Here is a 141,490-nt window from a genome sequence, read left to right as displayed (position 1 = left end):
AGGTACCTGCAAATTATCTGACTCTCTTCCTCTCGAGAGTTGGGTCTCAGTGCCCTGCCATTGAGTCTGAGCTGGCCTTAGTGACCCGTCTGATCAATAGAACGAAGCAGAAGAGGTGACCTGGGACTCCCAAACCTAGGCCATGAGAAGTCTTGCAGCTTCTACCCAGCACCCCAAGAACACCCATGCTTGGAGCCCACCAACCCTGAGACCACCATGCTTGGGAGGCCACATATAGGTACTTGGCCAAGAAACCCAGGGGACTCCAGCCATGCAGGTAATCCCCCCAAGGCACCATACAGGGGACTGGAGCCGTCTTGCCGACACAGCCCACCTGGGCTTTCAGATGGCTGCCGGCCTAGCTGCTGCCTGATCACAACCCGATGAGAAGATCCCCAAGACAGAACTTCTGAGCTGAGTCTGATTGACTCACAGAACCCCCAGAGATAATAAATTGTTACTTTAAGCAATTAAATATTATAGAATTTGGGACCAGAAGTGGGATGCAGCCATAGTAATAGCCATGGGGAATGGGCTTTGAACCAGGTGGCAGATGGAAGTTGAGAGAGCCCAGGGAAGACTTCCGGCGGAAGCCGGGAGATGGAGGAAATTGTGATTAGAGGCTACAAAAACCAAGGATCTCGTTATGCAGAAAAGTTTGGCAACACTGACCCCCGTTGTAATGTAGAAAATAGAAAATAAACTTAATGAATTACTTGATTTGATTGAGGACATTTCCAGGAAGAGTACTGAATATTCCAACCAGCTTCTTTTAGCTACATAGTATAAGATAGAGAAGAGCTAAATTAAATTATTCCATTTTCAGTAAATTCAGAAAAAAAAAATATTTTAAATAACTGAATTTGCTGGATTTAGAATTAAGTTTCTACTTCATTCCCAGGACCTTCAGGTGGCAAATGCTCTCAAAATAAAAAACATAATCTTCAGAGTAAAGAATATCTAATGGATATGGCTATAAGACCCTGCATTGAGACTTCAGAAGATGTAAGAGTGGGACTCATAGACTCTCTCAGTAGAAAAAGAAAGGTAGTGGGGGGCTTCTAAGAATCTTAGGGCATGTGAAACTGCAACTTGACGTCCAGGCCACCAGAGAGAGGCCTGTGTTGGACAGAATTGTGAGGATAGTTTTTGCCTGATGATGCGAATCCCAAAAAGATCCATAAGAAGTCCTCCTAGGAAGTACAAAGAGATTTACTCTCCAGAAGCTATGTCCATTTAAAGATACAGGAGGCCTCCTGGCCCATGGAGGAATATGTTCCAAGACCACCAGTGGATGCCTGAAACTGTGGGTAATGTAAAATCCAGTTCCTGTTGATCAGAACATGACTCTGCTCATGTCTTTCACCCACAGATTCAATGCCTTTTCCATCTTAACTAAGCACATATCACACACTGTGGCTGTACCTGTGTCAGGCAGTTTGAGGTGTGAAAACAAAACTGTACAAATTTATTTTTTCTGCTTCACAATATTCTGGATAAGAGATTTGCTTTTACTGTAGGTCTCAGCAACCTTAGCCTACAATATTTTTTTCTTTTCTTATTACGTTGAGAACTTCCATCTTTCCCTGAAAGGAAGCACTTTATGGCTTCTCTTTGGCATGTCAGAATTGCCAGCATCACCACCATGGTGCTTTGGGGCTGTCATTAAGTCAAATAAGGATTCCTGGAAGCCAAGTACTAGGATGCCAGGAGAATCCATCGGAAAACCTAGAAGGCTGCTGAGTGACTAATGGGCAGGGAGCATCTGCAGCGTGGAGCCTCTAGACAAGGGAGTGACTCACATCCAGTCAGGATGGAGTGGGAAGGCTAGAGATTCCACCACACTACCCAGAACGACCTGTGTTAAAACAGGAAGTGTTTATTTCCAGAGTTTTCCATTTACTATTTTCAGACCGTGATGGACCATGGGTAAGAGAAAGCAGGCTGCTCCACTGTGAAAGTGAGATGAACTTAGAGGCTGGGACCAGGAACCCAGCAGTTTGAACTGAGCAGCACAGAATCATTCCTGGGGAGCAGCAGGACATGGCCCTAATCAAAGACTCTGGATTTCAGAATTGCTATGGACCAGTGACTGCTATGGGCCTCCCAATTCTCTCTTGTTGGCCAGGGTCATTGATCACAACTTTCCCTCGCCTGTGTCACCAGTGCATGTCAGGTGCACGAGTCTTCAGACTGAGGGGATCATACTCAAAAAACTCCCCATGAAGCTGGTGGCATGCTGAAGAGCCTCGTCGGCACCTGGACTTGATTTCTGTGACAAGATCCTGGGCCTGAGAGTCTTTCTGAGCCTACTCTGGCTTGGGAGGCTGCCTGATAAAAAAAAAAAAAAAAAAAAAAAAAAAAAAAGATTCTGGACCTCAAGCCTAAGCTTGATGCCATAATGGGATGAGACTTTGGGCATCTTGGCAGGAAGGGGGAATGGCACTGCATATGGTGAGAATGTAAATAATTTGTGCCAGGGGTGGATTGTGGCAGTTTAAGGATGACCAGGAACACTTTGAGACTCCTCCTATCAAGAGACAGCGGCTTAGACCCCTTGAATCCAGACTGGCCTTCAGGGATTATCTGACCACCCACGGTTCTACTTTCTGCCTTCTGATTCTAGGGACCTCAGATAAGAGGAATCACACAGTGTCTGTCCTTTGGGAACTGGCTGTGTCAGAATCAGGGTATGGGCAGGGCTGGTTCCTCCTGGGGGCTGTGGGGACGATCTGTCTCTGCCTCTGACAGCTTTGCAGCACCCGTTAGCGGTCTTCGCCTTGTGACACCTCCTCTGGGCTCTGACTCCTCATTACATGGCCACTTCCCGTGTGTCTCCATGTCCCCTCTTCTACATACACAGTCACCAGTCATTGGATCCAGGGACCGCCCTACACCCAGGGTGATCTCATCTTAAGATCCTTGCCTTATTATGTCTGCAAAGACCCTGTTTCCAGGTAAGGTCCCATTCTGAGGTGCCCTGTGGACGTGAATTTGGGGGATACCTCACCTTGCTATGAGCACCCACCATGCCCCACCCTTCCTTCTTCTATTAACCCCCCCATGTGGGAAGATTGGCACCATCCGCCCCACTTTACAGATGGAGAAGTCAGGGGCAGGGAGGTGGGGGGACCTGCCCGGATCACTCAGCAAGCAAGTGACTGAGCCAAGCACAGAGCCCCAGCAGCCAGGGCATGCAGTTCCAGTGCTTCCCGGCCTCCACAGCGTTGGCTGGGCTCTGCTGGTTACCCCGAGTGCCACTTCATGCTGGGCCTGACTGCCCATGCCACAGCTGGATACCCCACGAAGCCCAAGCTCTTGGCCACTCACCCAAGTCCAAAGCAGGGCTGGGCGGTCCCTGCTTCTGGATACAGGAAAAGACTCAGATTCAGATGGCCCAAAGTCATCTCTGTCCCTCTTCTTCACCACCACCTCCTCCCTCCTGTCTTCATCCTCTCTGGACACTCACAAGCTCAAGGAGTATGTGTGGGATACACATGAGATGTGCACACACACATCACACTGCACAGACCCCACAGGCCGCACACACATGCTGCATACACACCATGCCCTGCAACCCACAGTCCTGAACATGCCCCACACACAGGTAGACACCCTACACACACAGACCCTGCATACACAGACCCCACACACACACCCTGTACACACAGCTTCCCACACACAGACCCCACACACGCCCTGCACACACACACCCTACACACACACCCTGCACACACAGGCTCACACACACAGACCCCACACATGCCCTGCACACACAGACCCCATACACGCTCTGCTTGCACACCCTCTCTGCAGCCCCCACAACACCCCCACATCCACAGTTTCCCACCCCGGCCTTGATGGGGAGGCTCCCAGCAGAGGGTGTCCAGAGGGGCAGTGGGTAATGGACCCACCCTCTCTCCCAAATTACCTGAGGCTGCCCAAATCTGAGTTTATTTTCCCGCATCCAGAACCAGAGCCCCTGCCGCCAGCCCTCCTGGGGATTCAGGTGAGTGGCCCAGAGCCTGGCTGGGCTCCACGGGGTGTCCAGCTGCAGCACAGCAGTCAGGTCTGCCATGAAGTGACACTTGGGGCAACCCGCAGAGCCCAGCCAAGGAAAGCACCTGTTTCAGTGAGAAGTGAGTGTGGTTGTTCTGCCGGGAAAGAAGCCCTCCTGGGTGTGCACAGCGGATGAGCTCACTGAACAATTCAGGGGTGATTTCAGTGCTAAACTAACCTGAGCTGTCTCCCACCCTCAGTGCCCCTCACCAGTCAAGTAAACAGGGCAGACGCCCAAAGGGCTGGAAAGGGGGAGACCCCCGCCCCTCAGAGAAAGACTTTGCACAACCTGGAGCTAAAGGGACCAGCCCAGCCCAGGCAGTCACTCTCAGGTCGCGCTCTGCGGACGAAGACCCCCAGAGGGCATGGGAAGCTCCGTACGCCAGGAGCAGGGGACGCTCAGGAAATAAGGTCCTGCCCTAGGACCCCCAGTGGGTTCAGGCCCCAAGGAAGCTTCCTTCTGGTCTGCAGTGCAGCAAGGGGAGAGGGGCAGTGGAGAAGGGGACAAGTGCTTAGTGACCTCACCATCCCTGAGTCACCTGATGAGAATGGCCCCAGGAGGGAAACATGCTGAGCCACAGCTTCCCGGACCCTCAGTTCTGTATCCCAGCCTCTCCCTCCAGACTGTAGCCAAGCTCACAGCTGTTCAAGGACATGAAGAAAAGGGGTGAACTTACCTGAACCCCTAAAACCCAGAGTCCTCAGGAGGCCCCAGCAGGCAGGGTCTGCCAAGGCCCACAGGACCTCCTGCTCTGGACACTTGACTGGGGCTCCTGGAGCGAGGACTTTTGTGTTCTCCTGTCTGTTTTCCTTCCCAGTGACCAGATGGTTGACAAGATGACTGAGGTGCCCAGGGGGACGTTGGGGAGGCCCCTCTTACATCAGGATAGCCGGTGCTCAGCACCCACCTGGCTGGGGGCCATGTCACTCAGCAGTCGTGGACCAAGGTTCTCGCTGCCTCTGAGCCAGCTCAGTGGTCAGTGTGTGCCAAGGGCTGAATGCAGGATCTCCAGAGCCTGACCCTTCTATGCAGAGAGGCCTCCTCCCACAGGGATTCTAGAACCTTCCTCTCTGAGCACAGTTTATGCCTGCCACCTGCCCTGGATGAAGAGGCATCCAGAGGCCCTGATAGCCTCCTCCTGGAGCTCAAGACCCTCCAAGAAGGATCGAGGACCCTGAGGGCAGTGGTGGAGTGGGCTAGACGGATGACCCCAGAGCCTCACCACACATGGTCACTGGTCCAGCCATCACAGGACCCAGAGAGGCCACCAAGGATATCCTAATGTGTGGAGAATATGCAAACAGCAAGAGAAAAGCATTTTCTCTCATAAGGAGGCCCTTCCCCCAACACCCGGGAGGCTGCACAGGGGAGCAGACGGCTCCCAGCCAGGAGGGTAAGTCCCCGGCTTCTGACCATGCTGTCTCAGCTGGCCAGCTGCACAGCCTTCAGAGGGTCACCTGACAGCCACAGCCGGGCTTTGCTCCCTTGTGAAACAGAAACCACAATGCCAGCATCACAGGTTTGCAGCCAGGGCTACACAGCAGAGTGTGACACCATGTTCACCCACAGTACCACTCAACAGCCAAAGGTGGAACGACCCAGTCCCGAGTGGAGGAACGGATAAGGTAACTGTGCCATGTGCATACAGCAGCATATCACCCAGCCCTAAAAAAAAGGAAATGCTGACGCACGCTACAACACAGATGAACCTTGAGGATGTCACGCTTGGCGATGCAAGCCAGTCCCCAAAGGACAGATACTGTGTGACTCCACTTATCTGAGGTCCCTAGAATTAGAAGGCAGAAAGAACAGTGGGTGCCAGGGCCACGGGGAGGAAGTGAATGTTTAATAGGGACAGAGTCTCAGTTTGGCAGGATGAAAAGGATCCTGGAGCTGGATGCTGGTGAAGGCTGAAGGACGCTGTGAATGTACTGAACACCATGGAACTGGACTAATAAAAAGGGTTGAGATGATACAGTTGATACTATGGATGTTTTATCATCATTAAAATATATACATTTTCCGTGTGTGTGTGCGTGTGTGTGCACGTGCGTGTGTGCGTGCATGTGTGTGCGTGTGTGCGTGCATGTGCGTGTGTTTGCATGTGTGTGCATGTGTGTGTGCATGTGTGCGTGGTGTGCGTGTGTGTGTGCGTGTGTACGCGTGTGTGCATGTGTGGTGTGTGCGTGCGTGTATGTGTGTACGCATGTGTGCGTGGTGTGCATGTGTGCGCGCGTGTGTGCGCGTGTGGTGTGTGCGTGTGCGTGCATGTGTGTGCGCATGTGTGTGCATGTGTGAGAGTGAACTTTGCTGTGCACATGCAAATGTGCAACTGCAGCTGCTTCACTGAAAGGCTGGGACCCACGGAGAGGGCAGTCAGGAAGTAACCTGGTGTCCCCTGGCCTCCTGCCCACACCTGCCCTCCAGGGTCTCTTCTGCTTCTGGACAACAGGATTAGGCAAAGCCAGGACCGTTCAGGCAGCAGTGGTTTTCACAAAGTCTCCTTTCTGGATGTCACGAAGTCTGTCCAGTGGGAATCGGACCTACCTGGTGCCCAGGGGTGCTTCTCTTCCCCTGGCTAGAGCCCCATGCCATGGGGTGGCCCCGGGGTCCTCCAGCAGTGGCAGGCAGACTTCCTGAGTGGGTTTTTAAGATGGCCCCAGTCTGGTCACCTCTGGGATGTGTTCTTGCCCGAGGGAAAATGCGAACATCCATGTCCTGCCACTCAGAAGTGCCTTTGGCTCCTGGGAACAGATTCATGCCCCATCTGTCAGCTCAGGCAGGCAGAGATGCTGCAGACTGGGGGGCTGCACAGGTACGGACACGGCGTGAAGCTCTCTCGAAGGACTCCCGGTGAGCCCACCTGTCCCAGTGGGCAGCAATTCTTCCGACACACACTTCTTCCTGCCTGTCCTCTAGCCTGCCCGCTGGAGGCTGGTGATGGTGAAAGGAGAGACGCCGCCTCTGCCCCCAGCATGTCCTGCGGGTGTGGGGCCCCTTTCCTCTGAGTGGCTCAGTGTCCACCGCGCCACCAGCTCTGGGCTTTGGCATAACTTCAAACATCAAGGGTGGCCAGGATGGGGCAGGAGCCTGGAGTCCCCGAGGGCAGCGGCTTCGGGGCACCCTGGGGCCTGGGACAGTGCCTGCATGCAGTGGCCCTGACTCAGCACTGTTTTAATGAGCAGTTTGAGGATCAGGAGTTCACATAGGACTGAGGTGCCTTCATCAAACCCACAGCTGCAGTCAGAACCAAGGTTGGCAGAATCATAGCCTCCATAACCCACACAGTGCACATCTTTGTCCCCAGACCTGGGAATGCTTGACCTCATGTGGCAAAAGGTACTTTTCGGACAGGTTAATTTGAGGATCTTGGGATGGAAGGTTATCCGGGATTATCTGAGTGGGCCCAATGTCATCAAGGAGTCCTCGCGAGGGGAAGAGAGAGCCAGGCTATGAAGACAATGGACTCAGAGAGGGTGCTGGGAGAGGCGGCGTGGCTGGCGTTGAAGATGGAGGAGGGGCCCTGACCCAAGGAATGCAGGTGGCCCTAGAAGCTGGAAAAGGCCAGGACACGGATTCTCCCCTGAGAGGAGCCAGCCCTGCAGACACCTTGATGCCTGGAGTCCTGCTCCCAGAGGTGTAAGAGAGGACACTTGTGCTGTTTCAAGCCCATCAGGCTGTGACCATCTGTGGCAACGGCAATGCAGAACCCAGGCAGTGGTGCGGATTCATGCAGGTCACCCAAAGGTGCATCGGCGCCCAGCAGAAGCCACGCAGGCGACTGTGTAACCCTGCTGCAGAGGGACCCACACAGTGCCTGGGTGACTGCATCGCACACGAGCACGCAAACAGGGCCGGCCAGCACCAGGTCCAGGCGCATGCGTCCACATCCAAGTGCCAGCGTCCTCACGCGTCCCCAGGGCTGACACATTTGTTTTGAATTACTCTGGTAAGAAGGTGGGGGCTGTGGCATATTAATTGCAGCTCCCAATAGAGCCCATTTTAGCTAATACAACCACACTGGAAAAAATGAGCTGCAGTAGCACCAGGCAGGCTTGCAGTAATCGTATGACAGGCGTAAACCCCATTCACCCATCTGCAGACAGGCCTTGTCATCGCAAGCCACCATTTGGAAGACGTTATGTCAAGCGCCTCTCATTGACGATCATGTGCAAATGGTTTGCATCTTGTTAAAATCCAATCCTGGTTTGGATTTCTTTCTGCAACGCCCTTGATGAAGACAAGCTACGTCTGTTTTGTGTTGGCTGCTGTCTCTCTCCCAAAATCCGCTCCTTCTGCACCAAGCAGCATTTCCCCCCCAGTCGTTGGCCGCTCGTTTGTGGGCTGGGTACATGAGGATCCCCGACTGCGCTGGGGAGCCGGCGGTGGGAGCCCATCCGGACAGGAACCGGGGGCCGCCCCCAAACAGGAGGCCATGATCAAAGGGGCACACATCTTCCCTGTGGTCTTAGGTGGCGAATCGGCTCTTGGAAGCCTCTGCTGCAGAGGAGCCTCTGTTCCTTTGAAGTGTCAAGATGAGACGGCGCCCAGAGGATTTGTGTCAAAATGTGATCTAAGGAGATGTCACTCCTCGTGTCTCCAGTCAACACGTGGCTTTGTGATGGTTAAATTCAGAAGACCCTTATCACAGATAGAAGGCCTGCTTGGGGGGATTAGTAATCAGGCACACTTGGCCCTTTTGAAAAGCCTCTTTCTTCACTGGGAGTCTCTTCCCCTTTGCTTGTATAAGCCTTTAAGAAGGGTATGCAAATAGCCAGAAGGCTGGTTCCCAGGTGACCAGGGTGCACCAGCTGGCACCCTGAGAGATGACTGTGGGTGGGGCCTCCTGAGGGCTGGCAGCAGAAACACCACCCTTAAGATAAATGCTGGGCCCCATGGCATGTGAAGTAGTGGGTCTGCTGGCAAGGGAGGCATGTAAGCAAGGCTGGGTACCCACATGGCTCCCGCAGAGAGGGGCTGCAGATGGGGTGGGCGGTGGCTGGAGGTCCTCAGCCCATCTGCGTTGGCTGAGGTGTGCTGCCCTGTCCCTGGCTTTGAGCCGGAGGTTGCCTTCCCAACTCTCAGCACCAAAAGGCATCATTGCATTGAAAACAAGTGGTCCGTGGCTGAGAGCCATCCGTGCGTATCTTCCTTTTGGGTCTGTGCCACCATCCTGCCTAATGTTGCAAATGGATGGCACAGATATTTAACCAGGTCACTGCAATCTCTACATCCTCATTCAGTGATCTTCCAACTCAGAAGGCCTCCCTGATTTCAGAAATAACTGAGAACTGTAAATGTCTGTTGTTTAAACCAAATACATGTCCTTGCTTTATAAAAGCCTAAATAATTTGTGACCATTTTCTTCTGTTATCTCCAACCCAGGGTTTTATTTTGTTTTTGTTTTGTTTTCAGTTAGCTTATTAGTCCGTTTTCATGCTGCTGATAAAGACATACCCGAGACTGGGAAGAAAAAGAGGTTTAATTGGATTTAGAGTTCCACGTGGCTGAGGAGGCCTCAGAATTACCGCAGGAGGTGAAAGGCACTTCTTACATGGTGGCGGCAAGAGAAAATGAGGAAGAAGCAAGAGTAGGAACCCCTGATAAACCCATCAGATTTCATGAGACTTATTCGTTATCAGGAGAATAGCACAGGAAAGACCAGCCCCCATGATTCAATTACCTCCCACTGGGTCCCTCCCACAACACGTGGGAATTATGGGAGTACAGTTCAAGATGAGGTTTGGATAGGGGCACAGCCAAACCATACCAATTAGTCAAAGGACCAGGACAGAGGTTTTCAGCCAGTCACCACTGTAACCCCACGGGTCTCCATGAGAGCTGAAGGGATCCATAATATGGGAACCACATGCCCCCATGGTGCCTATTGGGTCTGGAGCCCTGGGCTCATACACACACTTGCAGGAGCGCCTGCACACACCTGGAAGATGAAGAAGAGACTGAGGGCCAGGAGGGGCCCCTGCTTTGATTTGCCCAGTGTGAGGCTGTACCAGAACTGGCCTCCAGCTCTGGGTTTGGGGTGCACTGGCCTCATGAGGGCTGCCCTGGAGGCCCCAGCAAAGAGAGCAGTGCTTTCCCAAGCAGCCGCAGACAGGACACGGAATGAGAATCGCAGCATCCACTTCGGGGTGGCAGCCAGCACTCTGCCCAAGGTCCGTCTGGCATCCAGCAGGCCTGATAAACACCAATGTCCACTCTACTCAGGTGGCCCCAGAAGAGCAGATGTCTCGGAGCATGAGCCTTGGTCTCAGGCACACCCACACCAAGGCCCCAGCTGGCAGACCATGAGCAGAGTGGCCTTAGGGAGCCACTTGGTGGTCACCAGTCCCAGGTTCTCCAAGTGTAGACAGGGACTGTGGATTCCCCACTCTCAGGGATGTTCAGAGGTGATGTGTGGAGGACAAGGCACGGGGTCTGAATGGGACACTCATCTCTGGTGGATATGAGCTGTCAGCAGTGATGCCCAGCACCCCTCCCTCCCTCCCACATGCAACTCAAACAGGGTTTCCACCTGCACCCTCCTTTGAGTGTGGATTGGACTGCAGCCCAGAGGCTGAGGGACTCCTGGGCAAGAAACTACATGTAAGGCAGAAAGGGCCGCTCTGGAGCAGAGCCAGCCTCCAGTGCTGGTCCTTCCAGCCCCGTCCTGCAGATGTGCTGAGACAGGTGCCTGTCCCGGGGATAGACTGGCCCAGGTGAAGTTTCTGAATGGTGCTGGGGGCAGATCTGGATGGCAAAGAGGAACACAGAGAGCAGAGATTCATCCCCTGCATGGCCCTGTCCTCCTCATTGCCTGAAGCTCCTCAAGGAACTACTATGGTTGTTTCAATCCCAGATCAAAAGCCCAGCATTCACACCGGGGCTGCGTGAGCTGAGCTCTCCTCCTCTGCTGCACCGTGGTCAGCGGCAGCCCAGAAGAGCAGCTCTCCTAGGGCTCCCGCCCGGCCTGAGGCCACCTTGGCCCCACTGCACATCCTGGCTGCTTGGGCGTCGGTCTGCCAGGTCAGCCCCGCCACACACTGCATGGTGCTGTGAGTACCCCATACCTCCTGGCAGCCCCAAGCACTGTCTTCCTTCTTCCCAGGGTCCTGAGAGGCCTTGGCACAGGGCAGAGGTCACATGGGGACTCTCTTGGGTCACTGAGCTCTGCAGATAGGAATCCCCACCCCAAGGCTTTTGAGAGTGGAGAGAGCTACTGGAAACCCCAGGACAGCTGAGTTCAGGTGGGAGAGGGGCTACGACTTGGCTGAGTCCAGGTGGGAGAAAGGCTATGACTTGGCTGAGTCCAGGTGGGAGAGAGGCTATGACTTGGCTGAGTCCAGGTGGGAGAGCAGCTATGACTTGGCTGAGTCCAGGTGGGAGAGAGGCTATGACTTGTCTGAGTCCAGACTTGGTCTCTCACACCCTGGCTGCACCTGCTAAGGATGAGTCCATCATCCAAGCCACCATACCAGATTGAAAGGCATTTAGGACTGAGAGACCAGAACTTTCCATGCTGATTCAGAGGTCAAAGGTGAGACAATCTGGAAGAACTGAGAGGGAGCCAGCAGCTGGTTTGGCACCAGGTATTGAGAAGCGATGCCAAAAAATGTCCGTGGACCTACTTTTGAATTCAGTAAAACGTGGCAGAACATTCCGGAGGCTTTCCTTGCCAGGGTGGCAGGCTCACTTTGAGAGAGGGCAATACGTGACTGGGCAGACCCAATGGCTCTGTCCCTTCCTCAACCTCAGAGGCCAGCTGCAGGGAGGCCATGACTGCCCCGTGTCCCCACGGCTGGGGCTGCGTGCCCGGCCAAGACCCTGATCACTCTTCCCCCAGGAGACAGCGGGCATCACTTCCAGGGAGGCCCTCCAGCCCAGAAGGCTGTGCACACGCCGCAGGTCCCCAGAATGGCTGCAACCTCGAGGCCTCGTGCTCCCAGTCAGCCCTGCCTCCCCGGGCCTCAGCTCACCCTCAAGTGGAATGGAACAGTGTCAAAGGCACTAGTGCTTCCTTCCTACACACCTACTATGCACCTGTCAGATCCCCATGAGCTCTGCAGAGACGAGCCCAGGAATTTACACCTCATGGCTGTCAGGACAGGCAATGCTGCTCCACAGCTCAGCCCCAGGGACAACACAGAAACCAGGAGGCTGACGTGAGAGCCAGAGTAAGCCTGAACACCCAGGGACAGCGAGACCAGTTACGCCTGGCTGGGCAGGGTGGGGAGTGAGGGAGGCCTGATACAAAGCTGCCCCCCCACAGGAACAGGGATAGCAAGAGGCCCTGGGACAGGACTGCCCAGGCCCAGGGGGTGACTCCTGCCAGCCCCCGACCCAGCACATTTCTCTCAACAGGTTCCCAGCGGTACCCCGTCCGGGTACCCATTTCCAGCCATGGCAGCCACTGTCCTCCTACCGCAGGGGAAAGTACATGGTCTGGCTGCTCCAGCCCCACAGTGCAGAGCTGACCCAGGAGGCAGGACAGGCGTCGAATCATCAAAGCAATGGAGAAGGCCCTAGGGATGTGGAATGAGGGCAAGAACCATCCAGAAATGCCTGGTGGGGAAAACGCAGTCATTGAGCCCGTGGGCTTGGCAGGTGGGTTTACGAAAGGGGCAACATGCCCGGTGTGGTGGGGCAGGTGGAGGAGTCCCAAGAAGGCATGCGGCGAGGCAGAGGTGCAAGTCGGAGCAGGTGCGGGAAGGGTGTGAGGTGGGAACTAGAAGCAGAGGCGCCCCAATGTGGGGCCAGAGTCACAGGGACAGAGAGAAAAGCCAAAAGGAGCAAATATTTCCAAAGCAGGTTAATGAGAAAATCTTCCTGTTAAAAGCAGAGATCAGTCCTCCGACAGCAAAGGGCACAGGGAGAGACAGTCAGGGGGCACACACACCTCCTGGAGAAACTCGGGGACCTCCCAGGGTAAGACAGGAATCTGGAGGCACCCATCCTTCCAAGATGGAGCCTCCCAGTCCCTCCCTGGTACTGAACACCCTTGCCTACTTCTTCAGATCCAGATAACTCAGCAGCCAACGTCTCTAGGAAGCCCTCCTGAGGCTCCCAAGGAGGGCCGGGGTCAGCTGGGGCTGACCCAGGAGAAAGGGGACGGGCTGGAGCAGGTTTGAGCAGGGTGAGGAGGAGCTGCAGTCCAAGGCCGCAGGTGGTCCTGGGGCCCTCTGGGGTGGTGGTCAGATAGATTTGAACTGTGGGGACCTCACAGGAGGGACAGGGCAGGCAGCAGGGAAAGAGAAATGTGTGTCATCTGGGCAATGCCCCCGACCCCCCAGGAAGGTCCCAGGCAGCTGTTGCTCTCCTGAGACTCTGCTGACGCAGCTCAGCCTCTTCACTCACTACTCAGCTCGCCCTCAGAAGCCTCAGCTGCCTGCTGAGCACTCAGACTCCTCCTCAGCCCTCTGGGACCCTCCCCACAACATGCCCTGAGGAGGATGGGGTCATAAGCGGCCCCAGCACCAGGAGCGACCCACAGCCCTGCAGAGTCCAGCAACCCCACAGCCACTCAGCTGCCTCTTCTGGTTCTCTTCGTGGTGCACCCAGCAGGAGGGTGAGAGGGTGGGGGCTTGGCTGACAGATTTATGAGCGACAAGGGGATCCCCTGAAGTACACCCTGCCCACTGCATGCTGCCCTCATGTAACCAGGCCCAGCCAACCCCAGGGACACTCCTGCCCTCACCCTCAAGGGACAGGATCTCATCCCCCTGGCCATGAGCAGGGGTGACGCCCAGATCCTGGTACCCAAGAGTTCTCTGGTTCCCCCAATGGAGGGATGTTTCCTCAGGCAGGGCTGACTCCCTTGGGCAGGGCTGACCCCTTGGATGGGGCTGACCCCTTAGGGCAAGACTGACTGGCCCCAGGGCTGAACTCAGGGCAAGGCTGAGTTCCCTCAGGCAGGACTGACTCCCTTGGACAGGCCTGACTCCATGTTGGGCAAGGCTAAACCCCTAGTCTTTCTCTCATTACCAAATCCAAGGGTAGGGTGGGGCAGGGAGAGCCCTAGGCTCAGGGCTGTGAGTCTCAGGGGACTGAGGATTAGAAACAGAGAACTTCACACCCACCAGCCACCTGCCCTCCCCTCCAGGCCTGGCACAGAGGACAGGGATGTGCATCTCTAATGGGGGCAAGGAGGTGTCCCCTGCCCTCCCCTCTGGACCTGGCACAGGGGGACAGGGACGTGGGTCCCTGATGGGATAAGGAGGTGTCCCCTGCCCTCCCCTCTGGGCCTGGCACAGGGGGACAGGGACGTGGGTCCCTGATGGGATAAGGAGGTGTCCCCTGCCCTCCCCTCTGGTCTTGGCACAGGGGACAGGGATGTGGGTCCCTGATGGGACAAGGAGGTGTCCCAGAGTGGCCAGGGCCACACTCACTCCCTGCTCGGGGGTCCTGCAGTGAAGTGGGTGCCAGGGCAGTGTTGCCCCCGCCTTTGACACACTCCAGGCTATCCCTGGAGCCTGGGGTGCCCTTGAAACCTGGTACCTCCTAGGGTCCCACGGAGAGCCCTGGCTCTGTCGTACAGGACAAGCGGGAGCCCAAGCAGAGGCTGGGAGCACCCCTCCAGGAGAAGGCCAGGGTGGGGGTCTTCGGCATCTGCCCAGGGCCCTGAGTGTTCACGGGCTTTCCAACCACACAAGAAGCAGAGGGATGGGGCCACTTATTCTCTTACATTCTGATTAGAAAGCACATAGTAGCTCACAGAGTGGCTGGTGGGATGCTGGCTCCCCTGAAACATGTATTGACTTCTAAGACTCCATGTGAGGTCTGCAACCTAGGCCAAGGGTATCTCAAAGGGGCAGTGAACCACTTCATGCTACTTACAGATGGATCCTCTCTAGATAGCATGAGGCAGCATCAGATCACAGCTGGCATCCTCCACCACCCCACTTTGGACAGATTTTTCTAAGCCACCAGAACTGGAAACTAAATACCTAGGCTCAAACCCTCAAAGGAAAGCTCTCAGTCTCTTTACAGTATCTCAGGGATGAGAAGAAGACCCACTAGGCTCTCAGTCAAACCCCAGAGGGCCATGCTTAAGAAACAGGGAAGGACAGAGGCAGACTGAGTCTCGTCAAAGACACCACTTGACTGGGACTCAGCTACATTCCCAGTTGTGTTTATATGATAATCCTCTCACCCTATTCCCCTCACAGGAAAACACAAAAGATGATGCCATCTGGAGTCTCTATAATTCCTTTATACAGAGAGTTTGGCATAAAGGAGGTAAAGAAGCAAGAAAATGCAAACAATGAGCTAGAAGAAAAAGGTCAATAGAAGTAGACCCACAGATGATTGATTCCAAAGTTGGCATTGGCAGAGAGAAGCACTTCAAAATAAGTGTGATTCACATGTCAGAGAAATGAGAGGAAAAGACAGGCAAAGCTGAAAATAGAAAATTACAGCAGAACATTGGAATCTGTGAAAAGTAATCAAATAACACTGAAAAACATTATTTTGGGAATTAAGAACCTATTGGATGTACTTAATAGATGTTTGAACACAGCAGATCACAGAATTATTGCACTTGAATCAGATCAATTGAAAACATCCAAGATGAAGCACAGAGAAAAGAAATCAGTTTTAAAGAAAAGGAAAGCAGAAGGCAGCGGAAGAGACGCATGGGACCCGGTAACAGTGCATCCGAAGGCACCGTCCATGGTGGACCAGGCTGTTCTGCTACCAGGCCGTGGTGAGACAAACACAGGGCAGTTGTGTAAACACACAGGAACCTTTACATCAGTTTGACAGAATACTTTCATGTCTGCTCAATCTGGGAATGGGACATAATACACATGTAATTGGAACCTCGGAAAGAGAAGAGAGAGAATGAGGCAGAAGCAATATTGAAAGAGGTGATGGCTGAGACTTTCTTGGAACTGATGAAGACCTCAGCAGGGATTCAGGAAGCTCAACAAACTCCAGAAGAATGGAGAAGGGTGGGAGCAGGAAGCAAATGGGCAGGGGAGCCTCTCAGCCTCTGCGCCCCACAGGACAGTTGTTCAGCAAGCAGCCACGCTCCAGGCTTCTTCCTCCTGCCCAAGCCTCTGCCCACTTCTGAGAGGGGCATTCCAGCGGCTGGTGGGATCTGCAGATCTATGATTAGGATCCCAGCCCTGTCACCAAAAGAGGGGATACCAGAAGGAAGAAGAAACAAACTTTTCCCACAGTTAAGGAAACCCCATTCCAGGCATCAATCCACTCCCACAGTGACCTGGTTGTACAGAACTCCACATGCTCAGAGAAACATCATTGACCCCAGAGGCAGCAGAGACTGGAGGACAAAGGCCTTTGTTGGACAACCCAGATAATCCTGCACAGGCAGGGTGTACACAGCGACACCAGCAGCCGAGAATGTCTGCAGGGCCCAGAGATGTGTGCAGGCCCAGTGGAGCTGGTGCCAGGAGGCAGAGGGTGGTGAAGATGGAGGGAGGAAGTTGACATCACCATGCATCGAGGTGTGGGCCTCGCTGCTGCAAGGGTAGGGCGGGGAGGTCCACAGGTTTAGAAAGTGCTTCCTGTGGGAATTAGCACCCAAGACATGGATGTGTGTGGGTGTTCACCTGTATGGGTGTCTGTGTGACTGTGTATGTGTGTTCATCTGTGTGTGTGATTGTGTATGTGTATTCATATGTGTGTGTGACTGTGTGTATTCATCTGTGTGTGTGACTGTGTGTGTGTGTGTGTGTGTGTGTGTGCATTTGTGCGTTCATCTGTGTGTATGCTGTGTGATATCCTCGGGCCAATCAGGAAAAGTAATCAGGCAAATCTTCCCTTTCTGAAATAATACTATTCATTTACACATTTACACATTCATTTCCTTGTGTGTTGTCTTGACTTCCCCATAAGGAAGTGAGCCTCAAGAGAACAGGCACCTTGGGCATCCTATTCATGGGGTGGCCCCCCACCTGGAGGAGCACCAGATCATCTCTGCAATGGCCATACATGTGTGGACACCCCCGGAGGGTCACACCTGTGTCCTGACATCCATCCACGTGGTCTCGGACCTGCCGCTCACCTTCCCCGGGGCCTTGTGGCAGAGAGTAACTCGCCCTCGAGGAAGTGCCCTGTGGAGGACAGGAGTTGCTGGAGACACCAGCCCCTGCAGAGGACAGGAGTTGCTGGAGAAGCCAGACTCTGCGGAGGAGCAGGGGTTTCTGAGAGGTGGGTGCATTGGTGTCTGGATGACGGAATACAGCTCCAGAGGGTCTCACACCAGACAGGAGGGAGATTAAGAACCCAGGGGGTCCATGAAGGAGCACCCAGAGAGGCTGAGTGTCTGGGTGTTCTTCCTGGAATACGGAAGGAGTCACACAATGCAGGAAGCTTTAACTCTGCCCCCTCCTGCTCTGCAATCCCCTTGAGTTCTCACCCCCATGCTACCAGGGGTTTCCAACCACCTGCCCAGTCCTGGGAAGCCGTGTTGTGCACAGAGAGGCTAGTCAGGACCTGAGACTGTGTCCGCCCACATCCGTGGGGCGAGGGGGTGTCGTGCGGCAATGTCAGCTTCCTACCAAGGGTGGCTGTGCCTGTGACGCCCGGAGCCAGCTGCCATGTGATGGCTTAGGTGGGTGAGAGCTGAGCCTGGTGGCTGAAGGCCGAGGTGAGAGCTGAGGGTCTCAGGAATGCACAGGCTACTGGTCCCCAGGGCCAGGGACTGCAGCAGGAAGCAAGTCTGGGCTCCTTTGGCTCTAGTAGCAAAGTCACAGGAAACCCTGGACAGCCCAGCTGTGGGTGAGCAGGAGGGCATTTGCCCCCTCAACAGAGTCCAAACAAAATGTTTTCCCAAAAGCCAGTCAGGACTGGAGGCTTGGGGGTTGGATTGAGTCTGCGAGTGGCACTGCTGCTGCTGCCAGCAACGGGGTCCCACTAAGCCAGGCGCATTCCTGCCTCTGGGTGTGGGGAGAGCAGAGGTAAAGAGCCCCTCAGTGGCCCTGCTCCCCGCCCCCCACCTTCTCCCAGGCTGGGGCATGCATCACAGGTCAAAGACACATCGGGACCAGGAATTAGAAGCATTTAGGGTGCAAGGGGGCCCCAGCGTGTCCGGCCCCATCTTTGGCAGATGAGAGGGTCATGGTACAGAGGCGGCACCTTGACCAAGGTCACAGTGGACGCAGGCCACAGAGCCTGGGAGAACGAGCTCCAGGCCCACACAGTGCTCCCATGGCGCTGCCCCGCGCTTCTCTGTCTGTGTAACCTTGGGGCCTAGAAGTAATTGGAAATTGATTTTCTTTGACTTTGTGGTCCTTGGATTCAAAAGGGTGTAGTTTCAGGTTATAGCGGAGTCTCCCCAGCCAGCCACGCCCCCCAGGACAGCAGCTGCAGCTCAGACCCACCCCACCTGCCTGTCGCCAGCAAAGGGCTGGACGCCCAGCACGTCCTCACCAGCGCAGCCATTTGAGTTCCAAACCCCACATCCCTCATGGATGCGTAGCGAGGAAAATCTTCCTGGCTGGTTCCCATTGCTTTTAGAAAAGAAACCATAAATATTAGCTGGGAATTTGAAGTCCAGCCCCACCTCTTCCACACCAGCACATCAAATGTAATAATTCAGGCAAACGCCCAGCACCTGGCGGGCAGATGAGACGGTTTCAGCTCACAGGAGCTCCCGCACCACTGATGCTGCTCCAGCAGTGTCTCCTGCTGCTAGACAGCCCTTCCCCATGTCAAAGCAAAATGTGCTCCCGAGCACTCCACCATGATGCTTCCTAACCCAGATCCCTCCACCTGGAATGCCCCTGCTCTCCATCCTCCACTGGCCTGGCTGAGATTCCACCATGAAACGGGGACATCACACCAACCACTGCAGGCTGGACAACCCCTCCCTGCTTGGCTCATGGAACCCTCACGGTACCCGGAGGTGAGAATACCCCAGGTGCAAAGGGGAAGCGGGCCCAGGGCGACTCTCCAAACCTTGCACAGCTGTCAGGCGCATCCCTGCTCTGCTCGGCCGGCTTTCAGAGACCTTGCTGATAACCTTGGCTGGACTTGAGTCTCCACCCACAGCCGGCCCGGCCCAGGCTCAGAACCTCCAAGCCCCCAGGCACCCCAAGAGTGCCATTCCCCTCTGCTGTGTGCAACGTGCTCATGGAGGCCTGGCAGCTGCAGGGGCTGGGAGTACTGGGCATCACTTCATGGATCCAGAAGACAGAGTAGACATGAAGCTCCCGAGCCAGCCTGTGCCAAACCCCCACCCCCTTCAGCCACCCCTCTGGGCCCCTCCGCTTGTCTTGCAAAGCAAAGCCAGGAGCCCCGCAGCAAGCTGGCCTGCGGTTGAAACAGAACCATTTGCCACTCTCTGGAGGCTCCTAGGCTCGCCAGCCTGGTGGGTGGGTAATTGGATAGGACTCTGAAGCAGAAATCCCCAGCCCCCACACCCACCCCTGCACTCCCACGCTGCTGCCGTGGGGCGGAAGGCCAAATCGCACCACGAGCACACCACAGGCGCCCCTCTTTGCAGGGGATCAAAGAGAACCCCATCTGCCCTCTGCACCTTCACCACCGAAAGTCAGCCAGAGGCGACTTGCCCTCACCAGGCCCTTGCCAGGCCCTCCCCAGCCCTCACTACATTCTCCCAGGGACCTGAGCCCACCCTATTTGGGAAAACAGGAAAAGAGGAGTCCAGCCCCCTGAAGATGGGCCCAGGCCACTTCCTAAGACTCCTGTCCCATGGCCTTTGTCTCCATTCAGGCCTGAGCCCTGGCATCTCTGCTTCCCCACAAAGGAGGCAGTGAGGCTCTGCCCGCCTTGCCTCTGCCCGCCTCGCCTCTGCCCGCCTCGCCTGGTCGGGAGCCCTAACCTGAAGGGAAACTACGTCCTGCCTTGCCCCCTCCTGCTGTGTGCACCCTACACAGCATCCTGGGGTGGGCCTGGCAGGCCCCTCCTCGGCTCCTGGACGCTACACACGGATGTCTGGGCCGGGTGGAAGCTACAGGGTGACTCTGAAGAAGGCCCCGGGGACAGCAGCGTCTCTGGGCTCCACCAGCAGGATCTGGGGCACCATCCACAGCCCAACTTTATGGCTACAGGCCCGAAGCCCAGCCTGGCCCGAGCATAAAGGAGGCACTCTCGGCTGTGCTCTGGCTGCTGGCTGCTCTGGCTGCTCCACCCTGTGGCTTGGACGCCTCGAGACTGCACAGCCTTGGGGCCCGCTTGCTCCCTCCTCAGTGCTGAGCCTCGCAGGGTGGGCGTGGGGGCTGGAGGAGCCCTCCCAGGGCCTTGGCCAAGATTGGGTGAGGTGGCCCTTCCCCGTGGGCACCCACCCCTCCCCTGGAGCCACAGCCTGGGGGCCAGTGCTAAGCCCAGGTCTCTTGAGTGTTCTTTGGAAACTGAACCTGGTTTTGGTCTCTTACAGGCTAATCTGAGCCCTAAAAAGCACAGAAACTTGGGGAGCCTCTCCCCTGTCATGCAAGACACCACCTCTGTGAGGCCCAGCAGCACGGACCAAAGGCCCTAGGACACCCTGTCACCTCTAACCACAACTTAGAGCCCAGGCACTCCTATCAGGAGGTGGCCCCCAGCCAGAGAGCTGCCCCTATGGGGCTCCCTTCATGCTCCCTGCCCCCCAGGATCTAGAGACCATCCTGACCTCAGCCTGTCACCCTCGCCAGACCCTGGCCCGTAACCACGGGCTGACGAGGAGGTACCAAACAGCAGTCAGGCCAGAGGATGGCCAGCCTGCCCTCCCTGGCACTACCCTCCCCGACCAGGCAGCATGTGCCCAGCAAGCTGAGCCATGTGGTCCTGGCAGCATGACCAGAGGACCTGTCTTCTTCCTGAACTCAGAGGCAGACCCTGCAGCAGGAAGCAGAGGCTCCAGAAACCTGACATTCCAGTGACAGCCGGGATCACCAGGGTGGGATGGCTCCCCAACCCAGGCTCGTCCTGGGGAAAGTGGGGGGTGTCCAGCCAGCAGCCTTGGCCCTGTGGGGACAGGCCATCTATGGTGAGAGATTTTCCTCATCTTCCTGTAGGGGGTTTGTTCCTCCTCCCCAAGGCCAAGGTGGTTATGGGGCTCCCTGGGCTCTGCCAGTGCAGGCTGCAAAGCTGAACATCCTGGGCTTGGTGCTTGGAGCACTGAGGACAAAGTGATGGTGTCAATGTCGGGCAGAGGAAGACCTTGTAGAGCCTGGGTCGGCCTTCAGGGACACCCTCACCCAGAGACCACAGGAAGCATCTGGAAGGTGAGCTGACACTCCGTGGAGAAGGATCCAGGTGGTGACAGGAGCCCTGGCAGGCCTGAAGGAGACCTTGTCAGCAGAGGGGCCTGGGGAGAGTGAAAACAACCACCTGTTTCCTACACACACCCTTCCAGAGAGGCTGAGCCTTAAAGAGTGGGGAGCGGGGATGTATTGAGGCCAGAAACCACCCCAGCATGCACACACATGCACCTGCATCCATGCACACGCACATGCACACAGGAATGCATGCACAAATGCACACATGCACACACGAATATACACACATGTGAACACACGCGAATACACGCACATGCACACATGAATGCACACATATGTGAAAGCACACACGAACACGCACACATGAACCCACACACACATGCACATGCACACACACACGAAGACACACACGCACATGCACACACACACGAAGACACACACGCACATGCACACACAAATGCGCACACAAGCACACTCCCCAGCAGTGGGGGTGCTGCTCTCCCTGTGCTGCGAGGAGGAAAAGTGATGGGCGTTTTGTAGGACTGGAAGTGAAGCGTTAATGTTGGCTGGATGTTCAACCACCCAAAAGGCCCAAAAGCCTCAGCCCTGGCCCAGCTGCCATGGAGGGCCAGGAAGAGGGGATTCAGCTGAGCAGGGGCGAAGGGAGGGGTTGGGGGGCACATTTAACCCCAGCCCTGAGTCAGGGCTCCTCCATGAACCCAGAGAGTCCACACAGGAGGATGAAGACACCGTGCACTGTGCCTCAGATGGGGCCGTCTCCCAGGTTTCTCTACCTGGCCAGGAATCCTTTTGGTCATGGCCCCTGACATCTGCTGTGAGGCACCATCAACCCCCATGGGGGGCTCAGGGCTTCCCCTCCTGAGAGGGTTGGGGTGATGCAGCCCAGCAGAGAACCTACGGGAGGCTCCCACTGCTTTCCACTGTGGAGCCCCACACTGGCTTGGCTCCTCGCTCTCCACGGATGTCCGGCCTGGGTCCCGCGGACGCCTCTTCTTTTTCATGGAGTGGAGTTCCTTGCTGTTTCTGCAGCCAGAGGATCCTGCTGGGCACAGATGCTGCACGATGCTCCTTGCTGTGGCGGAGAGCTGCCGCTGTGTCCTCATGCCTCCCTAGAAACATGGGTGTGGCTGCACCTGGAGGCCCAGCAGGAAGGGACCCAGCTGGGCACAGCCCCGACAAGCTGCTCGGGGGCAGCTTGAGTGGGACTGAGACTCTGTGGACCTCCGGCCACCAACTCCCAGAGCCACCCCGGGCTGGACCTCAGGGGTTGGCTGTTTCGGAGCTGTGATGGTCTAAATCAGGAATGTCCAGTCTTTTGGCTTCCCTGGGCCACACGAGAAGAAGAATTGTCTTGGGCCACACATAAAATACACTAACACTAACGATAGCTGATGAGCCAGAACAAACAAACAAAATCACAAAAAAACTCATAGTGTTTTAAGAAAGTGTATGAACTTGTGTTGGGTCAAATTCAAAGCCATCCTGGGCCACGTGGGGCCCCCAGCATTGGGTTGGACATGCTTGGTCTAAATGTGTGTGTCCCCCCAAAATGCACATGCTGACCTATCCCCCAGTGCAATCGTATTCAGAGGTGAGGACTTTAGGAGGTGATTAGGTCATGAGAGTGGAGGCCCGTGAATGGGACTGGTGCCCTTAGAAAAGAGGTCGCCCCTTCCACAGAGGGAGCACCCAGTGAGAAGGCATCGTCTATGGAAAGCGGCCCTCACCAGACACAATCTTCCAGCACCTTCATCTTGGACTTTGCAACTTCCAAACTGTGAGAAATGTGGTAATTTTGTTATACCAGGACAAAGAGTCAAGACAGGCAGAGCCTGGAAGGGGTGGGGTGAGCTCAGGGGTGCCCAGGGCAGAGCCTGGGATCAGGGTGAGCTCAGGGGCACCCAGGGCAGAGCCTGGGGGCGTGAGAGGACAGGCCTGTTTCCCCTGCAGCGAGCATTCTCTGTCCCCCACAACATTGCACAACAGGCTGGGCACAGGCAACCCTGGCTGCTCCCCAGCTCCCTGCCTGGCAAGACCCATCACCTTGTGCCCAGGGTCAGGCCACTCCGGGCAGAGTCTGAGCTGCTCTCAGCAGTGTCTTGGGGCCAACTCCTGGAGCCAGGTGTCTCCTGGACCTAGGCTGGAACGTGGGGCCACTCAGGCATCTCTGACAGGTAGGGTTCAGGCACAGGTGGCCCATGGTTGATCAACCATGTGGGGGTTAAATGTCTCCCTAATAAGCCCTCCCATACCTCCTTTCCAGCAGCTGCTAAATGCCCTCAGGCCACCTCATCTGCACAAAGTAAAGTCTCCTGACCCTTGTCTGTGCAACCAAACTTCCTGAAGACAGCTTCTGTCTCATGTCTGCTCAGAACACCACAGCAGGTCCCACTGCCGTGATGCTAAGGGCCATCTGACCTGTCCCCACCTGCCCCTCCTGCCTCACCTGCCCCACCCACGCTTGCATCCCCCATTCACCTGGTCCTGAAGCTGGGAACCCACCTCCCTACACTCAGCCCAACAAAGAGCAGCCATCTCCAAGCCCCGAGTGACTATGACCCGCCCCGCCCACATCTGGTTCTGCAGAGAGCTGCATGCCTCCAGGTCAGGGCCACCTGCTCCAAGGTCAGGGGTACCCACTCCAAGGTCAAGGGCCACATGCCTCCAGGTCAGGGCCACCCTATCCAAAGTCAGGGATACCTTATCCAAGGTCAGGGTCACCCTATCCAAGGTCGGGGGGCCACATGCCTCAAGGCCAGGGCCACATGCTGCAAGTCAGGGCTGCCTACCCCAAGGTCAAGGCCACCTGTTTTAAGTTGGGACCAGACCTGATTTACCAACACTGTACCCAGTCAGGGCCTGGACACAGCAGGTTTTAATATCTGTCCCAGGAATGAAGGCAGGAGTAAAGGAAAGCTTCTCCGTTCTTTCAGCAGCCTTGCATGTGCACTGGGCAGGGCGAGGGACACAGGGTATGCTTTTCTGAGCAGCGAGGCCTGGAGTCCCCGACCAACAACCTCAGGGCCGGCCTCAGGACATGGGAGGACTTGAGGGAGGAGGACCCTGGGAAAACCTTCTAGAGCCCTCTCTGCCAGAGAGGGGTGTGCCTTGCCCAAGATCACTGATCCTGGAGGGACACCAGCGGACACAGACACGGCCCAGGACAACCCTGGCAGCCTCTCACCACCTGGACTCCCTGAGTCTCCAGCTTTGCCGTGATCCCAGGGTCCCAGTCCAAGGCCAGCCGCCTCTCAGCCAGGCGGCCCACCCCAGTCCAGCCAGGACCAGCTGTGTCTGGGGGAGGAGAGTGGCCCTGCCGGGTGCGGGAGGGGGGACTCTGGGGAAGGGGCAGATGTATGACAAGAGGGGCATTGTCCACACTCCTGACCAGACTTCCAGGAGCTCCAGGGGAGGGAGCAGCAAGGCAGGGCTCTGAGCTGCAGGATCCAAAAATAGCCTGGGGTGCGGCCAGTGGCCAGGGATGGGCAGCTGACTTCACGCCACAAGCATCCCTGGAAGGCCCAGCTGTCTGTGGCCGCACCTGCTGGGCCTCTACCCGTAATGCTGCCCTCAGCGGGGTGGGCCTGTAACAGGCCCCTGGGCCACCCACGTGCAGAAAGCCCAGCTCCTCCTGAGACCCTAGAAGGGCCCTTGGGTGCCTGGAGGCTGCTGTGTTTCTCTCCCTGGCTTGTCCATGGACCCTGGGACAGCCACGCCCCTCACCAGGCCTGGGCCACTTTGCAAGCTGCGGGGGGTGCTGTCTCCCCATTGAGAGTCCCCGGAGATTTGCCCCACGGGTTGGGAAACGACAGTGTGGCCCCCACCTACGCGAGGCGGAGACCCTTGCTCACCTGGAGTCAGTATCCCTGTGGCCCCACCACTGGGCTACATCCAATTGAAGGAGAGATTTGCTACATCCAATTGAAAAATGAAGTGGGTGGGCCGGGCACAGCGGCTCACGCCTGTAATCCCAGCACTTTGAGAGGCCAAAGCAGGCGGATCACTCGAGGTCAGAGGTTTGAGACCAGCCTGGCCAACATGGTGAAACCCCTTCTCTACCAAAAATACAAAAATTAGCCGGGTGTGGTGGTGTGTGCCTGTAATTCCAGCTACTCAGGAGGCTGAGGCAGGAGAAGGAATTGAACCCAGAAGGCAGAGGTTGCAGTGAGCTGAGATCGCAGCACTGCACTGCAGCCTGGGTGACAGGGTGAAAGCCTGTCTCAAAAAAAGAAAAATGAAGTGGGTGACGACGTTTCATTTCATTCCTGATGCAATTCACTTTCCTCCGCAAAGGCTTCAGGGCCACGTGGACCATCCACAGGACCCTGGGTATTCCCTGCAGCCCTCCAACCCCAACATGGCTGACAGAGGGTGAGGGGCTTGCCCTGGAAGGGTTGGAGCTGTGGACAAGCATCTTCTGGGACCTGGCATCAGAAACAGCTCTTAGGGGATAGACAGTAAATTCCTGCAGCTCAGCCAAATGCCGTGGGGGACATTTGGAAGGTGACATTTGGAAGGTGGTTCCAGACCAGGGAAGGCCTCTGGGAGGCCACAGCCTTTCCAGGGATGAGAAGCAGGCAAGGAAGCCACATGTGCCAGGGGAGGCGCTCCCGACAGGCCAGCAGCAGGGGCAAAGGCCCAGGGCAGCAGCAGCCAGCTCGGGGTCCGAGGACAGCTAGGAGATTGGTGTGGCCACCACTGAGGGAACCAGACAGAGGATGGCCACACGTGGGGACCCTGAATTTTGTTCTGATGTTAAGCCTGTTGGGGGGGTGAGCAGAGACAGGCGCTCCCTCCCTTGCTTGGGATCCGACCTTGCCCTGGAAGGGGCCCTGCGGGCTGCCGAGGGGCAGGGAGGAGGCAGAGGCAGACAGAGGCGGACACAGAGGCATGGCACTGCTGGCCTTGAGTGGTGGGTGCCCTGGAGTTCTGGGAGCCATCCTGTTGGGGACACAATGAGGCCAGAGCCGACCGATGAGTTGAAGGGCAGGAGAGCAGGGAGGGCGAGGTGGGCTCCAGTGTGGTGGGCCCTGGACAGCTCGCCACTGTTTCTGAGACTTTGGAGGGCAGAGTGGAGCCTGGCGTCCGGTCCTGATGATGTCCGCTGTGTCTGGGGCTGGCCGAGGTCTTCCCCACTGTCCTGGGCCCCCAAGCTGGGGCTGGCCTCTCTGTCAGTCTGAGCTGGGTTTCCAGGCTGAGTTGGTGGCTGCCCCTCCAGGTCTCCTGAGACTTCATCAAGCGGTCTCTGCAGAAGCTTCTGGAACTTGCTGCAGCCATGACTGCCCCAGGAATAAGAGGAGTACCCTTCTCTGCCCTTCACCCACCCTTGAATACTGGCCCAGCACCAGTCTGAGAGGGTCCTGGGCAGGGCCGAGCTTGCAGGACCCCAGAGGAGCCCAGAAGTGGTCCCGGTGGGGGTGCTGGGGCCTGGGGGTCCCCTGTGCTGGCCACCAGAGGGTTTCCTCCAGACCGCTGTGTGCCTGGGCTAGGGGAGGGCCTGGGCTGGGAACAAGGAGGCTCTGTGCTCCGGGCCTGGGCAGGAGCCAGTTTGGGGCCCTCCTTGGGCCTTTGAAGTCCCAGGCGCACCCACCCTGAGGCCTGGGTAGGGCAGATGCCTGGTGAAACCCCACAGAGGTTTCTTGCAGAGGAAATTTCATGTCCCTGAGAGGGGCAGGTGGGAGAGGGATGTGGGAGAGGTGGGAAGAGGGGGCAACGAGGGTAGGCTGTGGTGGGGGGAGGGGCGTGGCAGAGGGGCAGGGCATGGAGGGGGCAGGGCTGTAGATGGGGAAAGGGGCACGGAGGAGGACAGGGCTGTAGTTGAGGGGCAGGGGTGTGGAGGAGGGGAGGTCATGGAGGGCAAGATGTGGAGGAGGGCTGGGCCATGGAGGGAGCAGGGAGCAGCGTGTGGAGGGGGCGGGACTGTGGTACGGGTGAAAGGGCATAGAGGAGGGCAGGGCTGTGGTTCGGGGAGTGGGTGTGGAGGACGAGCACAGCACAGAGGGAGCAGGCTGTGGTGCGGGGGAGGGGCATGGGGAAGGACAGAGCACAGAGTGCAGGGCCATGGAGGGTAGGATGCGGTGGGTGGGCTGTGGAGGCTGCCAGGGCCACTCCTGTGGGGCTGCTGTAAGGGAAACCCCATGAACTGCGTGGCTTGTAAACATCAGAGTTTATTTCTCACCGCGCCGAGGCCGGAGGCCAGAGATCAGGTGCCAAACTGGTCGGGGTCTGGGGAGGACTGTCCTCTGAGTTGTGGATTTCCGACTTCTCGTTCTGTCCTTATAGCAGCAGAAAGAGGGGGAGAGAGCCCTCGGCCTCTTCTTACAAGGCCTGGGACCCATTCATGACAGCTGCACCTTCGTGACCGCAATACCACCCAAAGCACCACCTCCTGATATCGTCATACTGGGGCTGGATTTCAACAGAAGAATTCAGGAGCTGGGTGTGCTGGCTCCCACCTGTGATCCCAGAGCTTCGGGAGGCTGAGGTGGGAGGATTGCTGGAGCCCAGGAGTTTGAGGCTGCAATGAGCCATGATCACGCCACTGTACTCCAGCCTGGACGGCAGAGGGAGACCCTGTCTAAAGAATTTTGGGGCTGGGCGCGGTGGCTCAAGCCTGTTATCCCAGCACTTTGGGAGGCCGAGACGGGCGGATCACGAGGTCAGGAAATAGAGACCATCCTGGCTAACACAGTGAAACCCCGTCTCTACTAAAAAACACAAAAAAACTAGCCGGGCGTGGTGGCGGGCGCTTGTAGTCCCAGCTACTCGGGAGGCTGAGGCAGGAGAATGGCGTAAACCCGGGAGGTGGAGCTTGCAGTGAGCTGAGATCCGGCCACTGCACTCCAGCCTGGCCAACAGAGCGAGACTCCGTCTCAAAAAAAAAAAAAAAGAATTTTGGGGCAGCACAAACATTCAGTCCATGACACTCCCCATGGACAGGCCTCCCTTCTTTCCTCAGCTCAGCTCTTCCAGGCCAATGCAGGTCCCAGCCTATCAGCCTCAGTGGACCCAGTCTTGGGGGCCTGCAGGGGTCTGCACCTGCTTCCCTGACACCTTTACCGCCAACCACTCTGCTCAGGTCTCTGGACCTGTGGGTTTTCCAGGATCCTTGGACCAAAGCCCACCAGCCTGAGCCCAGCACCTGCACAGGTGCTGTGGAGACCAGGACACAGGTGCTGGGGTGCGTGGCCTCTGTGACAATCCAGAACACAGCACTCAGAGCCTGCACCATTTCTTACATGCATGGGTGGTGGCCCTTTCGATGGACAGAACTCATTCTCAGACTCTGACTGGGCCCCTGGGGTGCTGGAACAAAGATGGGGAATCGAAAACAGGGGTCTGGGAAGCAGCCCAGGCTGAGGCTCCTAGGAGGGAGGGTGAGAAGTACCCAGGTACTAGGGCTAGCTGGATGTGTTGACTCGGCTTGGCCTCCCCTCCCAATCCCTGGACCCCTGTGAGCCTGGGTACCGGACTAGCTGGATGTGCTGACCCTGCCTGGCCTCCCCTCCAACCCCTGGACCCAGGTGGACAGGGGTACCGGGGCAAACCGGGCATGCTGACCCTGCCTGGCCTTTCCAGTCTCATTGTGACTCAGGCTTGGGGGTTCCCAAGGCTCCCAGCTTAGAGGCGGACATGACTGTGAGGCCCTTGCCCTTTGCCACTCAGCAGGGATGAGTTCAGGGATGGCCAGGCCCCAGTGATGTCGCCAAACTGAGCTTCTGAGCTTCTGGTGCCTGTGTGGGAGACGCGGCCCTCAGGAAGAAGCGTCCTCCCCTCCTTAAGGGACCAGAGAAGGAGGATGGGGAGGAGGCCTGGGCCGAGGTCATCTGATGCCAGCCTGCGGCCTGGAGCAGCTTGGGGCCGGCATGCGTTCCAGGGGGAATTCCTGGGGAATGATGCAGCCAGCCTCGCTATCACAGGCTGTCATTTGAGGGAGAGCCGCACTCGGAACGCCTCCCAGCTCCAATGCAGGAATCCATCTGGCAAGTCCGCCCTCAGACACTCAGAGGACCCTGTTCCAGAATCCCTGGACCTCGGGGTGGGGCCAGGGTCTCAGGAGAGGAAGTGCCCAGATTCCTGGACGCTGGCCCTGAGGAGGGTCTGGTGGCAGCCACCTCGGTCAGGACGAGGACAGAGCGTCTAGCCCCGTGCCGGCCCAGTGGCCTCAGGATACCACAGCCACGTCCCTCCTGTCTAAGGCCCAGCAGTCCCTGGGACACTCCAAGAGCCATCCACTTTCTAGGTTTGGGCTTCCCCTCCTTGGTGACCCCAGCTCCGCCCCAGAGAGTAAACCCTGAAGCAGCTCCTCTGGGGCCTTTAAGGGGAAAACAGGACTTGTGCTGTGCTTGGGGTGGACTGAAATCCTGCTCCTCACACTAAAGCATACTGCAACATAAAGCCGGGTGTTTGCAAACAAAATGCCAACAGTCACACAGAGCCAGCAAACTACCCTTCACCACACTCGCTGAATGAGGCTGTTCTGCTGAAACTCAGAGTCAGCGGGCACTGAGTCTGCACGCTCACACCCTCAGCTGCTACGGAATGATGCCTCGGTTTCCCCGCCGCTCTTTGGATTCAAGCTGCTGCAAAGCCCTCCCCAGCCTGGGTGTCGAGAAGCTGCCTGGCCCAGTCGCATGGCACGCGTGGGCAGTGGGGGCCACAGACAGCGTGCGCACCGTTTACAGATGGATCAACGAGCTCGTCCTCACCTCCATCCCTATGCGAGGCACGTCCCCATTCTCCTGACACCGTATGGGCTGTTTCTGACTTCCAGCTACTAGGAGCAAGGCTGCCATGACCTCTTCTGTGTGTACATCGTGCTGCCTTCACACGTGCCTCAATTTCCACAGGTCGCGTGTGTCCAGGGCGAAGCCGCTGAGTCAGGGAATCCACATCTTTAGGTTGACCAGGCGTTGTTCAACCAGTTCCCAAAGTGACTTTACTGATTTCCACTTGGGGTATGAAAAGCCCCATTTCTCTCCAGCCTCATCAGCATAGTACTGTCAGCATTTAGCCCCTGCCAACCAGGAGACAGTGCAGGGGAGACCCACTGCAGTCCTGATGCGCGTCTCCCTGGTTACCATGAGGCTGCTCCCTGCGCACACATCTTATAGCCATTTGGGTCTCCTCTCTGCCAACCACCTGTCCCAGTGCCCTGACTGCTTTTCTATGTGGTTGCTTGGTTTTTTTTGTCATTGATTTGCCAGTACTCTTTACTTTTTTTAGATTCCAAGCCCTGTCAGTTACGTATGTTAGAATATTGTTTTTTATTCTGTGACTTGTCTTTTTCAAGGTCTTGGGACTTTTCCTTCCCTAAAACATGTAAGGACCACTTACCAGACATGCTGGCCCATACCTGAGTGTGGAGAGAACAGGGCGTTGGTAACAGCCCGGCCTTTGGGACTCTACCACACGGAACGGAGCAGCCCCCTGGTGTAGCAGAAGGGCTGCTGGGGACATCACTGAGGGGTCACATCTTGGAGCTGGTGCAGCAGGAGGGCTGCCAGGGATGTCACTGGGGGACCACATCTCGCAGTAGGAGTGCAGCAGGCGGACAGGCTGGAGAGGTTTCGCTAGAGAGCGGTGCCCACAGAGGCATCTCAGGGCCATCCTGGCCTGCGTGCAACAACACGACCCCCCATGTCTCCTTAGAAAGGGCTGTGCCAGCAGCTCCCACTTGGCCTCCGTGTCCAGGAGTGTGAAGGGATGATTTTTCTGCCCCCTTTGAGAGCCTCTGTCTTTACCACACGGGCAGAGGGCTCCCAGGGAGGAAGGCGTGTATGTCCAGGGCTCCAGAGCACAAGGTCAGTTTAGGAAGTGCTGACTGCAGCCAGGTCCTCACCAGCCCTCCCTCGTGGGAGCTAACTTGGCAGTGCCAAGAAAGGCCTGGGAAAGTCAGGGCTGGGGACCATGGGCAGCAGCAGCCCAGGAGCCCCGTTTCAGCCTCAGCCTGGGAAGGGAGGGGAAGGCGCCCCACCTGAGACCTCCATGGGCCTCACTCTCCAAGGTGTGCAGTGAGCGGCCCGCCTGAGTGATCAGCCTGCTCAGAGAGCTTCAGGTCAAAACGCTGCCTGCCCTGCAGCCCGGTCGCCTCTTCCAGTCCTGTCCTCGGACACCCAGGAAGACACGAACAGACACTTCCTATCAGGAGACAAAGAGGAGGCAGACGGGAGCCGGAGCCTGGGAGGACCAAAACTAATTACAGGGCGACAGAGCCGGACGAAACACCTAAGCATGCCTGAGAGACAGAAGCTCCGGGAAAACCACTTCAAGAAGCCCACCAGCCCCCTCTGCCCTGGCCTAGCTGGCACACCTGGCCAGCCACAGGGCGCCCCTCCCCACACCTCCTCCCTGCCAGCTGCTGCTTCCGGGCAGTCTGAGTGCTGGATGGTGAGTGGGCACTGGAGGGGCTGTGGGGACGGCAGAGCCTAGGAGGGGCCAGCAGGGCAGTGTCCTCTCCAGGGGCCACCCAGAACCCCTACATGACAGGGGAGGGCCAGGAGCACGGAGTCTCTGGGGGCAGAGCTGCAGGCTTGGGCAGGAAGCTGGGACCATCGATCCGTTTCCCACCCAGGTCAGCAGCATCAGGATTCAACCTCCACAGAACTAGACAAAAAACACGTCCCGGGGCAAGCCGTTCACCTGGGGGCAGCGGGGCAGGACCTCACCTGGTTTGAGGGTGAGAAAGGGGTCAAAAGACGAGCACAGTGCTTCAAAAAACGCCAGAAAATGCATAAACTCCCCCCAATGACTTTGCACCAACAATTACATAAGGGAACTATTTAAAAAGAGGGAACAGAGCCAGGCATGGTGGCTCACGCCTACAGTTCCAGCACTTTGGACAGCCGGGGCGAGAAGAGTGCTAGAGCCCAGGAGTTGAGACCAGCCTGAGCAACATAGTGAGACTCCATCCCCACAAAAAATCAAAAAATTAGCTGGGCATGATGGTACGTGCCTGTGGTCCCAGCTATTCGGGAAGCTAAGATGGGAGGATGGTTTGAGCCGGGGAGGTCGAGGCTGCAGTGAGCTATGTCTGCGTCACTGCACTCCAGCCTGGGTGGCAGAGTGAGACCCTGTCTCAAAAAGCAGCAGGGGTGGGGAGGGGTGATTAATCTTGGAGAAACAGATTAATAGTGGGGAAATGTGACATGTGTTTCTTCTCTGGAAGATCAGAAAGGCCAAAACTTAGCAGATGGGAATTAGAAAGTTAGGAAAAGTACGCCACGTGATGTGAGCCCCTTCCATCCATTCGTTCCACGAGGAGAGTCCAGCCCTGGCTCTCAAGACCCCAGGAGGCTGAGAAGCAGGGCTCCCGCTGCAGGGGCAGAGAGAGGGACCCTCTTGGGGAGTGCAGGCCTAAACAGCCAGCCCTGGGGAGGGGTCAGGCTTCAAGTGGGCCTAGGAGATAGGAGAAGCCATGGCCCCCATCCCCATCCCCGTCCCCTTGAGAAGCTCAGGGAGGTAGGACATTCAAAGGCAGATGTCCCAGCCTCTCCTGGGGAACATGGAGATTCCCAGCTGAGCCGCCCAGCACCCGGCCTGTGTCCACACCTGCCACATGGATGGAAAGCACCACAGGTGTTCCGGGCAACAAGGGAACTTCAGGACTTCAAGTGAGCAGACAGGCTGGAGATGGCACCTAGGGGTGGCTGACAGGCATGTTTCCACACCCGGAAACTACATTTGATTCAGGTAAAGCACAGTAGACTCCCTGCACCTGAGTTTGTCCAGTTAAACCCATTCAGGCACACAAAGATAGAGATGATTTTATTATATTTTTAATTTTATCCTCAATAAAATTTAAAATCTGCATATAATCTTGTAAAACTTCATGATGTCATATATTTAGTTCAACTGTATAATATACGTTATGCTCGGCAAGCAGTGGATACACCTTTTCCAACATCCATATGCTTTTAAAAAATTAACCATTGGCCAGGCATTGTGGCTCATGCCTATAATCCCACCACTCTGGAAAGCCGAGGCAGGAGGATTGCTTAAGCTCTGGAGTTTGAGGCTACAGTGAGCCATGATAGCGCCACTGCACTCCAGCCTGGTTGACAGAGCAAGACCCCATCTCTGAAAAAGAAATTAACCCTCTAGTCGTTCACACCAAACATCTCAATAAATTCAAAAAAATCATTTTAGATAAATGAAATCATATTGAAAAAGTTATTTTGTTTCTTCCTTATTTTCTAATCGTTATAATTTTAATACAAAAGTTAGGATGTGGGTCCCTCTGGGATTAAGAAAGCGTGGGGTGCACCTGTGTGCTGTCAAAACTGTGAGTCAGGACCCAGTGGTGGCCACATGGGAGTCCACCGTATGATTTGCTGTTAAGCTGCACATCTTTTATCAAGGCACTTTTATCTTGTATATTATATCTCTAAAATTTTTAAAACATGCTTCAAACTATTCCCCCCAAAAGTAGAAGTTGTAAAAATTACATTTTGAGTGACAATGTTAAAATGTTTTAAAGAAGAAAGGTAATCGCTTAGGTGTTTATTTAAACGGAATTTAGATAATTTCTAGATCATTTGGCTCCTCTATTTCTTTATTACTCCAATTCTAATTTCTTAGAAAATGCTCCTGGCTCCACCCCTGAAAGTTTCCACAATTGGAACACGCCTGTCGTCCACAGCCCGAATCACCACCCCCTTCTCTCACATGGCCCCCAAGCTCCGCCCACAACACAGAAGCCAAGGTGGCCTTGGTAAACCTGAGGTCACATCATGTCATCTTTTATTCGGGCTCCACAGCAGATGACAATCCCTCTTAGAGTAGAAGTTAAAGCACTGACCTGCAAGGTTCCACATGATCTGACCTCAGGGTTCACACCCTCTCCCTGTTCCTCACACTCCAGGCACATGGCCTGGCATGCTCCCTCCTCATAACCCTCCTGCGAGTGGACCCTGTGCTAACACGCACTCCTGTGTAAGCCCGCGTGGTGACCAAAACTGACACTGTGCTGGGCCAAGGAGCTAGGTTCCAACACATTTCAAAGGACTGCAGTAGTTCAGAAAATGTTCTCAGACTACAGTAGAATTAAGCTGGAAATGGATGCTGATAAAAGCAACTAGAAGATCTCCCAAATGTTTAGAAATTAAGCAATGTACCTCTGCATAACCCATGGGTCAAAGATGAACCATAAATGGAAATTAGAAAATCTTTAAACTGAATGATCATAAAAATATAACCTATCAAACTTGTAGGATACAGTTAAAACTGTGCTTAGAGTGAAATTTTTGCTGAGAAAGAAAAAAGTTGGAAAAAGTCTAAGTATAGCCTTGTAAGGACATTAGAAAAAGAGGAGCAAATTAAACCCAAAGAAAATAGAAAGAGGGAACTAATAGGGATGAAAGCAGAACATAATTAACAAAACAAATGTCAATAGAAAGGTGGGGTTTTGTACAGATTAATATTGACTGCCCAAGACTAATAAAAAAAAATAGCACAAAATAGGCTCATGCCTGTAATCCCAGCACTTTGGGAGGCTGAGGTGGGTGGATCACCTGAGGTCAGGAGTTCAAGACCAGCCTGGACAACATGGTGAAACTTCATCTCTACTAAAAGTACAAAAATTAGCCAGGTGTGGGGGCAAGCGCCTGTAATCCCAGCTACTTGTGAGGTTGAGGCAGGAGAATCACTTGAACCCGGGAAGCAGAAGTTGCAGTGAGCTGAGATCATGCCACTGCACTCCAGCCTGGGTGACAAGAGCAAAACTCCATCTCAAACACACACACACACACACATATACACACGCACACACAAAATAATATGGCACATGTTGGCAATAGTAGAGATTAAGAAGGGATTACTACTGAAGATCCCACAGACATTACAAATATCATGCAGTATGACAAATGACTTTCTGCCAAACAATTCAATAAGTCCAATGAAATGGACACATTCTTAGAAAAACAAATATAACAAAAGAGACACAAGAATAGCGTATGTAAGTAGTCCTAGGCATAATAAATAAATTAATTGAATCATTAATTTAAAACCTTTCCACAAAAAAATCTCTAGGCCCAGAACACTTAAGATAAATATTTTCAAATATTTAAAGATGAACTAACACAAATCTTATAACATTCTTCCAGAAAACAGGAAAAAAAGAAATATCCCCTGTTATGGTTTGGCTTTGTGTCCTTACCCAAATCTCATCGTAAATTGTAATCCCCAGGTGTTGAGGGAGGAACCTGGTGGGAGGCAATTGGATTATGGGGGCAGTTTCTCCCCGTGCTGTTCACATGCTAGTGAGGGTGTTCTCATGAGAGCTGGTAGTTTTGTAAGAGGCTCTTCCCCCTTATCTCCCTTCGCACGCTCCCTCTCGCCTGCCACCATGTAAGATGTGCCTCTTCCCCTTCCGCTATGATTGTCAGTTTCCAGAGGCCTCCCCAGCCATGTGGAACTGTGAGTCAATCAAACCTCTTTCCTTTATAAATTACCCAGTCTCAGGTATTTCATTATAGCAGTGTGAAAACGGACTAATACACTCTCCAATTCATTTTATGAGACCATTATTAATTCATCCTAAAACATGAGAAGAAAACTATAAAAAAGCGAATATCGTAGGTTAATCTCTCTTGTGAACACAGGCACAAAACTCTCATCAAAATATTAGAAAACTAAATCCAGAAATATATAAAGTAGATAAAACATCACAACCGAATTGGGTTCATTACAAAAATAAAGAGCTAGTTTAATATTTGAAAATCGACAAATGTAATGCACTACATTAAAGGAATAAAAAAGAAAAATCATGTAATAATCTCAGTAAATTCAGGAAAAGCATTGATAACATTCGACATTCTTCAGGATGAAAAGTCTGAGAAAATAACTTTTTTTATTATTATTATTTTTTGTGAGATGGAGTCTCGCTCTGTCACCCAGGCTGGAGTAAAAGTCTGAGAAAATAACTTTCTTAGTATGATACAGAGAGTATCATTAAAAAGCCTACGGCCAACACACATCCTGGTAAAATGTCAAAAGTTTTCCTCTGAAAATGAATGAGACAAGAGTCTTTGCTATTTTCCTTTCTGTTAAATGTGGTGGTGGAGGCCCAGGCCAGGATGAGAAGGTAGGAAAGGAAAGCAAAAGTATGGGACTGGAAACAAAGAAATGAAATTGTAATTAGTTACAGGTAACATAATTGTGCATGTAGAAAATCCAAAAGAATCTACAGCTAAATTATTACAATTAACATGAGAATTTAGCAAGACACTAGACATGTGGTTAGCATGAAACATTATATCCCAATATACCAGTAACACAAATAGAAAATAGAATTGTTAAATGCTACTTATTTTTCTGAAGACTAATGGAAAGGTGGAAACTTTGGACTTTGTTAAAATTAAGAATGCCTGTTTATCAAGGGACATTGTTAAGAGAATTAAAACTAAGCCAGAAACTGTGAATAGATATTTGCAATGCCTGTGTGACGGTTGGAGTTATGTGTCAACTGGACTAAGCTATGGGGTGCTCAGATTAAATACTGTTCCTGGGTGTGTCTGTGAGGGTGTTTCTGGATGGGATCAGCGTTTCAATCAGCAGACTCAGTAAAGTAGGAGGCCCTCCCCAGTGTGGGAGGCATCAGCCCATCCACTGAAGACCTGAATCCAACAAAAGGCAGAGGAAGGAGGAACCCACCTCTTCTGCTTTTTGCCTTTCTGCTTGAACTGGGACATTGGCCTTTTGCTATCGGGTTGAGATCAATACCATAACTCACCTGGTTCTCAAGCCTTTGGGTCTGAACTAAATGACACCACTGGCTGTCCTAGGTCTCAGCTTTCTGACAGCAGATGGTGGGACGTCTCCGCCTCCCTCATCAATCATGTCAGCCAGTCCCTCCTAATAAATAAATATACATATGTTGGATAAATATATCTTTTTATATATGGATACATTTATCCTCTTGGTTCCCTGGAAAACCCTGACTAACACAGCATGTATCCAGTCAAAAGTTTGTGTCCAGAATATATAAAGAACTCCTACAAATCAATGAGAAAACGAAAGACAACTCATTTTTCTTAATGGGCAAAGGATTAGAAAAGGTACGTAAACACAGAATAAAAGTGCTCGACATTAATCCTCACAGCAATGCAAATCAGAAGCCACAGTGACCACCAGGACGGCAGAAGCTGAAAGGACGGATGATACCAAGGGCTGTCACCGACTCAGAGCCAGGGAGACGGGTGCGTTCTGGGCAAGAGAGTGCCCGGGTGCAGGAAGTGGGGGACGCCGCCCGGCAGGATCTTCCCAAGTGGGAAGTGCGCATATCCTGCGAAATGCCTGCCTATGCTCACCGCAAGACGCATGCCTGAACATGGGGTGGCACTATGCCCAGCGCCCACCTCTGTTCACCACGAGAGACATCCATGAACGCGGGGCAGGACTATGCCCAACGCCTGCCTGTGTTCACCGAGAGACGAGTGCATGAACGTGGGGTGGCACTATGCCCCACAGCCCTGAACTATGCAAAAGAACAACGCTGTTCATTTGCATATGAGGCGAGAGAGGCCCTTGAGCAGAATAGATAGCAAATGTGTGCTGGGTTTAATACCTGGGTGATGGGCTGATGGGTGCAACAAACCACCATGGCACACATTTACCTATGTAACAAACCTGCACATCCTGCACATGGATACAGGAACTTAAAATTAAATTAAATTTTTTAAAAAAGAAGTGTACTCAGACCATCGAAGACAGCCATGGAGAAAGAAAAGAATTTCTGCCCACAATGATCTAGATGAATCTCACAAATACAACTTGAGCAAAAGAAGCCAGACACTAAAGGGTCCACAGCTTACGATTTCATGTATGTAAAGTTCAAACCCAGGCAAACCTCATGCATGGTCATGAAAGTCAGAACAGCGGTTCCCTCTGAGGGGCCTACGAGACGGGGTGCTGCAAACACTGGGTCTCTTTGTCTGGATGGAAGTTTCAGGGTGTGTCCACTTTTTAAAAAGCATCAAGCCATACATTTATGATTTGGGAACCTTTCCGTACGTATATTATTCTTCAATAAAAAGGCCACTGAGAAAAACCGTCCACAAAAACCCCACGTGCACCCTCTGAAGTCCAATGTCAGCCCAGATGCTGCAGGCTCCACTGTGTTCCACAGCAAAGGTGGTAAACAGTGGAGCCCAGAAGTACTTTGCTGCCAGCCCAGAGGACACGTCTAAACCACCTTGAAGGATCCCGTCTGCCTGTGAGCTGCATGTGTCAGATTCCAATACTTACCCGCATATTCTGACCGATTCGTTGGAGATAAGAGAATGAAACAACTTAGACGATTTTTAGCACGCTGGTCTTGGCTCTTAAACTCACAGCTCATATCCCCCACAAAGTGAGATATTGAAAGTCAACTTTGTCCTCCGAAGTTGAAGCCATCTTTTAGCTCCACGCTCTGGTGCTCACAGAGATGAGCCACAGCTCAGGATCAATCCATTTTACACTCAATGACCCCTGCATGGTCTTGCCCACCGCCCGCTCTCTGAGAGCACATGCGGAGAAGGACAGCTCCAGGTTGGGAGTGCTGGCATGCTCTTTCCAGCAGGGGAGTTGGGCAGGCTTGAGGGGTGCTGAGAAGTCTGCACGCGGCAGGGGGGTGCACCCAAGGCAACCAGAGGGCGTGAGGGCGGGACATCCTCAGCAGGCTCCAGTGCCTCTCCAGCCTCCTACCAAGCCAGGTGCCCTGGGCAGCTGGCCAAGACCTCAGTCCTACGGTTGGCCAGTCTCAGACCCTCCCAACTGAACAGTCCCAGGTTCCTTCTCAAGGCAAATTTCCTTCTAATGCAGAAAAGTCAGCCTCCCTGGGGCACGTAGGCTCCCCATCCTAAGCCCAGACCACAATCCTGCCCCTGCTGCTCCCCATCCACACAGAGTGTCCTTCCCAGGCTCGCCCCTGTGGGCTCACTGCTGGGGGTCCTGGGCCATGAGACCACAGGGGTCAGAGGGAGTGTGGACAGCATGGCCTGGACAAGGTCAGACCTGCCTTGCCAGATGGTGTTCTGGGAACAGGCGGGGGCTGTTGGGCCTGGAACATCAGGGTGAGGCTCCTCCCGACCCCAGCAGCATGTGCTGAACCCACCCATCTTCCTTCTGTTCTTTCTTCTTTCTTTGCTTATTGGTGTCTCCCCAGCTGTGAGTCCCTGAAGACGAGTACCCTCGGTCACCCCTGGACCCGGCACCCACCACGGCCCTCGGTCACCCCTGGACCCGGCACCCACCACGGCCCTCGGTCACCCCTGGACCAGCGCCCACCACGGCCCTCGGTCACCCCCGGACCCGGCAGCCACCACGGCCCTCGGTCACCCCTGGACCAGCGCCCACGACTTCACAGTGCTCACTGGGTGCTTCCGAGTGAATGAATGAAGGGGCGAGTGATGAGCAGCACATGCAGCTCTGTTCACTTCTCAGATCACACAGGGCTGTCTGGCAAAGTGGGGGTGGGTCTTTCAGACTGCCACTGTGAACAGAGGATGGAAAGAGAGCCCCACTGGGTGGCCAGCACCTGCGTCTGACATCCCCTCGGCCTGGCCGTCCCCTGCTGGCTGCCCTGTGCTGTGACCGCAGGTGGATCTCTGAGTCCTCCCCACTCCCTGTGTTCTGGCCCCTGCATGGAGCCCAGCCCTCCACAGATGCGGGCACTGGGTCCTGGATGGTGGGGGGCCCTCTCTTCAGGGGCTAGGACTTATCTTTCAGCTGGCCCAGCAGTCAGGCCACTCAGGGACTGCTCCTAATCAAGGTCTCCAGTGCCCCTGGGCAGACGATGCCACACGTATCCAGCTCCAACCCTGGCTCCTCCAGAGGAGCACAGGCTTCTGCACCACCTGCAGGCCACAGCCAGGTGCCACCTTCCCCTGTGCCAGCCAGTACCCCAGCATGGACGGGGGTGGGGCAAATAGTCTTCTGAGGGGAACATCAAAATACCCTAGTATGTTAGTGACTCGATCAGTCAGCAGTGTGCTGGTAATTGCTTAACAAGGGACTCTCAGAAGGGGCAGGACTGGTCTGCAGCAACCACACACACTCCCACAGTGGCTGGTTGCAAACCTTTGGTGCTTGGGCTTAGAATGTGGAGCGACAGCGATGCATATAGTCGGTGCTCTGGAGCCTGAGCTGCCTCCAGCAACCATGGGGACCACGTGCTGGTTGCATGGGGACCAGCAATCATGGGGACCACGTGCTGGTTGCATGGGGACCAGCAACCATGGGGACCATGTGCTCGTTGCATGGGGACCAGCAACCATGGGGACTACACACCTGGGTTGCGTGTGGTCGACCCGGATTTTTTGTAGGGCATCCCGGCACTGGCCGTGACCTGCGCCTGGCCCCACAGTGGGGCGCTGCTGGTGTAATCTGCCCAGCAGGTGGCTGCTGAGACCCGGAGTCACGCCTTCCACACTGGGGTTTCCACAGTTGTCTCTATGTCAAATCCTGTCAGCTGCACAGTCCTGCAAGTCCTCTGCTCTGTCTCGAGGCCCCCATATGTGATTCCCCAAATGCCACAAGCTTGAACCCGCAAAGCACACCCCGCTTTAGAAATCATGGACCTGGAGCTGGGCTGGCTGGACTGGGCAGGGCTGGACTGAGCTAGGCTGAGCTAAGCTAGACTGGGCTGAGCTGGGCTGAGCTGCGCTGGGCTGGGCTGGGCTGGGCTGAACTGGGTTAGGCTGAGCTGGGTTGGAATAGCCTGGGCTGAGCTATACTGGACTGGACTAAACCAGGCTGAACTGGGCTGGGCTGGGCTGAGGTATGCTGGGCTAAGCTGGCCTGGGCTAAGCTGGGCTGGGCTGAACTGGGTTGGGTTGGGCTGGGCTGGGCTGGGCTGAGCTGAGCTAGACTGAGCTGAGCTGGACTGGGCTATGCTGGGCTGGTCTGGGCTGGGCTAAGCAGGGCTGGGCTGAACTGGGCTGAGCTAGGCTGGGCTGAGCTGGACTGGACTAGGCTGAGCTGGGCTGAGCGGGGCTGGGTTGAGTTGGTCTGGGCTGAACTAGGCTGAACTGGGCTGAGATTGGCTGGGCTGAGCTGGGCTGGCCTGGGCTGGCCTGGGCTGGCCTGGGCTGAACTGGGCTGAACTGGGTTGAACTGGGCTGAACTAGGCTGGGCTGGGCTGGGCTCGGCTGAGGTGGGCCGGGCTGTGCTTGGCTGGGCTGAACTGAGGTGAACAGGGTTGCACTGGGCTGGACTGGGCTGAACTAAGCTAGAGTGGACTGACCTAAGCTGGGCTGGGCTGGACTGGGGCCTGCCTGGCCATTTTGCCTGAGCTCATAGACCAAAAAAGCTGAGGACAAGACCGGTGGAGACCCTTCGTCAACGCCCCCTCCCTTGAGCTCTGAGCGCTGTTGGGGAACAGGGGAAGCAGTTGGGAGCAAGGGATGAGGAGGAGCCTGGTGGAACCCAGTGTTTCCACCCACACCAGAGCCCCCGCAGCAGATGCCTGCCCACTAGGACCTGCTGGACCTAGAGGTGTGCACAGGGAGCAGGTGGCACCACATGGCCCCGCCACCTATGTTGGTGACAAGGCCAAGCCAGAGCCAAGGGGAGGGGCGACGTGGACCCTGCCCCGACGAGAGACCTGGCAGAGGAGCTCTGGAAAGCACCGCGGGGGTCTCTTTGAGAACAATCTGCTCCATGATTTCGTGAAGCTGAGTGAGAGAAGCCAGGCACAGAAGGCCACATATTGCATGTTTCGCTTCTATGAAATGTACAGAACAGGCAAACCCACAGAGGCAGAGGGCAGACGGGATCGTCTGGGGCTGGGGCAGTTAATGGGTGTGTGACTGTAGAGCATGGGGTTTCTTTTGGGGGTGATGAAAACGTTCTGGAATGAGATAGTGGTGATGGCCACAGAACTCCACAAACACACTTAGCAGCTATTGAATTGAACACTTAGCAGCTATTGAACTGAATGCTTCAAATGGGTGATTTATATGGCATCTGAATTACATCTCAATAAAGCTGTTATTAAACAACAACAACAACAACAACAACAGAGGCTGGGCACAGTCATGGTGGCTCACACCTGTAATCCCAGCACTTTGGAAGGCCAAGGCAGGTGGATCACCTGGGGTCAGGAGTTTGAGACCAGCCTAGACAACATGGTGAAACCCTGTCTCTACTATAAAAAAAAAAAAATTAGCCAGGCGTGGTGGCAGGCACTTGTAATTCCAGCTACTTGGGAGGCTGAGGCAGGAGAGGCGGAGGTTGCAGTGAGCTGAGATCGTGCCACTGCACTCCAGTCTGAGTGACAAGAGCAAAACTCCATTTCTGGGAGAAAGAGAGAAAAAAAAAAAAAAAAAAGCTTATGAACCAGACACTGGAGACGCCATCCTGCCCCAGGCCTAGACTCAGCCTGCAGGCCCCTCCTGGGGAGGGGTGATGTCCTGAGCTGCGTGCAGGCTCCCATGCTCCCCGCCGTCAGCTGTCATGGCTTCCTTCCTTATGAAATGAGCTAGAAAATATACATGTTTGAAAAGAGGCCGGGCGCGGTGGTTCACGCCTGTTGTCTCAGCACTTTGGGAGGCCAAGGCAGGTGGATCACCTGAGGTCAGGAGTTCAAGACCAGCCTGGCCAACAGGCAAAACCCTGTCTCTACTAAAAATACAAAAATTAGCCAGGTGTGGTGGCAGGTGCCTATAATCCCAGCTACTCGGTAGCCTGAGGCAGGAGAATCGCTTGAACCCGGGAGGTGAAGGTTGCAGTGAGCCCAGATCATGCCACCGTACTCCAGCCTGTATGACAGAGTGGACTTTGTCTCAAAAAAAGGAAGGCAGGAAGGCAGGAAGGCAGGAAGGCAGGAAGGAAGGAAGGCAGGAAGGCAGGCAGGCAGGCAGGCAGGCAGGCAGGCAGGCAGGCAGGAAGGCAGGCAGGCAGGCAGGCAGGCAGGCAGGCAGGCAGGCAGGCAGGAAGGAAGGAAGGAGAAAGAGAGAAGAGGAATACCAGCTTAATCGCACAGGCTTCTTATCTGCTTTTCTACTTGAATCTCTTGTCGTTTGTGCTGCAAACCTCAGGTCCTGGTCACTGAGCTGCTGGCTTGGGTTATCACTGCAACAGAAACAAACACACGCACGTGCGGTGGCTGAAACGAGGAACGTCACTCACAATCACCCCTCAGATTTCTAGGCTGCCCTGCTGCACTGGAAACAGACACACCACTTGAAATCTCAGATACACGTAATCATCATCGCAACACTTCAATCGGGATATTCACATTTCAGCCGTATCTGAAAACTGTGACTCGTGGAACCTTCACGTTCCCAACTCCCGCAGGGGGAGACCAGTGCATCACGGCTTCTAAAACAGGCAAGTCATGGACTCCCAAAGGGCTCAGCGGTCAATCTGACAGTGCCTGAGTCATCTCCAGCTGCTGAGTCATGATGACCCCAATCCCAGAGTCCCAGAGTTGGAAGGGACCCAAGAAGTCCTCTCGCCGGGAGAAGGCTCATCTGGAGAGCTTTGGCCCGCAGCGGCCCCGTCCTGCCGGCTGTGGAGTGGGGGCATGGTCTGGAGAGGGACTTCAGGTCATTTGGGATCCTCTCCAGCCACTGGGACCCTAGGCATTGTGCCTGTTCTGAAAACACAAGAGGAGCCATTATCAGGCGCAGGGAGAAAGCAATGCCAGGCCAGGGAGGCTGTGGAAGGGTGTGAGCCCTGCAGGGCCCAGTATCAGCCCACCCCGCACGGATCCTGCCTGTGGGACCTCGGCCCATCCCAGCAGGGCTTCCTGGCCCACCCTGGCCTCCCTCCCCTTGAAGCCCTTCACCCAGCCCACAGGCAGGGCCCCCCCCCCACCCGGGGAAAGTCACGGGTGAGGGCAGCCAGACCTGTACGCCCCTCCACAGCCAAACCCCAGCCAGGATCCCCGCAGGCTGGCCCTGAGCAAAACCACAGCCCCAGTCTCCTGCGTATACATGGGGAAACTGAGACTCACAGAGGAGACCAGCTCTCCAGACCACCCAGCAGAGACATGGAAACTGCGACGTGGAAGCAAGTGTACCCTCGGCCAGCCCAGCCCTGGGCAAGGCGTCCCAGGATGGCTCTCGCAAGAGGGGCATGGGGGTCCACCAGGCCATGGGCAGCAGGAAAGGAGCAGGTGAAGGGAAGCAAGAAAAAAGCAGGACCACAGGGATCTCTGGGTGGTCCCCAAGACCCAGGCTGGAGGGAGAAAGGACCAGGGGGTCAGGCTGGCGGAGACGGGGCTCTGTCCTGGGGTGACCTGATGCAGGACGCTCTGCACTGGCATTTTGGGAGGGCTGTGGGCAAAGGCCAGCCTGGAGGCTGAGTGGTGACCAGACAGAAACATAACAGGGGTTAAATCGGGCAGAGCTGGGGCTGGGCAGGAGGGAGGGGAACAGTGGCAAGAGGGAGGGGACCCTGCACACCACCCAATTCCGGCTTGGGCAGCTGGTGGCATGGGACACTCAGGAAGACTCCTGGGGGGTCTGGGGTTCTGAGAAGCATCCAGGGGAGATCCCAGGAGCCGCTGGTGGGTGGGGCTGACAGGAGGGCAGATGTGGGGTCCCCAGGCAGGTGGAGGTGGCCCCACCAGGAAATAGCACCCAAAGGGCCAGGTGTCCCCAGGTAGGGTCAGGTTGCCTGTGGGCCATGGGCAGCTGTGCTGCAGAGGCCTCAGTGTGGCTGGACAGGCCACTCAGGAACAAGTGCCCTTTGGTCCAGAGGCTCAGCACCCCCACCTCCCTGGAGCCCTATCAGAGAGCCTAGGCCCTGTTGCTTCCATAGAAAGGGAGCGAGCTGGAAGATCAGGCCCCTCATTGACAGATGGGAAGACAAGGCCCAGAGCTGGGGTGCCCCTGACCTGGAGCTGCCTAGTCCTGCAGGACCTGGTCGCCCCTGCACTCTCCTAGCCGTGCCTGACATGAACAAGTGAGCAGCAGTGGGGCCTTGGGCTGGGGGCCTCCAGGCCCGCGCTCTGTATCTGCCCCCTCTGGGGCCTAAGCCTCTGTTCTGGGGGTCTGTGACCTCAAGCTGGAAAAGGTGTTGTGTGCTGAGGTCCGGAGGGAGCTGAGGCAGAAGTGGTACTGAATCCCTCTCTCTGGGGAGGACCTGGTCCCGCAGAGGGCTGTGTGTGAGCTGCTGGCCCAGGGAAGCCCCAAACGCCCACCCCAGCTGGGCTGGCCTCCTGTGGCGGACAAGGGAGGAAAGCGCCCGTGGGCTACAGAAACAGCGACAGTGGGAAGACTTCACTGGGAGGGTGAAATGAACCTCCCTCCACTGTCCAGGATAATCCTGAGCATCTGGGGGAACTTCTAGAAGTTTCCATCTGATGGCAGGGAACGCCGAGGTGGCCTCCAGTTCTCTGCCTGTGACCCTCATCTGGTCAGAGGTCACATGGCCAGGTCGGTCACACGTCGAAACCCCCACAGCACCGTCTACAGGTTAGAAATTGCCACACAGAAAACCAAAGATGTCTCACATTTGGTCACACAGCTGTGCACCAAGTATCAGAAGCAGATGTCCTGTAAACAGGACAGATTTTTATCCTGATGTTCAGTGGTGGATGTTTTAACAGATCTGAACTGCAGCGCCTGGAACTCACCGAGGGCGGGATCCCCGTTCTCCTGGGCTGGGGAGTTCAGTCACTGAGGCCACTGGGCAGCCCTGGCCAAGGCAGCTGGGCCGGAGGGGGAACATCGGAGAGTCCCCTCCCTCTCCAGTCTGCACCGGATGTGGGGACAGGCATTGAGACTTCCAGAGTTTCCAGTTTATTCTAGAATCCACACTGAACAACCACGCAGGGGGCTGCTGAGCCAAGGGGTCTCCCCTCTCCCCACAGACAGCTGAGGTCTGCGGCTTGGGAACGGAGAGGAAGCTCCAGGTCAGGTCTCAGGGTCTTCCGACCCCGCCCAGGAGTGGCCTGCACAGCTCCGCTTCCTCAGCGCCACCGCCCAGGAGTGGCCTGGACCCCAGCTCCGCTTCCTCAGCGCCACCGCCCAGGAGTGGCCTGCACAGCTCCGCTTCCTCAGCGCCACCGCCCAGGAGTGGCCTGGACCCCAGCTCCGCTTCCTCAGCGCCACCGCCCAGGAGTGGCCTGCACAGCTCCGCTTCCTCAGCGCCACCACCCAGGAGTGGCCTGGACCCCAGCTCCGCTTCCTCAGCGCCACCGCCCAGGAGTGGCCTGGACCCCAGCTCCGCTTCCTCAGTGCCACCGCCCAGGAGTGGCCTGCACAGCTCCGCTTCCTCAGCGCCACCGCCCAGGAGTGGCCTGGACCCCAGCTCCGCTTCCTCAGCGCCACCGCCCAGGAGTGGCCTGCACAGCTCCGCTTCCTCAGCGCCACCACCCAGGAGTGGCCTGGACCCCAGCTCCGCTTCCTCAGCGCCACCGCCCAGGAGTGGCCTGGACCCCAGCTCCGCTTCCTCAGTGCCACCGCCCAGGAGTGGCCTGCACAGCTCCGCTTCCTCAGTGCCACCGCCCAGGAGTGGCCTGGACCCCAGCTCCGCTTCCTCAGCGCCACCGCCCAGGAGTGGCCTGCACAGCTCCGCTTCCTCAGCGCCACCACCCAGGAGTGGCCTGGACCCCAGCTCCGCTTCCTCAGCGCCACCGCCCAGGAGTGGCCTGGACCCCAGCTCCGCTTCCTCAGCGCCACCGCCCAGGAGTGGCCTACACAGCTCCGCTTCCTCAGCGCCACCGCCCAGGAGTGGCCTGGACCCCAGCTCCGCTTCCTCAGCGCCACCGCCCAGGAGTGGCCTGCACAGCTCCGCTTCCTCAGCGCCACCGCCCAGGAGTGGCCTGGACCCCAGCTCCGCTTCCTCAGCGCCACCGCCCAGGAGTGGCCTGGACCCCAGCTCCGCTTCCTCAGCGCCACCGCCCAGGAGTGGCCTGGACCCCAGCTCCGCTTCCTCAGCGCTACCGTCCAGGAGTGGCCTGGACAGCTCATTCACGGGAGGGTGTCTTCCAGCCCCATGGGCCATCGCATGGGAAGGGAGCCTGTGAAACTCAGTGGTACAGGAATTAGGGGGCAGGCATAGGGAGACCGGTAGGGGACACTAGAGCCAGGCCCCAGGGACAAGGATGACCAGCCACATGGCCACCTGGACACAGAATTCCGCAGGGAGCAGGAGCTGTGCACGGGCCGGGCTCAGGCACCAGTGGTGAGGGGCAGCACCAGCATCTGCCTCTCTCTTGCTGGGAACACGAGGGCTCCTCTGTGCCCTCCCTGCTGGGCCAGCCCCTCCTGTCTGCGGCCAAATCCTCCCGCCCAACTGCACAGCCATCCACGCCTGCGTCGCTGGACCCCGCGGCTCCCCAGCTGTCCCAAGCTGGGCCAAGCCCCTTTCTGTGTCCCAGGGGCCCTTTGGCCGAGACTGCCACCTCTTCCTTACGCAGGCGTCACACCATGGCATTGGACCTTGAGGTTCCACACCAAGGTCCACACCATTGGACCTTGAGGTTCCAATGAAAGGCCCTGGGCCCGTCCACTCCCCTGGGGAGCCTGCATCCCCCCAGCTGGGATTCCAGCCTGGGGGTGCGGGGGTCACAGCTCACCAGCAGACAGTCCAGCATTGCAGGTAGCACAGCAGCTCTCGATGCAACCGGCTCCTCTGGGTTTCCGTCAAGCCCCAGAGCCTTCGCCCCATGCACAGCAGAGACAAGGCCGGCGCAGACAGACGTGATAACACAGGGTTGTTCTAGACAGGGGCCTGGACATACTCTGCAAGCAGAGTTGGGCCACCTTAGCCACCTGACAGGGGAGGAACCACCATCAAGGGCAGGTTCGGGGTCAGACCGGGGAGGAGACTGGATTTCCTCCTGAAGCAACAGAGGCCATGGAAGTTTCCTGATGGAGTCTGAGACCAGAGAGGATGAAAGGACAGGCGTCAGATCTCACCGACATTCCCTGACACTGGACGCAGGCCCCCCAAGGTGGCCAGCCCAGGGCCTGGGGCCTTGGACGCACCCCCTCTGCCCCCAGGACTGAGGACTCCTGTCCTCCACCCTGCCCCAGAGGAATGTGCTGGGGACCCCACTCTGCTGGTGGTGGAAGCCTCCTCCTGGGCCCGAGGCAGGTGCCTCCAACCCATACAAAGAAGGGCAGGGCCTGCCTCCAGGTGCTGGGATGTCACCTGCCCAGCCCTGTAGCCCAGAGCCTCACAAGCCCAGGGGAGGCAAGGGTGTGTGAGTCGCAGCCCCAAAGGCTGGACCGTCCCAGGGCAGGCGGGACCTCTGAGTTCTGCGGCCCACCCTGGGCTCTTCTGGGCGCCCCTCCTGGAGGCAGAGGCTGCCCCGGGAATGAGCACCCCGGGGTCCAGCCCTAGGTGGGAGATGGGAGGCAAAGTTGCTCAGGCCGGGCCCCTCTAGGCTCCAGGCCACCCCGCAGCCACCCCCTGGCCTGAGGTGCCCTCTGAAGAACTGAACTTCCGCAGTTCGCCTAGAATTTACTGGGACCCAGCCACATGGAGCCGTGAGCAGAGAGAGGTGACCAGAGTTCATTTAGAAGCCGGGTTTCCACCTCACCTGTTCTGTCTTCTGTATAGGTGTCTCCCACCAGGTGAGCAAGGAAGGGGAGGGGCTAAGATCGTCCACCCCACCCTTCCTTCTCTTCCCACTGTCCACCGTCAGTACCAGGGCAAGGCCTGTGCAGTCTCCAGGTCCATCAGGGCACACGCTGGTCATGACTGGCCTCAGCCCTGGCTGGGCTCCGCGCCTGCACCCTGCACCCTGCTGCCTGACCACCATGTGGGCTCTGACCTCCTACAGCACCTCCTATCTGGGCAGGGGCCTAGGCTGCATCCATCAGTGAAGGCAGCTGGGGTCCTGCCTGGGGTCATTGGCAGCAGCTGGCACGTGACCCTTGGCTGACCCAAGGCAGAGCGTGAGGACAGCTGCCGGAAGGGCTTGATGGGGGTGCGGCCCCGTCCTGCCTCCACGCTGGATAATGGCCCTCCAGACCCCATGAAGTGCTCAGCCCTCCTTGCCCGGGTCAGGGTGGTGCAGGCGAGGGGCAGGCATGGTCTCAGACAGACCACAGACAGACCCGGACAGACGGGCAGCAAGGCCGAGGCAGCGGCAGGCCCAGGAAGTCGTCCCCCGTGGAAAGTGGCCCACCCCTGCCACCGTAGCAATGACCCCAGCTGCCTCCATCCAAACTCAGGGTCCTCAACCTTCACAGGTCCTCACCAGGCCCTGCCTCGTCTGGAACGCAGGGACCAGACAGGCCCAGATGCCCCTCCCACCCCAAAAAACACTGCCTTTGTTTTCAGTTCTTCAAAGAGAGCACAGGAAATGCCCCAGGCGCTCCCCTCCCTGGCCGGCCCCTCACATCTTGAACCACTTGGAGGAGTCCAGCCCTCTTCATCCACAGTTTGCTCCCTGAAGCCCCAGCTCCAGCCAAGGCTTCCCAAGGAAGCCTCTAAAAACAGGGCATGTCGGGTAGATAGGGCCCGGTCTTTGGCTCTGTCCCCAGAGCCACTTTGAAAGGAGGCCTTGGAGCTGGGAGGGAGCAGCAACCCATGATATCCTCCCCATGGGTTGCTGCCCCGAGTATGGGACCTGCCCAGGCCCTGGAGGCCATGAGGGAGCCCTTCCCTGTCACCTGGTCACTGGGGACGAGTGTGTGGCTTGCGTGTGTGTGCATGCACAGGCCGGCACATATGGGCATGGGTTTATCCACATGTACGTTCATGTGTACACACACACCTTGGCACATGTACACACACACAGATTCATGCACACAGACTCATGCACACACATAGACTTGTACACACACGTAGACTTGTGCACACACTGTCTCACAAGAAGGTGTCATGAATGCAGGGAAAGCCCTGGGTCATGCTGCAGTGACCAGGGCCGGTGGATGGCAGACAGGGCTGTGAAGTTGTGCTTGGCTGCTCAAAGGCCCCGGCCCAAGCTCCAGGGCTCCCACAGCCTGCGGAGGGGAGGACAGATGCCCACTGCTGCCCCAAAGATCCCTACTTCCCTTAGGCAGGACACTAAGCTCTGGGTCGCCTCTGGGGCTTGGGGCTTGTCTTTCAACCCTGGCCTCACGTGGGTGGGCAGAGAAAGGTCCCACAGGAGCCCACTCCCCTCTCCCTGGCCGTCCCCCGCCACACCAGCCACAGAGGTTGTCTGCTGCCTCCAGGAGGGCATCCCCTTGGCCCACCCCGTCTCGCCCAAGCACAACTTCCACCATGCTTCTTCCCGCGTCACAGGTCCTCACGGGCCACAGGCTGGACACCCTCATCTTGGCATTCGGAACCCTCCCACTGTCCTGCAGAGACCCTGACTTGGAGGCCTCAGTGTGGGACATGCTGGTATCCACCACACGGGCTTCGACCCTCGGTGGCCAGCACCAGGCCCCCGCACCACACTTTGGCAGCTGCGTGACTGCTTGCGGGCAGCATGTGGCATTCACTCCATGGTGCAACGCCCCTGGCACACACAGGGCTCACGGGGAATGGAATCAAGTGTGTGGTCAGTGGTGGTGCAAATGGATGGCTGTCAGGTTTGGCTGGCTCAGGGAGCGGCAGCTGCAGCTCTGTCACTGTGAACCCAGGCAGCTGCCCCGGCCTCCCTTCACCCTGCCACCCACCCTGCAATCCTGTGCGTCAGCACCCATGCTCACGAACACACCCACCCTGCAATCCTGTGCGTCAGCACCCATGCTCACGAACACACCCACCCTGCAATCCTGTGCGTCAGCACCCATGCTCACGAACACACCCACCCTGCAATCCTGTGCGTCAGCACCCATGCTCACGAACATGGAGGAGAACCCCCGGATGCTCACTCATGCTTCCTAGTGTGAACAGCTGACTCGGTCACGTCTGGGGCACGTCGGGGCCGAAAGTCACACTCTCAACAGGAGGGAAGGCACATTCGCTTTGCAGGCTGCCAAGCACAGCACCACAGAGCGGGGAGGTGGGGATGGGCTTAAAACATGGGAATCCTCACAGTGGCGGAGGCCGCGTGTCTGAAACCCAGGTGTGGGCAGGGCTCCTCCCAAGGCTGCAGGGGAGGGTCCTTCCTGCCTCTTTCCTTCTAGTGGTGGTCATGCACCCCTGACTTGTGTGCCTCCCTCCCATCTACCTTTGTCTTCACAGGGCCCTCTCCAGGGACACTGGCCAGGTAACTCAGGGCAAGCTCATCCGGAGAGCCTTCAACAGATGACAGCTGCAGAGCCCTCGCCAATACGGCCCCATTCACAGGTTCCAGGTGAAAAAACCCTCTCCAATACAGCCTCATTCACAGGTTCCAGGTGAAAAAACCCTCTCCAATACAGCCTCATTCACAGGTTCCAGGTGCAGAGCCCTCGCCAATACGGCCTCAGTCACAGGTTCCAGGTGCAGAGCCCTCTCTAATACAGCCTCATTCACAGGTTCCAGGTGCAGAGCCCTCTCCAATACAGCCTCATTCACAGGTTCCAGGTGCAGAGCCCTCTCCAATACAGCCTCATTCACAGGTTCCAGGTGCAGAGCCCTCTCCAATACAGCCTCATTCACAGGTTCCAGGTGCAGAGCCCTCTCCAATACAGCCTCATTCACAGGTTCCAGGTGCAGAGCCCTCTCCAATACAGCCTCGTTCACAGGTTCCAGGTGCAGAGCCCTCTCCAATACAGCCTCATTCACAGGTTCCAGGTGAAAAAACCCTCTCCAATACAGCCTCATTCACAGGTTCCAGGTGCAGAGCCCTCTCCAATACAGCCTCATTCACAGGTTCCAGGTGAAAAAACCCTCTCCAATACAGCCTCATTCACAGGTTCCAGGTGCAGAGCCCTCGCCAATACGGCCCCATTCACAGGTTCCAGGTGCAGAGCCCTCGCCAATACAGCCTCATTCACAGGTTCCAGGTGCAGAGCCCTCTCCAATACAGCCTCATTCACAGGTTCCAGGTGAAAAAACCCTCTCCAATACAGCCTCATTCACAGGTTCCAGGTGCAGAGCCCTCTCCAATACAGCCTCATTCACAGGTTCCAGGTGCAGAGCCCTCTCCAATACAGCCTCATTCACAGGTTCCAGGTGCAGAGCCCTCTCCAATACAGCCTCGTTCACAGGTTCCAGGTGCAGAGCCCTCTCCAATACAGCCTCATTCACAGGTTCCAGGTGAAAAAGCCCTCTCCAATACAGCCTCATTCACAGGTTCCAGGTGCAGAGCCCTCTCCAATACAGCCTCATTCACAGGTTCCAGGTGCAAAAGCCCTCTCCAATACAGCCTCATTCACAGGTTCCAGGTGCAGAGCCCTCTCTAATACAGCCTCATTCACAGGTTCCAGGTGCAGAGCCCTCTCCAATACAGCCTCATTCACAGGTTCCAGGTGAAAAAACCCTCTCCAATACAGCCTCATTCACAGGTTCCAGGTGCAGAGCCCTCGCCAATACGGCCCCATTCACAGGTTCCAGGTGCAGAGCCCTCTCTAATACAGCCTCATTCACAGGTTCCAGGTGAAAAAACCCTCTCCAATACAGCCTCATTCACAGGTTCCAGGTGCAGAGCCCTCTCCAATACGGCCTCAGTCACAGGTTCCAGGTGCAGAGCCCTCTCCAATACAGCCTCATTCACAGGTTCCAGGTGCAGAGCCCTCTCCAATACAGCCTTATTCACAGGTTCCAGGTGCAGAGCCCTCTCCAATACAGCCTCATTCACAGGTTCCAGGTGCAGAGCCCTCTCCAATACAGCCTCATTCACAGGTTCCAGGTGAAAAAACCCTCTCCAATACGGCCTCATTCACAGGTTCCAGGTGCAGAGCCCTCTCTAATACAGCCTCATTCACAGGTTCCAGGTGCAGAGCCCTCTCCAATACAGCCTCATTCACAGGTTCCAGGTGCAGAGCCCTCTCTAATACAGCCTCATTCACAGGTTCCAGGTGCAGAGCCCTCTCCAATACAGCCTCATTCACAGGTTCCAGGTGCAGAGCCCTTTCCAATACAGCCTCATTCACAGGTTCCAGGTGCAAAGCTCTTTCCAATATGGCCCCATTCATAGGTTCCAGGCGGATGTGTCTTTTTAGGGTTGAGGAGGTGGCACGTTTCATCCAGTGCTGGTGGCTGGACATAGATAATGGGGGAGACAGCCTCTGTGAGTCATTACCAGCCCCACCTACTGCGGCCCTAGCACCTGAAAAGGCCTGCCATGCTGGCAACTGAGTCACCCTTTCCTGATGGTTTTGTGCCACGGTGATGGCCAGCTCTCCTGCCAGCGGGCAAGGACAGTCCTCACTGGCCCCTGAGGAGCCCGAGCACTGGGCAGGCTGCAGGAGGAGCCAGGCCAGTGCAGCCACTCTCAGACCTGGGTACCAGGCTGCCCCACTGCTTCTGTTAGCAATACCTGATTGCTTTGCTAGGTAAAGATGTTATTCCACTTGACAAGGAAGACCGGAACCCAGAGAGGGGAGGAGATTTGCCCAAGGTCACCCAGCAGCAGTGCGGGAATCAGACTTAAGCAGCTGCTCCCAAGTCCTACTCTTGTAACCACTACCCTTGAAAGATCTGTTGTAAAGAAAATCCAAACTGGGTTTGTATGATCTGTGAAGCCACCACTGCCCACCCCAGGATCCTCAGCTGCTGGGCTCACCATACTTTCTGGGAACGTTCTCCACCTGCCTGAGGTCATGGACCTGCCAGGGGCAGCAGACTTCAGTAGTCATCCGTGGAGGTCTGGCCCAACCCTGCCATTCAGGACCACACTGAGGGTCAGCCCAGCTGCAGCCCTCCCCACAGATGGGCAGGGCCACGGCTGGACAGGGGTCAGCTCAAGGCCTCCCCTCAGGGGCTGCTGCCAATAGCACCTCTATGAACCTCAGCCCATCTCTTCCCCAGAGTCCGTTCCAAGAACCTCAGGCCCAGTCACGCTCATCACAGTGTTATTTAAACTCGTAAAAGGAGAGGAACAAGTTAAAACTCATCCCTAGGAAAAGCTTAGTAAATGGTGGCACATCCACCAAGCGGGCCTCTGCAGGTCTGCACCCATTCAGGTGTGTGTGGAGACTGTCAGGGTGTGCGTGGAATCCAGTCAGGCGTGTGTGAAGACTTCGGCTCTGCATGGAGCCTGTTCAGGTGTGTATCAGTCTATCCAGGTGTGCATGGAGCCTGTTCACGTCAGTGCGGAGTCATTCCAGATAGGTGTAAAGACTCTCCAAGTGTGCATGGAGTCTGCTCAGGTGTGCATGGAGCCTACCCGGTCAGTCCAGAGTCCCTCCAGATATGTATAAAGACTCTGCAGGTGTGCATGGATCCTGTCCAGGTGAGCATGGAGCCTGTCCGGGTGTGCATGGATCCTGTCCAGGTGTGCATGGATCCTGTCCAGGTGAGCATGGAGCCTGTCCGGGTGTGCATGGATCCTGTCCAGGTGAGCATGGAGCCTGTCCGGGTGTGCATGGAGCCTATTCAGGTCAGTCCAGAGTCCCTCCAGATGTGTGTGAAGACTTCAGGTGTGCGTGGAGCCTGTCCAGGTGAGCGTGGAGCCTGTCCTAGGTGAGCATAGAACCTATTCAAGTGTGCACAGCCTGTCTAGTCTGCGTGGAGGCTGGGGCTTGATGGAAGAGCAGGTTTCCCAACTCTACACACCAATAACAGCTGAATAAAAGTGCTTCATCAGGGTAAGGGATAGCAGTAAATTCCCTGAAGACGCTAACCATGCTTGTGTTCAGCTAGTTTTCTCTTCTCTCTTTCCAGGTGTTTTGTAACCAAATTTGCATTACTTTTAGAATAAACATAAGTATAGAAATACGAAGTGAGGACTGAAGGCCGGAAGGGCACCAGCAGGGGCCCCATGTATCCGCTAGGCCCTAAGGACGAGTCAGAACGGCACCGCCTAGTGCCCAGCGGGAGCCCACACCCACTCTCCTAACCAGAGCAGGACCAGCTCTCCTGACATCACAATGCAGGGGCAAGACACCAGCTCCACCAGGGAGGCCAAGGCCAGGGCACTGCCCACTCCGTCCCACAGGTGGGCTCCCTGGGAGGCCCAAGGAGGCCTCGGGCAGGTAGGCCAGTGCCACATCGTCCAGACACCCTGCCTCATGGCGTGTTCCTGGCAGACCCTCTAGGCCAGACCACTCTTTTTTTTTTTTTTTTTTTTTTTTTTTTACCAAACCCTAGGTGACTCAGGACTACCCCTCCAGGACCCCTGAACTGCCCAGGGGCCTGTGAGCTCTGGCACAGTCCAGGGGCTATAAGCTGGAACAGGGATGTTACCAACCACTTCCTACAGATGACGACAGCAAAGTTCAAAGAGGGTTGGCGACTTGACCAAGGACCACAGCCAGAAGGACGGGCCAGGAGCTAGGATCTAGCCCAGGTCTGAGTGCTCCAGACCCCACTTTTGGCCTGCTGCCACCAGGTGTGTAGGACACAGCAGGAGTCAGGGTTTCAGCACCGTGGAGCCTGCCTGCCAGGGTGAGGCCCTGCCTTAGGCTTGCAGAAGCTGAATAGGATGTGGCAGAAATAAGTGCAGATAATCTTCAGGCCCAGAAAATACAGCAAGCAGGAGGGTCCTCCTGGCTGTGGTGCTTGGTCAAGTCACCAACCCTCTTTGAACTTCACTGTCCTGGGCCCGTAGTGTCCCCACCAGAGATACCCTAGCCCTGAACACAGGATGGTGACAAGCACCTAGTGACAGGTGCGGTGCCAGTGCCTTGGGACGGGACTGCCAAAATGCTCTCTGACCCTCGTCGTCATCCAAGGACTCACATCTAACTGCACCAGGGGGACAAGTGGTTATGCCTCATCACCAGCTCCTTCCCTTCTTCTGATTCTAAAGAAAATACAGGAAATTCAGAAATTACAGAAAAGCAAAAATTACAGAGAAAAATATTAAAAGCCTGCAGAAATCACTGCCAACAAAATTTGAAATATCTGGCATGTTTCTAACTCAAAACAAGGTTGGATGGTTTTTCCCACAGCTGGCCACCGGTGCTTCTTCCCTTACAGACCGCAGGACCTCACTGACGCCAGTGGCCATCCCTCCTGCTGACCTCTGCGAGCCTGGAGAGCCGCGCCACCAGCCACCGTCTTTCCCACGGGCTGCAAGCGCTGCTCCCACGGGCAGGGAATCTGCCTTTTGCTGATGGTGTTTTCTGAAATGCAGATGTTTGTACATTTGCAGGCTTTTCAGTGGAACATCTTTGTCTCCCTGGCTCCTTCCTTCACTTTGTTACTTCTATGCGGTCCTTTAGAAGTTTTCCAGAAGTTTAAAACACCGTATTTCACAAGTGACTGCGAAGACACATGTGAAAATGTTAAGATCCAAAGGCAGAAGGAGGTGCAGACACAGAAGCATCCACCTCTCCCTCCCTGAGCTGCTGGGGCCAGGTGGCCGGAGCCCAGCATGGCTGGCCCGACAGGCTGGGCTTGGCCTAAGCAGAAAGGGAGACCCTCTGGGACAGCACAGGAGACCCCTCATTTTCTCCCTCTGAGCAAGGTCTGTCCACCAGGCCATGGGGCAGCCAGCGGGTGCCAAGGTGTGGGGTGCCCCACTTGGTCTTTTCACATCCACTCAGAGTGCACACCCCCAAAACTCTGAGCGTGTGGGGCTGGTGGGGGCATTGAGGCTGTGCTGCCTTCCCAGGTCCCCCCAAAAGCAAATGCTGGGTTCCCCGGGAGCCACATGGCTTTATGAGACCCCTCCCCAGGAGGTGACCTCAGCCGGGGGAGCCGATGCCTGGGCGACGCCCCTGCTGGGCAGCCACACCAGTGACTGGTGGGTGTCAGGGTGTGAAGCCCCAGGCCCAGCCACATCCAGGACGCAGACACCTGGGAAGGGAGAGGGCAGGGATCCCGGGAAGCTTCTGGGCAGCTGTTCCCAGCCCTGCCTCTCTCTGCCCACACTGCTGCCCTCACCCCAGGGTATGGACCCCGGCACATCCCCAACAGGCCTCCACCCCAGAGGTGTTTCCAGACCCTGACCTAAGACGTATGTCTTACCTTAGAATTGGCCATAGTTTTATTTCTGCATTTAACTTTCTAATCCTCTCAGCCTCACTTGGGTTATTATCTGAAGCTGGAATTACCCCTCCCATCCATTTGTCTGTGTTGGTTCCGGAAGTCACTTTCCCAGGCCCCTGGCCCTGAGGGGGCTGAGAAGCCTGTCCTCCCTGTCCCCTGCCCTGCACCCCGCTGGGCAGGGATCCTGTCCTCTTGACCTCTTGTCCATCTTTCCAGGCAGCCAGGCCCAGACTGGTCCTGCCCTGAGGGGAGGGCAGGGGACGGGAGCAGGCAGCTTCCTCCATCCCACCCTGGAGGCCAGCAGTGGGGGTGCCCTCTCCAGCTTCCCTAGCTTTCTCAGGGGTGTGTCGTTTGTAACTGGGAGGGTCAATAAGGAGAAAAGATGGGCTGGGAACTCACCAAGTGCTGGCTCCATCCTGCCAAGGGCCCTGCCCAGTGCACACCAGGGACCCACCAGCCCACAGTGAGGGTCACCCTGTCGTGACCACAGCACCCTGTCTTTTCATAGGAATATATCTGGAGAACGGCCTCAGTCCCTAGAAGCCTGTTCTGGAAGGTAAGGGGTAATGAGGGCAGCCTGGACACAGGACTCGGATGCTTAACAGCCGCCTGTGGGAGGCGCAGGGCAGGCACAGGACAGGGAAGGGGAGGGCTGAGTAGCCTCTCTTTTAGCACTGCCCGAATTTGGGAACCTTGACTAGACACCTACTCTGGTGGTCTGCCCTCTCCAGAACTGCACCTGTCCGAGTTGAGCCCACAACTTTGAGGCGCAGCCTTCCCCTCCACAAACTAGCCCTGGGCAGTGCTGCCACCAGGACAGCAGGGCTTGCGGGGCTAGAGAGAGGAGGGAGCACAGGAAAGGGCCAGGGGTTCTGTCCCAGCCACAGGCCAGGCCAGCAGGGCTTGCGGGGCTAGAGAGAGGAGGGAGCACAGGAAAGGGCCAGGGGTTCTGTCCCAGCCACAGGCCAGGCCAGCAGGGCTCCAGACCAGGAGTCGGAGATCCCTGTCCCGGGCCCCTGCCCATGATTTTTCATGTATGACTTGTTTTTTCAGCCTGTTTTTCCATCAGAAGATTAGAGACCAGGTGGGGAGGGTCCCAGAGATCGAAGGGGAGAAGGAACAGGGAGAGAAGGGGTCTGGGCTCCGGGACGGGCAGGTGCAGGGTCTCTGCAGCTGCTGTACCTGCCCCACTGCCCTCAGGGACCCACAGCCCAGGAGGTGGGGTGGTCAGTGCCTGCCCAGAGAAGGCCTGTGCAGCCAGGGTGGAGGATGGCGGATCAAAGGGGACAGGCTGCAGCACGAGGCCGCTTCTCTCCAGCGTGTGCCCTCTGGGAGGCACAGAGCCCGGGCCCAGAGAGGAGGGTGGTCCCTGGAGCTGGGAGTCACCCTTCACAAGTGCCACCACGACCACAACCCCCAAGGCCTGCATGAGCCCAGAGGAGGCACACAGACCACTCGGGGCTCTGGGGAGGGCCCAGCAGGCTCTCTGCTGGGATGAGGAATGCAGCCTCAGGGCGTTTGGCTGGGTGTGTTTATGAACTGGCATCCAGGCGTACATCAGATGAGCGTGTGGGGTGTCTGCAGGGAGGGGCCGGGGAGGGACCATGAGTGCATATTGTGTGTGGACATGGGTCCTAGCCCTGACCGTGCATAGGCACACACACAGTCACATGGACAGCCACAGGTCAGGCCATTTGCTGGGCAGATGGAAGCTCCGAAGGGTTTCTGAGACCCCATCCATTACCCCCTAGTCTGTAGATGAGGATCTGGGTCGGGGCTGGGGTAGATGAGTCCCTTGGCATTCATCCCACTGCCCAGAGCAGGGCCATCGCCTGGGAGCCAAGAAAAGACACCCTGACTCACCCCTGGAAAGGTCAGGAAGCTGATTCCATCCCCTAGAGCCTCGGAGGAGCAGCCATGCGACACCTGCACGCTGGGACTTCGGCCCCTCAAAGCTGCGAGGGAATCAACTTGTGCTGTTCTAAGCCACTGGTTTGGGGGCCACTTATTACAGCAGCCCTAGGAAACTTGAATAGTGGTCGGCTATGAGCCCCTGTGCCCACGGAGCAGTGGCCAGGAACGCCTGTGCCCACAGAGCAGAGGGTCTACGAACCCCTGTGCCCATGGAGTGGGGGCTTGGAACCCCTGTGCCCACAGAGCAGGGGGGAATTGGAACCCTGTGCCCACGGAGCAGGAGGAGGCAGGTGGGTCATTTCTCAGAGGAAGGCAGCAGCAACCCTCCCACCAGCAGCCACAGCCCCCTGCATCTCACAGCCTCAGGGACGCCGAGACACAGCTTGTAGCACAGCGACTGGAACCTCCGACTGATCCCAAAGATGCCCTCTGTGTCTGTCTCTCTGTGCCCATCTTCCTCCCAGAGGCAGTTCTGGGCCCAGGCATTTAATCAGAGCCCAGGACGGGGGGTGAAAACTTCCCTCAGAGGAGCCCAACACCTGAGGTGCAGCCTCCAATCAGCAAAAAGCAGACGCCTCCCCACACCCGGGGCCCCCATGAGAAGGGGAGGAAGCCCAGAGCCTGGGAGAAGAAGGAGCTCTTCAAAGACAAGGCCCTTCCTCTCCCAGCGCTCCTCACTCCAAGTCCAGGTGGGAGGCACCCCCTGCTCCCCAGACAGTGTCTGCCCCGCCCAGCAAAGCCCTGACCTGGGCTCTCCAGGCCCCTGCCAGGAGGCTCACCCACCTTCAAGTCTAAGCCTTGTGTCCCCCTGAGTCCAGTCACCTGTCTGTCTCACAGTGCAGTAGACTCGGGAGAGAACCTGCTGCTGGGGCTCCACCCTGAGGAGCGGTGCACAGCCCCTGCCTGTCCCTGCGCCCCAGGATTCCTGCATCCCACGCCCAGAACAGGGCACACCCCTCCCCACAGGCTGAGCTCCCTAGTCTGGGTTCTGATTCCCAGCAGGAGACCCCTTTCCTCTGTTGTAGTTGCCTCTCTGCCCCTGCCTCCACCTTCCCCTGCCCCCAGCTCAGGGACCCTGCCCTGCACCAGCTGGGCCCTGGCAACTTGCCCGTCTGAGCCCCCATCTGCCCTGGCCTTTGGTCCTTCCTGACTCATTCTCACTGAGTCTTTACTGGGCTGAGAAGGGATATAGACGGTGCCTGTCGCAGCCGAGGTCGTCACTACTCCCCTGCCCCACCCCTTCCAGGTTCCAGAGGACTCAGCAGAGCCCCTCCTCATAGCCAAGGCCCCTGGCTGGATCCAAGCTGCAGCCACACCCCCGACCCCAGACAGCCTCCCCAAGAACATGGTCCCCAGACCCCTCAGACTTCACATCCCCCACCAATGCCAGGGTGAGCAGAGGCCTGCCCTCCACCAACGCCCCAGCGAAGCCCCTCAGTGTAGCGCCCCAAAGCCCACTCGAGCCCACTGTCACCTCTCCTTCCCACCACCCATTGCTGCGGGGGCCCCACAGCCTTGCTGCCACCAGCTCCCTCTGCTCAGTCCATCCTCACCTGGTCCCCAGGGCCATCCATTGTCTGAGGGGCTCAAGCTCCCAGCCCCCACCATCCCCTCCTGCCCCCGCTCCCAGGAAGGGCCCCCAGTGTCTGGTCCCGTTGGGAGGTGAGCCCTGTAAGTTTGCTCTTAGGAGTGTGCCTGCTTCTTGGACTCAGGTGCATGGTGGCCGTGGATGGGTGGGGGAGACCCCAGGCAGAGCTTGGTGAGAGCTGGGGGATGTGGGGCTGTGGCAGCATGTGGACCACTGTGGACTTCAGCGCCCAGTCTGGCAGGAGGCCCCGCAGAGGGTGAGTGGGAGCCAGACGCTGGGGCCGCTGGCCGGGAGGGCCACAGTGGGTGCCTGAGATGAAACTGCGGGAAGATTCACCGTTTTGTCATTTCCTTTGCTTAGTTATAAAATTCTTTCCAAAATGAGCAGCCTCAGAAGCAAGATGCTTCCTGGGCATTCTGGAGCCTCGCGTTGAATGGAGGGGGCTTCACAGGGGCCCATTGCCAAAGAAGATTAAAATTAAAGTTTGAAAGCAATTTCCAGACTGCACGAAGTTGAAGAAGCCCTGAGCAAGGTGTCGGAGATGTGGAAAATAACTCAACCCCATCAAAGGCTTTTAAAACGTCGAGAAACGAGTCGCAAACTGTTGTGTTAACCCCTGCTGTGATCTTTCCTATGAAACGGCTCTTTCCTATCAGATCGTCCGTTTTATTTCCTGAATAAGGAAACCAAAGTCAAAACTGGCTGCTCTCATTGCTCTGTTTGCTGTGCTGGCCTCACAATATCCTGTTGTCCTGAGCACTTCCGTGAACTTCTGGGAGGTACATGTCCTTTCTGTCAAAAGTGAAAATGTGCAGACATTTGACCCTGCAATTCTGCATCTCACTTCTGAAGACTGATTCTCAGGAAATCATTGTGCAAAAACATACGTGCCAGGAACATCTGTTAAATAGCAAAAAGCTAACTAGAAAGCCCTCAGCACCCGGCTGGGTGGGTGAATAAATGACTTGCCCTCATGGTGGATTACTTCACAGCATTGCGGAGAGCTGCCCACGTAGTTTCAGAAGCCGCCCGCGACCTCAGGTATGCTCCACGCAGCAGCAGTTTCCAGCTCTGGGTGAGGTCCCACCGGCACCACCATGGAACTTCTGACAAAGTCTGGAGATGAGATGGTTCTGATAGTCTCTACTGCAGGGGAAGCTACCAGTATCCGTGGGTGGAAGGTGGGGTTGCCAAAGACCCTGCAATACACGGGACACCCCCACAAGGAATCGCTCCAGTCAAAATGCTGACTGTGCCAAGATTCAGAAACCCTGAAATGTGCATACCAAAATATCAGAATGTCACTCCCCACACTATTAACAGAGTTGAAATCTAAAAGAATTGCAATGAGACTCCCTTTCTCTATGCCATTTAATTTTCAATATTATTTGAAAAAGCAGACCAGGCGCAGTGGCTTACACCTATAATCCTAGCACCCTGGGAGACCGAAGCAGAAGGATCACTTGAGCCTGGAATTTGAGACCAGCCTGGACGACATGGCAAAACCCCATCTCTACAAAAAATACAAAAATTTGCTGGGTATGGTGGCCTGCAGCTGTGGTCGCAACTACCCAGGCTGAGGTAGAATCACCTGAGCCTGGGAGGTCAAGGCTGCAGTGAGCTGCCATCGTGCTGCTGTACTCCAGCCTGGGCAATGGAGTGAGACAGTCTCAAAGAGAGAGAGAGAGAGAAAGAGAGAGAGAGAGAGAAGGAAAAACAATACAAGATTTGTCTCAGAAAAAGTGAGCTGAGCCCATTTCTCCCAAAGCTCCTGGCTAGGCCCAGGCACATATTGTAAATGACGACCCGCCCTTTCCCTGGTGGGTTCATGTCTTGTATGGTAAGATAAAACGTTGCGCTGGTTGCGCATGTTGACTCACACCTGTAATCCTAGGAGTCTCGGAGGCTGAAGTGGGAGGATCGCTTGAGCCAAGGAGTTGGAGTCCACTCTGGGCAACATAGTGAAATCCCATCTCTACAAAAAAAGAAAAATTAGTTGGGCACGGTGGTACATGCCTGTAGTCCCAATTACTCAAAAGGCTGAGGCTGGAGGATGGCTTGAGCCCAGGAGTCTGAAGTTGCAGTGAGCTATGATCACACCCCTGCACTCCAGCCTGGGCGAGAGAGTGGGACCCTGTCTCTAAAAATAAATAAATAAACAAAAACAACAAACATTTTTTAAGTTACATGTGCTGAGGATGTGCTTACCTTTTTGCTCCATTTTTAATGGCCTCTCCCATTGAAAGTATACAATTCAACAATTTTTAACATATTTACAGAATTGCACAACCATCACCATAATCTGACTTGAGAACATTTTCATCATCCCCCAAAAGAAACCTTGTGCCCACTGGCGGCACCGCGTACCCCCGACCCCCAGCCCCAGGCAAGCGCAACGCTCCTGTCTGTCTCCTCAGGTTTGTCTTCTAGGGACAGTTCATAGAAACGGAGCCAGAGCATTCACGGGCTCTGTGACTAGGCATCCTCACGTAGCGCCTCGTGCTCAAGGTCTGTCCACGTGGCGACATCAGCACTTCACTCCTTTTTATTGCTGAGTCATACTCCCGCGTGTGGAGAGGCCACATTGTACTTAATAATAGACCCATTTATGGACATTTGGGTTGTTTCTCCTTTTTGGCTTTTGTAAATAATGCTGCCGAAGACATTTGTGGACATATGTTTTCATTTCTCTTGGGCCCGTACAAGTTGAGTGTCCCTTATCTGAGATACCTGAGACCAGAAGTGTCTGGGCTCTCACATGTTTGTAAGTTTTGGAGTCCTGGCACTATTCTGGTAGGCTGAGCATCCCACTTTGAAAATCAGAAATTCTAATTGTTCCAATGAGCAGTTCCTTTAAGCCTTGTGTCATGTCAACGTGCAACAAGCTTTGAATTTCCAAGTTTGGGATTTGGGATGCTCAGCATGCACCTCGGATGGAGTTGCTGGGTGGCGTGGGCACTTGGTTTAGGCTTTAGAGGAACTGCCAGGCGGCTTTCCACCACCGCTGCACCACCCCACACCTCCCAGCACGCATGAGACTTCCTGTCCCTCCACGTCAGAGACAGGCCTGAGCCTTACAGGAGATTAATGCTCCGGCCTTATAGGACAGCAATGCTCTTGGGATCAAGGGCTGTGGTGTTAGCTCAGTGGCCACAGCAGGCCAGGCCAGGAGAACATGCCCAACAAGCACTGGGGGACAGTCACCAACAGTCACAGAAATATCTTCAATAGCAAGAGCAGTAACTAGACGGCAGCGCATACACAGTTAGTGCAGTATCCTGCGTGAGCCAAGGCTGCAGACCCCCACAGCCTCTGCACAGCCCGCACCCCACACCAGGCAGGTAGACGGCAGCGCATACACAGTTAGTGCAGTATCCTGCGTGAGCCAAGGCTGCAGACCCCCACAGCCTCTGCACAGCCCGCACCCCACACCAGGCAGGTAGACGGCAGCGCATACACAGTTAGTGCAGTATCCTGCGTGAGCCAAGGCTGCAGACCCCCACAGCCTCTGCACAGCCCGCACCCCACACCAGGCAGGCAAGGGACTTGCTGGAGGCCACACCGCAAGACAGGCTGATCAGCCATCGGACTTCCGGGCCAAGGGGTGGAGGGCACTGCTGGTCCCAGCTGGGCAGATGCTGCGCACAGGCCCCAGGAGGACAGTCGAGCAGAGACATGCCAACCTGGGGCTCTGGGACCAAGGTGGCCCCAGGCCCAAGCACAGCAGGAGGAAGGAAACTTTACCAAAGTAAAAGGGGCCTTGAATGATTGAAATGGCCCAGTGGGTCCCAGAGAACATTGTACAGTCAGCATCAACATGTATCCTCCAACATACTTACTAGACTTCTCAAATACAGACAGAATCCTAAAGCAAGCCAGCCTCTCTCCTTCCTCCTGCCCCCTCCAAAATCAAAGGCACTAATGAAGGGAAAAGCCTGACCAGCCTCAGATGGCAATATGCTGTTAGAAGACAGTTGAAATTTAAGTATAAAGGTGAAAAAGACCTTTTAATCATTCAACAACTTAAGAAACACGGTTTCCAAACATTCTTATTGAGAATTTACTGTTGACATGTACTACTATAAATTTCAGGCAAAGCCAGATGTAAGCAGAAAGACCATCGCAGAAAGAATGAAAATGAGCATTGAATCTACTTAATCACAGGAGTAAAATTAAAACAAACGTAGAGTTTATTACGGCAGATAAGGAGATCAAATGTGAAATGTTCTCAGGAATTTAGAAATGATGTTGGCTGGGCGAGATGGCTCGAACCTGTAATCACAGCACTTTGGGAGACCAAAGAGGGTGGATCATTTGGGTCCAGGAATTCGAAACCAGTCTGAGAAATATGGCAAAACCCTGCCTCTACAAAAAATATACAAAAAACCAGCTGAGCATGGTGGCATGCACCTGTAGTTCCAGCTGCTGGAGGGACTGAGGCAGGAGGACTGCTTGAGCCTGGGAGGTAGAGGCTGCAGTGAGCAGTGATGGAAGGATAGGTAGGGACATTGATTTCCTCATCTTTAATAGCTGAGGATACTGTTTGATGTGTGTGATATGGTTTGAATTTCTGTCTCCGCCCAAAGCTCGTCGAATTGTAATCCCCAGTGTTGGAGGAGGGCCTGGTGGGAGATGGCTGGATCATGGGGCAGACTCCCTCTTGCCCTTCTCATGATAGTGATGAGTTCTCATGAAACCTGATTGTTTAAAAGTGTGTGGCACCTCCCGCTTCACTCTCTTGTTCCTGCTCTGGCCGTGTAAGATGGGCCTGCTTCCCCTTTGCCTTCCACATGATTTTAAGTTTCCTGAGGCCTCTCAGCCATGCTTCCTGTACAACCTGTGGAACTGTGAGCCAATTAAACCTCTTTTCTTTATAAACTAGCCAGTCTCAGGTAGTTCTTCATAGCAATGTGAGAGCAGACTAATACAATTCCTAAATTAAGTAAAAAAGAATAGGAATATGCAATAGTACAAAAGTAAATATTAAGAATTGTAATATCAATTATGACTACATAGTAGAAAAAAAGGGAATAGGAAAAAAGGAAATATTGTAATTTCATTATTGCTACTAGTAATGAAGTAATAAATACTATTGGAAGAAATTAGGGGTTCAAATATTCTATAGAGTTGTTGATAATACTTGCACACACTGTACTCACACAAAGAAAACAAGCCACATAGTGAAAGGTTTTGGAAAGTCAAGAAACACGCATGACGGAAAACATCACAGCAAAACTAAGAGCAAATGTGTCATCATATCAGTGCACAAAGACGAGCTAAACGCGTCTATTAGAAAAACGAGACTATAAGGATTAATCATAAAACAATACCTAACTGTCAGCTGAATATTCAGATGCAGGCAGGCTGAAAATAAAATAAATAAAAGGATTGACCATGTCAGCAAATCCAAACAGAAACAAAGCAAGCAGAGGTTGCAGTCTTAATACCAGGAAAGGCTGAAGTTCAGCCAAATCTCTAAACAAGACAAAGAGAAGTGAAGGACGGTGAGGGGTACAACTCGCAGCGAAGCTACGAGAGTTGGGAATATCTATGTCCCACAGTGACATGGCATCAGTGTTAACAAGGCAACGTCACCTGAGATGAAAGGCAGCCCAGGGCACGGGCGTCTTTTCTCACCTCTCTGGGCCAATCACAGATCGAATGGCCTAAAAATCAGCAAGACTATAAAAGACAGAAGTAAGATCATAAGAAAGGTCTGACTGATACCTCTTCAATGTTAATGTTCTGAAAACTAAAAATTCACCTTCTTTTAAAGTCCTTCTGGAACAGCCATAAAAATTAACAACATGTTGCACCACTTAGGAAACAAATTCCGAAAATTCAAAATTATACAGTCAACTTTGTGTACACAAGGCATAAAACTAGAATTTACTAATAAAATCAGAAAGCTAACAGTCCCTGCCTCTACCATCTGTAGGGAAAAAAAAATGTACTTTTCATAAATCCCTGGGAAAATGAAAAAACCCAAACGAAATTTCAGAATATCTAGAAAACAGCAAAAAGAATAAAGTATATTATATACAGAATAATAAAAAATAATAGGATCACAAGTTATTTGAATCTATAGGATACATCTAAAACTGTTCTCGCAAATAAATGCTAACATTAATTAGGAAGAATAAATGAAAATAAAAGCTATATATGCATTCACCTCAATTTTTAAAAGAACAAAAAATATGCTACAGGATAAAAAAGGAAATAAAATTCTTAGCACCCTAAGTAGAAGTAATGGGTTAAAGAATTGGTAAAAATAAGAAGAAATTGTAAAATAGATAAAATGTTAGAAACTCAAAAGAAAGAAATATGGAAATACACAAAAATAAGAAAAGATATGGTGAAAATAACAGAGTAACTTAAAAGAAACATAAATGAGCAACTATCTTGTTCAACTCTATGCAAATAAATGTAAACAACAGATAAAACAGATACTCTTCTAGGCAACATAGTTTACCAAAACTTTAGTAACTAAAGAGAGATAGAAATCTGAATAGAACACTGTAAGCAAAAGAAAGAATTTGTCAAGTAGCTAGTTTTCCAAAAGAACCAGGCCCAGGTAATATAACAAAGGAATTCTATTCAAGCCTCAAAGAACACGGCATTCCAATGCCACTCAACCATTCTAGAGCATAGATGAAGAGGAAAAGTTCCTGGATTCTTATGTAAGGCAATCATGAGACGGATATGAAAACCTAACAAATACTATGCACAAAGATCAAGGTCTTCTATGAGTATCCATGCAAAAATCCTAAATAAAATACTGGCAGATGGAGTCCAGCACACATTTAGAATATCGACCTCCAAGAGAAGTGGGCTGATCTCAGGGGGACGTTGCTGGCACGGTTCGTCCATGTTGAAGAAGGCATTAGATTAAATTCAACATTCATTCTCACTTAAAGTTAAAAACAGCAAAAAAAAAGAAACAGATGGAAGCCTCCCGCATGAGATGGAGCAGCCAACGTTGCCCCAAACCACATCTTGCTTAATGGGAAACCCATCCCCAAGTCACATTAAGACCGGAGTAAAGTAAGAAGGCAGCCATCAGCACTATTATTCAGCCCTGCTACAGAGGTGCTGGCCAAGGCCATGAGAAAAAGAAAGAACTAGAGCTTTCAAAGTTGCAAAGAAAGAGATAAAATTAGTCCTGTTTTCAGATTGTATAATTGTGTACCTGGAAAAACAAACAAGAAAATCAACTAAACTTTGTTGTAAACTAGAGGAGAGTTTTGCCCGACAGTTGAGTACAAAATAAATACACCTAAGTAACAACAAATTCAGAAGATAAAATGGAGGAGAAGATCCCATTTAAAATTGCAATAAAATCAATAAAATCCCAAGAAATAAAATTTAAAAGAAATGTAAAAATTCTACATGAAGAAAAACTGTAAATGCTCTGTGAGATACAGATATATTTTAAACAAATGAAAGACCAGATTACACCCGTGAGGAGACATATTTAACATCATGAGTATGTCAACCCTCCATAGCTTCGTCTAAAACGCTGCGATTCCCATAAAACACCAACAAAACATTTAGGACAAAAAAGCAAAAGTTTCCGTGAAAACATATCATGAAACAACATCACTATAATTAAACCCATGAGGTGGTGTCACATGAGTAAACAGATAAATGGCTCGACTCGGATGTCCAGATGTTAACACACACGCGTTTTCAACGTGTTTGAAAATATGACATTTTCATATTGTGAAGAAGGAAATGTCTCAAGTAGGTGCCGGGAAACCTGCGTCATTCAATGTAAGTGCTGTAGGGACAGCAAGAGCTATCTGAGGAAAAGGGTCAGACGCACGTTCAACACCAAAACATCAGAGTGATAAACAATTCAATCACGTGGGGATTCAGAGAAGCCACGGGGGCTGCTGTATGTCTCTATCTTACAAGGATACCTTTCTGCACAGGACAAAACCAGTAAGTCATTAAAAATGTGTTGCAAATTGACAGCTGATTGGGACTTTTGCTTCTGTGAGGATGGAAGAAGTCACAAGAGACCATCACTCCTGCACTAACAAGAACAAGCCTTCAAAGTCCTATATTTTGGAGCCTACTGGGAAGCTGAGGGGGGCAAGACAGCCTGGTGAACTGAAGCCCAAAGACAACAGCCCCCAGGAAAGAGGAGACACTGCCCCGCTGGGCGAGTGCAAAGCAGGTAAGCGGAAGTCCGCAGGCAATTAAACATTCGTAAGGGCCAGTGTAGAAGGAAGAGCATGCAAGCGAGGGAGGCGAGCTCCCACCATCGCAGGCCTAAGGGTGCCCCCACCTGGGGAGGACCCGGAAAGCGAGAGCAGCTGCTCCCCCGAGAGGGGTCTGGGGGCCAGAGAGCTGCAGGGCTGCGCGTTCTCGCCCACGGTCAGTTATGGGCCCTCGCTGCCTACCCTGGGCCTGCACTGTGGGAACCCAGCCCCAAGACGGCACTGACCACCAACCAGAGAAGTTGGTGTGCAAACATCAGCATTCACTCTGCCACCCTGTGGCCCGAGAGGCCCTCGCCCCACATGCCATCCACCCTTGTCACTGCCTTACCCCCACTGCCAGGCTTGTAGCTGCATTTTGGGGTCCAGGACCAGTCCCCGCTCCCTGATCTGTGCCTTTCTAGGGTCTATCCAGCAACCTCCATGACAGATCACTGGAGGCAGCTCTGCAAGGTATGGCGGGCCTGCCCCCAGCCCCCATCCAGCCCCATCCAGCCCTCACTGGCCCCTCATCCCTTCCAGGGCAAAGCACCTTGGAGCAGCTTAGTCCTGCCCAGGTCCCAGTTTGCCGGGAGGGAATAGGGGAGCTGGAGGCCGAGACACCTCCCAGAGCCACCAGGGACCTGGTACACCATGACATTCCAAGGCCCCTGTCCCCGCCCCATCCAACTGCACCCCAAGGAGACACCCCTACCTCCCCCTGTTCTCCTCCTTCCCCACGTAGGACACTGTTCCTTGATCCAGCCACCTTCTCCCGGATCCTCCGGGGATGGGCCCCCAGAGACTTCCCTCACCAGCCCCACGGCTGCTCCTTTCCTCCGGGTCTCGGGCTGAGCCTGACGGTCGGATACTGGGGACAAGGGACAAGGCCAGGCCTTGGGACGGGGCAGGGTCTGTAAGAGCACCTGTCACTCCTGGACAGAGCCGCCAGCTCTGACTGAGCTCAGGAATCCAGGCCCAGGGCAGCGGCTGGGAGGTTTTCCAAGCAGCTTCAGAGGAACTTGTCCCCAAGCCCTGGAGGCCCCAGTGGGGGACTCTGGCTCCTCCTCCCCCAGGCTCTGGGTGTGATTGACAGGCATCAGGATAAGGCAGTTTTCCTCCTTCCGAAAGCTTCTTGCAGCTGCTGCCTATGTGGAAAGGAAAGCCAGGCCAGACAGGCCCCACAGACCTCAAGCAGCTGGACTAGTGGCTGTCCACCCTGCTGGGCTGGGCACCTCGGCTGGCCAATGGAGCATCCCTGTGGGGCTGGCCCAGCTCTGGGCCGTGGCACTCGAGGCCCTGCTGTTTGCTGTGGCCAGTCCAGGGCCCAGGGTTGGAGATTCAGGTCCCATCTCCGGGCTGTGTCCAGCTCAGACCATGCAACAGCCTAATCCTTCTCCCGCACCCTGCCTGCCCCTGGGTAGGGTCATCACTGCCCAAATCCGTCCCGGGATGGAAGGTGTCTCTCCACCTCCCATCCTATCTCTTGAGCTCTCTGAAGATGAAGCCCACTGCCTCATGTCTCTGCCACCCAGTTCCCAAGGGCCACAGACCATCCCAAAGGACCACCTGTCCAGAGTGTCACAGACATGCAGTCCACCCTGGGGACAGACACTGTCGTCCCTGTAGGCCCACCACACTGGCCAGAGAAGGGGTGAGGCCAAGCCTCACCTGCCTCCCGCTGAGGCTGGAGCATCCAGGGAGGACCCAGAGGCCAGGGGTCACCCTGAATGGACACCAGTGAGGACTGGGGGATGCCTAAGGCTGCCAGGTGGAAACGGGAGGGCCGAGAGGAGCCAGACCACCCTGGCAGGGGCCTGCAGCGCTCCCCAAGTCTGGAGGAGGCTGAGTTGGGACAGGAGCCTGACACACTGCCCCAAAGTGGCACAGGGTAGTGGACGGACGTGGAGCGCCACGTGGGGCCAGATGGTCTGTGTTGCATTCCACTCGGCTCCCTCACATGGGGTGGGTGGAGCTGGAAGGACTTGGGTCTAGTCAGGACACCTGGCTCTGGCCTTGCCCTCCCTGACCAGCCATGGGGTCCTCTGTGTCCTCACATGACAGCCGGCCCCACTCTGCTATGATGTCTGCCAGGGGCCGCGGGATCCAGTGATGGTGAACCCCAGGGAGGGGTTCTCAGATGCATCCTGAGACAGGAAGCCTCGTGACTCCCCTGCCTTCCCTCTCTCTCTCACTCCGTGGCTGTGTTGTCATGGGATGGTTGCATTCTCCACAATCCCGTGTGAGATCTGAGTTACTCTCCAGGGGGACAGGCAGGAGGGGTGCGAGGTGTCAGAGTTGGGGGGCCGCTCCTCTCCACCCCTAGATGAGACCACTTGGTGGGTGGGAGCTCAGGTCAGCCTCTACCAAGAGCAGGGTGGGACAAGGATTCCATCTCACTCTTAAGAAGAGTGCTATACAGGGAGGGACCAGCAGCTCCCAAGACCTCTGCTCATTCTTAGAGAAGCAGGTAATCAGACACCCTCAGGGTGCTGGGAGCAGAGGCCCCTGCAGATGGATGCTGGGTGCTCTGGAGCCTGGAGGTCCCTAGAAGGGGCCACCACAAGGGCAGTGGGACTGATAGGCTGGAATGTGGGGTCCCCTTCCATGCTGTAGCCCAGACAGCTTCAGCTTTGTCCACTGAATACACCATGGGTGACGGGTCTGTGTAAGCTATTTGTTTAGCTAAGCACGTGCTACTAAAAATAAAGTGCACAAAGTACTCACAAGTCCAAACCTCATCAGTGTCCAAAAGGAGCTGAGCTGGCCAAGATCAAGGCTTAGGGAAGCCCAGGCTTATGTATTTTTGGTTTCTTATTAAAGAGGAGTCAGAGATATTTGGGTCCGTGGATAAGCATGTCCTGTGCTACAAGGATGCATAGGCTATTTAAAAATTATGAAAGCATGTACTTCCTAATTTTCACTAGATATGAAGGATACTGAGGATTAATAATTTTAAATAATATATGTAATTGAAACTACTAGAAATAATAGGGCTAAAAGAAAACTGTGTGTGAAAAATGTACAAAGAAAGTACAATGTGGCTTCAGTAAGGAAAGGTATACAAGGTATGTGTTTTCACTAAGGAAAAAAGAGTAATTTTGTCTTAAAGCAAGACAGATTGTTTCGGAATAAAAAAGAAGGAAAAGAGTGAGCAAAAACTGAACCGATACAGAAAGTTGTAGAAGACCAGCAAAAGAGGAATGTTAGGTGTGGTCAAACTACTAATATTAGATTTTTTTTTAATTTCATTTTTCTTTCTATTATACTTTATGTTCTAGGAGACATGTTCACAACATGCAGTTTTGTTACATATGTATGCATGTGCCATGTTGGTGTGCTGTACCCATTAACTCGTTATTCATAAGATCTGTTTTTAAAAATAAGCTCAGTAATGTACAGTGCAAAGCAATAATTAGGTTTCCTCTCTGCTAGAAGGACAAAACTTTCTTGGACTATTGGTCTGCTCTTGATTATAATGATATTTTTTTCTTTACTTTTTTTTTTTTTTTTTTTTTTGAGGAGGTGTCTCTCTCTGTCGCCCAGGCTGGAGTGCAGTGGCCGATCTCAGCTCACTGCAAGCTCCGCCTCCCGGGTTTACACCATTCTCCTGCCTCAGCCTTCTGAGTAGCTGGGACTACAGGTGCTCGCCACCTCGCCCGGCTAGTTTTTTGTATTATTAGTAGAGACGGGGGTTTCACTGTGTTAGCCAGGATGGTCTCGATCTCCTGACCTCGTGATCCGCCCGTCTCGGCCTCCCAAAGTGCTGGGATTACAGGCTTGAGCCACCGCGCCCAGCAGTGACCTGTAATCTTATTTTATCAAGTGTTTTAACCCTTTGGACATTTTTGACAACTTCCCAAATTCAAATTCTAAATTAAGTCTTTTTTACCTCAAATTAACTTTGCGAGTTGCTCTGGTCTTCTTCTGATGTGAAGGATGTCTGGAATATATCAAAAGCATTTATTTTCTCTCTTAATAAAAAGAGAGATGGTAAACTAACTAGGCTTATCTAATACATTAAATTTCATGGGAGGCATTGCCAAAGAATGAGTGATAGCTACTACACCTTTTTAAAGTTATATTTATTATTGATCTGAGTGTTCCAGAAATTATTTGAAATTCCTAGAAATATGATATATCCTAATATGTTATCATTCATAACTCTATGTTAAAATGTTATATATCACCAAAACAACCAAATTTCTTGTCAGTTGCATGATACAAAATTGCAAGAGTTTCATGAGAAAGACTGACAAGTACAGGTTTCTGGTAACCTTCAGATCACATTCTCATAGCAGGATAAGATTTTCTAGAACAGTCATGAAAAATTGATAGATTCATAAAAGGACTAACCCAATATCCATCAAAACAAATTAATTACATGGAACTAAATTAGTTGATGAAAATAATTATAATTTGTATCACCTTTTGTTAGAAACGTTGCTGGTTCTCTAATGTCTTACTTTTCAGATTTGAGGAATCCTTTTTCTCTTAAGCCAGCTATAACTTGTAGAAATTTAATAAAATATACTTTGTAAACAAAAAAATGGAACATTTATATTTTTCTCCCTATCTGATTGCTCCAGAATTTGGGAACTCTTATTAAATATTCTTATTTTCATAGCAATATGAGTATTTGCATAAGTTCAATAGGAATCTGTTCTCCTTGTAACAGGACACAACTGGACAAGTCCTTGGCTTGGTTTCTTAGCCTAGAGAGGTTTTTAAAGGTCTAATCTAAGATTTCTCGTTACTAAATAATTCTTTAAAATGAAGGTTGAGTGATACAAAATCAGTAAAACCCCTTAGATATTACCAAAGCTCTGACTAAAACATCATATTTTTGAATATACATAGAATTACTATTCTTGTACTTATAAAAATAGTCAAGTCAAGCTTAATGAAATGACTTATTTTTAAAAATTGGCCAGGCTTGGTGCCTCATGCCTGTAATCCCAGCACTTTGGGAAGCCAAGGTGGGAGGATTGCTTTCTTGAGTCCAGGAGTTTGCAACAGCCTAGGCAGGCCCCATCTCAACAGGAAATTAAAAAATTAGCTGGACGTGGTGGTATGCACCTGTGGTCCCAGCTACTTGGGAAGCTGAGGCAGGAGGACTGCTTGAGCTCAGGTGTTGGAGGCTGCAGTGAACTATGTTTGCTCCACTGCACTATAGCCTGGGTGACACAGAAAGACCCTGTGTTTTAAAATATATATATTATTTTTGGTAAAAATGGGAATGACTATAAAAGATTGTATTTCAATAGAAAACTGTAGTGCACCCATTATCAAATTCTAGTCCTGTTTATTTTCGTTGAGATTTTGTTATCCATCTATAAACTGGATTGAATCCTGAATTCTTCTACTTACACAAGAAAATAGAACTTCCCTTTTCCCATACCCCAAAGGCTGCAACTGGATGACTTCAAACTTCAGAAAAATCACTACAAGAGACCACGTATGGGTGACCTTTAGGCCTGCTGCTCCACAGGTCACTTAGAGAGTTCATCCAAATACCCCATGGCATCGTCAGAGACAGTCACACCGCAAACCAGGAAAATCCATCAGGACTGCAACTACCGTCCTTCATTCCACCATCTAGAGGTGTTTTTAGCTCTAGAAACATAGAAATCTTCTCAACTAGCTGTCCTCTGCACTCAAAAACTGCAATCATATTTCACTTCAAATATTAACCATTGATTTTCTTTTGTTTTCATAGGACAGCTAAATGAACAATGAAGCCTCAATCATACTACAAAATCAAAGTTATTGATACCTTAACAGCTGAACAAGAATGAGCTTGTGCTCTTATAGATTTAAAAAATGTTTTTTCTACCTTAATAAATTAGAAATTGTTGCCAAAAGTTAAAGGCTTTTTAGAGACAAATACTAGTCTCACCAGACGGGTGCTGCCTCCTCCAGTGATTGATTTCATTGGTTCAATCTGGCTCCTGGGGATCTCTGCCCCAGGAAAGTGTTCATTCCTGGCTGTGGCTCTCCTTACAGTCATTGTATTCACCTCCTGAGTGCGTGGTATCCTCTCAAGTGTTTTAAATGCTTTCTAGCAGCCACTCATGCATGTAAAGATTGCCATCAGAATTAGACAACTCCAGAGAGTTCAACAACTCAACCACTCAAAGCCACAATGACTGTAAGACCTTATATCTCAATGCGAGTATTAAGATGATACAGGGACTACACCCATAGTGGTAACCTAGAGCAATGCCATGCTGTTTGGTCCCAGTCTCAGCTTGCTGAGAGGGCGCCCAAAAGGTGAGCGGGAATTGTTGAAGTAACTGTTACAGGGGCTAGGTCTGAAGAGCCCCTGAGTGGACAAAGCCAGTGAGGCCTCATAAGTGCAAACCGCTTCATTTGCAAACATACGTGAAACTTACTGTGAACTATTTCTTGTAAATACCTATATTAGAGAAAAACAAAACTTAAGCTCAGCCAATCAGAAGTCGCCAGCAAACTTATAATTCTGTAACTAGGGACTTTCCAACAGGATGGACCCAACAAGGCAATTGCACAACTGTGACCAATCAGATATTTTGTTTGCATTACTTCTGTATTCGCTCTATAAAAGCCTCCCTCTTGTTTTCTCTTGATGGAGCTCCTAAATCATTTCTGGTTTTAAGCTGTCTGAGTCATGAGTTATTTCCTCAAACAAACTTTTAAAAATTGTATGTTTCCTCAGTTTACCTTTTGATGGCTCTATATCATCTCCCTCAAGCTGGGACCCCACTGACATCCCTAGCCATCCATCTAGGACCCTCAGACGGAGGGTTGGCTGGTGCCCCTACAGGATGTAAGGGATGCTGCCTGCCTCCCAGGTGGCATGGCACTGGGCTCTCCATGGCCAGCCCTGGAAGGAAGGCCAACCCCACGCCTCCCACTCTTGCAGTTTCCCTGCTCCATCCTCCATGGAATCCAGTGGAGGTGAAGCTTCAGAAAAAGCTAGGAATGACAACTGGGAGATGAACGCAGGGTGGAGTGCAAAACCATGCTGTCTGGAGGCCGCAGGAAAACACACTCATCTCCAACAGGGTTCTCTGCCCCTGCGCACCCCTAGAGCATACCTGTGTATGAAAGAATTTAACTTTGTCCAGAAATTAGTGTGGCATTGGCTCCTGATTCCGAGGAGGTGACTCTCACCCTGGAATGTCATGCCTGATAGGACTGTCTTTGTCGACCTGGGGACCTGAGGCCATCCCACATGGTAGCAGTGTGTTTTGCACAGGGTGGGAGGGCAGTCTCTGGGTCAGGTGTTACCATTGGCCTTGGTAGGGGACAGAGACTGAGATAACCACACAGGCAATCAATCAGTGGTGCCTGTGAATTGGAGCCCCAATAAAAACTCTGACCACAGAGGCTCAGGCAAGCATCCCCAGCTGGCAACGTTCCAGGTGTGCTGCCCACCGAGATGCTGGGAGAGTGACATTGTCCTGATGTCGTGGGGAGAGGACACAGAAGTCTTGAGTTGGGTGCATCCCCAGATCCCACCTCTGTGGTTCTTCCTTTGGCTGACTTCATCCCTGATCCTTTCCCTGTGAAAAACCATAGCCTTGTGTAAGACAGCTTCTGTGAGTCCTGTGGGTTTTCTGGCAAGCTGCTGAGCCTTGAAAGTGGAGTCTTGGGGTCCCTGAACATGCCACTGCAGTCAGAAGCAAGGGCAGTCTGGTATGGACTGCACCCTCCCACTTGTGCTTGGAAAACTCTGGGCAAGCCTGGCCCTGACCCCCACGGCCCAGAGCACCTGGGCCCCACAAGGAGGCTGGTCCTCCTGGTGCTCAGGGAACTGCAGGCACTGGGGCAGCTGGAGACACCCCCCCCCCAGCTCCTCTCTACACCCATGAGTGCACTCCCAGGTGGGGAAGTGGGGTCTGCACACGTCTAAGTGAGCCTCAGCCATTAGCCCTCAGGACCCAGGAAGCTGGGTCCTGCCTGGCTCACCTCCTAGGGCCACACTGTGGTCACACTGGGGTGCCCAGCCCAAGCCCCACCAAGCCAGTGGCCAAGCTTGTCTTCAGGGCCGTCTGTACAGACCTCAAATTTCAAGCAGAATCAAAGCCTTTTCAGAGTTTAGGCAAAACTCTTGTGATTTTTTTTTTTTTTCAAATAGTTTGGGCTTGGCAGGTCCCGTGTTGCACTTTGCCAAGCTCTCCTCCCTCCTATAATTTTAAAAAGAAAAAAGCACAAATTCAAAACCACTATGCATTCTGGGGGAGACGTGGTCTGCAGCCTGCTGACTCTGCCACAGGCATCAGAGCGTCTGCACCGTATCCACACAGCCTCACCCAGCCTCCTCCTGAGTTCTGCAAATTTTCATTTTACATTTTATTTCATTATGCAATCTGACAATGAGGCAGAATCTCTGCAGGGAGTTAGAGCCAGCCCGGCCCAGGCCACAGATGGCCATATGAGGCCTGTGGAGACCCCCAGCTCCCAGGCCATTAAGGCCAGTATCTGGGAGCCATAGCCAGGCCAAGCCCCAGTTGTTGGCAGAGGGGCCAGGCAGCCTACAAGGGGCTCCTGGTCCCAAGGAAGCTTGATGGGGGGGCCGTGGACTGAACCCTGCCCCCACCCCACCAGTCCATTTCAGAGATTTCAGGCTGCTCAGGTACCCAGAAGACCCTTTCCTGAGCCCCTCAGTGGGCCAGGGGCAGTCATAGGCAAGCAGACACCACCCACAGTGCCCAAAGGCTCAGCACCCTTGGCACATATTGGGAGGGTCTGGTCCACTTCAGAGAAAGGGGGACTGGGGACATGGAGAAGACCTTGAAAGGCATGGCTGATACTTTAGCTTGAGGCTTGCCTTATGGGAGTACCCGGGAGAATGGGAGGGCTGAGGGATGAAGAATGGAAGGACGGACTCCTAGGCAGGCAGATGACCCCAAAACCCGAGTTATGGGCAAGCCCTGGGCTGTGGGACTCCAGAGGGCCCAAAACCCTGGTCTGGGCCCTCAGGATAGGCAGGCAGTGTCCTGGGGCTACTGCCCACTATCCAATCCCCTCCGCACAAATGGCCTGGGTCCTCCGGTTCCTCCGGTGTGTGTGCCCCAGCATTAGGGGCTTCCTTGGCCCACAGGGAAGGACAGTCAGGTCCTCACAGGGTCCCACGCCCTCTGCAGATGGGCACCACCCCCACAGTAGCCACTCAGCCACATGCCCATGTGGAATGACAAGTTCCCCAGGGCTGGAAGCCACATGTTGACAATTTTGAGCAGCGGGTTTAGCTCGGTTTCGGAAAGGATGAGAAAATTAGAGGATGGATGTCTTTGCTTCCAAGAGTGTCCCATTCTGAGGATCTGCCCAGGAGCACAGCAGTGGTGTCAGAGGCCTCCAGGCACACCAGACCCATGAAAGGCCCAAACTAGCATCCAGACCTCATGTGAGGTGGCAGCCTCCGCCCCCAAACCCCCAGCCCTCAGGCAGCACTCACTTGTGCATTTCCAGCTCAATCTTCCAAATTACCAACTTTAAAGAGATACTGCAGGAGGAACACCCAGTCCCCTGGAAGGCAGCTGGTGGGCCTGGATGCAGAGAATGGTGACTCCTTCCAACTGGGAAGCACAAGACCAGGATGCCCCAGGGTCAGGGAGGAAGCCAGATTCACAAGTATACTTTTCATGACATGACTCACAGGTGTGTGCACCTTCTCCCCAAGCAGATGGAGGGTGTGGAATCCCATCAGAAGCACCCCTGTCCATTTCCAGGACCCCCTGGACAGGTGTGGCCAGCAGGCAGGAAGGCACTGTCAGCAAGCACAGACAACACTGATGTGGGGACACTGAGCAGGCTACAAGGATCCCAGAGGAGGATGGAGCAGGCCCTGGCTCCCCAGGGCCCATGGCAGGCTGTGGGACATGCAGCTCCAGGAGAATCTGGCCAGGGCAACCCAGGCCTGACAAGTGTCCTCATGCCACACAGGCTAGGAAAGCCACTGTTCATGTCTCATCAGAACAGCAGCCAACGCAAGGCGGGGACAGCATCACCTGTGCTCTGGCCTTGCTGCCACTGGAATGCTCTGAGCCCAAGGAGACCACCACAGCAGGAGAGGCCTGTAAGACCATGGAAACAGACAGGGCTTAGGAGCCAGCCTAAACAAATCACGTCCAGGATGGCATTGAAAATGCTTCCATTGCAAGTAGGGTTTAATCCTGGAATGCAAGGATGGGTTAATAGCAGTAACTCTAGGTGCATCACTCAATATGCCAAGAACTGAGTTGAGGAAAATGATATGATCATGGAAACAGATGTTGAAAAAATACTATATCCTTCCCTATTAGGACTTTAAAAAGAAGCCTTGTAGCAATGAAACAGTAGGAAAAAAATTCCCCAACTTGATAAAAGTTTGTTCTAGAAGCCTTCAGTCAACATCGTAATTAATGATAAAACTTTAAAAGCATTAGTCTTAGTCTTAAGGTCAGGAGAAAACGTGAGTGTTTTCAACATTACCAATTTTGTCTTTACTATTATACTAGAGATCCTAATGAGAATAATAATGCATTTATTAAAAAAAGAAATGAAAGGCATAAATATTTGGAAATAAAAAGATTAAGTCATCACTAATTGCAGATGCTATGATCATCTACCCAGAAATCAGAAGGCGGCAAATTGAAAATCTATTAGAAGTAAGGAGACAATTTAGCAAAGCTGTGACTTGAAAAACCAATGGAACCAATGACTTCCCTAAACACAGCAATTACCAATGAAAACGTATGGCCAAAAATACTGCTCACAATAGCCAAAACCTTAAAACATCTAAGAATAAACCCCAAAATATAAAAAGGGCTAGATGATGAAAAATGTGAAACTTTACTGCAAAGCAATTTTTTAAATTGAGTAAAGGGAAAATTTGAAATACATAGAACTCCTGGATGTCTGAAAAAATATCAGTTCTCCCAAAACTAATCTATGAGCTGCATACAATTCTCATCCATTATTTACGGGACTTGACGGATGAATCCAATGTTCACCTGGGGGAGACACAGGAAAGAACAGCAAGAAATTTTGAGTAAGAAGAAATGTATATCTTACAAAACTATGTTATTCAAAACAGTGTGGCCCTACCCCAGCAATATGCAAAAAAGATCCAGAGTGAGTCTAGAAACAGGCCAGTGTGTGCTGGAATGAGTATTTACTGGCATTTCACATAAATGAACAGAGGAAGGAGGAAATATTTGCAACATAGATTCCAGACAAAGAGCATAATCTTTAATCCATAAAGAGCGCCTCAAAAATTAATACCAAAAAAAAAAAAAAAAAGACAAAGAAGGTGAAAAATGGCAATGGACTTGAATAGACAGGCCATAAGAAAACCTGACAGTGGCTGGTAAATGCATGAAAAGATGTTCAGTTTCCCAGGGAGCAGGGAATACAAACGGAAACACTCCCGGATCTCACCCCTTGCGCCTCTGGTTGGCAACATCGAGAGGTGTGATGACCTCTGCTTTGACAAGGGCGTGAGTCATCAGGAACTGTGCCTGACTTTGTCTTTTTGAAGGACAGTTGAGCCAAAACTCTTTAAAACATTGAAATGTGCACCCTGTAACTCAGCAGATGTGTTTCTCATCATCTATTCTATAGAAGCCACTGGTGCCATTTTAATGTCACTTTGTTTGAACTAAAAACATCTTGAGCCGAGGCATAGTAAAATAGAGGCTGCAGCCCTTTTCTGGAATATTGACAATGGGTTGGAACAGAGGGGTGGGCAGAGCCTTAGGCCCTGATGTAGAGAGGCCACCAAGGCTCACTCAGGGTTCAGTTAGAAAAACAATGCTGCACGCCAATGGGCACCAGATGCTTGAACAGGGCCATTTAGGAACCAGAGAAAGTTCTAGAAAGATGCACCCACAGGGGCTCACCCTGGTCACTCTGGGTGAGGGTGTGATTTGGGGGTGTGAATTAGAACCCTCTTTTTCCTTTTTCATCTATTTCAGAACGTGATGTGTTCTATTTTAATCACTACTAGAGTTTTTTCAAGCTTTCCAAAAGCTTCCGATTCTGCTTGTTGGTCCCACAAACTGGATCCTGTGGGACAACACAGTCTTCAGCTGACCTAGCCCTGCCCCTGACCGGCGACAGTTCCTGGCGCCTGCGTCTCTGCCACTAACCCTCCTGATGTCCCTAACCCTCCTGATGAGTGCGCCAAGCGTACTCCGACCAGCGACAGTCCCTGGTGCTGGCATCTCTGCCGCTAACCCTCCTGATGGGTGCACCAGACGTACGGCCCTCGGGCCTCTCACATTCAGCCCAAGTTCATTGAATGGAAATCCCCGGGTTACCAGCCCTCCCGCTACCCTGTACCTAACGCCACTCTGGGTGCCACGCTCCAGAGTCGATTTCCACCCAACGCTGAGACTGTGTGTGGCTCTGGCATTTCCAACCACTGGGAGGGCGGGAGGGCTGGCCGGCAGGTGAGGTCTCCGTGTGTGATTTTGAAATGCCTTTTCCCACAACGGCAATTAAAGTGCAATGCCTAATTCTGGACAGCTTCAAAATTAGATTTAGAAATGGTCACGTAGCAAGAAAAGCTCCTTCCAGAAAACCTGCAGGCATGGAGGGAGACTGAGGCTATGAGGAGGTGGGGCTGGGGCTGGGGGTTGGGTCTTCCTGAGACCCTGCGGGGGTAGAAAGCAGGAGACTGGCTGGTGACAGACGCTGCAGAGGAAGACGAAAAGTTTGCACTTTCTCCACGATTGTGTTGCGTAACATTCTAAGCACAGTCCTGAGGCTCTCAGTGAATACAGAAGTCTTCATGCTGGTGACAAAATCTTGGAGGGCAGGCCTGTTGGTCTGGACCAGGGGCATGGGGGAAATGTCCAGGTCCCTGGGTCCACACAGGTGCAGTGCCCGGCTCCGCCAGGTTCACACTTTTCCAAATGCCCCTGCTCCTTCTTAGCATGAGGGTTAATGGCAGTGCCACCTCACCTGGTCATTCATTCATTCAACAAGCACTGCTCATTCCTACGACGACCACTTACCACCCAGCTGTGAAGACCCGAGTTTCAGCTGGCACTGCCCCACCAGGCACATTCTGGTGCTTCAGAGACAGCAGAACCGACGGCCACCCTCGCCCTGGTGGTGCAGTTACCTTCCAGGGAGAGGAATCCAACTCATCCAAGAAGAGATGATTTCTCAGGGCAGCTGGCACTGGTGAGGACACGAGGCGGGAAGCCCAGCCAGCAGTCACTCTGTGAAGTGGCTTGGCAGACTCTGCCTAGCCTGGTGCCCAGCACCCCTGACCCTGCAAAAACACGCACCCATGTGCCCCTGGTGGCCACAGCTACAGCAGCACTCTTGAAAACACACGATTGTCCACCCATGGTGGCCTGGGCATGGAGACCACAAGCGCTCACAACGGAGGGCCACCTGAGAAATAGGAGTGGGCAGCAATGCAGGCGGTGCTCAGTGTTGAGAGACCAAGGTCAGCGCCGGGGAGAGTACCAGGCCCCACAGCCCGGTCGGTGGGTCAGGGTCGAAGGCAGGGCAGCTGTCCTGTGGCAGGGGAGCTTCAGGCAGGGGGACTTCAGGGTACAGGACAATGTGGAGAGGACGTGAGGAGTCCCTGGGGCAGGGCAAGCTCTGTTTCTCAATCTGGGTGTAGTTTATGAGATGCAAATTCATCAAGCCCTACCCTCAGGCTTGCACGCTGATCTGCGGTATACCACACTGCCTGGTGGCTCACACCTGTGATCCTAGCACTTTGAGAGGCCAAGGCAGGAGGATTACTGGAGGCCAGGAGTTCAAGACCAGCCTGGGCAAATAGCGAGACCTCGTCTCTACAAAAAAATAAATAAAAATTAGCCAGATGTGGTGGTATCCACCTATAATTCCAGCTATTCTGGAGGCTAAGGCAGGAGGATTGCTTGAGCACTGGAGTTCAAGGATGCAGTGAGCTATGATCATGCCACTGCACTCCAGCCTGGGCAACAGAGCAAGACCTTGTCTCTAAAAAAAAAAAAAGAAAATAGTTGAAATATCATGGGCAACATCTTGGAAACCAATTCATGCACCAGGATTGAAGATGCCTCCAGTTCACTCAGACCTCTGCAAACTGTAGCAGTTCCATCTGTCTAGAGTCAGCCCAATGTTCCTGCTGGGTGGGAGGGAGCCAGGGCTTGCCTGCTGGAGACCTGGAGCCTCCCCTTCCAGGTAAGGGCTCTGTCTTCAAGGTTTGCCCACCTTTCCCAAGGCATGAGATGATGGGAGGGGAGGATGTCACTGGAGAACGTAGTGATAAACAGGGAGGTGGCAGGGCAGGGACGATCACAAGCTGTTGCGAACTTGTGTGAATTATTAATACTTAACTTCCTGAGCCAGATGCTTTCTATAAGCTGGATGCAAACAAACCCACCTCTCAGGAAGACTGTGCACATCTGAGACAGTCTTCATCTGTGTTCCCCCAAGAAGCAGATGCTGAGACAAGCTTCGTTTACTGGACGGTCCCAGGAAATAGCAGCAGGGGCGTGAGGAAGAGATGAGGAGGGAAGTAGCAGGATTGGTGATGGGTGCAACTCCCTGTGACCCAGCTCGGCTACAGGAAACCTCAGGAGACAGCATAGAGCAACGGTCAAATAAAAATGACCGTGGCCGTTGGTTCAGAGAAGCTCCTGCCCCAAACCCAACACCCAGACCAAAACAGAATGGAGTCACTCATGCTGAATGTCATGTCATCAGACTGAACTTAAAAAGGGCCCCTTGGCTGGGGGTGGTGGCTCATGCCTATAATCCCAGCACTTTGGGAGGCCGAGGTGGGCAGATCACGAGGTCAGGCGATCAAGACCATCCTGGCTAACATGGTGAAACCCCATCTCTACTAAAAATACATAAAAATTAGCCAGGCGTGGTGGCGGGCGCCTGTAGTCCCAGCTACTTGGGAAGCTGAGGTGGGAGAATGGTGGTAACCTAGGAGGTGGAGCTTGCAGTGAGCCGAGATCATGCCACTGCATTCCAGCCTCGGCGACAGAGCAAGATTCCATCTCAAAAAAAAGGGGGGGGGGGACCCTTTTCCCAAAATGAAGAGATTCACAGCAGCCAATCAGTCTACCTGAGTCAGCAGACTCAGGAAACCCCTCCGTGTTAGTCTGACAAGGAAAGTGACCCCACAATGCCCAATCACTTGCTGTCCCCCATCTCTGTTTCTTCAGGCTTTTCTGCCTGTAAAGCCCACCTCCTCCACTCAGCTCATGGGAACACCCTTCCTAACTCTCCAGATGCGATGCTGCCCGATTCATGAGTCACCAGGGATAGCCAATTAGATCTTGTGTGAGTCGGTTCTTCCACTGCTATGAAGAAACACCTGAGGCTGGGTCGTTTATAAAGAAAAGAGGTTTAATCAGCTCAGGCTGTACAGGAAGCACAACACCATCATCTGCTTCTGGTGAGGGCTCAGGAGGCTTCCACTCATGGTGGAATGCAAAGGGGAAGCAGGTGCGTCACATGGTAAGAGTAGGAGCAAGAGAGAGAAGGGAGAGGCCCCAGGCTCTCTTACACAACCAGTTCTCATGTGAACTCACTGAGCGACAGCTCACTCATCACCAATGGGATGGTGTTAAGCCATTCATTAGGGTCCCACTCCTGTAACCCAACACCTCCCACCAGGCCCCACCTCCACCACTGGGGATCACATTTCAACGAGACTTGAAGAGAAGAAACATTCAAACCATATCAGATCTTAACCAAATGTGTGGAAAGTTTGTTTTGTAACAGCACACACATGCCTGGGGTTTCCAGCTGTGCAGCAGGAGCTGGTGCCTATCCACCAGCTAAGGGATACGTCTAAGTCATTTGCTTTCTGCCACTTCCAGGTTGCCCTGACGGGGCACCCAGGGAAACCCAGCAGGCAGCGGTCACTGGTGACCTTGAGTGTGTAGAAAGGAGGAAGGAGGGGCCTGGGGGGACACCCGCGGCACCTGCTTCAGAGGCACAGTGGGCACAGACACACACACTGCCCTCTCCCTCCCTACAGTGGGTGGGTCCTCATGAGTGGGCTGCCATGGTTCTGTTTCAGACACGTGTGATGTGTGGTGGCAGTGGGAGGTGGCCAAGTGGCTGGATTGAGAAATGCAGCTCCTAGTCACCTGGCCACTCCAGCCTCATGATGCTAAGGTTAAGACAGGGCCGCTTGCTGGGAGATGGTATCTTGCCTCTTTCTCTGCACCTCCGGCAGCCTGAACTGGGCCCACTTGGGAAGGACGAGGATGTCGGACACTGGGAGAGGCTCCCTCCGTGTTGGGCCTGCTCTCGGACTCCAATGGATAACCAGCTCCATGCCTCACCTCTCACGGCAACTCTGCTTGGCTTTGGTTTCTACTGAGGTAAAATTCACATAACATAAAATCAACCACTGTAAAGTGTCCAATTCTGTGGCACGTCATCTGCTCACAGGGCTGTGCAGCCTCACCTCTGCCTAGTTCCAAAACATCGCATCACCCAACTGCTTAGGGGAAACTACTAAGCAGACTCTTCCCATCCCTCTGTGCCTCCAGCCCCCACAATCACACACCTACTGTCTGTTGCTGTGGGTTCAGGGGAATGTGAAATGCTGGTTATTTCACAGAAATGGAGTCACACAGCCTGTGATCCTTGGTGTCTGGCTTTTTTCACTTACCATGATCTTTCCAAGGCTCCTGCACACTGCAGCAGGAATTGGTGCCTCATTCCTTTTTATGGCTGGAGAACATTCCCTTGCATGGATAGGTCAGTTTTGTCTGCTCATTGGACAGCTATTTGGGATGTTTCCATATTTTGACTGCTGTGAATGGTGCTGCTGTGAACATCCATGCAAAAATTTTTGTGTGAATACTTGTTTTCAATTATTTTGACCATACACCTAGGTGTAGGCTTGCTGAGCTGTATGTTAATTCTGTTTTACTTTTTGAGGAACCACCAAACTTTTTACAGTGGCTAAGCCATTTCACGTTTCCACCAGCGATATACAAGGTTTGGCATTTTCCCACATTCTCGCCAACACCTATTTTTCAACTTTTTGATGCTACCTCTTGAGTGTGGTGTGATGTCTTGTTGCTCTGATTTACATGTCCCTGATGACTAATGATATTGAGCATCTTTTCATGACAGTATTAGCCATTTGCATATCATCTTTGGAAAGGTGTCTATTCAAATTCTTTGCTATTTTTAAACTGACTTTTTGCTGTGTTGAAGAGTTGTTTATATCTTCTGGAAACTAGACATTCACGAGATACATAATTTGCAAAAAAATCCTCCCATTCTGTGGTTTGTCTTTTCACCGTTTTGATAGTACCCTTTGGAACACAAAGGGTACTATCAAATTTTCATAAAGTCCAATTCTCCTATTTTTTCTCTTATTGCCTGTGTTTTTTGTTTCATATCCAAGAATCTCTTGCCAAATCCAATGTCATGAGATTTCCCCAGTATTTTCTTCTAAGAGTTTTTGTTCACTGGGGGTCTTGGTCCCTTTTGGGTTCACTGTTGTGTACGGTGTGAGGTAGGGTCTAGCTTCAGTTTTCCCTGTACCACTTGTTGAAGAGACTACTCTTTGTCTCATTGAATAATCTTGGCATCCTTGTCCCAAAAAATTGACGGCAGGTGTGTGGGTTTGTGTCTGAACTCTTATATTCCATTTGTCCACGTCTGCCTTCATGCCAATATCAAACTGTTTTGATTACCGTAGCTTTGTACTGTAGTAAGTTTTGAAAGTGGCAAATTGAGTCCTCCAACTCTGTTTTTTTTTTTAAGACTATGTGGCTATTCAGGGAATATCCTTGTTTCATGCTCACTTTTCCTCCGAGAAAATGAAGGCAGAAGAAGACTGAGTGACCTAAGGGGGTGGCTCAGCTGGTCAGCACCAGCAATGACAGATGGAGTGAAGGGACTCAGAGGCCAGAAAAGGACCAGGATGCCCATGGGGCAGAGGCCCTGTGGCTGTGCCTGGCCCTGACCCAAATCTGCTGTCCTCACCTGGCTGACAGTCCTGCCCTTGCAGGCTGCAATCACTCTGCTCAGGTGACACTTACTCAGGAAGTCCTGCACCTGCCCAAGAGTCACCTTACCTCCCTAAAATGAGGCCCAGAGGCCAGGTGTCTAAGCCTCCCTTGGCCACTCTCCCTGGGTTGCAGCCCCAGGTCTGGGGAGTACTTTGGCCTGAGGCCCTCTGGAAGGGCAGGGCTTCCCTATGTCACCCTCTCAGGATGCCTCTGCCAGACTTCTGTTGAAGGTGGGGGCCCAAGGCCAGGCGGGCTAGTAATCGCCACCTTTGGGGAGGGGCTACACCACCACTAGTGCCTGCCCACTCCCCAGCAAGGGTGGGCCACCCAGAGCTGACCCGATGTGGCTGAGCTTGGCTGTAGGTGTGGTCCACAGGCCAGGCCATGGCTGCGGGCTGTGGTCACGGCCTCTCCTCCTCCCCGGTCCTCAGCCGTATCTATGGCTCCAGCCTCTCCTCTTCCCAAGTCCTCGGCTGTGTCTTGTTCCAGCCCCGCTTGCTCCTCCTTCCCTCCCTGGACACTCCCACTGTGTCCAGGAGGACCCTGCAGCTGCTTTCACCTCTGGTTGTGCCTGTGGCTGCAGGGCAAATAAAACCAACCCTTCACCCATCCCCCTCCCCAGGGACCAGGCAGCCTGTCCCCGTCCCCAGAAGAGGCCTTGCACCGCCCCTTCCCTCCCACAGGCCTCAGGGGCTCCATAGCCCTTCAGCCGTCCAACGCTCAGGGCACCTGTCCCCTGCCACCCAGCGGGGCATTACTACTGCACAGAGAAACAGAAACTCGGATGCCGCAGTTTCGCCTCCTCAGGAAAACAGGATTCCCACAGAAGACCAGCAGGCCAGGGAGGCTGTAGTCCTCCCTCAGCTCCACCATGTAGGTGCCTCTCTCACCTGTGACTCAGCCTCACCTGCCAAGGTTGCAAGACCCTGCTCGGTGGGCCCTGGCAAGGCCTCCCCCTTAGAAGGCTCTTCCACTGAGCCCCTGGATTCCCTCCTACCCAGCACAGGCCAGTGGCACACAGGGCAGGCCACTGTGAGCACTCTGGCTGCTCTGGGCCCTGACACAGTACAGGCCTGGGTCCTCCCCAGCCAGGTGTGCAGGCTCCCATCCCCCCAGCCCATGGCCTGCCAGCCAGGGCCATGGAGGCCACAGCCACCTCCCCACATGCAGGCTGGGGGCTCCTGCCCAGAAGAACAGATGCCTGCTGTCTTGTTCTCTGGTCTTCCAGAGAGAAGGTTGGCTGAAGAGGGTGCCCCGGCCATGTTCCTGCCACCAACTGGACAACTCCCCTCGAGGGGCCTTGAGCATCTCAGGACACCCTCACCCGGAGCAGGGAAAGTTGGGAGCATGGCGTGGACATGCCACCCTTTCAGGCCAGCATGGTCCAGAGGCAAACCCTTACCTGCAGAGCAGCTCAGGGGATGCGTCCAATTGGCTTCACCCTGGAAATGGCTCTTTGCTTTGGGGACCAAGCAAGATCTTCAGACAGGCCTGCAGGACAGTGGGAGGCGGGGCAGGGCCACAGTCTGACCCCCTCAGGCCTTAGGAGCCTCATCTACAGGGACACGAAACCCTTTGACTCCAGACTTCTGGAGCTGGAGGCAACTTTAGGCCTTCCCTAAGCTTAGAGTAAGGTTTGAGGTGAACCTGAAATCTGAATGGGGAGGGGAAGAGAGTTCAGCTTCCTGGACCCCTTGAGAGGATGGGGAGGCTCAGGGGCTCCTGCACTATGGCTGATGGCACCTGCACTCTGATCTTCAGAGTCCTTGCAGGCTTTGGATTGATGCTGGTTTTCGAATGATCGGCCAGGTAGTATGGACCACAGGAGGAATAGGTCAAAAGCCAGCAAAGGTCCAGCAGGGGAGAGGCGGAGGGAAGGGCAGGAGCCACACATGAAGCAGACAGGACCTGGCAGGAAAGCCATGAGCTGCTGGTGCTGGGGACACAGAGGCATCCACGTGGGTCTCTGAGCTCCCGGTGTGTGGGGTGCTTTGTCCTAACATAGCAGACAGTGTCGGGGTGCCCCCATCTGCTCCCTCTCTCCTCAAGGAGACCAGGCCAAGAGTCAGGGTGGGAAGGGGCAGGAAAACAGCCACAGGGAAGGCCAAGCCCAGCTCAGCCCAGAGTGGAGTGTTTGGGGTCATCTCCTGCCGCCAGGGTCCTCAGACCAGAGAGACAGGTGCCAGCTCTTAGAGGGGCCACAGGTGCACTCCTTTGACCCAAACTACCACACGGGTGACCTGGCCTCACTGAAAAGGCTTGCCCTCCTCTGACCTGGATAAGGAGGCCAGCCCAGACTTCCACTGACTAAAGGCACCCCACAGAGCAGAGCAGGCTCCAAAGAGCTTTGCTTTGAAGTTGACTACCCCACGGCAAGGGCTTGGGGAGAGGTGGAGGGAGGTGCAGGTACAACCTCCTCTGAGAATAATGGTGCCAGGTTTTCTCAGTCCTGCAAACTCTGCTCAGCTGGGGGCCTTGTCCACCCACCCTCACTGCCCAGTGGCAGCCCCCAAGTTGGGGGAGCCAAGGCAGCCCTAGAGTTCAGACTCAAAGCCGAACTCCTCTAGACTGGGGTCCTGGCTCAGGGCTGGAAGGACCTTCCAGGGTCCCACGGAGTGTCCAGGCAGAGCAGGGATGAGCACCCCACCTCACAGACCCCACACGAGTACAGTCCCGCAGGGTCGTCTGGGGCCGAGCTCCTTCATAAGATGACAGTGGCTCCCTGAGCCAGCACCAGAATGAGAGACCAGATGAATGTTCCCCAAGTGTCACCACCAAAAGGTGGGGCAGGAAGCACAGGGTGAGCTGGAGGTGGAGTTCATGGGCCAGAGCAGGCCCTGAAGCAGATCCCCTCCCCATTGCTAACCCCTGCAGAGCTGCCCAGAGCCCCGCTTCTTACCAGCAGGCACCCTGATTACCATTTGCAGAAACATCTCCAGCTCTGCAGGCAGTATGTCCTGCCCACCCTGGTCTGCCCAGGGCTGCCAGCCACTCCTGGGGATCATGTTCTCTCCATCAGTCACACACTGGGGTATCCACTTCCTTCTTCAGGCTGCTGCCCAAGGGGTCCCCAGACCCCCACAGAGGTGTGGGGACCCTACATCCTCCACTACGCCCCAGGGCACCCAAACACCTCCTGGGTTCTCTAACACATCAGATGCCACAGCCTAGCCAGCCCTAGTCCATGCCCTTGCACCCATGCTGTCTGCACGCACACGCTCGCACTCCCATCCCCCACAGCCAGCAGGACAGGGCCCTCGTCGGTAAGGACACTACGGACAATGACATTCACAAGAAGGCACCCGTGGATGGCAGCGATGACAATCGCTCAGTCTGTTTGGAAACTTACTTTTGGAGTCTCCGAAAAACAATCTTTGAAACCAAACAGAAAAGGAAAGCTGTCCGTCCGCAGCAGCGGGCAAGGGCGCACACACTCACAGGGGCTCCATAGAGCAAAAGTAGAATAATTTCTGAGCAGACCCACCGTCCGAATGGCTGGGAGTTGCAGACCCCCTGGCGCTCCCTGTCTTCTGAGCAGAGACCAGGCTCAGCATCCCGCAGACCCCCACCCTCCCTAGGCAGAGGAAGGAGTGGGTCCTAAAAGAGCAGTACACACCCTCCAGGACCTGGGGTCCTCCACGGAAGATGGGGGCATGGAAGGGAGGCTCCCACGCCGTGGCCCGACAGGCACTGCCCACCTCAGCCTGTCAGACAATGCTAAGTGTCCCTCCTCTGCCCTAACTCTGCATCGGTGGAAGAGGAGGTCCAGGCTGCACCACACGCCCACTCTCAGGAACAAACTTTTCCTCTCGGTTGTTTCCTCACTTGCTCATTCATTCCTTCTTTGTGTTGCACACGTGTGCCCCCACTGTCTAGACAAGCAAAGACACCAAAGCAGGAGGGGGTGGTCTTGGTCAGAGCCACATGGGCTACTGTGGTGGCTGGGATTCGAGGCATCAACTATGTCCTCAAACCCACCCATGTGTCCTGTGTGGAGCGACCCCAGGGATGGGGTGGAAGAGGGGACTGATCAGTCTTGCCCACCCTCCCAGAGTCCCAGTCTGGACCCTGCACCTGACCAGCACGGGCAGCCTGGCGGCTCCTGCCCTGGTGACGGCAGGCGTGTGCAGCATTGCCAGGAGAGAACCAGGGGCAGCCGCAGCTGCTCAGGATCCTGTGGCTCCTCCCAGGTACAACCCTGGCTTTTGCTTCCAGTGTCCCCGGTGGCATGTGCCTCCTCTACAGGGAAGGTCCTGGCTACAGGTCTCTTGGTCTGTGGAATGGGAATGATTCCAGGACCTGCGATGGTGGCAAGGACTTCATTAGGAGATGAAGCCACCCAGGGGTCACCAGGGCCAGGCCAGGGCTGCGAGCATCACTTTCTGAGCCCTGCTGTCCACACTGCTCTCCAGAGGCCCAGAACTGGGCTGGAGGAAGGACCTGCCTGGAGGAATAACCCAGTCTGGCGAGATTAAGAGGAGGCATAAACAGTGACGGGGTAACTATCGAGCCTCAAGCCAGGTTAACCCCAAGTCCAGGTTCCTAGGCTCAGGCAGCCCTGCCTGATCCTGCAGTGTGTGAGACCACACAGAGAGTGAGCAGGATCATGGGCCCGGGCTCCTGACCGTGCTGGGTAAGGTGTGCAGGCAGCCACTCCAGGCCGACAAGAAGGAGCAAGCCCAGAGCATGCACTGCACAGGGGTCTGTGAGTCACCAAATGTGACGCAGCAGAGGGTATGTGGGGGAAGGCAGGGAAACGTACACTTGGCTTGGGTCCCCAAAGCCTCCCTCTCCAGCAATGACTCAGTGTCTCTGGGTGAAGGAGCAACGTCCTCTGGGGGGCAGGGCAGGAAACCCCAAGCACCCAGGGGGAGGGGACCCACCTTCCTGCTCCAGCCCTACACGGTGGCTGAGAGCCCCCCGGCACGGGGGCAGGGAATGTTGGCACCACCCCCACCACGGGCCCTGCTGCAGCTTCCAGGTGATGCCACAGGCCCTGAAATCAGGACACCCTTGCTGTACATGAGGGTCATCTTGAGGTACTCTGCCAAGGCTGCCGACCTCTAAGTCTGCCCCCAATTCTGCAGGTCAGGCATCTGGCTTCACTGCCAGGCCTTACCATGGGGAGAACAGGGGGCCGGGGTGGGGGGCCTGGGAGCCAATGAAGGAGCAATGTCCTCCAGACACCAACACCGCAGTCCTTGCCCCCTCCCCACAGACCCCATCCAGGCCAGCTCCCCATGTGCAGCTAAAGCCACGCGCCCTCCTACCATACAAGGTGCAGGCAGCCCTCCCGCCTTCTTCAAAGAGGCAGCTGCTCTGGGTCACTCCACTCTCCTCCCTCAGTGACCTAACTTGTCGCCGGGTTCCGACCCTATCCCTTCTCCAGAGGTCACCGGGCCCCACCCAGCAGCCCAAACCAGTAGACCGGCCCTGCCTCATCACTTTGGTTTCTCCAGCATCCAAAGAACGTGGAGGGTCACCCTCCAAGGTCCAACAATTAAGCCATCTGTTGCCGCTCCCTGGGATTGGGAGAGGTGAGGTCGAGTTTCTTGGCCAGTTTCCTGCGTGCAGCACCCACACCACACAAGCCCCAGGTGTGAGCCGGAGCCCAGCGCGAGATGGCTGGAAGGGGGCGGGGAGGGGGCCGCTGCGGGGTGCAGGCGGGGTGAGGGGCGGCGGCCCGAGGCGCGGCCGGCGGGCGGAGGGCACGGAGGCGCCGGGAGAGCGTTCGCGGGGCGCGCTGCCAGGGTGCAGGAAGCCGGAGCGCGCGGGAGGGAGCGGGGAGCGGGATGCCGATTTCGGCTGGGGGCGGGGAAGCCCCTGATTGGGGCGCGGGAGGCGTGATGTCACGTCCGGCGGGGGAAGCCCTGCCTCGCGCACCCTCCGCCCCCGCCCCCGCCCCCGCCCCCACAGGTGGTGCCACCGCCCTGGGCGCTGGGCGTGGGGGGCCGCCCTCAGGGACCCCGGCCGCGGCCCCGCACTCCCCGGCTCCGCCGCCTCCCGCCGGGGATCGATAGAGTCGCGCGGCCGGGGGCGCCCTGTGGGTCCCCGAAAGCCAGAGGAGCGCCCAGTGCGCCCCGGCCGGCGCCCCCGCGCCGCGCCCCGCCCCGCCCGGTGCTCCCAGTCCCTCCCCCACCCCTGCGCTCCCGCCCTGCCCCGCCCCTCTCCTCTCCCGCGGCCGCCGAGGGGCCGGGCCGGCGGCGGGGGAGGCGCCGAGCCGGGACTGCGCTCGCCCGCTGCGCTCTGGGCTGCCCGAGCGAGCGTTCGGACCTCGCGCCCCGCGCCGCCGCCGCCGCCGGCTTTTGTTGTCTCCGCCTCCTCGGCCGCCGCCGCCTCTGGACCGCGAGCCGCGCGCGCCGGGACCTTGGCTCTGCCCTTCGCGGGCGGGAGCTGCGCAGGACCCAGCCAGGATCCGAGAGAGGCGCGGGCGGGTGGCCGGGGGCGCCGCCGGCCCCGCCATGGAGCTCCGGGCCCGAGGCTGGTGGCTGCTGTGCGCGGCCGCAGCGCTGGTCGCCTGCGCCCGCGGGGACCCGGCCAGTAAGAGCCGGAGCTGCGGCGAGGTCCGCCAGATCTACGGAGCCAAGGGCTTCAGCCTGAGCGACGTGCCCCAGGCGGAGATTTCGGGTGAGTGAGGGCGCGGCGCCGGAGACCCCGGCCTGGCCGGGCTTTGGGCTCCAGACCCTGGTCTTCCCGACGCGGCTACTCGTCCCCGGCGCGGGATCCTGCGGTCTGCGCCCAGCCGCCCGGGCCCCGCGTGGCCCCCTGCGCTGCGGCTCCTCTGCAACCCTCGCCTCCAAGCCCCGCGCCGTACTCCCTCGCCGGGGTCTCCTCCGGTCCGCTCGGTCGTCCTCCACCCCTCCCCGACCCCCCCGCACGCCGGAGCGGATCTCGCTGGGCTGCGGGCTCGGGGCGCTCCTCCCGGGCCACGGCGGGAGCTGGGCGTCTTCTGCCCGCCGCTCGGCCCAGCGCGCCTGCAGGCCGGGAGTCCCAGTCCCGGGGCTGACGGGGCGCTGCGGGGCTCGGCGTGGCCGGGCTGTCGGGGCGCCGCTGACGGTGGCCGCAGACCCCTCATCTCCGTACAGACCTCTCCGGGAGGCGTCTTCGGTCCTGCCCGGGGATTCTCGTAGGGTCTCCAGCAAAGGCAGCCTAGGTGGCTTTTACAAGCGGACCCCCTCGGGGGATAGTGCGGAGGGGTGGGGAGGGAGCTGGGCGCTTCTCCGCGGGTGGAACGCCGCCGCCTCGCAGAGATTCCTGTCGAAGAACTTGTGCGCGCCGGCCCCCGCCTGGCACTTGGGCGGCCTCGCTCCGTGAGTCCAGCTGCAGGTGGTCGGCGCGTTGGATCCCGCCCAGGGGCCATGTCATTTCTTTGTAAGAACAGCGGCCTTCTTGGCGCCCCCTAAGCCCTGCAGCCGCCTTCGGCTCTGCTTCTTCCCTCCCTGTGGTCCCGGAGGAGCTTTGGGGACAGAAGTGTACGGGTGGGTGCAGCGGTGGGCTCCGTATTCTAAGGACCTTTTGGAACCCAAGCTTCACCTTCCCACGTATGGGGACCACCCTCCGTCTGTACCCCGTGCCAGGGACTCAGTGGGCAAGAACAGAACAGACCAGGTTTCTGCTCTGGGGGGCTCCTCTGAAACCAGGGGAGTAGGAGTGCGGGTGGAGGGCCACTCAGATAGGGACTCAGCGCAGGAATGTCCACGGTCCTGGGGATTCTGAGCAAGAAGGATCCGTGCGTCTGGGTGAGGGGGTTCTGTGACCATGCCTCGCTGCGGGGGGCGGGGTGGGAAGCGGTGGGAGGAGGCAGCTGGGCTCTGGATCCCTCAGGAGGAACAGAACCCACAGACAGCCCCTTGCCCTTGGTGGATCTCCCAATGCCTCCAGCCTGAGGTTCTTGTAAGGACCCCCTGACTGCTCCCCCCAGGAGGAACAGAACCCACAGACAGTCTCTTGGCGGATCTCCCGATGCCCTCCCCACCAGCCTGAGGGTCTTGCAAGGACCCCTCCAAAGTCCCCGGGGTAGACCTTCCTGTGCCTCTGCAGCGGCAGCCCTGTCATTTCCAGGCTGCCTCCCGCACCCCACTGGCCTCTGTCTATCCCAGGTAGGGGGCACACCTGGATGCCAGGCAGCACAAGGCCCTGGGCATGGTTGGGTTCGTTCTCTGCCCCTCTACTCATACACAAAGAGGCATCCCTGACCTTCCTGGTGAACCCCTCCCCAGGCACCAGGGTAGCAGAGTGGCTGAATGGCTGGCCCTCCCAGCCCAGAGTCTTGAACGCTGCTCCTTTGGAAGCTATTAGCCCCCAGCCCTTTTTAGTACCTTCGTGTCCTCTGGGCATTTGCGCCCTTAGGAGCCAACCTAACCTTGTTGGCATTCACAGGCCACTGTTCCCAGTTAGAGAGACAGAGTGGCAGAGTTTGGCCATCTCCCAGGGGTGAGAAAAGAGGGCAGGACAAGATGGAGAAGTTTACGTGGGGCTGGGCCAGAGAGCATGGGTCTTGCTGCCCTTGGGTTGGGGAGTGCGGTGGGTTAGAGACCCAGGACAGGCAGATTGTGTTGGTTTCTCTGTGTCTGATGGGGCAGGGGATGCTGTCCACCCCACGTGGGGAGTATGAACGCCCTGCAGCTGTCTAACCACGATGCCAGCCATGGGCCAGTGCCTGCCTCCAGGGCTCGGGGTGCCACCCTCCTCCAGGCCTGCAAGGCCGGGACTGCAACTGGGCAGAGTTACTGCCTCTAGCCGGTGCTCCTCCGACGGGAGCCTCTCTCCCTGGACCCCCTATGGCTGCAGAAGTGGGGAGTAAACTTCGGGGTCCAGGGTACAGAAGACAGTGTGGGAGCCACGTGGGCTGAAGGGAACAGGGTGACCCCCTCGGGCCACAGCAGTCCTGGGGTAGCCAAATCCAGTGTCCCCTCCTGCTTTGTTGGCTGGGCCTGAGCTCCGCGGGACGGGCGCCCTCTGGTGGCCCCTGGGCGGCAGATCCTCCCAGGAGCCCAGGACCCTCTGTGGCCTCGTGGGCACCATCCTCTGTCCTGCATGCAGACTTCTCCCGGGGACCTCCTCAGAGGGGATGGGAGCCCCCTGGGGTTGGACGCCTCGCTGGCCCAGAGCAGGTGGGGTAGAGATCTGATACTTCCTCATGGGAAGAGCAGGTGGCCCTGGGTGTGTGGCTGGCCTTCCCAGCCTCTGCCCCAGGGACCAGAAATGGCAGTGGGCGACAGGAGACTTTGTTCATGAAAGAGGGCAGCGTGAGGACATGTTGGGCTCCCTTTTGAGTCTTTTGTCTTCTGGACAGCCAGGCCAGGCTGCAGTGACAGCAGTGGTCGTCCCATCTTATGGGCAAGGAAGCAGGCCTGGGTGCCACCAGCTGGACCATGGCACTGTGGCGGGGCACCCAGCCACCCTCCCTTTATGCCAGGGCATGGCACAGAAGGCAAGGGCGGAGCCGAGTGGCACCCTGGGCACCCCTGCACTGGCAGGAGCCCTCATGCTGAATCACTGCCCACGTGCCAGCAGGCCTCCTGCTTTTGCCTGCAAGGTTGTATCTGGGCATAGGTGTTCCCAGAGCACCTTCCTGGTCCCCTGATGTCTGATGTGATGTGTTGTGTGTCTGTCTGCTCCTTTGCTGGGGTCCCAGCACCTGAGCTCCCTGGTTGCTGGGACCACCGCTGTCTGTTTCCCTGTTGTAGCTACAGACCTGACTGACTCCCGGCCCAGGGTGGCTTCTCAGAGGACACCCCCAGGCCTTCCTGGCTTTACATCTGGCTGTGCTGGGTGGGGAGTGACACATGGAAGGTAGAGGAGGATCTCCTCAGAGTAGACACCCCTGTTCTCAGAGTCTCCCAGCCTGAGGCAGAGGAGGAGGGGCCCTAAGGTCCAGTTTTGGGGGCAGAAGTTAGAGCGGGGTATGGGACTGTCTGTATCACAGGAACTGCCCGGCCACCCCTGTGCCCTGGGGTGGCAACCCGCCTACCAGCCAGAGTGGGTATGAGCGTGCCCTGGAGCCTGTACCAAGCACCCACTCGTTGGGCCCCTCTGAAGGAATCTTCTCTGTGCCACTTTTGACCGCCTGGGTGGTTGGCACACAGACTCTGGGGGACCGTCCTCAGAGGGCCTGGGCCTCTCCTTCCCACATGCCTGAAAGGGTGTTCCTGGCTGGGCCCAGGAGAGCCCACCAGCATCTGCCTCTCAGTCCTGCTCAGCGGGCCTCTCGGAGGCTGCCTGGCACACAGCCCCTCACCAGACCAGATGGCTCCCCGTGCCCTGTCCTGTACAGGTGGCTCAGCGTGGTTCCCAGGTGGTCCTCAGCCTTTGCTGTGCCACTGCTCATCCTTCCGTGAGAGGAGCTGGGATTTCATCATCCCCAGCGTAAGGACTGAGCCGATCTCAGTGGAGCCCTGATCCGACAGGGCCACCTACGTGATGCAGTGACCTGGGTCCCTGCTGGACTGCCAAGCCTCCCAGGCCAGGCAGGCCACCACGCTCCTCAGGCACAGATGCCCCCACCCCCATCCCATCCACAGCCTCCCTGGGCCTCTTCACAGGAGAGAAAGGGAATAATCATGACCTCCCGTGAAGGTGGCCAGGAGGGAGAAGGTGCTGGGATGCTGTGCACCTCGTGGGCAGCCTCGGGCCGTGTCCTCCCCTCTCCCCGGACACCTTCTGCAAAGACCCACACACACCCATCTCAGTTAATGGCATCCGGTACCCCAAGAGCACTCGTGAACCCGGCTTGTGAAGCGTTTCCCATTACTGTCTGGTTAACACATCAGACGGTTCAGGTCTTTGTAGACCCGTTTTGCAAATGAGTAAACCGAGACCTGGCGAAGCCCTCCTCTTAGGGCCAGATCTGGCTATAGCATTGACCACTGTCCAGTAAAGCCAGGCCAGGCTGCCTGTCCCAGGCTCTACACTTTCTGGAAGGCTCGTGCGTTCCCCAGCCAGCTCTCCTGCGCCTGGGCTCCATCTCTTAGGCGCATTTGGAACGTTTAACCGGGACTCCTCCAGGCCTCCCTGCCTCCAGTCTTGCCCAGCTCCTCCTGGCCATGCTGCCCGGAGAGTTGGCCTTCCACACAACTGGGGCTCACCTTCCGGCCTGGCTCCACTGCCTGTCCGGGGAGGGCTGCCACTCCAGCCCGCTAGGAGGGCTGTTCCTAGTGGGTGCTACAAAGCCCTGCATGTCCCCAACAGGGCAGACCAGCCACGCACACTAGGCCAAGTGCCCCAGGATTAGTGGACAGGCATCCTATTCAGGTGCCCACAGGTGCCAAGCCAGGGAGACAAGGCAGGCCGGTCTGTTGGGGCTTGTACCTTCACACCAGTGATCACTAGGAACAGTGCGAGCCCATGGCTAACACGCCTTCCCAGGTGCCGAGGACGCCTCCCTGCAGCAGGACTGGGGGCATACCTACCTGGTGGCCGAACCGTAGGACTGGCATCAGATCCCAGAGGAGAGTTTAGTGGGTATCTGAACATGCCCATGTCTGTTCTATGGCATCCATGTGCGTGGCCCAGGTGTCAGCCATGGGCTGGCGCTAGACGGGAGACGAGCCACAGGAGGGGCTCACTCAAAGCCACACGGGTCAGGTCTGGCCTGGGGCCCCACATGTGCCATGCCTGGGCCGGTGAGAGGCTGGACACCTTTTCTTAAGCCAGACTGTTCTCCCAGGGCCTGACTCGGTTATTTCAGATCAAGACTGGATTCCTGGTGGAGGCTGGGTGTGGGCACTGCTATATGCGGGGCCTCTGTCCTACCCTGGCCCTGTCCAGTGTCCACGTGCCCAGAGCCCTGAGCCAACCTGGATCTTGCCAGTCACCAGCACAGCCCTGTGGGGCCCGGGATCTTGCCCACCTTACGTGGGGGCTCCAGACAGGAGCCGCCTACCTGGAGCCTGGGCTTCTCGCTGTCGTGCCTGTGGCGGCTTTTCTTTGTCTGGGAACAGGCCTGGGCAGGTGCCCTGAGCCGCTTGAAGTCTCCTGATGGGGTGGGGGGTGCAGTGCAGGGTGTTGAGGCATGGGCCAGGGAAATGGGTGGTTCTCCCTCCACTTCCAGGCCCCACACCCAGGCGGGAGCACGCAGCAGTCAGGTGTGGGGTGAGGGCAATGCTGGGGAGCAGGGCCCAGAGCTACAGCCTCCTTGGCTGCTCTTGGCCCTGTGTGGGTGGCAGGGAAGTACAGGTGTGAGGGGCACACCCCCTGCCCCAGGCTCAGTAGCAGTCTGGAATCTGGGGTGGGCTTAGGAACCCCTGAGAGGGCCAGGCCAACCTCACACCATCCCCTCCTCTGCCTGTGGCCTCAGCTCCATCTCCCGCCAGCTCCTGCTGACCCACCTTCCTGGCACACCTATCCCCTCCCTCCATGGCGTCCTCTCCGTGCCCACCCACAGCTCCTCCTCCAGCCTTTCCCCACAGCTTGACTTCCTGGGCATCCCCCAACATGTATACTGCCTGTTGCTGGGGCCACCATCTGGGCAGGCCTGAGCTCCACACAGGGTGGCGAAGGCCCCGAGTCCCTCCCAGTGCCAGGCAGGGATGGGTGCTGGGGTTAGGAGCACAGGTGTTTCCAGGGCCGCCAGAACAGTGCCACGGGCTGAGCAGCTGCAGCTGCAGACGTGTGTCATCTGTGGTTCTAGAGGCTGGAAGCCTGAGATCAAGGTGTCTGTCCACCAGGCAGGCCCCTTCTGAGGCGTGAGGAAGAGTCTGTTCAGCCGCTGCCAGCTTCCGGGTGTTCCTTGGCTGGTAAATCCCACCTTGTTCTTCACAGGCCACTCCCCTCGTGTGCGCTTCTGTCTCTGAATTCCTCCTCTTCACAAGAACACGGCTCTGATTGGGTCAGGGCCCACCAGTACCATCTCTTCTTAACCAGAGGTGTCATGCAGACTCCACACCCGAAGTCACATCCTGAGGAATCGGGGTTAGGCCTGGGCCGTGTGGGTTTTGGGGGCACAGTTTAGCCTGTCGTGGGGAGCCAGCCCAGCCCGGCACACCTACGCCTTCCCGTCAGGTGGCAAAGACCCCCAGGCTCTGCGTACTTCGTGATTGTGGCCTCCGGAGCACGGGGCTGTGTCTCTGTAATGGGCTTAAAGCTCAGCACAGATGTGCCTGAGACCCTGGTGACAGTGTGAGGGAGTCACCACGCCCCAGCCTGCCGCTCACCCCCGCCCACCCGAGACGCTCTCAGGGCACAGCCTGGTCCCCACAAGCCTGGGAGGCCTCAGCTTCAGACCCTGCGCGGCTCCTGGCTCCTTGGCCAGCCCCTCCTGCCGGGGGCTCCGCTTCTCCCTCAGGTCCGGGTGGCAGGGCCAGGCCACTCAGGGGATGTTCCAGGTCTAGTGGCACAGCAGTAGCTGAGGATGCCGCCGCCTGTGCCGTCACAGGACCTGGGTGGGGGCAGTGGCCAGGCTGGCCTGAAAACCTTCTCCAGGTTGGGTTGGGGAGTCATGGCTCAGTGGTGTGAGTGTGCCTTGGACAGGCCCCAGGGTCCCACTTGTCAGGGGCAGAGCCCTTCAGGTGGACTTGGGGCGGGGAGGCAGTGGGACTGCAGGGTGAGGGCACCATCGAGGGTTTGGAGATGCAGAGGTGAGGGAGGCCCGGGTACCAGGAGGCTGCACCACTGCTGTCTCCTGAGGTGGTGGCGGGCCGAGGAGGCCCACTGCTCTCTTGTGCTAAGTGCCCCTTGGGTCCTGGAGGCTTGGCAGGGTGACAGGGCAGCCCCCAGGGGCTCCATCCAACCTGCTCCTTCAGGAGGAGACCTCCCAGGGCTCTGGTGGGGAGGAGGGCCAGCCACAGAGCCACTGTAGATCATCCCTGAGGCCAGGGGACTTGGCAGCAGAAACCCTGAGCCCAGCATGGGGCAGTGGGAGGTGAGGCCCAGCGACAGCTGTGAACGAGGCCGCCCGGTGGGCTCTCAGGGGTCTTTGATGGGACACAGCTGGTGGACAGGGAGAGGAGGGGACTGGGACTGGAGCAGGGCAGTGAGGAGGACCCTGGGGTCCCTCCTTCCCCAGGCCCTCCCTCCCCTGGTCCGCACCCACCTTTGAGGTGCCCCAGGAGTTCCCAGAGTTGGCAGCACCAGGGGCTATCTACTGGGTGAGCTGAGCACCACTTAGTTTGCAGTTTGGAAAGCTGAGTCCCAGAGAGGGGTCCCCAGGGCTCAGAGCTGAGAGGCCTCGCCGCCCCGGGCCAGGCCCCACACTTGCTTGCCGAGTGACTCACTCCTGTTCTGGGCCTGGCTAGCAGGGGTGAGGCTGGGTCAGAGGATGGGGAGCTGGGCCAAGGCCACAGACCACCCCGCAGGTGCAGGCACCCAGAGACCTGAGGGGCACTGGGAGCCCATGGGAGGGGAGACTGTGAACACGGCTCGGCTTCTTTGCAGCCCCGTGCTGGGGCCATGTGAGGACACACGCCGCAGGAGGGCCCGGCCAGCCTCAGCCCAGCCCAGTCACCACGCCCGGCAGGTCTCCTGAGGTCAGAGCCGGCCCCGCAGTGGGCACCACATGCCCGCCTGCTGTCCTGGCTCCTGAGGGACAAGGGTGAGCTGGGCGGGCCAGGAAGCACAACGTTGCTAGGCTTCTGCTCCTGCCCCATAGAAGTTCAGGTTCTACTGAGAAACTTGGCTGGGGCTTCCAGGGACTCCTAAATCCAGCCGCCCAGGACCCTGTAGCACTGTCCGCTGGTCCTGAGCCCTGTCCTCGCCTGCTGGTCCGTCCTGGGGTGATGGATCTGGCTGCAGTGACCCCGATGCCCTGAGGCCCAGAACAGCGCGTCTCTCTCCTGGGAACAGCCAAGCCTTGGACAGGCCCACACAGCAACGACCGGACCCTGAGCCTCCCTGGCAGGGGTGTTTCTTGGGTGCACCATCAGCAGTGGGACCTGTAGGGAAGTCTGTGGCCTGTGCACACCTTCAGACGATTTCCCCAAACACCGAGGACAGCTGTCCAGTGCATCACAGAGTTGTGGCCCATGGGTGATGGTCTCAGCCTGTCCCTGCATCTGGTACAGCCTCAGTGCCAGGGCCACTTGTGGACCCCACAGGCCACCCCTGTATCTGGCACATCCTTGGTGACTGGGGCTCCCTGTGGCCGTTCTGATCCTGTCCCTGTGGTAACCCATTTGTGACGTCCAAGTGTCTCCTCAAGAACCAGGGCCAGGAGGCCCATCCTTGGCTCTGGAGACTGCAGGAAGCGTATCCCACCCACCTGTGACCATCTGCCAGGCCCTGGGGACAAAGCTGATGCCACCTGCCACCAGGGTTGGCTCAGACGTTTCCATGCATCTCCAGTTGTCATGGAGCTTGGGACACACTGGACCCAAGGAGGTATTTTAAAAGGACAAGTCTTTGTGTAATCCAGCCCCATTGTCCCTGAACACAATGCCCCCTCCCCGAGCCTGGGGGAGCTGCACACAGGACACTCCTCGGCATCTTCAGTCTCCCTTCTGTGGCCTCACACCTGGGATATTAGGTGTTAGAACAGGTGCCACCCTGTTCTGTGTGCATAGCCTCAGCCTGGGGGCAATTTGGGGTGAAGGGTGGCTGCAGGTCAGACACATACCTGGGAAGGTCCCCTGGGATATGGTGGCTTCCAACCAGGAGCAGTTGCTCTGGGCACTTGTGACATCCCAGTGATTTAAGAGTAGGGGTGCTCTGGTCTTCAGTGGGTGGGGCCAGGGAGCCCAGTAATCCTGTGAGATGGAGGTGCCCTTCCACAAACGCCAGTAGCACCCCCAAGAGAAATACTTGAACCGAAGCTGTAGGCAGGACCACGCCAGGGGAAGAGGGAGCTCAGAGGAGGCGGCACCACTCAGCGCCAGGTGCTAGGATGGGAGGATGGGCAGACTCTGGTGGCCAAACACCAGCATGTAGGAGGGTGGTTCTAGATGCACCCACCCTCCAGTGGGTGCACGGATGAGGTTCTAGGATGTAATTCAGGGGGTTCATGAACTTGGCTGAGAAAGAGATTACATCTCTGTCATTGCTAACCTCTAACCAGAATTTAGCATTTCTCTTTACTCGGAACGATGGTGTTCCAAGACCTGGGGCTTTGTCACAGTAGACATCACTGCTGTTCATGCCCCTTCACATCCGTAGCAGGCAGCTTGGAAACTGCGTCCCCTCGCGTGACTTTGAATCCTAGTTAGTATTAGACCCGTCATGGCTCCTTTAAAACTGCCTCCTGGGGAAGCACGTGCGTGGCCACCTCACAATTTGTCGTATCATATTCTGGTAACTGTGTGTGGTGAACTCTTTCTCCATAGTCATCTGTGTAGTTGTACGCTTCAGAAACAAGCCTCATCCTGAGAAAGCGTCTGCAGGCTTCACCAGTGGGTGAGGGGGCCCACAGCACAGAGAAAGTCAGGCTGACCTGAGCAGCAAGTTGCCCCCATAGCAGAGAAGGAAAGGCTTGGGGCCCAGTATGTCTGTGCCCAGGAGGGCCTGCCGTGGCCAAGGGTCTGGAACGGGGGAACGTGGTGAGGGGTCCCCAGGCAGCTTGGGCGGAGTAAGGAGCAGGGCCCTCTGCCTGCCATTTGAGTGAGGGAGACACATCCCAGGTCTTCTACATCATTGGTGAAGGCTCCTTGAGCTCCTACTGAGTGCTGGGTGCTGTTCTTGGTGCTGAAATGCAGCCGCAGACAGAGCACTTGCTCTCTGGATGCAGTTAACGCAGAGACAGGGCATATGTGAGAGGGTCCACACAAGCTGTGCCTGTGCTCGGCCACCATGAGTGTGTAGCTTGTGTGAGTTACAAGTAAAGGGGTGTGACATGCAGGAATCTAGGCATCTGCACGTGAAGTTTGCAACCACTCACCCATTTGGGTCATGTGAACCCTGAGGGCCGAACCCTAAAGACCCCTCCCTGGCTGGGGACTGGCCCAGGGCTCCCAAATGCATTTTGGCCCCTCTCTTGCCATGGCCATCTCTTGCCCTGTCCTCGGCCTCTCATGCTGCCTTATAGGACCCTCAACTGGGGCTAGGCACCCGGGGCTCCTCCCCAACCCAAGGAGCCTGGAGCATCCGGGGCCTGGAGCACTGCTCATTGAGAGGACCAGAGAGGACACTTGGGGAACAGACTGGAAGGACTGGGTTCTCCTGGCCCACGTCATTTGGCCCGCAGAGGAGGGAGAGGGGGCCAGGGTGAGCAGCCCCTGGGCAGTGTGGAGGGACCTGCCTGAGGGGAGCAGTGGAGCCACACAGCTGGGCTCAGAATCCGGGGTGGACCGAGCCCAAGCAGGGGTGTCCACCCATAGCCATGTTGGGAGCCCGGCCTGGTATGGCTGAACCCCTGCCATCTGGCACCCAGGGATGCCCAGAAGGGGTAGGCTTTACCCCATTTCTGAGTAGCAGAGGCAGTGAGTGGGCCAGGCGGAGATGGGGCTGGGGGCTTGGTGGGCAGGGTCTGAGGGCATTAAGGCTGGACTCCACAGCCAGGAGGGGCATGACCTTAGGTCTGAGTCGAAAGTGAGGTGTCGTAAATGACTCCCATGTTCATTCCTCCCTCAAGCAGAGATCTCTTGAGTTATGCCCCAACACAGAGGTTGTTCTAGGCACTGGGACACAGCAAAGTCCCTGTACTCTCTCTGGGACCTCTGTGTGGCTGGGGCGACATCGGCTGTCATTTCAGAAGGTCAGGAAGGCTCAACGCCATGAGGAGGGTGTGGCAGGGCCACTCTGAGGCTGGTGCGGAGCCGGCAGGTGGAGGGGGAGGGCGTGTGGGTGTGCACACACTGCCTGCTCCCCTGTCCACGTGGACCTCGGGGTTCCCAGGGAGGCGGCCTGCCGGGCCTCTGGGGAAGGTGACACCCTTGGCCGAGGGCTGGCTCTCTTGAAGATCGTGGCCGTTCCCGGTGGCCGTCGTCTTGGCAAAGGGGCGGGTCCTGAGGGAAAGCCAAAACCAACCTGCTGGGGGGTCACGGGGGGCTAAGGGCCGGCTCCACACTGCCCGTGCCCCTGGCCCTGCCCCACAGTCACTGTGTGTCCTGGCAGAAAGCTGACCCGCCCTCTGTCCAGACATGACGTGTCATGTCAGGGAGGCCTACTCTTTCTCTAAGTGCCATCTTCCAGAAGGCGGGCTGTGGATGAGGGCACTCTGTGGGGAGGGAGGAAGGCCAGGCTGGGGAACCAGGGGCCAGATCCGCCTGGACAGGAGACCCCATCGTCGTCACTGGCGCAGCTGCTTCCTGGGTGTTGCCCTGGGCGCTCACCGCACGCAGTGTCCGCACTCCTATTGGCTGGCGCTGGATGTGAGAAGTTGGAAATGGCAAGAAGAGTTGCTGCCAGGCCATTCTGGGTGGAATGCACAGTGTCCCCAGGCGCAGTGACAGTGGGACGGCTGAAGGCGCTCTCAGGCCCACCTTGAGGGTGGCAGCTGGTTTTCAGGAAGAGAGTCGAGGGTGGAGACTCCAGGAGGCACCGCAGGCCCTGTGGAGAGGCAGGAAGGGCAGGAGATGCTGGCCCTGGGTCTGGACAGCTGCCTTCATAGGGGCCTCTCCCTTCCCCTACAGGATGGGGCTGGTTCCTTCCCCCAGGCTGTCTGCCTCCTGGATCTCATGTGCCTGCCCCAGGCAGCGTCCCCAACCTCTGCCCAGAGCCATCTCATGGAATCCAAGCATCCCTCTGCCTGCCAGGCAGTATCCCCCACCTCTGCCCAGAACCATCTCATGGGATCCCGGCATCCCTCCTCCTGCCAGGCAGTCTAGGTGTAGACGGTCCCTGCCAGGCAGTCTGGGTATAGACAGGGCGGAGTCAAGGCTCCAGGTGCCTGGGGGTGGAACTCTGAGCCTCCGGCTCTCCTCCGGCAGGTGGCTCCGGGAAATAGGTGGGAGTCACAGAGGCGGAGGGCCCACATTCCCACCTGCTGCAGGACCCGCAGGGCCCACAGGAGGTCAGGGCTCACCTTTGGGGAGGCAGTCAGGCAGGCACATGACACGGCCACCTGCTCAGAGTCTCCCTGGGCTGGGAGCCCTGGGCATTCTTGGTGGTGGGCTGTTGACCAGCAGCATAGCCGGCAGGTATCCCTGCCCAGACATGGCCTTGCAGACGCTGGCCCAGCTGCCTGAGGCCCAGCTAGGTTTCAGCAGCGCCTGGCCAGCGACGGGACAGTCAGGCCAGCGAGGGTGGCCAGGCCTGCTCCTAGTTTTGCAAGAGTGGCCTAATCTCCATGCCTGGGCTTGGGGTGCCCAGGTGCCGAGCCTGGGCTTCTCATTTGCTCCCCTTCAGTGAGGACAGGGGGTCGCTCAGGCCAGTGGAAACAGATCGCATTAGACAGAGGTCTAGACCTGGGAGGCAGCCACCTAACCTCTGTGGGCCTCAGTCTTCCCATCTGTAAGCTGGGGGTGGTCCTGTCTGCCTGTTAATTGAGATAGTGCTGATTTCGGGAGAGACCCATTGCTCTCCAAGGAGGCTGGGGGCAGTTCAGAGTTGAAAACGGCCTTAAACCTCCTGCTGCCAGCCTGGACGGGGTCTGAGACCTGAGTGGGGGAGCCAGGGATACGTGGGTGCGCATGCGTGGATGCCCAAAGGTGATGTGGGCTGCTGCAGGTGGGGAGACCTGTGTGATTCAGGCAGGCGCCCGCCACCCCACACCCACGACGCTGCAAAGGGCTGCCGGATTTAGCAGATGCAAAGACAGGACCCCAGTACATGGGAGTTTCAGGCAGACCCTGAATCGTTTTGTAGCGCAGCGTGTCCCAAATATTTTCATTTCAAATAAGGAAATAATGTTTAGAGTAAATATGCCCTATGTATTTAGTGTAAGTACGCCCCAGATATTTTGGGGGGGGGAAGAATTGTTTGCTTTGTGTGGCAAAATATGCATGACAAAATTTGCCAATTTAACAATTTTTAAGAGTTCAGTTCAGTGGCATTCCTTCCATTCACGCTGTTGTGCAGCCGTCACCCCCATCCAGCTCCAGGACCCTTTTCATCTTGTAAAACCGAAACTCTGTCCCCATTAAACAGCAACTCCCCATTTCCCCTCTCCACCACCCCTGGTGCCTGCCATCCTTTCTGCCTCTATGAATCGACTCCTCTAGGGACCTCACATAAGTGGAATCATGCCGGATCTGTCCTTTCCTGTCGCTTCTTTCACTCAGCGCCGTCATCAAGGCTCCTCCACACCAGAGGTGTGTCAGAATTTCTTCCTTTTCAGGGATTAATCCTATTCCATTGTATGCGCCTACAGACAGTTTGTGGAAACAATCTATTTGACTGTGGAGAGACATCGTTTCTACCTTCTGGCTCTGGTGAATAATGCGATGAGCATGGGTGTATGGGGACCTGTTCGTTTCCTGCTTCTAGTTCTTTGGGACCAAATACTTTTATACTGTACTAAAATAACAATTCATTGTTGATTTGCAATTCAGATGTAACTGGCCTCTGTGCTTTATCTGCACTCATCCCCCTAATCGTGGCTGTAGGGCAGGGCCAGGCAGGCAGGCAGAGGTGCCTGGGCAGCCGCCAACTCATCAAAGCCCTAGGGAGACGCCCTCCCGGGACGGCCCAGACCTCTCTGGGCTCAGCAGGGCTTGTCAGCTCCTGCTTCAGCTTTGCCTGCAGCCCAGGAATTCCCCTGGGATCGGAATCAGGGCAGGCTGCAGGGCTGGGGAGGCGGGGGAGGCCAGGGCTGTTCCTCGTGCTGGGCCCTGTGCTGCTACTCCTAGCCTGTGACCTTGCGCAGGTCACTTTAGCTCCCTATGTGTCGGCTTTGTCAGCGGGACCTACAGCTGCTGTGAAGATGAAATGATGAGGCTTAAACCCCTGCGAGGCCCGTAGTGAGCTCTGCATCTCAGCAGGGAGACAGCTAGGCCTCTGGGAACAAGGGAGCCCTCACTGGGTGTGACCTTCCACTCAGGGGCACATCCCCTCGAGCCCTGTGCTTCCTCTGGGGAGGAGGTGCTGGCTTGGGGGCGTGGCTTATGGGCCATGCTGGCCATGGGTCCTATTCCCTCCAGTGCCAACACTGGGCAGATTCTCCCGGACAAATCCTTTAGACGTCCGCCTTTATTCAGTACCAGGGAACCAGGACCAGCCTGGGTGCCAGGTAGGGGGGCAGGAGCAAGGAAATGGAGGCTTCCCTAGCAGAGGTTCCCTCGGAAGGAGCATGGCTTGTTGGGACTGGAGGCCAGAGGCTGGGGAGGCTTCCTGGGGGCATGTGAGATGGAGGAAAGCAGCAGGTCACAGCTGGGTGGAGTGACTGGGGGGTGGGAGTGGGCGAAGGGAGAGCCATGCCTGGGGCCACCATGACCCAGAGGTGGCTTCCTGGGAAGTGGTTGGGTCAGGGTGAGCGGCTGAGCTCCTTTGCTCTCCCCTTCTTCTGTTCCTTCCCCAGTGTTCACGAGCCGTCCCTCGTGGTGGGCTCCCTCCGGAGGCACCGAGGGTTTGCTCTGGGATCCAGCCCAGCCTCAGCTATATGTGTGTCTGCCTGGTTGGCATTCGCGATGCAGATGGACGGGCCTGCATGGCATGTTTGTGGATTGGAATGTGGATGCAGCAGACAGGGAGGGCCAGTCCATCTTCGAGGCTTCCTTGGGTGCCTGTGGCCCCTGCAGTGGGTATATGGGAAACTAGACAGGAGAGCTGGGCAGAGCCCCAGGAGGACAACCCTGCCCTCACACAGCCCGCCTGAATTTCCACCCTGCTGGCAGGGGTGGGCATAGAGATGTGGGTGCCCTCTTCAGCTCCACCAAGCCAAGGAGGAGAAAGGCTGAGCCAGGCGTGGGGCACAGCCTCTGGGGAGCACCTAGCCCTGGGTTCCAAGAGAGGGCTTTCTGCCTTACAGCCAAGACAGCGGGTCCTGGGTGTGGCAGGAACGGTTTGTGACACAAGCTCTGAATCCCCTTTCATCTCCAGTGTCTGAGGCCACAGCATGAGCCTCAGACAGCGGAGCAGGCTGGCATGGGGGGAGGTCTGCAGAGGGCCCGTGATCTCTTGGCCAGAGCTGTGACTAGGCCCCCATCTGAGGGGCCCCTGCCATGCCAGGGCAGGCACCGCCCAGACCTGGTGTCTGCTGGCAGAGTGGCCTGTCCAGGGGTTCCCCAAGCAGGATCTGGGCACTTAGAGAGCAGTTTTGTGAGTTGCCTGGTGAAACCCCCATCTTTGGGGGTCTCCAGTATTGTGGCCTGCCTTGGTGGTTTGCCCAGCAACTCTCAGTGTGCCCATTGCAGACTGGCCAAGAGGCCCGAGTGCTGCCAGAGGGGAACTGGTGTGAGTGGGTGGTTTTGTCTGACTGGGGAGCAGGTCTGGTGGAGGTGGGGAGCTGGGCCGGGCCAGTGGGAGCCATGCAGGACCTGGGCTGCAGGGAGGGGAGAGTGTTGGTGGGAGAGCTGTCCCTTTAGTGTTCAAGGAGGGGCGAGAGCGCACAGCGTAGACCTCCCAGGCTGGGGGCACCTGGCTGGGGGACTTGGTAGAAGGATGTGGCCTGTTGGATTTGGTATGTCAGAAGGAAAGGAGGTCAGGATATAGGGGCAGGGGGGTCTGGAGTCAAGGCCCAGGTGCCTTTGGACTGGGGGCTGGGGGGGGGGCAGGTAGAGGATGTGGAATGACCATGGAGGCTTTGTGTGAGGACAGCAGTGGTCAGCGGCCACCTTCATCACAGAGAGAAACCCGACACCCCGCCCCCATTACCGTGTGGGGAGGGGCCCTGGCACCCCTGAGCACCAGCCCTGCTGAGACCCAGGCGCCCCTGCACCAAGGCCTTGGCCCGCTTAGCTGCAGTGGGGAAACCAGGAGGCCCCGGCTGCCCGCGAAGAGGAGGAGCAGCACCCGCAGGCTGGAGGGAGGGCCCGGCCTCGGCAGCGGCCAGGGAGGCGGGCGCGGGGCGGCGGGCAGGAGGCGGCTGCGGCGGCGGGGACCTGGCCTGAGGTTTCCAGGGAGACGGGGGCGGCGCTGTGCGCGGCGGGGCGGGGGCTGCGGGAGGACGCTCGTCCCCGCGCCGGGAGCCGCCGCCCTCGGCCGTGCGCGCCAGTGCGGCTGCGGCGCTGCCCGGGGCGGCTGCGGCCCGAGTCTCCCGCGCGCCTGGCGGACGGCAGCCCGCCCGTGTGCCCCGCTGGCTCTTCTCCTGCGAGCCCTTCCGCCCGGCCCCGTTCCGCCGCCTTTCCCCGACCGGGGCACCTGCACCCAGAGCCGCGCGCGCCGCCCGGAGCCGTTGGAGCCGCCGCCGCCGCCGCGAAGGGGGTCCCGCGTCCGCCGCGCTGGAAGCCAGGCCCGAGGACCCCGCCCGCCGCGCCCCCTCTCCCGCGGCGCCACCGCACCCGCATCCCCAGGCGCGCCACCCCCATCTCCACCTGCTCCTCGTCCCCATCGCCTCCGTCCCATCCTCGGCTCCGTCCTGCCCCGCTTGGCCGCCGCAGCCCCCTCCCCTCTCCGCCCTCCCGTCGGGAGTCGGTGGCACTCCCCCTCCCACCCCGCCCATCGCCCCGGCTTCACCCACCCCTACCCCTCCCGGGCCGCGGCCCGGCGTCCCCGCCCCCACCCTCTGCCCCGCTCCGCACCGCCTGCCGCAGCCCCGGGGCCCCCCTTTCCCTTCCGCCAGGCCCATCCCCCTCCCCCGGGCTGTCGCAGCCCTTCGAGCCCCCTCCCCCGCCACCCCGCCCCGTGCCTGCCGCAGCCACTGCGACAAGCCCCTTCCCCGCCAATCGCGGCGCCCTCCTCCCCTCGCCCGCCCGCCGCAGCCCCAGCTCCCCGCCCGCCCCCTCCCCTCCCCGCCGCGCCCACTGCACCAGCGCCCCCTCCTCGCCGCGCCGCGAGCGCTGCCGCGTGTCCAGACCCCTGCCGCCCGCTCCGGCTCCGCGGTTTGCCGTCCGCGTCCCTGGCCGCGGCGACTGGCGACTGGCATCGGGGCTCCCGGGATCCCCAGGACGGCGACCCGGCCGCCGGTGCCGCCGAGCCTTTGTTCCGCCGCTGGGGCCGGTCTCACGCCTGTCGCCCTCGCAAGCAGCCGCGGGTGGCAGAAGCCTTAGCCGGCCTGGGGCGCGGACCCTCCCACCCGGGGCAGAGGTGTCCCTGCGACGCCCCTCGGTTTCGGGTCGCAGTGCGTGGCGGAGGTTCTGCGGCTGCGGAGGGGCTCCTTGGCAACGCTGTCATTTGGGTGAAATGGTGGCAGGGGCTTCGGGCAGGCGGCAGGGGTGTGGGGAGGGGTGGGAAGCACGATGGGTGAGGCTGGGGTCTGTGGATGCTGTTGACAGGGAGCTGAGATGCCGTGGCTGGTCCACCTCGCAGGTGGGGCCAAGGCTGCCTCCGGCTCAGATGTCAGGAGCCCAGGTGAACAGCGACTGGTCAGGGGCGCAGGCTTCTTAGGGGATGGGGCAAAAGTGAGGGAAAGATTCCCTGCAACCTGGGCGGTGGGTGGTCCCCAGGAAACCTCCTGGGATGTTTGTCCAGTGTACCCTCACCACAGGAGGCTGCTGGACATGCCAGGAGGATGCCACAGCCACCGGAGCTGGATAGGGTCCGAGAGCAGATGGGGCAGGAGCTGGGACAGGCTTCGAGAAGAGGGTTCAGGCTTGGGGAAGCCTTCCCAGCCATTGGCCAGCCAGGAAGGCCCCGCTGCAGGGTGCAGAGCTGAGTAGAGGTCAGGAGCCAGGAGGCCTAGGCTCTTCCCTTGTGTGTTGGGAGGCTGCGGTGCTTGGAGCTCTGCACACAGCCCTGCTCCAGCACCGTGGCAGGCAATGCAGGCTGACTATCCACACCAAATTCCAGTAACTTAGGCATTCGAGTCTGTTGACGCTGAGTGTCTAGAACAAGGCTGTAAAGGTGGATAAAGGCGGCTTTACAGCCCGCATCTCCTGTGTGTGCTGTGGAAGCTTCTGGAGGGATGGGCGTGGCGTGGCGCCATCATCTCTCTGCATTCTCCTTGGGAGGGCTCCAGAGCCACTGGTCATGGGCAGCTGCCGGGCTGGGTCTGGACAAATGAGGTCTGGGTCCATCATCAGGGATGGTGGCCACTGTCCAGATGGGAGTCTTGCCTAAAGCTTTGGGGTGATGGTGCTGATGACCAAGGGGAGACTGCTAGGTGGGGACATGTCAGCAGGGGACAGGAATGCCTGACCTAAAAGGTTTCTAAAGCTAAGGCTGGTGGGGGCTTAGTGAGGAGCAGCAGAGTGGGGTGGTCTGGAGCCGTCGGGATCTGGAGGGGGAAGATGGAACCAGACAGCAGCTGCCTAAGGACCAGGGAGCAAGATCTCTGTGCTTTAACCTGAGGAGCAGGAGCCTGGGAATTGGAGGCTCTGGGTTTGAGGTGGGGGATGAATCTGCCATGAAACAAATAATCCCCTCCCCCCAGAAACATCCTCAGAGCACCTGGGGAGGGAAGTGTCCCAGTGACTGAGGGAGGGGAGTGCTGTGTAAGGATGGGTCAGCTATAGCAACTTCAGCCCAGGGATCAGGGAAGAGAGGGCCCAGGCCCTGGCCCAGTGGGGAGCAGGCCTGGCGACCTTGACCCGAGCAGCCCCAGGGCCAGAGGGAGGGCTGGGCCGGAAGGGCCCCGATGCCTTTCTGCTTGGGGCGGGGGGGGGCAGGGAGGGGCTGCCGGAACTCACCCCCTAGGTTGGAAAATACCTCCCTCTGGGTTGGAGGGGGGAAAAGGCCAAGAAGGAGGTATCAGAAGGAAGGTCCAGGAAGGAGAGGGAGAGGGACATGGGGAGGGTCTGTTTCCTCCTGGCCTGAGGCCTCTGTATCCCCCAGGTGTTGAGCTGAGAGAAGTGGTGGGGAGGCACCTGGGGGTGGGGAGATTTAAGATGACAACTGGACTTGGGCACATCGCTCGCCATCCAGAAAGACACCAGCCCCTGGCATTCTTCCAGGAGGGGGCTTGCTTTGCTGGCCTGCAGGGGGACTTTGCAGAGCCCGCCTCTGCCATCTCATGTCTAGGACCGAGACCTGCGGGCCCCGGCCTGCCCTGGGCTGGAGCTCAGCAGAAGGAAGCCAGCGGGAGGCCTCTTGCCTTTGACTGCCCTGCGTCCAACCTGCAGCGGGCCTCAGGGGGCCGCCTCGGTCCAGCCTGCCCGGGGCTCCCAGGCCGGCGCCCAAGCTCTGGCTCCGTGTCTTCACTCCCGTGTTTGTCCGAGGAGGGAGGGAGGGACGGGGGCTGTGCTGGGGCAGCCGGAACAGCGCAGGTCACCGGGCTGGCTGGGCGAGGTGGCCGGGCAGGGCTAGGGGGGCAGCAGGGGAGGCTGAGGCGGGGGGCTGGTGCACAGCTGTGAGGGGGGTGTGGGGGGTGGCTGGCAGTGCCAAGGAACACCTCAGAACCTGCAGGTAGGGGGAGCCTCCCATGTCTTATGGGTGTTTTGGGCCTCACCTCTCCGTGTCTCATCAGCCTCTCCTATCTGCGTGGTGGGGGCTGGAGAGTGGGTCTACCAGGGACCTCGTGTGGGAGGGGCACAGGAGCCAGTGAGGGATGCCACCCACCCCTACTCCCTAGGAGTGCTTGAGCCCTAGTCCCGAGTCTTGGACCAGCCCACTCGTTGCCTGTGGCTCAGCCAGCCTGGCCTGGGTGCCCGTCACAGCTGAGCCCAGGGTGTCACCAGGAAGCTATGCTGGCACCTGCCACCCCCTCCCCCAGCCACGTTTCCCTCCCCCTGCCCAGCCCAGCACCATCATGTGTCCGGCTGACCTGTGCTCTCCTGGTCTGGGCAGCCTGGATGGGTGCACAGGGCCCCATCACAGCCCACGCCCTCAGAGAGATGCCTCCTGAGTCTGCTCAGCCTGGCGCAGGCCCCAGGAAAGGACCTAGAAGGGCGGTTCCTGCTCTAAATCCTGTCCCCACTGGGGCGGGACTGGGGCGGAATCCCATCAGTGAATAAAGGCTACAGAGTGAAGGATGGTCCCTGGCGAGTGTACCTGTGTCCCAGTCTTCCTGCCTGAGGGCGCCTTCCCACCCATGTGAGGAGTGGGGAACGGGTACCCCCTCTCTACTAGGCCGCAGGACTCTAAGAGCCAGGCTCTGCCCTCTCCCCAGCTGGCTCCCGCAAGGCCCTCCTGGCCTGAGACTCTCTTAGACCCCCAACTCCCCCTCCAGCAGACATCCGGGGGTAAGGAGGGGCAGGGAGCACAGGGGCACTTGCCATTCCCGCTCTGCCGCATAGGAACGTAAGTCTAGGCTCTGGGGGCTCCCTGGACCTGCAGCCCCTGCTGAGGGCTCCCTCCCCCTCCCGCCCCAGCTCAAGCCTGAGCCCCCTGCGTCAGTACATTCTAGAACTCAGGCAGGAAAAGAGGGCGAGGAGGGAGCGCTCCAGGATAAGAACCCGACCTCAGAAAGCCGGGGCTGTGTTTGGGGGAGGGCCCTTCCTTGTGCCTTGGCCCTCTGTGGCTCTCCCAGGCCCCTCCGACGGCCCGTCTCCTTGCTGTCACGTCAGCAGGTACAAAGGCTACAGGGGCCGAGCGGCAGCTACCCGAGCCCAGATTTGGGTTCTTGTTCTCTGTTCCCTCCTCTTGTCTCAGCCTCATCCCTGGGTGTGTGTGCTTAGAGGGTGTGGAAGATTGGCAGACTCAATCTGACCCAGGCATTCGACCTCTGGGTAGTTACCTAACCCTGGGTCCCCATCCCAGATGGCCTCTAGTGGGGAAGGGTTCCCTGGACCCCAGGCCTGAGGGGTGACTCCTCTTGCAGTAAGTGGGTAGGGCACTGGCTGGGCTGCTTCAGGCCCTGCCTGCACTGGGGCTGCAGGTCCCTGCTCCCACCTCCAGGCAGGGCTGCACCCCTTCCCACTGTGCTGCCAGCTCCCCCAGGACAGCCTTGGGCCAGGTGCCTCTGCCCAGGCTGACCCTGCCCTTGGTCCCAGCTCCCTCTCCTGCCTTTCCTCCCTGGCCTGGCCTTCACTTCCCGCTGACCCCCAGGCGGGAGGTAAAAGAATGCAGGACCTGCCACATTCCAGCCCCCCTGGCCCAGGGTCCCAGGACGGGTTGAGACAGGCTCGAAGGCCTCAGCCCTGACCCCTGAGGCAGCAGACCTGAGGAAAGTTTCTGGAATTCCTGCTGACAACCCCTCCTTGACCAAGTCAGGCTCCTGCCTCCACCTCTCCCCTGTACCTGACATAGGCCTGCACCAGGAGGGCCTTAGAGGCAGGGAATGAGGCCCAGAAGGAACAGTGGAGTCCTGAGCTCAGGCAGCCAGAGCCACTTGCTCCCTCACTGTATAGCTGGGACAAGGGACTTCATCTCTGTAAGCCCCGGTTTCCTGGTTAATAAAATGGGGATTTCGGCAGCCTTCATCACAGTGTGATGCACACGCTTTTAAATATGCAGTTTTTCCTGACACCACACACATATTCCAGGTGGGCACCGAGGTGTGCGCAGCAGGGCTGGGGGCTGACTCACAGCCTGTCCCCACTCCCCACAAGGAGGTGAGGCTGTCTGATGGCACTGCCACTGTCACTGCCCAGGACACTGGAGCAGAGCAGCTCAGGGCCAGCTGCAAAGGAGAGGACCCCACGAGGACACCAGGAGGCACGGGGTGCACCCTGCAGGGCTTGGGGCATGGTCCGATGACGCCTTCATGGGATCTGCCACTGGCACCAGGGCATACCTGTCCCCACACCAGACTTGTGTATGGGGTCCTGCAGGGCCGCTGCCTCTGGCCGGCCCACCGTTGGTGGGATCTGCTGTCCTTGCAGTGGGAGTTTGGGGCCTCCCAGGGCTGGTGTGGGAAGAGAGGGGAATTGAACTCCTTCCTCCCTCCCCATCCTCAGCCATGGGCCCAGGTAAGGGGTGACTGTCGGGCCTGGTAGTCAGGTAGATGGGCCTGGTAGACTGTCGGGCCTCCCGACTTGCACACAGGAACCTGAGGCCAGTTCTTTGCTTGTGGCTGCTGGGACAGCAGGCTGGGGGACAGGACTTGCCCAAGGGCCTCTCTCTTGTAGAGGAAGCCCTGCTTTTGTATCATGTATGGGAAGCTGTAGGACTCAAGCCAGGCCTTTTCCTCCCTCCAGGCTCCCACCATTTCTGCCTTCACCCAGGGCATCCCCCAGGCTGGCCCACCTCTGAGCTGTGCTTCACCCTGGGTCTGCCATCCTTCTGCCCAGAAGAGCCTGAGGGTGTCTTCCTGGCTGCCGGTGCTGTCCCAGCCCCTCTCCCTCACGCTGGTCTTTCCCCACAGGTGAGCATCTGCGGATCTGCCCCCAAGGCTACACCTGCTGCACCAGCGAGATGGAGGAGAACCTGGCCAACCGCAGCCGTGCCGAGCTGGAGACCGCGCTCCGGGACAGCAGCCGCGTCCTGCAGGCCATGCTCGCCACCCAGCTGCGCAGCTTCGATGGTGAGTGCCTCCCAGGGGTGCTCGGGGCCCGCAGAGAGCTGGTGCATCGGGTTGAGGGGGGTGGCACACTGGGCCTTGTCTGGTGTGTCAATGCGGAGCGTGGGGCATTGGCAGGAGGAGGTGGGGGAGTTAGTGCTTTGGGGCTAGGGCGCTGGGTTGAAGCCCCAGCTGGGATTTGGGGGCTACCCTCAGGCAGGGATCTGCAGGGTTTGACACCCACCTGGGGGTGTGCACAGCCCATTCCCAGTGCACGTTTGGGGACAGAGGGCCTGTCCCATCAGTCCCTCAGAGGCTCCTGTCACCAGCAGATTCTCCCGAGCACCTGCAGAGAGACAGGCCTCGGCCAGATCCTCCCTGCAACTCCTCACGTGCCCCAGGCCGCCACCCCTGGGGACCAGGTGGCCTGGAGCCAGGGAGCTCAGTGCAAGGGCTGAGACTGGGGCTGGGGACAGGGCTGCAGAGTGCAGGGTCTGCCCAGGGGTGGCCGCCACTCAGCCCTTTGTATCGGGGCAGGAGTTTGGGGCCCCGGGGAGTGACCCCTGCAGGCCTGGAGGCCTCGCCAGCTGCTGTGTCAGAGCCACATACTCCTCAGCCCAGTCTGGGCCTCACCTTGTGTCTGGGCAGAGAGCAGCAGGCACCTCCAGGAGGACAGTGTGGGGTCAGGAGGACCCCCATGAAGTGACCTCTGATCAGAAACACAAGGACTTGGTGGAGGGAGGCAGCTTGGGCTGAGGTACTGCCCCTGTGTCCCCGCGGAGCTGGGGCGCCAGGACAGTGAGCCTGAGCAAACGAGAGGGAGGGAGCGCTGAGGCCGCACGGCTCCATGTGGCCGTGAGGGACGGCAGCTGCTGCTGGGGCCCTGGGGTGTGTCTCAGCATTCCTGCTTCTCCGGCTCCTGGACACCTGCTTGTGGCCTCCCAGGCTCCCTGGAGAGTCAGTCTGTCCCCAGGAGCCCCCAAGGCCATTTCCACAGGGCTGCGGGACCTCAGCTATTGGCGTATACCTGGGTCACGGTGGGTCAGAAGCTCCTTCTCTGTGACTTGGACATTGACGCTCAGAGCTCAGCCCTCCCCCTGGTGTGGGGCCCATGGGATGCTCGTGGCCCCTCTGGGACTCTCCTTCCTCCTGCCCAGCTGGACCTAGGGAATGAACCCCTGCACCCCAAGTCAGGAGCCTTCCTGAGCCGCTTGGGTCTGTCGCGTGTGTAGGGACCCTGCTCACCTCCTCCACTCTGTCCTGGGCCTCAGTTTCTCCCCAGTGTCGCTGAGCCCTGGCTTCCACCCCGGCGTGCCGCCCAGCCCTGGTCCTTCCTCTGTCCTGCTAAGACCCTTGCCCATCACACCGTCTTCCTGGCCTGGGGACGTCCTGCCTGCCTGCCTCCTCCTGGCTCTGAGGGGGTCGGTGTCGCTGCCCTGCTCTGGGGCCCGTCCCGTGTCGGTGCTCTGCCTCTGCCCTCCATCTGCTGCCCTCTGGAAGCCTCCAGCCTTCCTGTTCGACTCTCCTATCTTCTGACATGAAAACACAAACACCCTTTGGGGACATTTGTGTTGAAAATGACCCACTGTGTGCCCAAGGCCCACCTGTGCCCCTACCTCGGGGAGTCTTGTTCAACCCCCACCTCCCATGTCCTCCCCTCCCACCCCCGCCCACAGCAGCTGCTGGCCCCTCCCAGCCTCCGAGGCAGCCAAGGGCCCCTCCCTCTTTGTCTGCAGTGCTGGTGGGAGCCAGTGGGAGGCAGTAGGAGGGGAGCCTGACTGGGCCTCTGGTTGCTGTGTTCAGGGATTGGGAGCCCCATGCCCGCCCCCTCACCAGCCTTCAGGGGCAACTGAATGGGGCCTGGCAGGAGGGAGAGCTGAGGACTGCACCTGGGTTTGGCCCATGGCCCTCCAGGTGTGTCTGGGCTAATGCATGAACTGCAAGCTACCCCCTTCTGAGAGCGGCCAGGGCATTCCAGGCGCCAGGACCTGAGGTGGACACTGGACAGCTGCGTGGCCCATCTACCCTCCCCATAGCGGCCTGGGAGCTCTCTGTAGCCACGGCAGCCCTGTAGTCCCAGGCCTTGCCACGGGTCAGTGTAGGGGCTGGTCCAGAGGTCTCCAAGCCTGACAGTCACCATGCTTCAGAGGACAGCCTCTGCCCTGCGTCCCTGGAGCACCCCATGGTGGGCCATCGAGCCCCTGGTACCTAGGGATGGGCAAGACCTAGGGATGCTCTGAGCAGTTACAGACCCGGAAGTCTCACTTCCAAATGGGATGGGGAAGTCCAGGGTCCCATCTAGGCACAGGGTATGGGGCTTTTCCCCAAAGCTCCTGCAGCCCATGTGGAGGTCTGAGGGTGAGCCTGTGGCTCCCCGTCCCCCACCCAGCAGGGAAGACGTCTGGGGTTCTGGGCTGTGGGAGGCTCCCCGGAGCCCTCGGGCCTGGGGTGCTCAGAGCTGAGGATTCTGGATCGCGGAAGCTGAGAAAAGACAGGAAGCCCAGGAGAGCCGCAGAGACAGGGCGGCGGGAAGGGCAGAGGCCCTGGAGATTCACAGGGCAGACGGCTGGGGCCACAGGGAGCACAGATGGGGACCGGTGGAGAGAAGAAGCGGCTGGCAGGGGACCACAGACCGGTCCGGCCCCTCTTACCCCAATGAGGCCCCATCTCCACCAGCAGCCCCTCCCTGGGTGTTCTCAGTCACAGAGCATCTGTTCCTGCTCTGGGCTCAGCTCAGAAACAGCCACGGAGCCCCAGTCAGAGGTCCTGAGATCCGAGAGCACCCCTGCCACCTGGGTCTCTGCTCCCCAGGCCAGGGGGTGAGGTCTCGGGGAGCCCTGTGGATGCTCACCGGGCCCACAGCCGCTGCAGTGTGGCGTCCGACTCCGAGGACCTCAGAGTGTATCCTCAGAGCCGCGGGTCTCCCGAGCTGAGTCTCCTGCTCTGGTCCAGCTGTCGGGGGGGAAACATTGTGCCGATCACGCCCCCTTCCTGTGTGCAGACCACTTCCAGCACCTGCTGAATGACTCGGAGCGGACGCTGCAGGGCACCTTCCCGGGCGCCTTCGGAGAGCTGTACACACAGAACACCAGGGCCTTCCGGGACCTGTACGCAGAGCTGCGCCTGTACTACCGCGGTGCCAACCTGCACCTGGAGGAGACACTGGCCGAGTTCTGGGCCCGCCTGCTCGAGCGCCTCTTCAAGCAGCTGCACCCCCAGCTGCTGCTGCCTGATGACTACCTGGACTGCCTGGGCAAGCAGGCCGAGGCGCTGCGGCCCTTTGGCGAGGCCCCAAGAGAGCTGCGCCTGCGGGCCACCCGCGCCTTCGTGGCTGCTCGCTCCTTCGTGCAAGGCCTGGGCGTGGCCAGTGACGTGGTCCGGAAGGTGGCTCAGGTGTGCATAGCCACCCAGGGCTCTCAGAAGGCCCTCCAGACCCCCACGCTCTGCCCAAGGGACTGCCTCTTCCCCCTACTTAACCCTGTGTCCCTGAACCTCCTGGCCAGCCTCTGACCTCTGCCCCGCAGCCTCAGTCCCTCCTGCATTGGCTGCTACCCACGGCCTGCTAATGGTGCACCCACAGATGTGAGCCCTGCTGTGGGCAGGTGGCTCTGGGCTGGCCCACCCCTCCCCAGACCCATCATGGGCCAGGATGGGAAGGGCCAGGGGCTGGGCTGGATGCTGAGCCAGGCTGTGGAGTGAAGAGGCACAGGAGACAGAACAACATGCATGGGGACCGGGCAGGGTGGGGCTCCGGAGCCTCGCAGGCCAGGGGAATGCCTTGGTCCACTGGGGGGCACATGTCAGACCCAGGTAGGCTGGGATGCCTTGGTATCCTCAGCAGCATGTGGGTGAGGATATTCGTGCCTCCCCATGACTCTCGAGATCATCAGAATGAGGGCTGTCAGGGCTGGCAGGCCCTGCGAGTCAGGCAGGGCCACTGCGAGTTGGGGCAGAGCACAGGCCTCCCCTGACTTCCCTCCCGAGCCCCCCACCCTGAGGCTCCATTAGAGGCTGGCGGGGCTGGGCACGCGCAGGGCCTCGGGGTCTGGTTCAGGCTGCCTTGCTCCCCAGGTCCCCCTGGGCCCGGAGTGCTCGAGGGCTGTCATGAAGCTGGTCTACTGTGCTCACTGTCTGGGAGTCCCCGGCGCCAGGCCCTGCCCTGACTACTGCCGAAATGTGCTCAAGGGCTGCCTCGCCAACCAGGCTGACCTGGATGCTGAGTGGAGGAACCTCCTGGGTGAGCCCCCACCTGCCAGAGCGGCCTGGAACTGTCTTGGGGAGTGTGTGGCGGGGGTCCTGGGGGGCGGGTGGGCCCTAGCTCAGGGCTTGGACCCAGGGACTTGATCAGGGATGCCCTGACCAGGGTGTGTGACTTGGGGCCGCTTGCCAGGGAGGGAGCCCTGTGGGGTCGTCGTTTCTTGTCCTTCCCCACTGAGCAAGCACCTCAGTGTGCATACTTGCCAAGACGTGTGACTCATGGAGGGCCAGCACTTGCCTAAGCTAACACATATATGCACTGTCACATGGCACCTCAGTGTGCATACTTGCCAAGACGTGTGACTCATGGAGGGCCAGCACTTGCTTAAGCTAACACATATATGCACTGTCACATGGCAGGCTAACATGCGAGCTGGCGTGCACACTTGACACACAGCAGGCCGGTGCCCACCAGTATGGTGTGTGCTCCTGTGTGCATGTGATGACATGAGCTGGGCTGACCCGCATCCATGCCAACACGTGTGTGCTAGTATGTACATGCTTATCCAGATCCACTAACGTGTACACATGCTTACGTGAGGTGGGACAGCATGCATCTATGCCAACACACGTGCTAGCATGTGCTGACATGGAGCCAACACGTGTGTGCTAATGTGATGGGAGCTGACAAAATGCATAAGCTTTACTTGTATATGTGCTCACCATGCATGCAACACACACATGAACTAAGGTGTACATGGAGGGGCATGAGGTGAGCCAGCATGCATACACACCAGCTCACATGGGCTCGTGTGCACACAAGCTGGACCGAGGCGAGTCAGCATATGTATACGTCACACCTGCATGAGCCAGCGTGGACATCTGTGAGACACGGCAGGCCAGCGAGCCTGCACAGTGGCCTCCGTGTGTGCGTGTCCACCCGTGCCCGTGGTGCATGTGCACATGTGGGCGTGGGCCAGGCTGAGTGCAGCAGAGTGCACGTGGCCTGCACACATCACATGGGCCAACCCGAGTGCGTGCGCGGGATCTCCCACGCCGACCTGTGCTGTCGAGACTGCATTAACATGCACACGTGGTGACGCCTGCGTGCGCGTATGTTAACACCTGTGCTAGACTCCATGGTGCTCATCACCGACAAGTTCTGGGGCACGTCGGGTGTGGAGAGCGTCATCGGCAGCGTGCATACGTGGCTGGCGGAGGCCATCAACGCTCTCCAGGACAACAGGGATACGCTCACGGCCAAGGTGCGGGCGGGAGGGCATGATGAGCACAGTGGGGTGGGGGTCCTGGATGTGGCTCCATTGGGCTTGGGGGACCCCGCTGCCCCCCAAGGACCCTGTGGTGTCTCCCCAGGTCATCCAGGGCTGCGGGAACCCCAAGGTCAACCCCCAGGGTTCTGGGCCTGAGGAGAAGCGGCGCCGGGGCAAGCTGGCCCCACGGGAGAGGCCACCCTCAGGCACGCTGGAGAAGCTGGTGAGTGGCCCCTGCCGGTCCACCGGACCAGGCATGAGGGAGGCAGACAGGCGGGGGCGGGCTGGCTCTGGCAACCCAGTGGCCTGACTGCTGCCCGGCAGGTCTCCGAAGCCAAGGCTCAGCTCCGTGACGTCCAGGACTTCTGGATCAGCCTCCCAGGGACACTGTGCAGTGAGAAGATGGCCCTGAGCACTGCCAGTGATGACCGCTGCTGGAACGGGATGGCCAGAGGCCGGTAGGTGCCCGCCTGGCTGGCACAGCCCTCCCTCCCGTGCTGTCTCCATTGGGCTGTGCCTGGGCCGGGTGCAGTAGGCACAGGGCCATGTCCCTTGCTGGAGGGCTCGAGCCCCACTTCTCTGTGGCCTGCATGGGCTCTGCTCGGTCCCTGGAGGCTTGCTGGGCATCTCAGGCCCAGGGTCTCAGGCTTGGAGGACAGGAGGGTGTCCTGCTCAGGTGATGGCCCTTTGCAGGGGCTGGAGCAGTGACCTGGGCTCTGCCTGCCTTTCCTCCAGGTACCTCCCCGAGGTCATGGGTGACGGCTTGGCCAACCAGATCAACAACCCCGAGGTGGAGGTGGACATCACCAAGCCGGACATGACCATCCGGCAACAGATCATGCAGCTGAAGATCATGACCAACCGGCTGCGCAGCGCCTACAATGGCAATGACGTGGACTTCCAGGACGCCAGTGAGAGCAGGGCCTGACCGGGCGGGCAAGGGGCCAGGGATGGCGGGGGTGCCACAGGGGTGTGACTGCCCTCCAGGTTCCCCCACCCGAGGGGTCCTCTGCTTCAGCATCACCACAGTGACTCAGGACGCTGCCCGGGCACGGTCACCGAGCCCTGCACCTCTGCGGCGCCTGGAGGCCTGGCCAGGATGTCTGTCAGCTTTGGCTCCAGGGACCAAGGGAGGCAGCCCCAGGGAGTGAGAGTCTCCCAGCCTCAGGGTCAGCGGGGATGGGGTGCTGCCGGTCCTGGGATTCCACACCGAAAGGATGTCGGGGTCACCTGGCATGAGGGGTCCTCACAGGGTGATGCTGCCCTGGGGTCTCCTGTGGGGACCAGCCTGCCGGAGCCTTCTCTCCTTCCCAGGTGACGACGGCAGCGGCTCGGGCAGCGGTGATGGCTGTCCAGATGATCGCTGTGGCCGGGGGGCCAGCAGGAAGAGCTCCAGCTCCCGGACACCCTTGACCCATGCTCTCCCAGGCCTCTCAGAGCAGGAAGGGCAGAAGACCTCGGCTGCCAGCTGCCCCCAGCCCCCCACCTTCCTCCTGCCCCTCCTCCTCTCCCTGGCCCTTACAGTAGCCAGGCCCCGGTGGCGGTAACTGCCCCAAGGCCCCAGGAACAGAGGCCAAGGACTGACTTTGCCAAAAATACAAAACAGACGATATTTAATTCACCTCAGCCTGGAGAGGCCTGGGGTGGGACAGGGAGGGCCAGCGGCTCTGAGCAGGGGCAGGTGCAGAGGCCCCGGCCCCAGGCCTGGCCTTGCCTGCCTCTCTGCCTTTTAATTTTGTATGAGGTCCTCAGGTCAGCTGGGAGCCAGTGTCCCCACAAGCCATGTATTTCAGGGACCTCAGGGGCACCTCCGGATGCCCAGCCCTCCCCCAGCTCCCTGCACCGCTGCAGAAGCAGCCCCTTGAGGCCTGCAGAGGAGGCCTCAAAGCAACCCGCTGGAGCCCACAGCGAGCCTGTGCCTTCCTCCCCGCCTCCTTCCGCTGGGACTCCCAGCAGAGCCCACCAGCCAGCCCTGGCCCACTCCTCAGCCCCCAGAGAAGCTCCACAAGGGCTTGCTGGGTGTCCACCCTCCAGGGTCTAGTGCAGCCTCTGAGATGATGCATGATACCCTCCCCTCAGCGCAGGCTGCAGAGCCCAGCCCCACCTCCCTGCGCCATTGAGGGGCCCCAGCGTCTGCAGGGTGGGGCCTGAGAAAGCACCAGTGCTGAGGAGTCTGAGGACTCTGCCCTACCACAGACCTGTGGTGAGGAGCCTCCATGTGCGGATGATGGGCCGCTGACCCACCTGCGCTTCTGCTGGAGGAAGGGGAGCTGGGCCCAAGGCCCAGGGAGGCAGCGTGGGCTCTGCTGATGTGGGCTGCCCCCTTGCACACGGGGCTCACAGGGCAGGCCTTGTTGGGGTCCAGGGCTACGTGAAGACCGTGAGGGCTGAGGAGCAGCTGGGACCTGCTTGCTCCCATCCTCACCCAGATCAGGAACCAGGGCCTCTCTGTTCAGGGTGACACAGGCCAGGGCTCAGAGTGACCCTTGGCTGTCACACAGGGGTGCTGGTGGCTGGTGAGACCCAGCACTGCAGACGGGAATGCCTAGGTCCCTTCCCGACCCAGCCAGCTGCAGGGGACGGGGACCTGGATAGTTAAGGGCTTTTCCAAACGTGCATCCATTTACTGACACTTACTGTCCTTGTTCACGGAGAGCTGTTTGCTCCTTCCAGATAGCTTTGGAGAGACGCAGGGCCCACCTTGGACCCTGGCGACCTCCTGTCACTCACTGAGGCCATCAGGGCCCTGCCCCAGGCCTGGACGGGCCCTCCTTTCCTCCTGTACCCCAGCTGCCGGGTGGCCCTGGGGAGGGGTGGTGTCGTGTTGGGAAGGGGTCCTGCAAGGGGAGGAGGACTTGGAGGGTCTGGGGGCAGCTGTCCTGAACCAACTGACCCTGAGGAGGCCGCTTAGTGCTGCTTTGCTTTTCATCGCCGTTCCACACAGTGGACAGAGGGCCCTGGTTGCTGGTCAGGTCCCCATGGCTTCTGTTCTCTGGAACCTGAGTTTAGACGTTTTGGGTTCAGGAGCACCCCAACACAGGCATGTCCACCCCATGATAACCCTGCCATTACCAGGGTGGGCTGGGGACTCTGGCATAGTGATGCCAGGTGCCAGGACAGCAGCACTCCTGCTGCACACGGATGGCACGGGGTGGCGCTCAGACCCCATCCTATCCTCATCTCTGGAAGGGGCAGCCCTGAGTGGTCACTGGTCAGGGCAGTGGCCAAGCCTGCTGTGTCTTTCCTCCACAACGTCCCCCCACCACTCAGTGTCAGCGGGTGACGTGTTCTTCCGAGTCCTTGTATGAATAAAAGGCTGGAGACCTACAGCAGGGCGAGGTCTCATGGCCGGGGGGGGGGCGTGGGGGGGTGGGGGGGCGGGCGGGCGGGAAGAGAGTGTGTGTGTACGTGTGTCCGTCTGGAGCTTGGGCATGGACCACACTTCCATGTTCAGGGTGAATGTGCAGCCCCTGCCAGCTGCACTCCACCTCGCCCTGGGCAGACAGGTCTGTCCGCCCCTCTCCTTGGTGCAGGGGCGAAGGAAGAGGCCAGGGCACAGAGACCCAGATGGCCTCCAGCAGGCCCCACCTCCCATCTACCTCTTCCTGCCTCTTGGCCCCGCTCTGGGCGCACACAGCACAGAGATCCTCTACTCCTGGAAGGTTCTGGTTCCTGCCAGGTGGCTTCAGAGATGCCCAAGGGGCCAGAGAGAAGGAACCAAGGATGCCCTGGTGGTCCAGTGTGTCCCCAGCCACCTTTCTCCCGAGGTGGAGGGTCCTGTGTAACCCTAGGGGCTCCCTGTAGCCCCACTCCTGTTCCTGTGGGGTCATGGCCAGAGGCTGGGAAGTGGCACAGCGGCACTGGCAGAAGCGTCTGCTCCTGGGTGTGTCCCTCAGCTGCTTTATTGAGAATTGCAGGCAGCACAGGTTGGTCTCGTGAACATTTTTAACATTGCGCTTCCATCATCTGGGACCCAGGAATACTGCAGGCCCCCTGGCAACTGGGACCGCCAGGCCCCTTGTGAGCGTGATTGCTCAGAGGGGTGGGGGGGGCACCCCAGGAGGGAGACACAGCTTCACCCAGCCCTGCTGAAGTCCACTGCTCAGTAGGTCACAGCTCTGGGCAGGACCAAGGGCTGCACACAGACTTCCCCCAAAGCATCTGCTGCCGCCAGGTCCCTGGTAGCCACAATCCTCACTTGCCCCTCCACAAGGCCCAGAGGCCCAGCTCCTCCTCTGGGAAATGAGGGTGGGGTGGAGTCCTCTCCCTGGTGGGCCAGGGGATGCAGCCTGGGGGCTCAGCGGGACCCCTAGGGGACAGGTGAGCAGCCAGACGCTCATCAGTGGCTGTAGTTGTGGATGACGTGTTTGGTCCGGCCGGCAGGATCTCAGGCTTCCGGGCACTACTTGGCCCAGCTGCTTCAAAACTTCCACAAGCCCTTTTTGAACCGAGGCAAATGCATCTTTCCTGTCAGGGAAAGGAGGACACAGGTGCAACGTGCCCTCTATGCAGAACCGACACCAGGCCAGGAGTGGGTGGGAAGGGGCACGCGGCCAGTCTCAGCCCTGCCTGCCCACCCACACCTCAGACCATCAGGGAGCTCCCAAGTTCTGCCCACCCCAGTGCTACCCCAAGAGGTTGCTCAGGGAGAGACCCCTTCCAGCCAGGACTGGCTTTCAGTCCCTCTTCGTTCCTCACAGAAATTCCAGAAGCCACACACAAACTGACCCACCCACACTGATGAGTAGAGAGCAGCCCAGCCCAGCCCAGCCACGGTGGGTGGCCTCAGCATCCCACACCATCTGCATGCACCTCGGCAGGCCAGCATAGGTGTCTGCTCTACACATATACCCATCACACGTGCACACACACATGCACATGTGCATGCTCTTACACGTGCACACATGCACATGTGCACATGTACACGTACACACACATGCACACATAGGTATGGACACATACAATGCCCTGTGCATGCACACACAAGCACACATATCCATACACATGCACACACAACTGCACATGCACGCACTCACATGCACACATGCCCATACGCATGCACATGTGCACACTTTGTGCATGTGCACACGTAGATGCACAAGTGTCCATACACACATGCACACATTACATACATCCACAGTACACACACATGCACACACACAGAGACACTCAGACACACCCGTGGGTGCACACACTGCTCCTGTCCAGGTGGCCCTAAGTATTCTTTATCTGGGGACAAGGCCCTCCATCGAGAAACACCATTTATAATCGCAGTGCTCCCTTGAGTTTGGGACAGAAGACTAACTCCTGCGTCTCAGTCCACCTTCCTCCTGCCCTACGCTACTACTGAAATCATTGAAGGACCATAACTGGGCATCGATCTCTCCAATGGACACTGAAGGCTGGTGGCACAGCATGTGTCACAGCCATCAAAGAAGGGGGTAGAGTCTAGGGAAGGTGGGGTTCTGAGAGACCCCAACAATAAGGCCACCACAGCTTTCCTGAGAGTGGGTGAGGGGCAGTAAACCTTACAGGCTTCACAGATGCCACGGCTGTGGATGAGCTGGAGGCAATCACTGCCCAGCAAGCTGTCCTCGTGTGCACAGGAGCCCCTCCCCAATGAGGCCACCCCACAAAGCAAAACCAGTGAGTCTAAACATTTCCCTCCTTCTTTCATATGGCCTGGAAATATGAACAGGAACCTTCATGGTTTCTAGGACAAATCCATGTTTATACTCAATCTGAGAAAGCACAAAAAAAGAGCCAGTAAAAAACTTATAGGAAATGTCAAAATATGCAGCATCAGCCTGGGAAATCAGACCAACTGTCCTGATGTGGGAATTACAAGAAACAGGAGCAAACACTGGGAAATGTTGACTTTGAAAAGATGACAGCAACATGGTAGACTCAGCTAAAATAACCCTCTTTCCTCACAGACACGTTGAAATTCTGGATCACAAAGTTAACACCTATCTGAGGTCACAGAAGAGCTAAAAACCTCGTGCTGAAAAGAAAAAGAAAGTGAGAGGCTTCATTGAATGGGAAGTGGGGAGAGTGGTGTATCAGGCACAGAAATACCCTCTCAGAATAGAGGCTTGGGAGTGATAGGTGTCGAGAGACCTGGGTGAGGGCTGGGAGCTGGAACTGGAACCCCAGGTGACCTGCAAACCTCAAAGAAACTGACAAAGTTCTCCCTATTGCCAGAGATGGGCCAGGAAAGCTTTTGCCACCTAGGGATCTGGGCAGAAAAAAAAAATCCTCCTTCTTGAAGAACCAGTGGCTGGTGACAAAAGATAATGAGTAAATACAAAAGTACCTGGAGGGTTTGTCCACAGTGAGGAAGTGAGATTCCCTCAGAGAAATCACAAGGCCTCAGTGACATGAGCTCAAATTCTTTTCTTCTTTTTTTTTTCTTTGAGATGGAGTCTCAGGCTGGAGTGCAGTGGTGCAATCTTGGCTCACTGCAAGCTCCGCCTCCCGGGTTCACGCCATTCTCCTGCCTCAGCCTCCCAAGTAGCTGAGATTACCAGATTCTTTAAAATTTCAAAATGCAAAAAAAACCCGCCACCAGAGCCAGCACCCTGCGAACTTTAGATAGAGCAGACTGAAATGGTCTATAAAGTAAGTGTTTTGTGTTACCAAAGAGAAAAGGGGGAGAAATAGAAACCATAAGGACAGAACAATTCCATTTTTAAAAAGAACAAATAAAGAGATTGGAAAAAGTCCCAAGTGGAAGTAACATCAGCAAGCCGGCAGCATAGGGGACCCCTGCTTTTAACCACCCATTGCAACAAGAATTTGGCAGCCATTCACACACAAAAGTGCCTTCGTGGGAACCTCAGGACTCTGGTAGGAGGTTGTGAAGCCCTGATGGAGCCCAGCTGAGAAGGGCTGTTTTAGGAGTGCAGGTTTGCACCCAGGCGGCAGGCTCACCAAATGGGGTCCTTTGTGTATCCAGAAATGGCCTCATCCCCCTATGGACTCAACAACAGCCTTGTTTGGCTCTCCTGACACAGGAACCATCTGCCCAGGGACCTCCTGGAAGATACACTAGTCCATCCCCCTGAAGGCAGACCCACCAACCTTGGTTCCACCGCAGATTCTGAAATAGCCCTGTAAGTCAGCTGCAACCCCTCAGCTGAGTCTGAAAGCAGTCCTGCCTTCCCAAGGACTTGCTGGGAGACACTTGTCTGAGTTAGGCCACAAAATCCCACAAAAGTTGTTGAAATGGTTCTGAGTTTACTCCATCCGTCCCCAGTCACAGTCCTGGAGGAGTCCTGCCCACCCAAGGATCACTGAGAGACAAGCCCATCTGCACGCCGGGAGGCAGGCCTACCAATCTACAACCGCACGCTGCGAGGCAGGCCTACCAATCTACAACCGCACGCTGGGAGGCAGGCCTACCAATCTACAACTACAAACCGCAGGCTGGGAGGCAGGCCTACCAATCTACAACTACAAACCGCAGGCTGGGAGGCAGGCCTACCAATCTACAACCGCACGCTGGGAGGCAGGCCTACCAATCTACAACTACACAGGTTGAAGGAGCCCTGTGACCCAGCTCCAGCCCCACTCAGCCATGGTCTGAAGGCAGTCCTGCCCATCCCAAGAACCTGACAGGAGGCATGCCCATCTGTGCCCCTAGAGGCAGGCCTACAGACCTCAGTCTCAGCTGTGAACCTTAAAGCAGCCTTGTGACTTGGTTTCATCCCCTTTTAACCACAGTCTGGGGTCAGTCCTGTCTGTCAGGAACTCACCCAGTGACTGAGTGCACCCTTGTCCCTGAGCTAGCCCTATTCCTCAAGGTCTTAGAGGCAGTCCAGTCTGCCCAGGGACCAGACATGATCAATGCCTGCTCCAATCCTGAATAGGCCCACCAACCACAAACCCCACTGCATACTCAGCAGCAGCCATGTGACTAAACTAATCCTGGAGGCAATCCCTTCAGAGACCCAACAGATCTTTATCTGCCAAAATCAGTCTGTAAAGGCTGAAAGAGGTGTTTGCTCCTTCAAATTGAGACACCAATGCAAGGCTCTATGAATAAAGAATCAGGCCAACATGATGCCACAGCTGGGCATGGTAGCTCACGCCTGTCATCCCAGCACTGTGTGAGGCTGAGGCAGGTAGGTTACTTGAGGTCAGGAGTTCGAGACCAGCCTGGCCAACATGGTGAAACCTCGTCTCTACTAAAAATACAAAAATTAACCGAGCATGATGGTGCATGCTTGTAATCCCAGCTACTCAGGAGGCTGAGGTGGGAGAATCGCTTGAACCCGGGACATGGAGGTTGCAGTGAGCTGAGATTCTGCCACTGTACTCCAGCCTGGGCAACAAGAGCAAAACTCTGTCTCAAAACAAAACAAAACAAAACAAAAAATACCATCAAGAGAAACTAGTAAAGCTCCAGTAAGTGATCCCAAAGAAATGAAAATCTATACATTGCCTGACAATTCAAATAATCATCTTAAAGAAACTCGATAACCTGTGAGATAACTCAGACAACCAAAAAAATAAGAAAAACAGATGCATAAAATATAAAGTTTAAACCATAAAAAAAAATAGAAGTCCTAGAGCTGAAAAACACAATGACAAAATTGAAAAATTCAATAAAGAGCTTCAACAGACTTGATCATACAGAAGAATCGATAAACCTGAACACAAATTATTTAAAACTCACCAATTAACCAAAAAAGAAAAAAAAAAGAATAAAAAAGGAGTAAAGAATAAAGAGTGAAAAAAAGCATAAGGGACATATGGAGACAAACAAGAAAATAAATATGTGAATTATAGAAGTCTCGAAGACAGAAACAAAGAGCAGAAAGTTTATTTAAAGAAACAAAGGCAGAAAACTTTTCTAAGTTGGGGTAGACATGGACAGATTCCATATGGATGTGGATATATGTTGATGCAAGGTTCACCATATGAAAACCTATAAATGTGACACACCATATTAACAGAATAAAGGATAACAATCATATGGCCATCTCAATAGATACAGAAAAAGTATTTAATAAAATTCAACATCCTGCTTTGGTAAACTCTCAACAAATTAGATACAGAGGAATATACCTCAGTGTAATAGAGAACATATATAACAAGCCTACAGTTAACATTATACTCAATAGTGAAAAGCTGAAAGCATTTTCTCTAAGATCATGAACAAGACAAGGGTGCCCACTCTCACCACTTATTTTTTTTTTCCTATTTTGAGACAGAGTCTCTCACTCTGTTGCCCAGGCTGGAGTGCAGTGGCGTCATCTTGGCTCACTGCAACCTCTGCTTCCCGGGTTCACACCATTCTCCTGCCTCAGCCTCCCGAGTACCTGGCTGAGACTACAGGCACCCACCACCATGCCTGGCTAATTTTTTTTTTTTTTCAGTAGAGACGGGGTTTCACTGTGTTAGCCAGGGTGGTCTAGATCTCCTGACCTTGTGATCCACCTGCCTTGGCCTCCCAAAGTGCTGGAATTACAGGCAGGAGCCAGCACGCCCGGACAACATGATCTCTTTTTTAAAAAACTTTTATTTTAGGTTTAGGGTTACATGTGCAGGTTTCCTATATAGGTAAACTCGTGTCACAGGGGTTTGTTGTATGGATTGTTCCATCACCCAAATACTAAACCTAGTACCTAGTAGTTATTTTTTCTAATCTCTCCAACCTCTTACCCTCCACCCTCAAGTAGGACTCAGTGTCTGTTGTTTCCCCTTTTTTGTATCCAAATGTTTTAATCATTTATCTCCCACTTAATATAAGTGAGAACATGTGGTATTTAGTTTTCTGTCCCTGTGTTAGTTTGCTAAGAATAATAGCCTCTAGCTCCATCCACATTCCTGCAAAGGACATGATCTCGTTCTTTTTTATGGCTGCTTAGTACTTCATGGTGTATATGCACCATATTTTCTTGATCCAGTCTACCACTGATGGGCATTTATGTTGATTCCATGTCCTTGCTATTGTGAATACAACTACAGTGAACATATATGTGCATATATGTCTTTATGGTAGAACAATTTATATTCCTTTGGGTACATACACAGTGATGAGATTGCTGGGTCAAGTGGCAGCTGTTTTTACCTCTTTGAGGAATCACCACACTGCTTTCCACAAGGTTGAACTAATTTACATTCACACCAACAGTGCGTATGCATTCCCTTTTCTCTGCAATCTCACCTGCATCTATTATTTTTTTACCTTTAATCATAGCCATTCTGACTAGTGTGAGATGGTATCATATTGTGGTTTTGATTTGCATTTCTCTAATGATCAGTGATACTAAGCTTTTTTCATATGCTTGTTGGCTGGATACGTATGTCTTCTTTTGAAGAGTGGACATGATCTCTTATATATACAAAATTCTAAAAGTTCCACCAAAAAACCTGTTACAAGTAATAAATGAATTCATTAAAGTTGCTAGATACAATATCGACACACAAAAGTTAGTTGTGTTTTTATGCACTAACAATTAACTATCTGAAAAGGAAATTAAGAAAATTACCCCATTTACAATAGCATAAATATAACAAACTACTTAGCAATAAATTTAAGTGAGGTAAAAGATCCTTGCTTAAATGCTTAAAATACTTAGCAATAAATTTAAGTGAGGTAAAAGATCCTTGCTTAAATATTTAAATAAAATACTTAGCAATAAATTTAAGGGAGGTAAAGGATCCTTGCTTAAATTTATTGCTAAGTATTTTATTATTTTTATGCTATTGTAAATGGCATTGTTTTCTTAATTTCTTTTTCAGATAGTTCATTGTTAGTGCATAAAAACAACTAATTTTTGTATGCTGATATTGTATCTTGCAACTTTAATGAATTAATTATTACTTCTAACAGGTTTTTTGGTGGAACTTTTAGATTATATACTGAATACTATAAATAAATACTATAAATACTATAAAATATAGAACATATACTGCAAACTATAAAATATTGATGAGATAAATTAAGGTACAAACAAATGGAAGATATTTTATGTTCATGGATTGGAAGAATACTGTTAAAATGTCCATACTACCGGCCGGGCGCGGTGGCTCAAGCCTGTAATCCCAGCACTTTGGGAGGCCGAGACGGGCGGATCACGAGGTCAGGAGATCGAGACCATCCTGGCTAACACAGTGAAACCCCGTCTCTACTAAAAAATACAAAAAACTAGCCGGGCGAGGTGGCGGGCGCCTGTAGTCCCAGCTACTCAGGAGGCTGAGGCGGGAGAATGGCGTGAACCCGGGAGGCGGAGCTTGCAGTGAGCTGAGATCCGGCCACTGCACTCCAGCCTGGGTGGCAGAGCGAGACTCTGTCTCAAAAAAAAAAAAAAAAAAAAAAAAAAAAATGTCCATACTACCCAAAGCAGTCTACAAACTCAATGCAATGTCTATCAAAATTCCAATGGCATCTTTTTTACAGAAATAGCAAAAACAATCTTAAAATTTGTATGGAATCAGAAAATAATCAGCTAAAGCAAACTTGCAAAAGAAGAACAAATCTGGATATATCACACATCCTGTTTTCAAGTATATTACAAAGCTGTAGTAATCAAAACAGTATGATACAGTCATAAAAACGGATAGAGTCCAGAAATAAAATCACACATATGCAGCCTACTAATCTTTGACAAAGGGACCGAGAATATATAATAGCAATAGGAGCCCTTTTGGCAAATGGCGCTTGGAAAGTTGGATATCTACATGCAGAAGAGTGAAATCAGACCCTTCTCTTACACCATATACAAAAAATAAATGGATTAAAAGTGTAAATTTAAGACCTGAAACCATAAAATTTCTAGAAGAAGATATAAGGAAAATACCCCCTTGACACTGGTCTTGACAATGACTTTTTGGATATGACACCAAAAGCACAGGCAACAAAAGCACAAATAAAAAGTGAGTCTACACCAAACTAAAAAGCTCTGCACAGCAAAGGAAACAATCAATAAAATGAAAGTCAATCTACAGAACTGGTGAAAATCTTTGTAAACCACATATCTGAATTAGATTTATGTCCAAAATACTTAAGAAATTCATACAACTTAACAGCAAAAAACAAATAGCCTGATTTTTTAAATGGGTAAAAGATCTGAATAGAAATTTTTTCAAAGAAAATGGCCAACAGGTATATGAAAAGGTGCTCATCTAATCATCAGGGAAATGAAAATCAAAACCACAATGAGACATCGCCTCACACCTGTTAGGATGGCTATTATCAAAAAGACAAGAGATAACAAGTGTTGACAAGAGTGTGGAGAAAAGGGAACCCTTGTGCACAACTGATGAGAATGATCAGTACAACCATTATAGAAAACAGTATGGAGGTTTCTCAAAAATTAAAAATAGAGTTACCACATGAACCACCAATCCAACTAGTGGGCGTATATCCAAAGGAAATGAAATCGCTATGTCAAAGAGATACCTGCACTCCCATCTTCATTGCAGCATCATTCCTAATAGCCAAGAAATGGAAACAACTTAAGTGTCGGTGGATGGAAGGATGGATGGATGGATGGATGGATGGATGGATGGATGGATAGAGAAAATTGATGCATATATGCAATGTAATACTATTCAGCTATACAAAGGAAGGAAACCCTGCCTTTTGCAACAACATGGATGAACCTGGAGGACATTATGCTCAGTGAAATGAGCCAGACACAGAAGGACAAACACTGTATGATCTCACTTGTATGTGGAATCTTGAAAACTCAAATTCATAAAAGCAGAGAGTAGAAAGCTGGTTGTCAATAGCTGGGGGTAGCGTGGGGCTTGGAGTGAGTCAAAGGACGCAAACTTTCAGTTAGGACGAGTAAGTTCTGGGGTCTTGTGTACAGCATGGTGACTGTAGTTAATAGTACTGTGTTGTTTACTTGAAATTTGCCAAGAGTAGATTGTAAGTGTCTTCATCTCACACACACATGTGCACACATCCACCTCATGTCACATGCACACACACCCACACCCACCTCACACACACGTGCACACATCCACCTGTCACACACATGCACACACACTCACCTCATCTCACACACACATGCGCACACACCCCTCATGTCACACACACCCACATCTCACACACATGCACACACATCCACCTGTCACACACACGTGCACACATCCACCTCATGTCACACACACGTGCACAAACCCACCTCATGTCACACACACATGCACACACACCCACCTCATCTCACATGCACACACACCCACCTCATGTCACACACACATGCACACCCACCTCATCTCACACACACATGCGCACACACCCACCTCATCTCACACATGCACACATACCCACCTCATGTCACACACATGTGCACACACCCACCTCATGTCACACATACATGTGCACACACCCACAAATGGGAAGTATGAGAGGTGATGGATGTGTTCATTAATTTGATCATGGTCATCATTTCATGATGTGTATGGATATCAAATCATTATGTGTACACCGTGAATATATACAATTTTTATTTGTCAATGATACCTCAATAAAGTTAGGGGAAAAAAGCACCAAGTGGAGCTGAAGTGGTAACAGTCCCCATCAGAAGGCCAGACCCCCAACATGGGGAGGGTCAGTGGGGACTGCTGCAGCAGGCAGGGGCTGGGCTGTAAGGACCAAGAGGGAGCTCAGCTCTTGGACCCGCTGAGGTGGGAGTTGGAACAAAGACCTCCCCGTGGAGATGACATATGCCCACAGGCCCCTCCTCTACAGGTTCACAGCCTCAAGGCTACAAAAGACCACCCACTGTCTGCTTCCATCTGGACGACACTGAACCTCTAGAGACAAGAAGAGTAGGCAAGGAAGCCTTCACTATGCAGTGCAGGGCTGTGGCTGTCCACGTGGCAAAGATAAACAGGGTCCGTACTTCGTGGTGTCAGCACAAACATATCTTCATCACTCTCTTAGGGAATACGGACCGAAATGTGAAAAGCGATGCCTCACCACATGGAGACAACAGCAGAGGAGAACATGCATGGCCACGGGCCGGAACAAGCCTTCCCAGAGACAAAAGCCTACACTGCAGAGGCAAAGGGGATGACGGCGAGGCATGCGTGCTCCAAACCGCGTGTACACGCATGGCACCGGGAGACTAGGCCATAGAGCATGCAAGATGCTCCCATAAGCAATAAAAAAGACGGTTTAATAGGAAAAGGGGGCAAAGATCACGCTCACACGTAATTCACCGACATGGAACTCTAAGTGGCCAATAAATTAATGTATGAAAAAGCGCTGAACTTCATCCATCATCAAGGAAATGCAAACGATGCTTTCCAACAGATGGTGCAGTGTAAAATCTTCACGCAGAGCAAGTCCACATCTCACGCAAGGAGGTACAAGTGAAACGCAGAATCACAAGACAGGAAAAAGGTGGCAGGTTTAGCTACATCTCATTCTGTTTCCGTAAAATCCAGGCACTGGAGCAGGACAACACGTGTGTACATGTCCCACCGCATGCTGGTGGCTCAGGGCCTCCTTCGATTATTCTACCATTTTTTGTTTTTGTTTTTGAGTTGAAATAGTGTATCAGGTCAGAGCCAAGTTTTGAAAGGCCTTGAAGCTTACAAGGCCTTTCAAAGTCTTTAAGTAACTCAGGCAGTTACTTAAAGAAAAATCACAAACAGTTCAGCATGGAGGCACAGCCTGTGCGGGAAGTTTCTGTTTTCCAGTTAATCAAACGAAGACACGGGCTGAGGCAGATGGGGGCTGGTGGCAAGGAGGGAGGGAGGCAGGTGCCGGCACTCCAGGCTCCAAGAAAAGCAGGCTAGGCCAGGCCCTGTCCCTGTGATGTCCAAGGAAGAAAACCCTGGCCAACAGCTATGTTGTCTGCCTCTTTCCTGGGACCACAGGACATACCTTGTTTACCCCCTCCTGCCCACTGCCCCAACTTTCCAGAGAACACAGGAGCTCCCTGGCTTCTGGGCAGAACCTGACACCCGAAAACTCCAGGCCTTTATCTCCAGCACAGCTTCCAGGTCAGAACTGGAGCCGCCCCCCTGCCTCCTGCGCTGTCCTCCCCGCCGTCTGTGTCCCTCTGAGACCCCAGCACCGCTTTCTGTTCCTAGTTTTCTTGCCCTCTTTGCCCAAGACTTCTCTGGCCGCCACATGGCATCCCCTAGGTGGCTGCCCACTCTCCTGAGAGGCAAGGTATAGTGGGGTCTGGGGGCGGCAGGTGGTATAGGCTGAGCCAAGGGAGGTGCTGGCCCCGGGCCCACCCTCAGCACACCGACCCTTCAACAGCCACCTGGGCAAACCCAACCCTCTGCTCTGCAGTGAGGCCGCAGGGCCTGGAGGCTGCCCAGGGTTCAGGCCAGTAGGGGGACACAGGGGAAGCAGGAGAGGAAGGACTGTGGGGCTGGGGCACAGATTACCCCTGGACCTGCTGGGACCCCCTTCTGTAGCGCCTTCAATAGCAGCACAGCTGGGCTGGGGGCTGGTGCTCAGCAGATGACAGCAGACTCAGGGACACCCTTCCTGGGCCTTTGGGCCAATGCACCTGAAGCCGTGTTCCCCTGCTGCCCCAAAGAGTTGGGGGTGAGCCCCAGGGTAGGAGCCCTCTCCTTTGCTCCCAGTCCCACTGTAGAGGGTCCTAGGGGCCTTCAGACTCACCACATGTCCCAGCCTCTGTGTCTCCCTGCCTTCCCTCCCCAGATCCCCCTGCTCCTCATCTCCATCCCATGGGCGACCCCCTCCTCCCACCCCAGACCACCCGACTTCCCCACTGCTGAGACTCCTTCATAGCTGCCAGGGTTCCACAGTGCCGGCCTGCCCCGGCTCACTGTCACCAGCTCAGGAGGCAGCAGCGGCGTGCAAGTCAGCAAGGGGAATGGCCTAGGCCCAGGCAGAGCAGGTGATGCCCTGGACACCCTGGAGAACCACGGGATACTCCCATGTCCCTCCCTCTCCCTGCTTCCAAGGCAGTTGGCTGGAAGTTTTCAGAAACAGCGACTTGTGGAGCACCTGAGATGAGCTCCAGGCCTCAGGCTTCTTAAAGACACTGTGGCTGTGGCTTGGCCCAGTCATCTTGCACCCAGCAGGTACACCATGCCACCCAGCCACGGTGCCTGGTCCTCAGCCTTCTAGGGGACAGGTGAGTGTGCATCCACCTTCCAGATGGACCGTGAGCTGCTCCTCCCAGACCCTCTGCCCAGGATCCCCACTAACCATCCAGTGCCCAGGGCGACTGTGGGGCACCAAGGCTGCCCTCTTGGGGAGGGACAGTGGGGGAGGCACTGGCCCTGCAACAAAAGGGCAGGAGACCATCTCACAGCCAGGATGGGACCGAAGATGGCTGTGGGGATGGGGCAGGGTGGGCAAGGACAAGCACCCCCATATCCCTCCCTGACCTGGAGACTGCCCAGGAGAGCCTGGAGGGGCCCTGGGGACACAGGCGGCTCCCTGTGCCTGCTGTCCTGCCTCCCCATGGGGACAAGAGAAGGCTCCAGCCAGAGACCTCCACTTATAGTCAGAAGCCTGGGACAAGTCTCAGAGAGGCTGCTCAGGGGAGAAAAGAGCTAAGGGCCCTGAGAAGCAGCGGGGGGTTTGGATCCCAGGGATTCTCCCCCCTCCCTCTGCCCCAGCCCAGTCCCACATGCTCCTAGGTGAACACTGCGGCTCTCACATGTGGCCCTCATCCCAGAACTCCACATTCACAGATAGCTAAGGGGCCGGGCCATACTGTGGCCCCCAAGGGGAGGATAGAGGGCCGCGCTGAACAGCCTGGCTCTCGGGGGACCTCCTCTAGGGCTCAAGAGCAGAAGCAGACAGGGCCCGGAGGCAGACAGGGCCTGGAGGCAGACAGGGCCCCGCACCCTCCCAGGCCACAGCCACTTTCCACCTTGCAGAGCAGAGTGACCTCTGCAGCAGCCCAGGGAGGCCCCGGCAAGCCTCCCTTCCACTGCGAACGCTCTGGTGGTGCCGGACTCCAAGCTGCTGTAGTGCAGACAGCTGGGTCCATAAAGGGCAAAGCTGACCACGGTGACAGCAAAGGGCCCTGAGTTGTTTCTGAGGGTCTCTGAGGACAAGACCCAGCTGCTGGAGCCCCTCGAGACCCTGAGGCAGCAGCAGGAGGTTCCGCAGCATCTCTGCTCTAGACGGAGTCTCTGCGGGAAGAGGGGCCTCGAGGGAGAGGAAGGATAGCCTGGAGGACCCCCGGTGTCGAGGCCTGTCCACAAACCGGGTGAGGTACCCGACTTGAAGCAAAGCAGGGGCTCCATGAGGCGTGGGTCCTCCACATTCCTCCCTGACATGCTGGTGACCACCACAGGCAGGGCAGGACCAGGATATGCCCTGAACCATGGGAGGCGGGGGTCGGGGGGCTTCACCACACATAGAACACACAGAGGCGAGCATAGATTGGACAGGCAGGGCAGCCGTGCAAAATGAAGTCGGAGAAAGAGTTAAAGATTGAAGGGCAAGAAATTAATCAACAGAATGAGTTCAACTCTGACACCCCATGGGAGGGCATGCTGGCCTCCACCCAAGAGAAGGGCTGCGGAAGGCATTCCCACAAACCGCCAGGCGCTGCCATGTTGTCATCCCAGGGTGCTGTGTGACGCCCGCCAGGGAGCCAAGAGCCAGAAAGACCGAAAAGAAGAGGCTCAGCGGGTACGGCGTCCACAGGGACCACCGCAACTACTCAGGGAACTCGGCTGCCCTACCGGCAACCACGCATGTGGCCCCCTTCACCAATGGGTGCAAAATATGAGATCCCTGCTGGGGTGTGTACAAGGCAGGACCTATCAGCTGAGTCTCCACTAAGGGCCCAGAGCGCCGCCTTGTACTAGCACAGTCACAGCAGCTGCTGGCTCTGCCTGAAACAGCAGAATCCCTGCCTGGTGGGGACAACCACTGGCAGGTGAAATGCCAAATGTCAACGTCTGGGGAGGGGATGAAGAGAGGAGCTGCTCCAAGAGGGGGTGGTCCATTCCCTTCTGAAGCCCCCAGCCGCTCCTGCCTTCCCAGGACAGAGCCATCACACACAGGCTACAGGGCCCCTCTTTGCTGCAACAAACAACCCTGCCCTGCTCACACCATCCACCTGGCCCTGCAGCATCAGTCCCTCTCTCTCCATGGGACGCCTGTCATCTGGCATCCCAGCTCTCTGTACTATGACTCGGCTCCTGCGCAGGGACTCGGTTCTCTTCTGCCAGATTCTCACCTCACGTCTCCTGTGGGTCAGAGGGCAAGGGCTCACTGCAGGTGTTGACCCCATAGAGGAGAGATGGGCATGGATGACATTTTGGGGAGGGCGTTCCCTACAGAGGGCGGGGCACTGGCAGGGCTGGGCAAGAACCAGCCTGGCCAGCTCCGAAGGAGGAGGCTGGGCAGGGTTTCTCCACGGTGGTGGGCAGTGGTGGGGTGGGGAGGCCTCAGGGCCCGAGCAGCAGGGATTTAATGGGCCATCCGGGAAGTGGGTGGGGAAAAGCCGAGGGACAGGTGGTCTGGGCTCTGGCTGCATGGATGGTGAGGAGGACAGGGACGGCGGCAGGAGGGGATTCTGGAAGCGGCTTGGCTGAGCTGCACTTTGAAGGCAGAGCTGAGCAGACCTCAGGAAGGACTGGGTGTGAGCTGTGAAAGTGGAGAGGAGCCCGGGATGGTTCCTATAGAGAGGAAATTATCCAGCGCCAGTAAGTGACCACAGCAGCATCTCACAAACTCTGCTCAGAAGATGTCAACTGTCTGCTAATCAAGTGAAACAAGATAATTGCGAAGTCCCAATGAGACATTTTGGAACTTGACACACACTGCACAATTCATCTGCAAGAAAAGGCACATGGCCACAGCAGGGCCTTTCACAGGGCCAGTGAGGAGGAGGGTGGGCCTGTCCTGGCAGATGTGAAAAGGGCCTAGAGCTGCAGGTGGAGACAGAAGAGCACAGGAGGGGCCCCTTAGGGGCAACTAAGAGGCAGACATGTGCCCACTAGGGAAGAGAAACGGATTACTCGATCCCACTGATGGGTTGGGGATAGATCTAGAGAGCTGGCTCTCAAACCTTACACAAAAATTAATGCTCGATTGGTTTACGCAATTACAGGTGAAACAGTAATGCATTAAAACGGTGGTGAGAATCTGGGCAAAGACTACCCTTGCATACACAAGCCCAGCGAGGGACTGCTCTCTATGCACTCCAGCAAGCCAGGCCCTGAGGAAAGGACAGGTGGATTTCACAGCACGAGAAAAATTTCCACGCGCACACTGCAAACGGCAAGACAGTTACTTGCACACAGGCATAGGAGAAGTTGCTGTGCTTTAGAGTTCCCATCCATCAGGAAGAGCAAACACCTCCAATAAAAAGGGGCCAGTGGAGGCCGGGCGCGGTGACTCCTGCCTGGAATCCCAGCACTATGGGAGGCCGAGGCAGGCAGATCATGAGGTCGGGAGATCGAGACCATCCTGGCTAACACAGTGAAACCCCGTATCTACTAAAAATACAAAAAATTAGCCAGGCGAGGTGGCGGGCGCCTGTAGTCCCAGCTACTCCAGAGGCTGAGGCAGGAGAATGGTGCGAACCCGGGAGGCGGAGCTTGCAGTGAGCGGAGATGGCACCACTGCACTCCAGCCTGGGCCACAGAGCGACATTCCGTCTCAAAAAAAAAGAAAAGAAAAAAAAAGGACCAGTAGAAAACATCAATGTCACGCCGACATGCACAGATGCTCAGACTCGTGCATAAATCCTTAGGGGCCTGGGTAAGGCTAAACCTCCTGCAGTGCTCATGGCCGCGGGCGCAGGGTGAAGTCACGCTCACAGTCTTTTAACCACGTTTTAGACTGATAGAACCTTCCCCAGGAGTGTGCCAAGAATACACAACTGAGAACAAAAACACTCTTACAACCTGAAAACATTACTTCCTGGAATTTAACTGGAGGGAAAACTAGGCCAACCATGTGTATGTACAGCATTGTTTAGAACTGTTCACCTTTTAACGTGGACCATGAAACCACCCGCAAGCCTGTAACA

At 55.9% G+C, this 141,490-nt stretch overlaps 1 protein-coding gene and 2 long non-coding RNA genes across 3 annotated transcripts; 1 reads left to right on the top strand and 2 right to left on the bottom strand.

Annotated features, from left to right (window-relative positions):
• Positions 1–42,950: 42,950 nt before the first annotated feature.
• LOC115893157 lies at positions 42,951–43,592 on the bottom strand. The gene is made up of 3 exons (XR_004053102.1): positions 43,484–43,592; positions 43,213–43,317; positions 42,951–43,004 (listed from the first exon to the last, which is right to left on the bottom strand). It is a non-coding gene; the product is annotated as an uncharacterized LOC115893157 (long non-coding RNA).
• A 49,154-nt stretch (positions 43,593–92,746) lies between these two features.
• GPC1 (glypican 1) lies at positions 92,747–124,859 on the top strand. Its single transcript, XM_030916899.1, has 9 exons — positions 92,747–93,473; positions 115,930–116,088; positions 119,066–119,457; positions 120,136–120,301; positions 121,396–121,526; positions 121,636–121,755; positions 121,857–121,990; positions 122,268–122,443; positions 122,847–124,859. The coding sequence occupies exons 1-9, from the start codon at positions 93,308–93,310 to the stop codon at positions 123,077–123,079; spliced, it is 1,677 nt and encodes a 558-aa protein (XP_030772759.1). The 5' UTR covers positions 92,747–93,307; the 3' UTR covers positions 123,080–124,859.
• LOC115893277 lies at positions 106,479–113,533 on the bottom strand. The gene is made up of 3 exons (XR_004053265.1): positions 113,430–113,533; positions 107,671–107,981; positions 106,479–107,016 (listed from the first exon to the last, which is right to left on the bottom strand). It is a non-coding gene; the product is annotated as an uncharacterized LOC115893277 (long non-coding RNA).
• Positions 124,860–141,490: the final 16,631 nt, after the last annotated feature.

Source organism: Rhinopithecus roxellana, chromosome 14 (genome assembly GCF_007565055.1).
Source record: "Rhinopithecus roxellana isolate Shanxi Qingling chromosome 14, ASM756505v1, whole genome shotgun sequence".
In the NCBI taxonomy this organism is placed as follows: Eukaryota; Metazoa; Chordata; class Mammalia; order Primates; family Cercopithecidae; genus Rhinopithecus; species Rhinopithecus roxellana.
Note: the sequence above shows the minus strand (reverse complement) of the source record. Positions and strands in the feature narration are given on the sequence as shown.

Coding starts and splice junctions, on each gene's coding strand:
- GPC1 (XM_030916899.1), top strand. CDS start 93,308: ATGGAGCTCCGGGCCCGAGGCTGGTGGCTGCTGTGCGCGGCCGCAGCG. Junction 93,474..115,929: donor GCCCCAGGCGGAGATTTCGG/GTGAGTGAGGGC, acceptor CTTTCCCCACAG/GTGAGCATCTGCGGATCTGC. Junction 121,991..122,267: donor AACGGGATGGCCAGAGGCCG/GTAGGTGCCCGC, acceptor CCTTTCCTCCAG/GTACCTCCCCGAGGTCATGG.